This window comes from Hibiscus syriacus, unplaced genomic scaffold (genome assembly GCF_006381635.1).
Source record: "Hibiscus syriacus cultivar Baekdansim isolate YM2019G1 unplaced genomic scaffold, ASM638163v2 tig00110597_pilon, whole genome shotgun sequence".
Lineage (NCBI taxonomy): Eukaryota > Viridiplantae > Streptophyta > Magnoliopsida > Malvales > Malvaceae > Hibiscus > Hibiscus syriacus.
In genome coordinates, this window is record NW_024062795.1 from 1,769,226 (window position 1) to 1,890,147 (window position 120,922).

General features: G+C 34.5%; 9 protein-coding genes and 8 pseudogenes across 9 annotated transcripts; 10 read left to right on the forward strand and 7 right to left on the reverse strand.

The window, feature by feature from the left end:
• Positions 1-6,987: 6,987 nt before the first annotated feature.
• On the forward strand, positions 6,988-8,102 carry LOC120134635. Its single transcript, XM_039151079.1, has one exon. It carries the CDS (start codon positions 7,022-7,024, stop codon positions 8,015-8,017), a length of 996 nt encoding a protein of 331 aa, XP_039007010.1. The 5' UTR covers positions 6,988-7,021; the 3' UTR covers positions 8,018-8,102.
• Positions 8,103-12,545: 4,443 nt separating this feature from the next.
• Positions 12,546-13,291, forward strand: LOC120133819 (pectinesterase QRT1-like). Its single transcript, XM_039150336.1, has 2 exons — positions 12,546-12,980; positions 13,075-13,291. Exons 1-2 carry the CDS (start codon positions 12,679-12,681, stop codon positions 13,289-13,291), a joined length of 519 nt encoding a protein of 172 aa, XP_039006267.1. The 5' UTR covers positions 12,546-12,678.
• Positions 13,292-26,890: 13,599 nt separating this feature from the next.
• LOC120134656 (pyruvate kinase, cytosolic isozyme-like) lies at positions 26,891-30,010 on the forward strand. The gene is made up of 4 exons (XM_039151096.1): positions 26,891-26,931; positions 27,191-27,483; positions 28,115-28,576; positions 29,032-30,010. The coding sequence occupies exons 2-4, from the start codon at positions 27,226-27,228 to the stop codon at positions 29,836-29,838; spliced, it is 1,527 nt and encodes a 508-aa protein (XP_039007027.1). The 5' UTR covers positions 26,891-26,931; positions 27,191-27,225; the 3' UTR covers positions 29,839-30,010.
• A 658-nt stretch (positions 30,011-30,668) lies between these two features.
• LOC120133820 lies at positions 30,669-35,493 on the forward strand (annotated as a pseudogene).
• Positions 35,494-35,576: 83 nt separating this feature from the next.
• On the reverse strand, positions 35,577-40,874 carry LOC120134582 (sphingoid long-chain bases kinase 1-like). The gene is made up of 8 exons (XM_039151021.1): positions 40,334-40,874; positions 39,863-40,234; positions 39,328-39,421; positions 39,183-39,220; positions 38,400-38,546; positions 38,078-38,177; positions 36,345-37,282; positions 35,577-36,036 (listed from the first exon to the last, which is right to left on the reverse strand). Exons 1-8 carry the CDS (start codon positions 40,796-40,798, stop codon positions 35,887-35,889), a joined length of 2,304 nt encoding a protein of 767 aa, XP_039006952.1. The 5' UTR covers positions 40,799-40,874; the 3' UTR covers positions 35,577-35,886.
• Positions 40,875-43,895: 3,021 nt separating this feature from the next.
• LOC120134108 (ankyrin repeat domain-containing protein 2B-like) lies at positions 43,896-47,051 on the forward strand. Its single transcript, XM_039150582.1, is given in 10 exon segments — positions 43,896-43,918; positions 44,057-44,102; positions 44,444-44,613; positions 44,836-45,048; positions 45,163-45,311; positions 45,455-45,623; positions 45,706-45,733; positions 45,736-45,797; positions 46,521-46,660; positions 46,745-47,051. Coding segments are annotated over 8 exon segments (927 nt in total). The 5' UTR covers positions 43,896-43,918; positions 44,057-44,102; positions 44,444-44,547; the 3' UTR covers positions 46,845-47,051.
• Positions 47,052-55,440: 8,389 nt separating this feature from the next.
• On the forward strand, positions 55,441-64,411 carry LOC120133821 (annotated as a pseudogene).
• Positions 64,412-66,176: 1,765 nt separating this feature from the next.
• Positions 66,177-67,567, reverse strand: LOC120134024 (pentatricopeptide repeat-containing protein At4g38150-like). The gene has a single exon (XM_039150503.1). The coding sequence runs from the start codon at positions 67,346-67,348 to the stop codon at positions 66,329-66,331; it is 1,020 nt and encodes a 339-aa protein (XP_039006434.1). The 5' UTR covers positions 67,349-67,567; the 3' UTR covers positions 66,177-66,328.
• An 8,360-nt stretch (positions 67,568-75,927) lies between these two features.
• Positions 75,928-76,900, forward strand: LOC120133822 (annotated as a pseudogene).
• Positions 76,901-76,979: 79 nt separating this feature from the next.
• Positions 76,980-79,635, reverse strand: LOC120133823 (protein FAR1-RELATED SEQUENCE 5-like). The gene is made up of 2 exons (XM_039150338.1): positions 79,291-79,635; positions 76,980-77,398 (listed from the first exon to the last, which is right to left on the reverse strand). Exons 1-2 carry the CDS (start codon positions 79,633-79,635, stop codon positions 77,237-77,239), a joined length of 507 nt encoding a protein of 168 aa, XP_039006269.1. The 3' UTR covers positions 76,980-77,236.
• A 535-nt stretch (positions 79,636-80,170) lies between these two features.
• Positions 80,171-81,516, reverse strand: LOC120133824 (annotated as a pseudogene).
• A 240-nt stretch (positions 81,517-81,756) lies between these two features.
• On the reverse strand, positions 81,757-83,859 carry LOC120133880 (3-hydroxy-3-methylglutaryl-coenzyme A reductase 2-like). Its single transcript, XM_039150373.1, has 4 exons — positions 82,868-83,859; positions 82,588-82,769; positions 82,161-82,507; positions 81,757-82,014 (listed from the first exon to the last, which is right to left on the reverse strand). Exons 1-4 carry the CDS (start codon positions 83,857-83,859, stop codon positions 81,772-81,774), a joined length of 1,764 nt encoding a protein of 587 aa, XP_039006304.1. The 3' UTR covers positions 81,757-81,771.
• A 1,755-nt stretch (positions 83,860-85,614) lies between these two features.
• LOC120134224 lies at positions 85,615-96,376 on the reverse strand (annotated as a pseudogene).
• Positions 96,377-98,739: 2,363 nt separating this feature from the next.
• On the forward strand, positions 98,740-99,474 carry LOC120133826 (damage-control phosphatase At2g17340-like). Its single transcript, XM_039150339.1, has 3 exons — positions 98,740-98,821; positions 99,040-99,119; positions 99,226-99,474. Exons 1-3 carry the CDS (start codon positions 98,740-98,742, stop codon positions 99,385-99,387), a joined length of 324 nt encoding a protein of 107 aa, XP_039006270.1. The 3' UTR covers positions 99,388-99,474.
• On the forward strand, positions 99,461-101,807 carry LOC120133828 (annotated as a pseudogene).
• Positions 101,808-104,314: 2,507 nt separating this feature from the next.
• On the forward strand, positions 104,315-108,034 carry LOC120133841 (annotated as a pseudogene).
• Positions 108,035-108,233: 199 nt separating this feature from the next.
• On the reverse strand, positions 108,234-109,677 carry LOC120134402 (annotated as a pseudogene).
• Between the last annotated feature and the right edge of the window lie 11,245 nt (positions 109,678-120,922).

Sequence of the window (120,922 nt, forward strand, 5' to 3'; positions counted from 1 at the left end):
TTATTGTGGGAGGAGATTTTAACGTGGAAAGGTTTGTCTCTGAAAGAATTGGGGCTTCTGATTTTCCTGCTGCGAGGAGAATTTTTGAAGATTTCATCTCTCGGTGGGAGTTGCTTGATGTTCCAATTATGGGTAGTTGATTCACTTGGTTTAGGGGCAGGCCGGTTACAGCTGCTAGTAGACTGGATAGAATTTTGATTTCTCCTGAGATTGCCTGCTTATTTCCGGGACTGGTGCAGTTCACTCTTCCAAGGAGTGTATCAAACCATAATCCAGTTTTCTTGAAAGTTAAAAACCGTAGAAAATTTATCCGGTCATTTAAATGGTTCAACCATTGGAGTGAAGATTACATTCTTGTTGGTATAATCAAGGATGTATGGGAGTTGAATAGAGGCAAAAACATTATGCAGTCCCTGTTCTTACAAAGGTCGTGACAAAAGATAGAGCAAGATCAGATCGTGATAGTAATCCCGTCAACGTGGAAATCATTGGGAAACAAATTGATGAATTATAAAGTAAATGTATTTCGAACCCCTTGTCTAATTCTGTTCAATCCGAACTTGTTTCTTTGAAGGCTCGATTGTGGGCCATTTTGCGGAAAGAAGAACGAGAGTGGGTCCAAAAATTGAGACTTATGTGGTTAAAAGAATGTGATAGAAATACGAAGTTTTTCCATTTAACTGCTTCTTCTAGAGCAAGGCGAAACCATATTAACAAACTGAAGGTTCATAATTCGGTGTTAAAACGTCAAGATAGGATTTAATAGGCTTTTGTTTCATACTTTAGGGGTTCTTTCAATGACGTAAAGATAATCCCTGTAAAGATATAGGATATTCCAGTTAAGAGATTGTGTGCTGTCTCTAGAAGGTTCCTTGAAAGCCTGTTTTTCGAAGAAGAGGTTTGGTTCGTAATTAATTCGTTAGATGGTTTGAGAGCGCCTGGCCCGGATGGCTTTACCGTGGATTTTTTCAAAAAATTCTGGATGGTTATTAAGGAAGATGTCATGTTGTTTTTGTCTGACTTTTACTGGGGCAAAGTTGTGGATACTACTTTTAATAAATCTTTTATCGCCCTTATTCCAAAGGTTAGTGAGGCAGCTAATCCAGAGGATTTTAGACATATTTATCTGGTGGGGAGTTTGTATAAAATAATATCTCGGATTCTGGCTAAGAGAATGGCTTGTTGTCTCAAAGAAGTGCTTGGGGAAAATCAGTTCGCCTTTATTTCAGGTAAGCAGATTGCAGATTGTGTCCTGATAGCCAACAAAGTCATTGAAGACCTTTCCAAGAGGAAAAAAGAAGTTGTGCTATTTAAGGGTGATTTTAGTAAAGCGTATGATACTGTCGATTGGAATTTCTTGAATTTTATTCTTAAGAAGATGGGTTTTGGAAAAAGGTGGAGAAGTTGGATTCATTTCTGCATTTCGACCTCTTCTATTGATGTTCTTGTAAATGGTTTCCCTTCGGACAATTTTTCAATAAAGAGAGGCCTTAGGCAGGGCTGCCCCTTATCTTCTTTGCTTTTTAATATTGTTGGGGAGGCGCTAAGTGGATTGTTAAAGAAAGCGACAGAAATTGGGTTGTGTGAAGGTGTTGGAATTGGGTCGGGAAGTATAGATATTTCTCATATCCAATTTGCTGATGATTTGTTGGTATTTTCTTCTGCTAACGTTTTGAGCTTACAAAATTTCAATCGTGTTATAAAAATCTTTGAGCTGGCTGCAGGTTTGAAATTAAATATGAAGAAAACTAAGATTTTTGGTATCAATGTTGACGATAGCAGGATCTCTAGTTGGGCGTCTTCAATTAATTGTGGATGTGTTTCTCACCCTACGACTTACTTGGGTATTCCGCTAAGGCACAAAAGGAATTCGAAGTCTCTTTGGCATCCAGTGCTGGAAAAAATTCATTCTCGTTTACAAAGTTAAATCTAAAGTTTTATCTTTTGGGGGCAGGCTTACTCTTATTAGATCAGTGTTATCTAATCTTCATGTTTATTTCATGTCTTTATTCCCTATTCCTAATGACGTTGCTGACTCTATTGATAAAGTCATCGCCTCTTTCGTCTGGAAGGGTAATTTGAAGAGAGGAATTCATTGGTTAAATTGGAAATCTGTTTGTGGTCCAAAATCTCATGGGGGTCTGGGTATCTTTGATGCTCTAACCAGAAATCGAGCTCTGCTAAATAAGTGGGTTTGGCGTTTTAGCGAGGAGAATGATAGCCTTTGGAAAAAAATCATAGTTGCTAAGTACAATTACGATCCCCTTGATATTTTGCCAAAAGAGGTTTATTCGCGTAATTCTTCTTGGGTTTGGCGTAACATTGTCAATCGGTGCCTTTCGTTTGGGGAATGTGTGTGATGATTTTATATGCATTATGGGAAATGGAGAGAAAATCAATTTTTGGAATGATCGGTGGTCTAATTTGATCTCCCTTAAAGCATCATTCCCCAGAATTTTTGGATTGACTGTTAAAAAATCTGGAAAGATATATGATTTTGGGCTTGGTCGCATTTATTGGAGGTTATTAATCTAGCTGCTAGTTCAGCTCCTGCTCACGATAAATTAAAATGGGTGGGCTCCGCTGATAGAAGATACACCCCAAAACTTTATTGTCATTCTGTGACTTCCGAAGGCAAGTTGGTCGATCCGATTTGGCAAGTTGTATGGTGTACATTAGTTCTCCAAAAGTGTCTGGGTTTGTTTGGAAAGCAGTGCATCAAAGGTTGCCGGTTATTCCTGAACTGGTGAAGCGGGGAGTTCATGTTTCTGATCAGATTTCTTTCCTTCTGCAATAGTTTCCAGAATATATTAATCATATTTTGGTTCATTGCGAGAGTTCATGGCAGGTTGGCAACGCTGGTGTTTCGTGGGCATATTTGTATGGTTTTTCCTTTGAATGTTAGAGATTTGCTGTTGGTGTTCTCAAAAAATTAAAGTCTTTACAGGATCTATGGTTTATCAGATTCTTCGTATTATATGGAATTTATGGTTGTACCGTAATAAAAGCAGGTTCCAGGGCAAGTATTTCTCGGCTGATCAGATTTTCTTCTCGGCTATAGTCCATATAGGTGTGTGGGCTAATATGCTTTGGCCCTTACTGGTTCCGAGCATTCAAGATTTTGTCCGTTGCCCCGATTCTGTTTTGTTTGGTTGGAGATGTTAGTAGTGGGATTTTTTTGATATGTGTTTGTTATGATAGTTCGACTCTAGTTTTGTATTGTGTTGCTGTGGACGTACTCTGAAACGTGGGCTCGTTGTTGGTTTCGTGCGTCTCGGTGCTGTGGCTTATCATTTCGAGCATGCGTCCTGGAAGCTTCAGTTTCTTTTCTCTGTGTGGTCGTGCATTGGTTTTCTGGTGCAATTGCTAGTTGATTTGTTATCCATTCAATCGTTGTTGTTTTTCTTTTTCTCGGTTGGTTGAATTGGGTTGGCTGTGTTGTCTTGAGCAGTTTTTTCTGTTGGAAATATGACAGTGGGTGCAATTAGGGAGTTGGTGTTTTGTTGGATGTTCTTCTAGCTCCGTTCTGGTTGCTGCTGCTAGTTGAGTTCAGGTCGTGGGTTGTGTGAAAGGGTCTGTTGCTTGTGTATGATTCTTTCGATTTTCTTTTTTCATTCCCGTCGTTAGTTTATGTTGGAACGGTTCTGAACTGGCCTGCGGTTCGTTGTTTGGCTTGAGTTCGGATTGGTTGTTGTTAAAGTATTATTTGTTTTTAGATCCTTTCCACCTCAAGGTATTCTCTTTTTCCTTCATTTAGGATTAGGGAGGTTTTTTAATGAGGTCCTTGAGGTGGTGTACTTTGTACCCCTTTTATACAAAGTACCCTCTTTCAAAAAAAAATTATTATACCAAAAACCATTATAATCAAAGATAGAGTTCTAATCTTGATGAAATAAGTAAATTAAATTAAGTTGAGAGAATAACATTTATAATTAATTATTATAGTTTTGGATTAGATTAATTAGACAATAGATGAAAAAAAAACACAAACACACACAAAAGTTGGGGTGGGATGATTTGATCCTTTTCCTGATCGGGAAACTTACATCTTGCTAATTCAAATTTGTTGATAAAGGTTGATAGTCTTTTTGTTGTTTCGAGGTTCATTTTCCATTAACTTTTAATAGAAAAGAAGCAAATGTATATGTATGTACTTTCATGTCTAAGGATTGAGAGTCTTTGTATAGATACTATATTGTATTTTAATCTGTCTTTTCAACATTAAACAACTGTATACCCCTAATGAAAAAGACACCCAAACCTTGACTAAATTCATGATAATTAAGGTTATGGTTAAGCAAAAGAAAATTGAAAATAGGATGTCTACACATATTATGCTTTATAATTTAAAATTATAATTATCTTAATTGAATAAAATTAAGTATGTGTTAAAAATATTGAAAATAACTTAAAATATTATATAAAATTAAGGTTAAATTGGATTTTAACCTCTAAAATTGTACTTTATTATCAATTTTTTCGTCCATGAATTTTTCTTACGGAAAGTATGTTATCTTTTTCCATTCTTTCGTTAAAAAAATTCATGACACTCTAGAAACATGTTATCTAGAGTATCATGTGACACAAAACATATATTAAACTCGAAAAAATTCAAAATGAATAATAAAAAATTTAAAATAAAAAAAATCTATATTTTTTTGGGTATCTTAAAGATATTTTTATGAACATTTTGATTTTTTTATATTAATTGAATAAATAGATTTAATTATACAATTAAAGTAGTGATTTAATCAAAATTTGCATGTCGATATCATAAAATATATATTTTGAATCTAAAATAATTTTTAAAAGGAAACTGTCATTTTTATATTTTATAAATGAAATTTTAATTTAATTTCCATAATTTATTAATATTTTTATTAATAACTCATGAATTTTACTTATATATATATATATATTTAAAATTTATATAACAAAATTAAAAATATAATTTCATATGTATAATAAAATTAAAACTAAAATTATATATAATTATATTAAATTACTAAATTTTTATTTAACCAGAATTGTGTATAACATTTTATATGTATGAGAGGAATTCTAATTAATGCCAAAAAGCTGGAGGCTTGAAGAAGACTGAAGTGGGCCATGGACTCCTCTCCCTTCAAATTCATTAACCATTTTGATAGTTTTTGAAATTAATTTTAAAAAAAATGAAAAAATATTGATATTAGTTGTCATCGGTTGCTTTAAGCATAATCAATGGAAGAAAGAAAGAAAGTAACACGAAACAAAATAAAACTAATTCACGAATTTCATTAAATTAGTTGTCATCTTTTTACTTTCTTAATTTGTAACGTTGTCAATAATTAATATATAAACATAATTATTTATTATGAGAAAATTAATTTTCACTTTATTGTTTTCATGTATTAAATATGTACGATATAAATAAATTTTTTATTGAGATGATGTAATCATCTATACTTGATCTATTATATGATAAATTCATATCGAATTATAAAAAGTAATTATAGAATGATAATTCTTATATAGTTTTCTTCATTTGCAATATTAGAATTTGAACATAGATGTCCTTTGAAAATTTTATGGTTCATCACATTAAAAATAACTAATAATTTTTTTACAAATAAAATAACTAATAATTAATAATATTTATATGTGTAGATTTGAATGATGTTAATTATCAGTCAGCCACATAAAATCTATTAATTTATATGCTTAAAATAACATTTCAAATGAGGTTTATTATGGCTTGATAATAACGAATACTAAAGATGATTTGATAGATTATGCCCTTTGATTTGCCAGTTTGCATAAATTTATTAGGATTAAAATTTATTGATAATAATAAGGTTATTTGGTCGACCGTTGATAATTTATCATTTTTAGTTTAGGTGAATAGTTATAATCGGTAAGAGAATGATCATAGATAATATTTATATGTTATAGAGATAGTTATAATGGAAAAGATAAAAATGGGTGTTGATTATAGAATGTTAGATTCTTATATCACTTTAATTGGATATATTTATAGTTACCATAGCTCTTGATGTCGGGCATGTGATAATAATGATTGTTTGTAAACTAACAGACTAGATAATATAATGTCAAATTTTAAATTTCGTTTGATATTACATGTGTTTAACAATAATCTTTATCTGTATACTATAGTCGTCTTAAAAACTCTGTCTGAAGGAGAAAAATATATTAAATATATTAAAAAGTTTTCACAATATTTATACTTTCTTTTAATTTTAAAATATTTTTTCGTAATAAGCATTTGTGTCGCGTGCCTTTTTCCTACGAGCCAACTACATAAGAAAAAAATCTAACAATTATTACAAACTTACAGTAGAGTGGGACAAAAGAAATCATTGAATCTCATCTGACAATTCTACAACTTTCCTTCCTCTTCTATTGGAGAAAACTGGGATCACATAGACTTTGATAAAATCACATAAAAGAATATGAACAACAAAATATAATATTTTTATTTAATTATTGATATTAAATTTATTAATCAATTTAAGATTAAATTTCATTCATCATATTATTAGTTTAAAAAGGTTTGAACAACGAGATATGGTTTATCTAAGCAAAAACCCCCGATACTTCTTCCTTTGCTTCCAAGTTTCAAGTTCCAATGCCATCTTCTCAATCACCTCGAATCCCTCTTAGACACCACGCCCATTCCTCCGAGGTGAGCTGGAATCCGTCGACAAAAGCTTACCTTCATTGATCGCGGTCTTACGTTCCGCCGGCGCTGGTGAGTGTTCCCATAAACATGGCAGCTTTTTGGAGCATTTGGTCGACGGATACGTATTCTAAAGATGTGGAAAGCACAAAACTCCGTTTGCCTTTGTGGCCTCTTCCATTCCGCTTACTCCATCGCCTATTCCTCCGAGGTGAGCTGGAATCCGTCGACAAAAGCTTACCTTCATTGATCGCGGTCTTACGTTCCGCCGGCGCTGGTGAGTGTTCCCATAAACATGGCAGCTTTTTGGAGCATTTGGTCGACGTATATCGTATTCTAAAGATGTGGAAAGCACAAAACTCCGTTTGCCTTTGTGGCCTCTTCCATTCCGCTTACTCCATCGCCTACGTAAACCTCGCTATCTTCGACGCATCGACCGGTCGAGACGTTGTTCGAGGCCATGTTGGTGAGGTTGCAGAGCGTTTGATCCACTTGTTCTGCGTCGTCCCTCGTCAAACTATGATACATGACAATCTTTTGTTCAAATACTCCGATTCTGAACTCATCGAACACCTTAAGTTATCCGAGACTTCACCGAAGAACGCCACGGAAAATGGTATATTCGATAGAAATGAACCATGGAGGAAGAAACTGCGAGTTCTTTTAACCGAGGATGGGATTGTGGTGGAGAATATAAAGAGTGGTGAAGATGTTTTGATCACCAGAAAAGTGATGGGTGTTTTTCTCTTGATGAGCATGGCGGATTACAGTGACCAATTCTTTGGCTATCAAGATCTGTTGTTTGATAACTTCGATGGAAAGTTCAAGTTCCTGGGGGATAACTATGCTACTTTATGGCCGGGAGATGGCAAGCCAGGCCTATGGATGAACTCGATATCGAAAATCGGCGCTGTTTATACTCTAATACTAATTAGAGACGAAGCCATAATCATAGAAGAGAAAAAAAGGGTTAATGACATCAAGGTCGAGGAAGACATTGATGAAGATCTGAAGCTTGTGGTGCCACCGGTTTTTGAAAACTGCACAAAAGTTTTGGAGCCGAAGGAGCAAGTGGAGGCAAGGGACTTTTATTGGGAAGCCATTTGCAATGGGTCTGAAAGAGCCGAGGAGCTGTTGTTAAGGTGTTGTGAGAAGAACCCGTTTGTGGGGGAGCCGCATGTGGTGTTGGCTCAGGTTTATTTGAACCAAGGGAGGTATGAGGAGGGCGATAAAGAGGCTGAGAAGGGGGTGATATTGATGTTGGAGTGGGGGGAGTCCTTGGGACAAGAGAATGTCATGGGAAGGATAGATCGCTTGGGCAAGAGTTTTGTTGCTTAAGGCTAAGGACAAGTCTTGGCCGCTTAGTGCTTGGGGTGTCCTCAGTCTTGGCCTTGTGAGGTAAAGTGATTGCAGATTGCAGGCTCTTCTTTATCCTATCCATCACTTCCAATCTAGTGAAGTAGGTTTGGTTGTATTTGTTGATAATGCTAAAGAGTATAAAAGTAAGTAATCTCAAGTTGGGAAGAGAGGTGTTTCTAGATGACTTTATAAACATATTTTTTTTCTTTTCTTGTTGAAAGTAGAGTGACGATGCCCTTGTACGTGTATTGTTATCGTGATCGACCAATTTGTATAAGAGAAAATAATTTTAGTGACTAAAAATGTCTTATAATATACGATTTTAATAAATTTTTTTTGGATTTGCCAAAATGACCAACTAAATCGCAATGCGATCGATAATTCGCAACGCGATCTCCGGTATCGCAAATCAGTTTCCAGATTCGCAACGCGAACTTCGACTATCGCATTGCGATAGTCCAAGTTCGCGTTGCGATAGTCGAAGTTCGCGTTGCAAATCTGGAAACTGATTTGCGATACAAGAGATCGCGTTGCGAATTATTAAGGCATTTTTTGTCACTGAGGTTATTTTTTCTTTGTATAAACATACGCCTTCAAACATGTACTCTACGCATATTATCTTTTTACAGATAATCTATAAGAATTTTTCTTAGAGTTTTTAATCCTAAAAATAATTCTTCCTTAGATTTTTTTAATCTTTAGGTTTCAACCTTAATTTCGGTTGTTACAACAACTGCTAATACATCTGTTTTCTGTTGTTGAATTTAACCTATGAATATCAAGGCCTTCAATATTTTCAAATTATCTCATAAATTCATTTTTCTTTCACCGTTTTTCACTGCTTTTTAAAGCTTACTGTTTCTCTCCAAAGTTATGGTTTTAGAAAAGAACAATATCATCATCGTCCACTCAAAACTTCAACCGTAAGATTTATTAAAATGACTTTGTTAACCTCAGAGACATTGTCTAGTGCAATGATTATACCAACCGTGACGAATTTACTTATAAGAAAGTGGTTTATCACGACACAATATTTTATTACTTTGTTTGATTTATTGTTTTAATTTTCATGTCAATGACAAAAACCTCGTTTTGCAATAATTTTACCACGATACAAAATTTAATTTCACCGATGTTTTTAATATTTTACTCACTAAGATGTTTACCCGCTTGTATTTTTTGAATCCACGATGCTTGTTGAGTTGAATAATAATGTAGGTCTGCAATTATCGACGAAGGAGAAAATAGCTTTTCCCATAAGTTGTCACCATTGCTTCATCGTGTTGTTGTTTTCTCTCGACTCTTGTTCTCTCTTGGTTGTTAGGTTAACAGTTAATGTGCCCCGTCATCATTTTGTCATCCACAGTAACAACGGTCAACGTGAGTGACAAGTTTATTATAAATTAATAATTTTAATGAGCAAATCGTAAGTTTTGAAATATTAGTGGAAAAAAGAAGAAAATTACTCAAACGTGAGTGACCATTTATATAATTTACCCTTTTGTATTGAACAAAAAAACGCTTAAACAAAAAATAAATCCTTAAATTATGTATTTTTTAACTAAATTATTTTTTTTATCAAAACCCCCTTAAACTATGTCCTTTTTTTTTCTTACTTTAAGTTCTTATAATATTTTTCTTGGTTAAAAATCTATGCTATATGTCAATATTTTATTAACTGAAAAAATTAACTAAAAAATGATAAAACTTAAAATAGTTAAATATAATAATTTAAAGGGTAAGTACAGTAAATGGTCACCGACTATAGGATATTATTTTGTTGAGTCTTCAAACTATTAAAAAATATAAAATGATCCCCCTAACTATAAGGCATTGCTTTGTTGAGTCATTTGACTATTAAAAGTTACAAAATGATCACCCGACTATTCATTATGTTCCAAACTCATCATTTTCTTTTAAAAATTGACAGTCATCTAAGTTGGACGTTAACATGTTAACTGATATATGATAGTCGTTTAAGATTATGCCATCATATTTTATCATATCTCGGTAGCAGGTTAACATCTGGCTCATATTATCGTTAAATTTTTAACAGAAAATGATGATTTTGGAACATATTAATAGTCAAGAGATAATTTTGTAACTTTTAATAGTCAAAGGACTCAACAAAATAATGTCTTATAGTTGTGGACCATTTTTGTAACTTTTAATAGTTGATGGACTCAACAAAATAATATTATATAATTAGGGGACCATTTATGTACTTCACCCTAATTTTAAAACTTATTTTGACCAAAAAAAAATTCAAGGATTTTTAGCATAATTTAGAGGTTTATTTTTACTTTAAGCAGACGACAAATCAGAAACTACTAAAAATCTTAACGAAAATTATCCTTGGTTTTTAAAGTCTCAAACAGGGAAATCTTTAAAGAAGGAAAACGGAAGAGGAATGGGAAGCGCACCGGCACAAATCCCGACTAGCTTCGGACACGAGCTCAGGGCTTGCCTTCGTTGCTGCCTCGTCAAAACATACGATCAGGTTCTTTTCGTTCTCCCGGTTTAAGTCAGGGTTTCAATCCGAGGAGTTGTAGTTAGTAGTTACTGCATTTTGTTTTTAAATTTACAGTTCAGAGAATCAGGATGCGAAAATTGCCTATTCTTTAAGATGGATGGAGATAACGAGCGCGTCGTCGATTGCACCACTCCTAATTTCAATGGGTATCTTTCTTTTCGTAAACATTTGTGTTAAACGTAACTTTCTAGTTCATCTCTTTCAGCATTGTTCTAGTATGATTTTCTGATTGGTTTTCGATGATCTCTGTGATGGACCCTTCTAGAAGTTGGGCTGCTCGTTGGTATGCTCAACCCATAGTATCAAATTCGGTTGCGGATTTTGTTACGAATGTGATTGCGGTATTGTGATTACGGATGTTGCGGACGTTACGTAACGTGTTACGGTTGTTGCGGGCATGATCTCTTCTTCAAAAATCACAATACGTTTAAAATATTATATTTATACATTTTACAAATTATCTTTTAATATACTAATATTAATATTTTTTATTTTTTTTAAAATAAAATTTTTCATAAATAAAAATTTGTTAAAAACAAATATAAACTATGGAAGTGTTATCATACATGATAATAGATAATAACAATTATAATGTTAAGGGAAAAATATAGTAATGATCACTGAATTTTTCTAAAGTTTTTATTTAGGTCCTCTAATTTTTAAAACTTGTAATACAGTCTTTCAACATTTAGTCCGTTTGCAATATGATCCTCCAACAGTTACGTCGGGGACCATATTACAAATTGACTAAATGTTGAGGGACCATATTGCAAACGGATTAAATGTTGGGAGATTATATTACAAGTTTTAAAAGTTTGGGGAGCTAAATGAAAGTTTTAGAAAAGTTCAGTGACCATTACTATACTTTACCCTAAAAATTATTTAATAAATAACTATTAATTGAACGATAAAAATATTTTATAAAAAAAAATCTATTTTTCGTGTTTAATATAATAAGATTAAGATTTTTTAATTTAAAAATAAAAGGCAAAAGGTTTTTATAATGATATTTTTAATATAACTCCCGCAACAATATTAATTACTCATTAAAATGAAGGAAAACAATATTTAACAAATTACCTCACTTATTGCGTTTTGGACAACGGTTCATATTCAATTTATTAATCAAATAATTTAAATGGAACAATAAAATAATTTTCATAATTTAATTTAAATTATTCATAACATCGAAATTCAATTTTTTAATCTTATTTAAGAATTTAATATTTTATCTTATTGAAACAATTAGTATGGATGGAAGTTTAATTAAGTGCAAATTCAATACCAACTTGTCAAACAAAAAAACAATAATAATAATTTTTTTTTGAATAAATTTGAGTTGAAGATAATGTAGTATTTATTCAAATACTTTTAAACTTTTAACAATAAACGTTTGTATTCGTATATATGCAATGTTCGGAATCCAAAATCTCAAAAATAATAATAAATTCTTTAATTGCCGAGGTGGATTGGTGTGCACAGTATTATTAATTTAAACAGTTTGAATCACAAGTATTGAATAACATCCGTCATGAAAAGAGGCTGGTTTTAATATCATTAGTGTTTTCATTTTCAGCTAAAAGATACATAAAACTGCTGTTTTTTGTTTCACGATTTCTATTAACTACTCATCAAAGAAACCACCTTCTCCATGTTCAAACAAAAAACTCCCAATTAACTCATTTTAAAGACTCGTTTTTTAACTGTTTTTTTTCTTCCCTTTTCAGTTTGGTCATGCACAAAACTCTCATGAACTTCCTTCTTGATTCTGAATTGGGTTTTCCCATTGTTTACAGCTTTCAACTCTTCCCCTCTCTTTGTACTTTGTCCTATTATGATCAAACTTAAATTTGATTTCGGTTCTTCAAATGATTCTTGCAAGCTTTAATCTTCTTGCTACTGTTTAGTGCACACGCTCTCCTTTACGCTTCCTTTTATTTATTATTCTCACCTCTTTCACACTCTTTCACACTCTTTCAACTTCAGATACTGTATATGTAAACTCCTAGACTTCAACGACAATATATATTCTAGTCACTGAGTAAAACATGCGATTGTCTCGGTTTCTGGGTTTTCGATTGCCAAAGCTTTGACAGAATCTTAAGCTATGGATTACGGCTGCTGCTGCTCCTTGGTTATGGTTGTGGTCGCTTTCCTGTGCGGTTTTCGAGTCAGTTTTTCGATGACTATTGAAGTGCATGTGAAGAATTTCATCAGTTTGGATGACATAAAAGTGGATGAACATCAAATAAAGTTGAGTGATTCGAGGGTTAATCGTAATCGAAGCCGAGTTATCGTGGTTAACAAGAATGGTGGAGCAGATTCCGTCACTGTTCAAGGAGCAATAGACATGGTTCCGGAAAATAATACTCGGAGAGTTAAGATTTTTATTCTTCCTGGAACTTACAGGTTTGTATGTTTAACTCGACAGTTAACATTCATGGGATTGCTTGTCCTCCTCTCTTCTGTCATTTTTTCCAGCTAATTTTGATCATTTTTGCAGGGAGAAAGTAACTGTCCCGAAGAGCAAGCCATATATATCATTTGTTGGGAATGCCGATCAAATGTCCAACACCATAATTTCTTGGGAAGACAACGCATCTGATAAAGATAACCATGGAATTAGCCTAGAAACTTATAGATCAGCATCTGTCACCGTTTTATCCGATTACTTCTGTGCATCCGATATCACATTTGAGGTGATAACTATTCGCTTTTGATTCTCAAAAACCAGTGAAAAAGCTCGTTTCAGGGTTTCAGCATGTTAATAGGTAAAGTATAGTAATGATCACTAAACTTTTCTAAAGCTTTCATTCAGGTCCCCAACTTTTAAAAATTGCAATACAATCTCCAACATTTAGTCCGTTGCAATATGGTCCCTCAACATTTAGTCCGTTTGCAATATGGTCCCCGACGTAACTGTTGGGGGACCATATTGCAAACGGACTAAATGTTAGGGGACTGTATTCTAAGTTTTAAAAGTTGGGGACCTAAATAAAAGCTTTAAAAAATTAAGTAACTATTACTATACTTTACCCTAATGTTAATGAGTAACGTATACTATTTTATTATAGATTAGATAAAATTTTATAGTTTCATAGTAAATAGATAAAATACATATACTATAATATAAAGTGAATTCCTTTCTTATACAAAATTTATAGAATAATAAATAAACATATAATCATGATATTTAATGTTAATATAAAAATTTAATTTAAAATTAATTACGTCAATTTTAGATATGAGAAAAATTCAATTTAAATTTAAATTAATTTAATTTTAAAATAGCGTTAATAAATAATTTAATTAATTCAAATTTAAGTAACTAATTTTAAACCTAACTATTACAATATTATAATGATATATATTTATAATCCAGTTTTAAGAATTAAATTAGAATAATTCATCTATGTAATTTTATATTTCAGATTATTTAAAATTTGTTGCGGCGGTGTGGCTCAATTTATAGCGTGTTTTAGTTTTACGTAACGTTTTTTTACCGCAACAATCGTGATGTGGTTCTGATATTGCGTCGCGGTAACCTTAAAAACGTTGCGTTGCGGCCGCAATTTAGTACTATGCTCAAACCTTAACTTTTGATTTTTTCGCATCTTTTCAAAGTTTACCGTTTCTTGTCGCGCACACGAACTGATGCGAATTTTATGTTGGGTAAACTTATAAAATTATAGGAGTGAAAATAAATTTTCAATATAAAATACAAAAAAAAATATAAATTACATGAGAATTTGAAATTTTAAGGATGTTCCCTGCCACTCTCTCGGTCATCCCTGGTAGTGCATGGTTATTCCAGTAACTATTTCAAAGTTTAAGAGACTTCTTTCAAAGCATAATCGAGACTAGTATGATATAGGTATAGTTTCAGCATTGTTGTTGGAAATGAGTTAGAAACTGCTTGTGTCAAAAGAAACATGCTTGGTGGCTGTTATGGGGGGGGGATGCTTATAATTTGCTTTAAACCCTTTTTCAGGAATATTTGTCCCTGGTTGTTACACTCTTGCAGTTTCAGAGGCACTTCCGAAGATATGCAGGCTGGTTTCTCATCTTGAGTGGAGTTCATTAGCTTATTTTAATTTCTAGTGTATTAGTATGGTAGACACTTCTGCCTTGATGTGATCTATCCAAGTCTCTTTTATCATTAGATCTATGATGATAATGTTCAGTTTCCCTCTCTCCATTACTAGTGTGTCATCGTCTCTGCGAAGCGCTCTGCCATACATGGAATAAGTTCAAAGTATTTGATTGACCTATGTGCTATGAATTTGGTGATTTTGGTGCTGGCAATTGGAATGGGCAAATTAAATTGAACATATTGGCTGAATTCTTGCCTCAAGCTATCTTGCTGGTGTTTACGATGAAACCACCATGGAACTCAGCAGGTAGCAGCTAATGCTGTTATTGTATCAAATTTTACTAGAATGCAGTTCAAGGATAATACATATGCTCGCAACTGTTTCTGTTTATATGGAAGTTAATTTGTTTATTAGAGTTTCGACTTCGGAGTCGATTGCTTTTGTGGATTGGGAAATCATGCATTTCCAACATTGATGGTTGTTGTTGTTTACCTTTGTACAGGCTCTCTGTGAAGAAGTGCATGTGCAGTATGTGCCTCCCAAAAGGGTATGATGGCGAGTGTCGATAACCTTGTATCGAAAAATGCAGTTTATGAGTAATGAAGGAAGACAAAAGGTTATCATGTAGGATGGTAACAACGAATTGCACCAGTTTGTGAATTTTACAACTTTTTCTAAGGTAGAGCTCTTTGAATTATTGAATTTTTTTTTGGCAAAATCACGATCATGTGGTGAAAAAAAAAGATTTTTTCATGTAAGGTGCAAGAAAAATTATTTCTTCAATTAGGGTGTGTGCTACAGAATTTGTAGGATTGCATGACGACTTTTGAAAAGTACATAGACTACACGGCGACTTCTTGTTCTTCTACGTCAAATTACATCGCTACTGCATGGAGAAGTCATCGTGCAATCAATACACTTTCTAGAAATCTCTATTCAATCGTGATAAATTTCTCGAATACTAATAAACATCTTAATTAAAGAAGTAATTTTTCTTATGCTTTACATAGAAAAAAATATTTTTTCACCATATTGTCTAAGAAAAATTTCCATTTTTTCTTATATAACTTTAATTATAACATATATATATATAATGTTTTATGCATGAATAATTATTTGGTTCGTTCTCAATAGATAAAAATAATTCCACAAGTACTCCTAAATTGGTCTCTTCAAAATATATGTAAAAATTTAAAACAAGACACTTGTCATTACTTTTAAGGATACATGTAAAATTATGTTTCTCTAATATCAAATATATAAAAATAAAAGAATTAAATACATATTAATATTAAGAATATAAAATACATGAAAACCAACCTTTAATATTGTGTTGAACATTTTTATTTATTTTTTTGGGAATATTATTGCATGTTATAATTCTATCTTATATATCTATATTAGTTAAAAATAAACTATGATAAATATCAAAATACATTTAAAGAATTCCATTAAATTCACACATGGTAAAAGTAACTCGGAATGTACGAGGCCTTTCAACTTGTGGTGATGTTATTATGTGTTAAGTGGTGGGCCCATTCTGTAGCATTTTCTTTATTTTTCAGCACGTGTTTTGTGATTTTTAATGCAATGTTTTAGCTCTTGAAAGACTGAATCTAAATCAAACTAAATATAATGAATAAGTTAATTCTAACAATCGGATTGTTGAGATATAACACTAACTGTAATGTAACAAAGAGATAAAGGAGAAGATAGAAGAAATTTCTGTATTGCATTTCAATAATCTTGCATACACGATAAGAGGTTAACCAGCTCATTTATACTAGCTGATTAACAACGCCAGCTAACAACTTCTTTAAATAACTAGCAACAGCTTCTTTAACTAACTAGCAACAACACTCTTAACAACTTTAGTTACAACTAACTCTTCACTAACATTTATACACTAACATTCCTCATACAATTCACATTTCCAGCCTTGGCTTTTGATGAACATTCTTCATGCAATTCATATACACTAACATTCTCCCTGTGATTCACACTTTCAGCTTCTTCATCATCACTCAAACTTTGGGAAAAGCTAGTTAGCAAAGCAAACCCATCCTTAAGAGTCTGAGTGACCAACAGTTTCTGCCGATGACGGATAAACATCGGGGCAGATAGTGGCTTAGTGAGAGCATCAGCAACCTGCTCATATGCTGGAACCTCTTGTACCTATAAGCGGCCAGCTGCTACAATTTCTCGAACAAAGAATAAATCCAACTCAACATGTTTGAATTTTGAATGGAGAACTGGATTAGAACACACAGCAACCGTGCTTGTATTGTCACACCAAAGGGTTGGTTTTCCATGAAGTGAGCACTGCAACTCCTTGAACAAAGACATAAGCCACATGATTTCTGAAGCAGCTGCGGCAACACTGCGATATTCTGCTTCAGCAGTGGATCGAGTAACCACCTGTTGATTGCGAGAACTCCATAACACTAGATTGCCACCAAAATAGATGCAGTATCCTGATGTGGATCGTCTGTCATCCACATCAGCCCCCTAATTTGCATCAGCAAATCCCACCAATGATAGTCGAGACGAGAATGAAAACCTCAGACCATAGTCTAATGTGCCTTATAAGTAACGTAGAATTCTTTTGACTGCCTGGAAATGTGAGTCTCTAGGAGCCTGCATGAACTGACAGACACGATTAACAGCGTAGGCAATGTCTGGCCTAGTGATCACTACATATTGGAGAGCACCAACAATACTTTGTAGTTAGCTACTTCATCAAGAAGTGTTCCGCTGACTGTAGAGAGTTTGCACTGAGTTATCATGGGAGTAAGAAGCTCTTTAGCTGTTACAAATCCACTCATTTGCAACAAATCAAGCACATACTTTTGCTGGTTCAGTACTAATGTAACATCCTAAATCAGGGTTAGTGACTAAATTGCAAATTTTAAAAACTAGGTGCTTGATTTCGAAATAAGTTAAAAGTTCATGGATTTAATTGAGGAAAGTTGATGTTGGATTTAATGGTAAAGTTTGGAAATAACAAGGGTATTATGGTCTTTTATAAGAGAAGATTTTTTTATTCTCTTTTTAAGGGATATAAAAACGTGGGAAAGGAGATAATTTCTCCAGAGTATTCTCCAGCCTTCTTCTTCCTCCTTTCCACCGTGAAGCCTTGTATAAGGTAAGTGGGTCTTCAGTTGGTTAATTCTTTCGTTTTAAAGCTTATTTTGATTCTTGGGATGCTAAGAAAGATTAAGGAAAGCTTTAGGTGGCTTAAAACTGAAAGATTAGCAAGTTATGAGAAATTAAGAAAAATGAGTTTTTAAGTGAATTTTTGAAATAGAAGGAGTTAATAGATTTTGAAGTTTAATTTGACTTGTCAAGGGTTAAATTAAGAGATATGAAGTGATAGAATGGGTTTTAGAACATGTTGGAAATTTAGTGTGATTCTTGAATGCCATGTAAATGATAGAATTTTGAGTTTAAAGAAGTGATTATGGAGTAGAAATGAGTTTAAGTATGTGTATGAAAGTTAGGAATATTAAAGGGAGTGAAGTATGAAGTGTTGATCTAAAAATGAAGTGATTTTTGAGCTAAAACTATGATTTCTGGGCAAGGGAATCGGTACCCATTTAAGGGGAACCGATACCCCTTCAAACGAACAAAAATTTCCAGAATGTCATGAGGGAATCGATACCCCCATAGTAGGGAACCGATTCCCCCTAAAGGAAAATTGTGAATATTGGTTTAATAAGTTCGTTTACGTTGTTAGTATCAAATTACAAGGTATAGGTATCTAATAAATGTCTTAAAATGTATAATTATGTAGATTCAGAGCCTAATCAAGTTCCAGAATCATTGATAAGTAAGATCGATCAAGGGGAAAGATAAGAGATTGGAATTGACTAGTGAGGCCATGTGAGTGCATACAAGTTAGTTTATGATGTTTAATGGAAATAAGATTTGCGACAAGTCTATTTCCTATATTAGAAGGCCTGAATGTATGATCATATGCATATGTTTGATTTGGGTATATGTGATATATATATTATAATATGTATTAAATGATTTGTGTGAATGCATGCAATGTGATAAGTTATAGGAATTAATATGAATGATCTATATGATTACATGAGAATGTGAAATAGGTTATATGATAGGTGACCATACATGTTACATAGTAAATGTGATCGATTATAAGAATCAATATAATATATTTATATGACTATAGGAGAAGGGTGATGCGTTAAATAAGATTAGACTATAGAATAATATGAGAATAATATATTAGTGAAGGGAATTGAGTATAAATGATGATGCCAAACTATAAGATAAGTGTTATTGAGAAGAAGTATATTTAAAGAGAATTATGATATAGGATTTAAGTAAAATTTAACTAAATAAATAGATTAAACTGGTATAAATGGAAAATGAGATAAGTTAGGTAGCATTTACCTAGGAGATAACATAAGATTATATGAATAAGTAGCATAAATGACATAAGGAAAACTTATGTGTTATATGATTTAAGCATTTAAATGAACAAAAGATATATTCAGGTGAAGTTATTTGGTGATATGAGTATATGCAATTATTATACGGTTTAGATGAAATACTAAACATGAATAAATGTGATTGTGTGAGAAGTGATAGAAACTATATGAGAACATGTATATGTGAAAGTAAACTATGTGATTATATGTTATATGAATACAAGAACCTGAGATATGTAACATGTGAATTATATGGAAATGATATACATGTAAGTGAACTATGTGACTATATGATTATATGAAAATGTGATAATGAGCTATGTTCAAAAACTATGAGACTACGTGCCCAGGTAATATGAATATGTGAACATGTGAAATGACATAAATGATAATACCCATGTTATGTGTCATGAGAGCTATGGGTATAGTTGGCATGCCAAGAGTCGAGGGTCTACGCGGTCCTTCGGGATATATATATATTCTTTGGAACATGTGTGAAGTCTTGTGAGACACATACTTGATCCCTAGTATATGTATATGATTCTTAAGGAATGATATGTGGTCCTTATGGACATTATTATATGGCACTTCGGTGCATTTCTACGCGGCACTACGGTGCAATTCTACGTGGCACGTCGGTGCATTTATACGAGTTGTGGTGACAACATTAGTGCACAACCTCTATAGACTCACATATCTATATTTCTCACATGTGTTCATGGGCTAATAAAAATAATAAGATAAATAAACTTGGTATGATTATATGTTTATTTCGTTGTGAACTGATATATGTGCTATGATGTGATAATTAAGGATATTATGGATAAGAGTGTAAAATTATAAGGACTAATGTACAAATTGATAATAATAGAAATGATTGTACATAAATATGTATGTTTTGATATAATGATATGCGTGTTTCTAGTGACATGGTACAAGTGTATATATATGTTGATGTATATGTAAATGAGCTATATGATTTGATATCATAAAACAGTCATGCATGATTAGTGGGTATGAATTTCATTATATGTGTTTTTTTATGCCTCACTAAGTCATCGACTTAGCGTGTGATTGTTTCACACGTAGGTTACAGAAGCGAGAAGAGAAGAAGAGTAAGACAGGTCAACACATCCCTTACAAAATTTCAGATCAGAAAATAGAGGATTTAAATGTTTTTGGTTATTTTGAGTATAGTTGGCATGTACTAATTGGTTGAATTAGTTATGCTCTGATTGATTTTGGGTATTGTGGTAAATTTATGTATCTAAACCGCTTTTACTTTAATGAAATGTTTAAATTTTCTTTGAATTTTGTCAAGAGTCAAAGTTTGAAAAGTCAATGTGACACCTCATACTCGTATCTGGGTCGGGTACGGGTTGGGAGTGTTACATTTAATGGTATCAGAGCCAGGTTTAGCCGATTCTCGGCATAAACCGAAGTCCAAAGTGTCATAAAATGTGTATATGCCAACATAAGGTGAAAAATTCTGATATGATAGTGTAAGGAGTGTGTTGTCTTGCTAATAGAATTAGATTGTTAAGTTATAATAGAAGTATGATTATAGTAATTTCGAAGTGAAGTAATAGGCGATATTCCTGATTGTGATAGCAATTCACCTGCCCTGGCCAGGCAGGGGGAAGAGCGGACACTTCAGGAAGTGCCTCATAAGATCAAAGACTGATTTCAGAAAGTTGAAATCATATTAGAATAGTGATAGAAAGTTTTCACAGGTCTGAATCGGAAAAGTGATATGAAGTATTCTTATTATTTCATGGATACGATTGAATATGGTGAACAAGTGTCACCATAAGAAAGTTAAAAGATCTAAGGATGTGGTTAGAATTATAGAAGAGTTCAAGAATAAGTGAATCAGTGACCAGTTTATAACATAAATGCAAACAATGTGATGAATTTGAAACAAAGAGATAGTACTGTGTATAAGCCAAAATGTGGATATTATAAGGGTTTGCATTCTAGATGAAAAGAGGTAGCGTTGGCTAACCAGACTATGTGACGAAAAGTGTATTGGAGTTAAAAGATTTGAAGATATTGTTAGGATAAGTTAACCAAATATGAAACGGATATGAATATAGTTGTGTATCTCGATCATGTAATTGTGATGTAGTGAAGGAGATAAGGATTCGTATGTTTAAGGAAATTTATAAAGTAATAGAAAAGTTTAAGAATCAATATATATCAACAATCAGTTTATAAGAAAGAGAAAGTTAGAATGCTTGAGTTTGAAAACAGAGGAATCGTAACGTGTAGGGATATGAATGTAGTTTGATAAGTCGAATAAATTATTGTTAAGTTATTTGAAGGAAAAATGATGTATGTAAGTGAGGTATGGAAGGTTTGTGCCTAGACGAAAAGAATATTATTGATGTTAAAATTATTCTTTTCAAGAAGTGATGAATTGTATTAAAGATCTAGAGAGATCTCAGAAGAATTAAGAGAATTCGTATATCATAAAAATCGACATTATCGAAGAGAGACATAGATTATGATTGTCAATTACATACTCGATTTGAATTAGTTGTATTCCATAGCAAAGGATCAAAACTTGATGAAGGACAGATACGCTTGAATAGTAGAGTTTGGTACTGAAGATTAAATAAGGAGTTAAGAATGAATATGAAGTTAAGTCAGAAGGGAAAGTAATGGATTGGATTAAAAGTTCTGCTAGAAAATAGGTAAAGTAGAATTATTTTAAAAGAATCAAGTGATATAAGTGCATTGATGATTGATTTATAAGATAAAGGAAATTGTAATGCCTGAGTTTGAACCTAGGAATTGCATTGTGAATGAGTAAGAATGTGAGTTGAATGAGTCAAATAAATTAATGCTGAGTTAGTTCGACTAGAAAGAGTAAAGGATTAATATGTTTGAAGGAAGTCAAGTATGTGTGTATTATGATTTGAATAAGGACTTTATGAAGAATAAGGTATGTGCAAGGAGTATTGATTATCAAAGTTATGAAGAGATGATAAAGATTAGTAATCAGAGATGAGCATAAGTGAGAGGAAAAGAGTATGTGAGCATGAAAGAAAATATATATGATTTGTGTATAAGGAGATTTTGATTTTTGAATGAATAAAGGAATAATGGAATAAGGAAATGAAAGGAAAAAGTTTAAAGAATCAGATGTGATAAAGGTTATGTTTCTTGGTCAAGGAGATTTAGTCAGAGGAATAAAGAATAATTTATATGTATTAAGGAAATTTAAGAAGAAATTAAGCATTGATGGAATAAAAGTTCGTTATTACTGTAAGGTAATTAAATATTGATAAGGAATTTGATTGATTAATGATTTTGAGTGATAAGAACTGATGATATTGGTTATATGATAAGTGACATGATAAGGGATGTAAAAAAAGTAATTGAAGAACTAAGGGAAATTAAGATTAAGTAAAGGAAACAACATGAGAACATTAGCAGACATGTTCTTATCAATGTGTGCAGTGAAAATTCGAGGACAAATTTTCTTTTAAGGAGGAGAGATTTGTAACATCCTAAATCAGGGTCAGTGACTAAATTGCAAATTTTAAAAACTATGTGCTCGATTTTGAAATAAGTTTAAAGTTCATGGATTTAATTGAGGAAAGTTGATGTTGGATTTAATGGTAAAGTTTGGAAATAACAAGGGTATTATGGTCTTTTCTAAGAGGATTTTTTTATTCTCTTTTTAAGGGATATAAAAACGTGGGAAAGAGATAATTTCTCCAGAGTATTCTCCAGTCTTCTTCTTCCTCCTCTCCACCGTGAAGCCTTGTATAAGGTAAGTGGGTCTTCAGTTGGTTAACTCTTTCGTTTTAAAGCTTGTTTTGATTCTTGGGATGCTAAGAGAGATTAAGGAAAACTTTAGGTAGCTTAAAACTGAAAGAATAGAAAGTTATGAGAAATTAAGAAAAATGAGTTTTTAAGTGAATTTTTGAAATAGAAGGAGTTAATAGATTTTGAAGTTTAATTTGACTTGTCAAGGGTTAAATTAAGAGATATGAAGTGATAGAATGTGTTTTAGAACATGTTGGAAATTTAGTGTGATTCTTGAATGCCATGTAAATGATAGAATTTTTAGTTAAAATAAGTAATTATGGAGTAGAAATGAGTTTAAGTATGTGTATGAAAGTTAGGAATATTAAAGGGAGTGAAGTATGAAGTGTTGATCTGAAAATGAAGTGATTTTCGAGCTAAAAATATGATTTCTGGGCAAAGGGAATCGGTACCCATTCAAGGGGAACCGATACCCCTTCAAACGAACAAAACTTTCCAGAATGTCATGAGGGAATCGATACCCCCATAGTAGGGAACCGATTCCCCCTAAAGGAAAATTGTGAATATTGGTTTAATAAGTTCGTTTAAGTTGTTAGTATCAAATTACAAGGTATAGGTATCTAATAATTGTCTTAAAATGTATAATTATGTAGATTCAGAGCCTAATCAATTCCGGAATCATTGACAAGTAAGATCAATCAAGGGGAAAGATAAGAGATTGGAATTGACTAGTGAGGCCATGTGAGTGCATACAAGTTAGTTTATGATGTTTAACGGAAATAAGACTTGCGACAAGTCTATTTCCTATATTAGAAGGCCTGAATGTATGATCATATGCATATGTTTGATTTGGGTATATGTGATATATATATTATAGTATGTATTAAATGATTTGTGTGAATGCATGCAATGTGATAAGTTATAGGAATTAATATGAATGATCTATATGATTACATGAGAATGGGAAATAGGTTATATGATAGGTGACCATACATGTTACATAGTAAATGTGATCAATTATAAGAATCAATATAATAGATTTATATGACTACAGGAGAAGGGTGATGAGTTAAATAAGATTAGACTATAGAATGATATGAGAATAATATATTAGTGAAGGGAATTGAGTATAAATGATGATGCCAAACTATAAGATAAGTGTTATAGAGAAGAAGTATATTTAAAGAGAATTATGATATAGGATTTAAGTAAAATTTAACTAAATAAATAGATTAAACTGGTATAAATGGAAAATAAGATAAGTTAGGTAGCATTTACCTAGGAGATAACATAAGATTATATGAATAAGTAGCATAAATAACATAAGGAAAACTTATGTGTTATATGATTTAAGCATTGAAATGAACAAAAGATATATTCAGGTGAAGTTATTCGGTGATATGAGTATATGCCATTATTATACGGTTTAGATGAAATACTAAACATGAATAAATGTGATTGTGTTAGAAATGATATAAACTATATGAGAACATGTATATGTGAAAGTAAACTATGTGATTATATGTTATATGAATACAAGAACCTGAGATATGTGACATGTGAATTATATGGAAATGATCTACGTGTAAGTGAACTATATGACTATGTGATTATATGAAAATGTAATAATGAGCTATGTTCAAAAACTATGAGACTACGTGCCCAGGTAATATTAATATGTGAACATGTGAAATGACATAAATGATAATGCCCATGTTATGTGTCATGAGAGCTAGGGGTATAGTTGGCATGCCAAGAGTCGAGGGTTTACGCGGTCCTTCGGGACATATATATATTCTTTGGAACATGTGTGAAGTCTTGTGAGACACATACTTGATCCCTAGTATATGTATATGATTCTTAAGGAATGATATGTGGTCCTTATGGACATTATTATATGGCACTTCAGTACATTTCTACGCGGTACTACGGTGCAATTCTACGTGGCACTTCGGTGCATTTATACGAGCTGTGGTGACAACATTAGTGCACAACCTCTATAGACTCACATATCTACATTTCTCACATGTGTTCATGGGCTAATAAAAATAATAAGATAAATAAACTTGGTATGATTATATGTTTATTTCGTTGTGAACTGATATATGTGCTATGATGTGATAATTAAGGATATTATGGATAAGAGTATAAAATTATAAGGACTAATGTACAAATTGATAATAATAGAAATGATTGTACATAAATATGTATGTTTTGATATAATGATATGTGTGTTTATCGTGACATGGTACAAGTGTATATATATGTTGATGTATATATAAATGAGCTATATGATTTGAAAGCATAAAACAGTCATGCATGATTAGTGGGTATGAATTTCATTATATGTGTTTTTTTTATGCCTCACTAAGTCATCGACTTAGCGTGTGATTGTTTCACACGTAGGTTACTGAAGCGAGAAGAGAAGAGAAGAAGAGTAAGACAGGTCAGCACCTCTCTTACAAAATTTCAGATCAGAAAATAGAGGATTTAAATGTTTTTGGTTATTTTGAGTATAGTTGGCATGTACTAATTGGTTGAATTAGTTATGCTCTGATTGATTTTGGGTATTGTGGTCAATTTATGTATCTAAATCGCTTTTACTTTAATGAAAGATTTAAATTTTCTTTGAATTTTGTCGAGAGTCAAAGTTTGAAAAGTCAATGTGACACCTCAGACTCGTATTCGGGTCGGGTACGGGTTGGGGGTGTTACAACTAAACCATTCGAGCCATAGTGGACTTCGATGCCCAGGAAGAACTTAAGGAGTCCAAGATCTTTCAAGGCAAACTTTGCATGAAGCTTGTTTATAACAGTTTGTACTTCACTCGCACAACTTCCTGTTAAAATAATATTATCTACATAGACCAGTAGATAAATCATACCAGCACTGGTTCTGCGAACGAACAAGGAAGCATCTGATCTTGATACATCAAAACCTTCTGAGATCAAGTACCCTTTGAGGCTCTCAAACCATGCTCGGGGTGCCTGTTTCAGGCCATATATTGCTTTGTTCAACTTGCACACCATATTACCATCGCCTTGTTCATAACCCGGAGGTTGATGCATGTTACTTCTTCAGATAAGTGACCATTTAAAAAGGCATTGTTGATGTCTACCTGCCTGAGAGACCACCTTTTGGCTAAAACGAGTGAAATAATGACTCGAACAGAAACTGGTTTTACCACAGGACTGAACACTTCATTGAAATCAATCACGGGTTGCTGAAGAAATCCTTTAGCCACGAGACGAGCTTTGTAACGTGCAATGGAGCCATCAGCGTTTCTTTTAATTTTAAAAAGCCATTTACAACTCACAGCTCTCCTACCCTTAGAAAGAGGGACCAATGTCCAGGTTTCATTGCGAGTCAAAGCATCGAATTCACCTGTGCAGCAGCCTTCAATGGGAGTGAAGAAGCGCCTCATAAATTGTTGTAGGTTCCTTATCACTCAATGACACATTTAACACATTAGGTTTCCGTATTCCATTCTTACCACGTGTAACCATGAGATGAATGTTTTGACCAGGGGCAGTCTGATCAATATGAGTGGGTGGCATGATGTCACACGAAGAAAATGCTTCAACACCAGAACGTTGTATATGACCAGTATCTTCAACATCATTCCCAGGGGATGATTCTTCAGTTCCACTCCCAGGTGGTGATTCTTCAGCAACACTCCCAGGTGGTGTAGAGTGCGTCTCATGAGACATTCCACCAGTATAAACTTTTGAGGCGGGTCTTTTGAGGCCCACAGAGACAGTGGTCCAAAAACGATGGGAGACGCCCATAGATACAAAACCACCGACCCCACCGCCATTAACCCATCCTGTTACGTTGCTGTTCCAAGGATGTGGTAAAAAAATGGTAAATAAAAGCAACACTCAGTACACGACCATTTTGTGCCATCTACTACCACCACGTGTCCTTATATTATTCCTCCTCCATTCCTTCCTGTCATACTACAAATCCCACCACCACCCACTGTTTCTCTTCTCCAAAACCCAGATTTCTCCCTGTTTTCTTTTTGTTAAGGTATCTCATTGTCAGTCTAAATGAACAAGCAATTCTGTTGTACTTTGATTTCTGTTTGCATATGTTTGTTTTGCTTTTATTATACAAATCAAAACCCATCTCTGTTGTTTTGATGTTCCTCAAATCTTCCTGCACTTTGGGTAGTTTGTTTCAATTCAAATACTTCAGTTTTCTTCTTACTACTTTCTTCCCCTTCTTTTCTTTTATTTTTCTCTCACTTATTTTACTTTGATTTTGATTTGTTTGATGATGGGTGCAGGTATTATTGTTGAGTAAGTGAGCAAAACAAAGGGAATGGCGAATATAGACATTGATGGAATCTTGAAGGAGCAACCGAATGACGCTCGTATCCCCAGAACCAAAATCGTGTGCACTCTGGGTCCAGCATCACGATCGTTGCCCATGATCGAGAAGCTGCTGAGGGCCGGGATGAACGTTGCTCGCTTCAATTTCTCTCATGGCAGCCATGAGTATCACCAGGAGACCTTGGACAATCTCAGGGCTGCTATGCATAATACTGGCATTCTCTGCGCCGTGATGCTTGACACCAAGGTTCCTTTACCCTATACCATTATATCCTAGTTTTTCCGATTTTAACATTATCTGTGCCTTTGAATGGAAAAAAGGGGTCAGGTTATAGATAGTAAAGAAATCATTTTGTGATTTTTGACATTTCTGAGCAGGAGGGACGTAAGTAGAAATTTATGTTAGTGGTGCGAGCTGGTAATATTAAAAATTTCAGAGGTTCTGAAATTATAAAATTTCAGGTTGCGAAATTAGATTATTAATAGAAAATATCTAAAGGATTTAAAATTTCAGAGGATACAACCGCACTCTCAGCACCCCTTGGTCCGTCCCTAATACTAAGCGCAGAAATTATCTACGTTAGTAACCAGGAACGCCTATATGGATTTTTGTCTGTAATGTTTAATGAAGTTAAAATAACAAGTAACGGGTCTCAGACTCTTGATTCTTCTTGAAATACCCGTGTTTGACTGTCAGGTGTTGAACTGTCAGACAAGTAGATATGACCTGTATCCTAGACTCAAGCCCGAGTTTGAATAACGTAGGTCATAAGATTGTCTGGGTTTTGTTTTCTATTTGTTCTAAGGTGCTTGTTTCCTTCGTTGAGATGGTAGTTTGTGTTTGATTGACTTTGTTGTTGTTGTTGTTGTTGTTGCAGGGTCCTGAGATTCGAACTGGATTCCTGAAGGATGGGAAACCTGTTCAACTTAAGGAGGGCCAAGAAATTACTATAACTACTAATTATGACATCAAGGGAGACGAGAATATGATCTCCATGAGCTACAAAAAGTTGGCTGTTGATCTGAAACCGGGAAACACCATTTTGTGTGCAGATGGTACGATCACACTGAAAGTGTTGGCCTGTGATCCTTCTGCTGGAACCGTGAGATGCCGGTGTGAGAATACTGCTATGCTTGGTGAGCGGAAAAATGTCAACCTTCCCGGTGTTGTGGTGGATCTTCCAACGCTCACAGAAAAGGATAAGGAAGATATCTTAGGATGGGGAGTTCCCAACAGTATTGATATGATTGCTCTTTCATTTGTGCGCAAAGGGTCTGATCTTGTTAATGTCCGTAAGGTTCTTGGTTCCCATGCAAAGCAGATTCAATTGATGTCGAAGGTATCTTCTTATGTTTCACTGTTGAATCGTGATTATTGATCAGATTCTATGTGGTTTCTTTATGCGATGCAAATGTTAATTCAACTAGAGTAGGGGCCTCGTTCTTGTGCTAAATGACTACTTTTTTTTATTACAACTTGAATACCACCATTGCCTGTTTTGTTGTTTTTTTTTTGTGTTCGACAGCACATGGGTTTCATCTTAAGAGAAGAAGACCTAGGCTGACATATTTGTTCCAATGAGAAGAAGACCGTTGCCTATTTTGTTGTTTTTTGTGTCCGACAGCACACGAGTTTCATCTTAAATTGTATATTATACTGTGCTAATGTTGTTTATAAATTTCCTAAACTTAGATGCCATTGATTGCCTTCTTTGACATTGCTTTTCATTGGCTATTACGATTCTTGTTTCTCATTTTAGACTAACAAGTACTACGGTTATTGTGATTCTTTTAGGTTGAGAACCAGGAGGGTGTCGTCAACTTCGATGAGATTTTGCGTGAGACTGATGCATTTATGGTTGCACGTGGTGATCTCGGAATGGAGATTCCGGTGGAGAAAATCTTCCTAGCCCAGAAGATGATGATATACAAGTGTAATATAGCAGGCAAGCCAGTTGTTACTGCCACTCAAATGCTTGAATCTATGATCAAGTCTCCAAGACCAACCCGAGCTGAAGCTACTGATGTTGCTAATGCTGTCCTTGATGGTACGGATTGTGTCATGCTCAGTGGTGAGAGTGCTGCTGGGGCATATCCGGAGCTTGCTGTAAAGATCATGGCTCGAATTTGTATCGAGGCAGAATCCTCCCTTGACTACGATGCAATCTTTAAAGAAATGATCCGATCAACTCCGCTTCCGATGAGCACATTGGAGAGTCTCGCATCGTCTGCTGTACGAACAGCTAACAAGGCTAAAGCCAAACTCATTGTCGTTCTAACTCGTGGTGGAACAACAGCCAAGTTGGTTGCCAAGTACAGACCGGCAGTTCCAATCCTGTCTGTGGTTGTCCCTGTATTGACAACTGATTCATTCGATTGGACCTGCAGCGACGAACGGCCGGCAAGACACAGTCTGATATATAGGGGCTTGGTTCCTATACTGGCAGAAGGCTCAGGAAAGGCAACCGATGCCGAATCCACCGAGGTTATCTTGGAAGCCGCACTAAAATCAGCTATGGAGAAGGGGTTATGCAAACCTGGTGATGCGCCGTTGTACTTCACCGGATCGGTGCTGCTTCAGTTATTAAGATCTGCATTGTGAAGTGATGATATTTTAGAGTCTGCAGCAGCATCCACCGATGAACTTTTAAAATGGCGTTTTGTTGCTTTCATGATCTTGTATGCTTATTATATAGTTATTCTAAGCTAGAACTTTATTAGTGGAAAAACTTGATTGTATGACCGGAATCATATTGGTGGAGTTTTTATCTTTATGTTTTGGGTTAACTACACTTATGATCCTTTTGTTTTCAGTTTATTTGATTTTGATCATCAATTTTGAAAATTATTACGTTTTAATCATTTATATTATTGGTTTATTATATTTTGATCATTGAATCATTAATTATCGTTTGTTTGTCACGTTAATAAAAACGGTTAAATTTTAATTCATCTCTTAAAATTTAGATATATTAATTTTATCTTAAATTTTACATAATTATTAATTTAATTTTTAAACAAATTTTAAATAAGTATTAGCTTATTATTTAAATTTTGTTAAAGTTTTTATGGTTGACCGTCACTTATTATTGTCCTCGATTATCGTTATCGGCCATTATCAATCGTTATCGTCGATAATTATTAGATTTTAAAATATTCAGTTTGTTTTTTTTATTTTCTGAATATGAATTTAATGTTTATTTTTTTAAAATAATCCCAAATTCTACAAACCACCTAATTTAAAATCTTTTAAAAGTAATTCATTAAAAATAAATTTATCATAATATTTCTTTAAAAATAAAAATATAAAACTTTATATTTATATTATAATACATTTAATGTTTAACATTTTTAAATGAGGTAGACCGCCGTCTTCAATTTTTAACTTTACGATTGTCTTATAATTGCAGCTAGTTTGCAGGTCAACCTGGGATTTTCTAAGGAATCTCTATGTTTACTTCTACTTGGATTTTGAGCGTCATACAGGCACGCCATGCAAAAACAGAAATATGGGATTTTTCCAAGGAGAAAACAAGTTAAACAATTCACTTCACTCTAATATTTTAAAGCATATCCATGGCATATCCATTATATGTTCTTTGTTCCATATGATACAATACATTATTTCCTAAACAACTACAAGTATTATAAATCTACATCGACGAGGCAAAAAGTTCAAGAGTATCTTCAAGATTCAACAAACACTTCACACCTACTTGCCTATGGCTCCGAAAACCCCTGTAGAAGATAAGCACAATGAAGTAGATGAAGAGAAGAAGATTGGGGAGGCTGCTAATAAAGCTTTGCCATTTTATATGCTTTTGAGCTATGCAGATACTCTTGATTGGACTCTTATGGCATTAGGGACTTTAGGGTCCATAATCCATGGCATGGCTCAACCTGTTGGATATCTTTTACTCGGAAAAGCTCTCAATGCTTTCGGGGACAACCTTGGCGACAATCATGGCACGTTTAAAGCACTCGAGAAAGTATATATACCCACTGTTAAAATTTGAAGACCACTTCACATTAGATTATGAACGTACTTTCTTCTTTGTCTGTTTGTGTAGGTTGTTCCCTTTGTATGGTACATGGCTTTTGCTACATTCCCAGCTGGCATACTAGGTACTTACCCTCTGCTTAATACATATATATGTATAAGTGGGTCCCTAAAACTCCCTTCTTTTGCTTCATTTTTATGATTTTGAGCTTCTGCAGAGATTGGTTGCTGGATGTATGCAAGTGAACGACAAATGGCACGATTACGGTTAGCATATCTGAGAGCAATGCTCTGCCAGGAGATTGGAGCATTTGATACAGATATAACAAGTGGGAAATCATTAGTGGAATAACTTATCACATGAGTGTCATACAAGATGCAATAGGAGAGAAGGTAGATCGTTTGTATGTATATGTATGTATTGCTAACTTAACTTTTGACTATCAGCTGGGCCATTTTCTCTCAAGCTTTGCAACATTGTTTTGTGGAATCTTAATTGCCGTCATATGCTGTTGGGAAGTGTCCCTTCTTACCTTGGTGGTTGCCCCTACTATTCGTGTTATCGGAGGGACCTACACTAAGAAAATGAATACTATTTCAGCTATGAAGACGCTTTTCGTATCGGAAGCAACATCCATGGTGGAACAGGTAAAGCAATCTCACTCCATATGTTTAGGTTTTTTACCAGTAAGATGATTAATACATATGATACTTTAGTGTATAAGTTATATCAGTTGATAACATGCAAGGTTTATTTGCCGCAGACTCTCTCTCAAATAAAAACAGTATTTGCATTTGTTGGGGAGAATTCGGCGATTAAATCGTTCTCTGTGAGCTTGGAGAAGCTGTTCTCATTAAGCAAAGGAGAGCACTGATAAAAGGAGTTGGAACCGGCATGTTACAATCTGTGAGCTTTTGTGCTTGGGCTTTGATCATATGGATTGGAGCTCTTGCAGTGACTTCTAGGAAAGCTAAAGGGGGCGATGTTATCGCTGCGGTGATGAGATTCTCTTCGGTTCCATATAAGAAAAGACCCAGAGTTTAACTGTTTCAATCTGGTCTCCACGTATTTGTACATATATGTGATACCAATTTCTTTAAACTTGCAGATCACTTACTTTTGCCGCACCAGACGTACAAATATTCAATCAAGCAAAGGCTGCAGGGTACGAGGTTTTCAAGGCTATAAGCTATGATTCAATGGGGAAGGAGAAGGTTCATAAGATCAGGGGAAACATCGAAATATTTGATGTATACTTTGCTTACCCTTCTCGGCCAGAAAAACCGATCCTTGAAGGATTTTCACTGTCAATTCCAGTAGGAAAGATGGTTGCTTTAGTAGGAAGCAGTGGTTGTGGAAAGAGTACTGTTATCTCCTTAGTTGAAAGGTTCTATGACCCCTCCAAAGGTTTGCATTTTCTTCTATGCAAATACCTGCAGTTTTCATTCAAGCAAGGCTTCTATCTAATAAACTTTGCTTGCACATTGTAGGGGAGACTCTCATTGACAATCATAACATTAAGGATCTCGATTTGAAGTTCCTCCGAAAGAACATCGGAGCAGTATCCCAAGAACCATCACTCTTTGCCAGTACCATCAAGGATAATATCAAAGTAGTAAACATGAATGCAAGCAATCAACAGGTCCTGGATGTGGCCATAATGGCGAATGCACATAGTTTTATCACTCAACATCCAAATCAGTATTCAACCGAGGTTATCCATCTAGCCTCCGTTTTCACTACTTTGTATGGATTTTAGGCTCTATAGTTATGTAACATCCATGCAGGTATGCCAAAGAGTACAGTTATCAGGGGGACAGAAACAGAGAATTGCAATAGCAAGAGCTATTCTTAAGGATCCTCCTATTCTTTTACTCATGAGGCAACAAGTGCGCTTGATTCCGAGTCGGAGAAACTGGTTCAAGAAGCCTTGGAGAAGTCTATGCGAGGGAGGACTGTTATTCTGATTGCACATAAGATGTCAACCATTATCAATGCTGATATAATTGATGTTGTGGAGAATGGACAAGTAACCGAAACCGGTATGCACCGCAGCTTAGACTCTAGCAAGTTCTACAACAATTTGTTCAGCATTCTGAACATTGGACAAATTCACGAGTCAAGGTAGGTTCGAGTTTCGAATCTTGTGACCTAAAATCCAATAGGTCTGAAGTTCGAAAACTGATATAAATGGCATTCCCTACCCTGAGTTACATCCACTTTTATAAAACTCTTAACCTACTTGGAATGTGTGGGACAATACAGGGCTGATGAATTCTCAGAGGATTTTGTTAGTGCCAATGACCAGTTTTCACCACAAGACACCCAGGGAAAGGAGGAAACAAGATATCTCAAGGACTATCGTAGTGATTATTCCGAGGACGAGGGAAAGAAAAGGAGAAACACCATGATTACGTTCCTCAGAATCTGGTTTGGCCTAGGAAGAAGAGAGCTTGAAAAGATCGCAACAGGTTCCATAGCAGCAGCTTTTGCGGGTGTTTCAAAGCCTTTTTTCGGATTCTTCATTATAACAGTGGGACTAGCATACTACATCAAAGATGCAAAGCAGATAGTTGGAAGGTATTCCATTGCCTTTTCTCTAATAGGATTGCTTACTTTATTCATGCATACCCTGCAGCGTTATTTCTATGGAGTTGTTGGAGAAAAGAACATGGGAAATCTCAGGCAAGCTCTATTTTCAGGTACTAGTTATCCCATCAACAATTTTGAAAAATACTTCATTATTATCCACATGCTAACATCCGTTGCATTAAATTCATGAAGGTATACTAAGAAACGAATTAGCTTGGTTCGAGAAACCCGAGAACAATGTTGGTTCACTTACGTCAAGGGTCATCAACAACACCATGGTCAAAACCATAATTTCCTATTGGATGTCAGTTATTGTCCAATGTATTTCCTCGATACTAATTGCAACAGTTGTTAGCATGATTGTTAACTGGAGAATGGCTCTTGTAGCTTGGGCAGTGATGCCTTGCCACTTCATTGGCGGACTCATTCAGGCTAAATCTACCAAAGGATTTGCCGGTGACTCTGCTGCTAGCCACCATGAAGTTGTCGCCCTTGCTTCCGAGTCTGCCACCAATATACGAACCATAGCGTCCTTTTGCTATGAAAAGCACATAATGAGGAAAGCCAGGGTGTCCCTGGAAGAGCCAATGAAAAGGAACAGGAAAGAAAGTATCAAGTATGGGATCATTCAAGGCTTTTCCCTTTGTTTATGGAACATTGCACATGCTGTTGCTTTATGGTATACAGCGGTTTTGATTAGTAAAAATCAAGCTCGGTTCGAAGACGGTATAAGAGCTTACCAGATTTTCTTCCTCACAGTACCTTCAATCACTGAACTATGGACATTGATCCCCGCAGTCGTTTCCGCAATCAATGTCCTAACTCCTGTATTCGAGACCCTTGACCGCAGAACTGAAATCGAACCCAATACACCAGAGGATACACATCAACAGAAGATCAAAGGGAAAATCAAATTCCAAAACATTGTATTTAACTATCCTTTAAGGCCAGAAGTGACTGTCCTCAACAAATTCAGTTTGCAAATTGAAAAGGGGACAAAAGTAGCACTTGTTGGACCGAGTGGAGCTGGAAAATCATCTGTGCTAGCCATTTTGCTAAGAATCTACGATCCAAACCAGGGAAGGGTTCTCATGGATGATAAGAACATAAAGGAATATAATCTAAGGACATTAAGGAGACAAATTGGATTGGTGCAACAAGAGCCACTTCTTTTCAGCTCCTCACTAAGAGACAACATTTGCTACGGGACCGAACATGCTTCCGAGGCAGAAATCATGGAGGTATCAAGGGAAGCAAACATACATGAGTTCATAAGCAACTTGACTGATGGATATAACACACTTGTTGGGGATAAAGGTTGCCAACTTTCAGGTGGGCAAAAGCAAAGGATAGCCATTGCTAGAACCTTACTAAAGAGGCCTGCAATCTTGCTTCTTGATGAAGCAACAAGTGCACTCGATTCGGAATCCGAAAGAACCATAGTAAACGCCCTGGAGACAGTTGATGAAAGAAAGGGTAAGTTTGGGTTCATTTCAAGACCCACACAGATTACAGTTGCACATAGATTATCCTCAGATGTGATTGTTGTGATGGATAAAGGAAAGATTGTAGAGATTGGTTCACATTCAACGCTCATATCTGTAAGTGATGGTGTTTATTCAAGATTGTTCCATAACCAGAATGCGAGTATAAAATCCCACTAAAACAACTCTTTTTTAACCTCAAACCCTAAGCCTTCTTTGTACTCATGTATATATTATGAGTAAAAGAATTTAAGACACGGGTATAAAATAAAATCAAGTGTTCTTTCTGATCCAGTACATTTAGAAGCTCACAGAGAAAACAAACAGAAGAAAAGCGTATATACCATGGAACTAACAAGAAGCAAACAAAAAAGCAACAGACGAAAAGAGATTAACAGTATGTAATGGCACAAATTGGAGGGGTTTTAGCATGAAAAATACTATAGTATCAGACCAAATATCTGTCTTGTACAAGTATCCTCCGACACTCCCGTGCTGCAAGTCTAGAAGAAAGCATTTGCATCCTACATAAGACAAAAAGAACATTTCTAGAGAAAACATGTCTCTTGGTCATCATACATGATGGCCAGGGAATCGACCGATTAGTCTGCACTGTTCTGGAAGCAACGACAACACTACTTCTCCGTCAAGGGGGAAAAACTCACCATCAATGCCACAACCGTTGTGTGTGTGTTTCCCAGCCTTAATTTTAACTGATTTTACCTGCCATTTTTAATATAAGCTATAGTTAGATGGTTGAAATCATCCGTTGATATTTATGCATATAGGACCCATTATTCACTGATCTAACTGTTGGATTAAAAGTCTATAAACACCTATTAAATATCCCTAAAATGAATTAAAGAGCATGGGATAACTTTCCGTATGTAACAGCACCAAGAAACGCATGCTCAAACCAGTTGCATCAACAATTTTAGCAACAATCCTGAATGTGGATGAACTTTTATGGATGCAATAACCAAGCTGATATATTTGAAATATAATATTGTTCATGGAACAAAGGTGTTTACCTTGACATATTCAACATATGGCAGTGAAAGGTGTTTACCCATCTGTAGAAGCAAGAAAAATCTAATCAACCGAAGTCGCCCACTCCCATGAACTAAGAGCATATCCATGGTGTTGTCATCATGTTCAGCTTTCGGAGCCACCACCTGAGAACTCTGCACTGTTCTGCATGCATGGTTGCACACAAGGATACCAAGAAACGGTCCCTTAGTTACAATCCATTTATCTTCGAATCTTGGGGCAACTTCCTTCTTTATTCCTGAATCAACATCATTTTGTGGCCCTGGTAACTCAATAGGATTTTCCTTATCCCAATTAGCTTCAGTGTCCCATTTTGGTTCAGCATCCCAAATTGGACCGGGATCGGACAATGTCGAAGATATATCCTCGCTATCATTTGTTGCAGCATTACCCCAAGAACATCTAGAAGGATCAGGTGCTGCAGTCAATCCACTCCATCCTTTATCTGTCCTAGATTTCGATCTGGTCCTTCGCCAGTTTGAAGTTGTTGAGAGTGGTATCTGAGGGTGAATAACTTCAGGCTCAGCTGTTACATTGCTTCTCCCAAATGACAAACGTTTAGTCTTTGGATCAAGGCCACGGACGTATTCAGATGGTTCGGTGCTGGCATGAGTGCTACTACATGTGTCCATCTCACCTATAGACGCTCGGTTGGGAGTCATTATTGAATCAATACTAGATAAACTAGAAGCTCTGGGAATGTCATCTGTGTTTGACCTCCTCATAATGTCGGTATAAAGATCTGACATGTTGACTACCTCCCTATCAGTAGAGGTTTTACCTTCTTGATCCTCTTTTGCTGCTGAGAGGTACTCCACTTCATAGTTGTACTTTGGCAAACACAATAACTTTAGGAACCCCGCAACAAAATATCGTAGTGGACCAAATGGCTTCTGATATTTCTCAGAAAGTTCTAAGACTGCAAGACAGGGGAAAAGGATACAAACATACAGATTATCATTCCCATATTAGGAAACAATAATACGGAGATGCTTTATGAAGTATCATATATACACTCCTAAATGGTTTTCTTCATTCAAACATTCTATATATATGTGTCTTCTTTGAATCTAATGTGCCTTAGGCAACTTAAAACCAAAAGGTTCAAACAAAAGTCGCAAAGATGGCTATTCTACGAGAACTTCTGGTGCGATTACAACTATAGACACAAACTTGTGACAATGGGAAAATAGCAAAGGGTGAAGTACAGAAACAGCCTTTTTCTGAACCCAAGGAATGCAAAAAAAGATGAAAAGGAGTGTGTTTTAGAGAACAATTGTAATAGGGGTTTGTTTAAGTCTTATGTAATTCGTTTATCAATAATATTTTGAGGTACTCTTTTCCTCCTTCCGCTAGACGGTTCTTGCCTTAGGGTAAAGGACTTCTATGAGGGAGGTTTTTAATGAGGCCTACTATTTCTATCAAAAAAAAAAGATGAAAAGGAAAATCAGTCACCTTTCTAAAAGCCAGTTACATGAGTGCCGCATATATGAGGATGAATGCTTAAATCATTTTAAAGGATCATAGTCAGTAGGTGTTAACTCACACTAAAAATTCAGGCATCATAGGAAGTAACATTCAGGCACATGTTGAGATGCCAAGGTATGCTAGAATGAAGCAAACATAGATTGAACACAATTCAAAAGAACAGAGGTTGACTGGATATAGAAACCAACTGAATTCTATTGTGTTAACCAGGATCACCAATACATACCATCACTGACAAAACCATAATAAGATACGGTCATCCCAAAGTGAATAACACCAGTCCGAATCCACTCAACAGCAAAAACATCTATAGCAGTTAGACCTCCCTGAAACCAACAAGAGCTCAACTGTAAGGATACAAAAAGGCAAGTAGTAATTTGATACAACTATAAAAAAATGTGGTATCCAAAAACATGTTAGGGTGTTAACCAATTTCAGACGCATGGATCAAACTGGTTTTGGAAAACACGACAAATCACTCTATGAAGGAAGTAACAGAATAACTGGCATGAAAAGCAAATCTCATCTTGAATACCAAATAGAATTACCTTTACAATAGAAATCGCGGCAGAGACTGGATCTCTAACACCAAGAACAGTCCAAACCAATGAATTATCAGAACCTGCTGGTATAATTCCGATAGGTATAGAAATTCCTTCTTTCTGATTGTCTCTACTAAGCAGACCATTTAGAACCTACACATTTACCAAGATCCAGAAACTTAATGATAAAAAAAGAAACACCAGCAGAATACTGAATAAAACTCAACACCCAAAGAACAAGGAAGCTTTACATTCTAAAACGATGCATCCAGTACCATAAAATCCTCACCATCCCCCACAATGGAGATAAAAAATCTGGTGATGGTAAAGTACTGTAGGTCTTGGAAGGAATTATACTAGAATGTCAGGCGTCAGCGAGATACAATTCAAAGTTAAAAGGGCTTTTAACTTCCCCATCAACTTTTGAAGTGGTAGATAACAATGAAAAAAAAACAGCATGTAGGTGGTAATTATTCAGGCGAACATTAAAGTGAGCATATAGTTTTTGTTTGATGATGACACTTTTAGTTACTTATGGTGATTAATACTTGTAATTAAGAAATTGATTAGACACAGAACAATCATTTGAGTTCATTAAATATTCAATAATTATATGCACCTTATTTTGCTAGGGCAAGCGCTTTTATTGCATCTTGCACTTTGGATGATATAAGGGTCCTAGTGCCTAGTTTTTTCTTGCACCCTTGGCAAATTGACCAAAAGATTCTCTAGAAAAAAAATGAAGAGGGAAACAAGAATCAGAATTTAACTAGAGCAGACATGGCTAACCTCATTGATAATCCCATCACCACCAATGCATATTATTCCTGAAAAAATTAGATTGATTTAGATTCCTGTTAATGAATAAGATGATAATGACAATCATTAAAAACATAAGAAAAATTCGAACAGGTATTTATTCAAGTAATACTACCATCAGGGCATGTGCTGATATCAACAGTAGATGCCAGCTTTTTAGCATGGCCGGCAGATGTTGTCTTGACTACCTCCAATCTAAATCCAGCAAGCTGTCACAGTTTGCATATACAACATGAAAACTCAGTACAGCCCAAGGTAAGGAATAATTTCTTCTACACAATTATAAAAGAATAACAGGAGAAAGGAAAGAAGACATATATCAAGTGAAAGAAGCAGGAATTTATAGAAAAATGAATAAAGCACACAACAAAAACAAAAGATCATTATCCAGAGAAATATAATAATAAGAGATTAGATCGCACAATCATAAGATACAGAGAAACATCAACACAAGTTCACCTAAGAGAAAAGTACATTATGGACACTAATCATTTTATGGGTGGATTAGGTGAACAGGAAGAGAACCACAAACTAACAACAGCAATCATGGTTAAGGACATCCCATTCCAATGAATCAAGTCCATACATAATGTGGAACGATCAAAAGTAGAACCTATACAAACTGGTAAGGGAAAAGATACAGAAGATACCTTAAATATCGGTTCCACAATCTCATGGAAAACTTTAGAGGAACGACCCCGACCTGACCTTGGATTCAATATCACAAGCATTTTTGATGAATTCTTGCATCTGAATACAAGCTCAGGAGGAGTATCTATTGGAAACAATTCAGAAGAAGCTTGCTTCTTCGAAGAAACTAAAGGGTGAGGCAAACAATTTATGTAACAATGCAGGTCTGCAAACCCACCAACCCATTGAACTGCCTCTTCTACACTAGAAGCCAAGAAACAAAAATCCTTTCGCCTTCTCTTTGGTTTAATAAATCCCGAGAAGCCACAAGCTGCCTTTTTTAGAGGGTAAGAGTGCACAGTGAAATGTTTAACACCAACATTGTAGGATACCTGTCAAATGTGAAGATACTGAACAGACTGATTGCAAACTAAAACCCAAAAATAAACCTATACATTGGAATGATCTATTCTAGAGGATTAAATGTTTACCGAGATGACATCATCAATTGACAATACATGTGAACCCCAAATCAATGCCTTGCTGGTGAGTTTAGCAGCAACAGCTTCTTGGCTGGCTATATCAGTAGAAGAATCCTGCTCTATATCGGAGGAATTATTATTATTTTGGACATTCTTTCTCTTATCCAAAATGAGCTTCCCTGAGTAAACTACATAGCCAAGCAAATCGGAATTTTCATCCCCTCCACCAATATCAATACGATGCTCTTCCCTTTTGGATTTATCACTTTGATCATCCGCGATAGGGCCTTCGCTGCGTTTGGAGAAAGCTTTATGCTTCTTAGCACGTTTCTCCGGGAACACAATCGAGGACGTGTGGGTTGCTATTTGCGAGCACAAGCTCAGCCGCCTCGATGACTGCTGAGACTGCGGAGACAAGGGCGGTACTCTCACTGACGAACTATTACTACTCGACAAGCTCCCACTGTGCTGCATCTCCGTTAAGCCGCTTCTGCTCCGTAATTGCCACCACCAAATTCCACCACGGAGTAGAAATCAATAGACGAAGACATACAAAAAAAGAAAATATTTTTTACTTATTCTAGTGATGACGATGGGAGCTCGAATTACGATCAGTGGTCTCCCTAAAGCGCGATCCTCAGTATTACTCTATCAGATCAGTGCACGATTTTCAAATTTTAGTTTAAAATATAAAAAAAGGTTTTAATCGAAATTTGTGAATAATTCGGAGTGTCGAACGGTTTATGAAATGGGAAGAAGTAAAATTGACACCGACCTGAAAAAGGAAGGAAGCAGCGGCGGCGGTGAATCGAAATTTCTGCCGGGATGAGTTAGGTGTGGACTGTGGATAAGCGGATTCGTCCGATTGACACTTAAGTTGAAGAGAGAACGCCACCTTTGCCTCTTTGGTCTCTTTCTATTTAATTTTGGGTAAAGTACACAAATGTTTCCAAATATGTGATACTATTTTATTAAATATTTTGATTATTAAAAGTTATAAAATAATATATGTATTATAGGAAATTATTTTGTTGAGTCTTTGGACTACTAAAAGTTAAAATATAGTTGTTTGACTATTTATTATGTTCCAAATTCATCTTTTTTTGTTAAAAAATTAACGATTATTTGAGTTGGACGTTAATATATTGACTAAGATATAATAATCGTTTGAGATTGGAAGATCAAGTTTTATCACATCCCAGTCAACATATTAACGTCTAAATCAGCTGATCGTTAATTTTTTAGCGAAAAATGATGAGTTTAGAACATAATGAATAGTTGAGTATTATTTGGTAATTTTTAATAATCGAGAGACTCAAATAAATACTTTCCTATAATTGAGGAATAATTTTATTACTTTTAACAGTTGAAGAACTCAACCAAATAATATCTTATAACTGGACCACTTGTATACTTTACCCTTTAATGTTTTGGTAAGAGCAGGCGAGGCAACATGAGCCTACCTTTTTCTAAAAAATAATTTATTTTTTAAATATTACTCAACAACTATATGATTGGTCCTCTATTGTTTAATTTAATTTAATGTTACATATTATTATAAGGTAAGAATACTAAATTATATTCCTTTCTTGTTAGAATGATCAACAAAAAAGGATATAAAACAAGATTAACGCAGACATTAGACTGAAATTTAGAAAGAAATTTAAATCAAAGAAGATTTGGATGAACCTTTCCTTAATTGAGATTTTATATAATCAGTTCAATGTTATGTATAATATCGGTTGAAATTTTATGTAACAATTTTTTTTAAATTATAATATATATTATCTTATTAAATTGAATGTGCCAATGATAATTTAAATACTTAATATTTTATCGGTGGATGAGATAGAAAGATAATTAATTTGTTAAATAATACTAAAAATCATTTTCTCTATAAGAGTGACCACAAATAAAAAAAATTAGTCATTTTTTTACTATAAAACCTCTCTCTTTGTCGCCATTGGTGGCAACCTTAATGTCGACTATCAATCATACATCGATTACTTTCTTTTTTTCTATGTTTGGAAAAATTGTTTATAAGCCAATCTCTCTTATTTGATTACTACAAGTATTACCATTGATGATGAACTAGTTGAGGATTATGATTAATCGTTTATTTATATATAGAAATAAAGAGTCCGTTGATGATGAACTAGTTGAGGTATGTCCATTGATCTTGTTCTTTATTAACACCAAGTATTGAACTTGTATTGATATCTTTTACAACGCATATCAATAATGGGTCAGTAAACGATGAAGGCACTCTCCGTTGTTTTTGTTGATAGTTATGCTATTAGTTGCTGTTAGCTATTAAATTTTGATAAGTTAATGCAAGTATTTAAAGATAAACTATCTTATTTTTTGTTGTAAGATAGGGTGAAACCAATGGTTTTGTGCTAATTTAAAATCATTTAAAATACTTTTACAACATTTGGATTAAAAAATCTTGCTCGTGGGATCAGTGTATTATTTTATGTTTTTTGACCACATGGCCACTGACTTCAAAAGTGGTGTGTAATGTATATGATAAAATCTTTCTTTAGGTACTAAAGTGCAGAACAAGTATAACTTTGGGGGGCTAAATGAGAGTTTAATCCCATTATAAACTCGGTGACTCAAATTTTAGAATTAATTGCGTTATATTTTCTGAAACTATGACTCTCATTCTAAATTTATTCCCAACCTTATGAACATTCCAATAGAATCCCCTAAAATCATTCAAAAGTTTAGGAATGAAATTAGAATATTTTCGGGATTAATATAAAATGAGGGTTATAACTTGGGGATGAAAATAAAATATTCAAAAATTTAGAGATTAATTTAATACAAAAATAATAATTCGAAGTTGAAATTAAAATTCTAAAAAATTTACAGACTAATTTAATATGATAATCATAGTTTGAAAACATGTATTGCTATTGACTACTAAATTTTATGAACGACTTTTAACTATAAGAGGAAGGCTCAAAAGTTGTGGAGCATTTTACATCGACCCATTTAAAACATGGGATTGTAAATGGAAATCTAGCCCATTTACAATGGCGTAAAGAACCAAACAGAAGATGGCCTAACCATACAATAAAATTGGGTCAAATTATGTTATTAATCCTTGAATAATATGTACGGTATGGGTTTTGTTCATATGTTTCAATTTGATTATCTTAGTCTATACATTTTAAGACTTAAAATGATTAAATTGGAAAATATTGGTTAAATTCATAATTTCTACATAATGTATAAACTAATTAAGAAATTCGACCTAATAGATTTAATGACAACAATTTATAAGAGAAATGAGTTTTAAAATAAAAAATACATAAATTAAAAACAAACACATTAAATTATAAAAATAAATTAATACTTTACACATAACATGTGGATTAATAATAGAATTAGATCGTAGTATATAACAAAGAAAATATAATTTAAAAATAAGAATATATTAAAAAAGCACCTTCAAAATATAAAAAATGAATATAATTACACCAAATTTTCATTAGTTATTATTTTTAGTTGCTTTATAAATCCCTAAGCCTTTGGTTCTTAGCTTCCCATACTAGTGTGCCTTGTCAGAAACAAAAGGAAGAAAGGGTTTTCAATTCTCTTATTTATCTTTTTCATTTCTCATCTCACATTATAAAAAAAATTGGCTGCAATGTTTCAATCTAATTTCTGATTAATTTTTTTCTTTTAAATTACTCATTTCTAAAACTTGTTTGTTGTTTTCAGCTATTTTACCATGGCTTCCGATTGAAGAAGGAACACACTGCTGCCGGTGAGCATAATCCCAGATTTACCTTTCTTTCCTTATTGGTATTTGGAATTTGTTGTGAGATCTATCGGAGAGTTCATGCTTACATCTTAAACGGCGCTTAATTTACTGTTTTAGGTTATTCTGATTATTCTTTTTTTTCACAACGAAGTAATTGATCTGATTTTCAATTCGGAAATGCTTCCTATTCCTTTTCATTTTACTAAGTTTGTGGTATAACAATTGTGTTAGGGATTGAGTAATTTCAATTTGTTTATGGTTAATGTGGATTAATCCATAGGCTTGGTTTGGAAGATAGTGAATTGATGGATTGATTATTCTTTATGTTTCTCCTTATTTATTAGATGAGAAATCGACTTTGAAAACAGAGAACAAAAGTTCAAAGCCCGAAACATCCACCACTGGGGGATCACAACAAGCACAAGCAGGTACTGCCCCTGCCACCACTATGCCTGGTCCTGGGTTTGCTCCACCAAATCCGTTTGATTTCTCAGCCATGAGTGGCCTTCTTAATGTAAGCATCTCTCCTTTTATTTTCTAAATTATTGTTTGGAAATGTTGTGAACTTATTGATTTGATCGTTCTTTGAGATGTATCCTTGCTAATGCTGCAGTAGTAGAGTATATTAAAGTTTCTGGCTGATCTCGTTAATTGACATTTTCAGCAAGGAACGAAATTGCTATGGACTGGCATTCAAATTTATATCTTATAGATGTTAACCATCTTGGTTTGTTAGGATCCAAGTATCAAGGAACTAGCTGAGCAGATAGCCAAAGATCCTTCATTTAATCAAATGGCAGAGCAGCTCATGAAAACGTTTCAAGGAGCACCAACTGAAGAGACCATTCCACAGTTCGATCCACAGCAGTACTATTCAACTATGCAACAGGTTATGCAGAATCCCCAGTTTATGACCATGGCTGAGCGTCTTGGTAATGAATTAATGCAGGTATATGTGGGCTCAGTTTCCACTTGGAGTGGATTAATGATTCTTCCATTCTTTTTCCCTAATATTAAATTACATGAATCACTTCTGGTAGATGAAAATTTTCGTGTCCTTCAGGATCCAGCTATGTCTAGCATGCTTGACAGTTTAGCTAATCCTCAACAAAAGGACCAGATCGAGGAAAGGATGGCTCGTATAAAAGAAGATCCATCCTTGAAGCCTATTTTAGAAGAAATACAGAGTGGTGGTCCTGCAGCAATGCTGAGGTGAGTGATTACAATGGTAAAATACTAGGAGATTGGAAACCATTATGATAGCTTGTGGACACATCATTTTCTTCTTTTAGATGTATGATATTGCATCCTACGATTTCTTCAGTAAATGAATCAAGAAAGGTTTTAATGTTTAGGTATTGGAATGATAAAGAAGTCCTGCAGAAGTTGGGTGAAGCAATGGGTCTTGCTGTTTCAGGAGATGCAGCCACTTCTGCTGATAACCCTGCGGCAGGTGAAGAGGACGAAGCAGGAAATGAGGATGAGTCAATAGTACATAATTGTGCTAGTGTTGGTGATGTTGAAGTATGGTAGAATGAATATTTTCTACTTATGTTTTCTCCTTTGACAGGCAATCTGAAATGTCTTGACTGTATTCATGGTTCAGGGTCTGAAAGCTGCACTATCTTCGGGTGCTGAAAGGATGAAGAAGATTCAGAGGGAAGGACTGCATTGCATTTTGCTTGTGGTTATGGCGAGGTAATAATAATTTTTATCCGAATCACTCTTCCATCCTCCCTCCCCTCCCCTTCCCCCTCGCCCCTCTCTTATGCTGCTGCATTATCTAACAAATGAAGTAGTTTCATTATCTAACAAATCAGATGGTTTTAATCAGTAATGCAAGTATTCATTACCAATCTCTACCTCATACATGAATAAGTAAATAACTACACTTGTTAATGCACTAAGGGCTTCTTAATAGCCTCATTGAGTGGAAATTTTAAGACGGACAAATATTGGAACCCAATAATAGACTGCCAAAAGCAGTTTGGAATGTAGGACTTGGATTAAAGCAACCTTTTGTTTGTAGCATCTCATCTTGGGATCTTTGTCGCTAATGCCTAATACATATCCGAAAGACTGAAACAAATCAATCAGGCTTTTCTTTTTACTACTTTATTTGATATTAGCTTAGAATGGAATCTGTTGGCTACTAAGCAATGCTTGCTACCTGTTTTTACAGTACTTATTGGCATCGAGTGGGCATATTCATTATATTTCCTCTAATAAATGATGGATTTATTTCTTTTGAGGGATTTATCCTACCAAATTGCGGCTATGCATGACAAAACAAGAAAAAGATGGGTATAATCTAGCAGTTTACATGAGTTTGTACGAGATTAAATTATTAGTTGCTTGAGCTAGTATTCTAGGTTTGTTGTCTGTGGGATAACAAAAAATACAATTTTGGTTTTATTTCAGGAGAAATGTGCTCAAATCCTGCTTGAAGCTGGGGCAAAAGTTGATGCTTTGGACAAGAATAAGAATACTGCACTTCATTATGCGGCAGGTTATGGAAGGAAAGAGTGTGTGGCCCTTCTACTGGAAAATGGTGCTGCTGTGTAAGTAATGAAGTGGTTAAACATTTATAGTGACACGACCTCTTCCAAGTGAGTAATGACTATTTGCTTTGATGATGATTGCAGAACTCTCCAAAACATGGATGGGAAGACTCCCATTGACGTTGCGAAGCTCAACAATCAGAACGAGGTAGTAAAATTGCTGGAGAAGGACGCCTTCCTTTGAAGATTGAAGTGGGGAAAGGCCATGGGGGGCAATGCCAATGCCACCAATGGTATGTGTGTATGTTTGGGTCGTAGGATGTTTGTTATAGGCATTCGATATTACTTTGCTGTGACAAATTCGGTTTTAATCACGGCTCGATGCCTTCTATGCTGTTTTTGCTTCTGCCTACATTCTGATTATTTATTAAAATGTAGTGTTTTTCTTTTTTCTTAAATACTTACATGGGGGAATAACGAGACAAATTGTGGGCCAGAGAAATTTACATTAGAATTCTTTTGAGATTAAATAGTAGAATATATATTTTTGGGACGTCTCAAGCTTCTGGCAAGTGCACATCTCTTGCGTTGGTTCGGATTCTTGTCTTCTGCGTTTCAATTTCTTTTTCGGCGAATTATATACATGACGCATTATGCATATCAAGATGCAGGCATTCAATTTATTTAATTTTATATTAAGTTGAAGGTCATATTCTATAATGAATCTATATGATAGATGGAATGATTTAATTTTGGCAGATGTTTCTAATATTAAATAGTAATTTTGGTTTTTAATCCTTTTTTTAATAGTAAAGTTATATTTTAAGATGAAAAACTCTAAATAGTCACTTTAACCATTATTTTTTCTTTTTGAAGCATTTTACGTCCTCCCCAACGTTTTTTTATAGAGGAAAAAAGTCTATATTTTAGAATATTGATAATTTATTGATTCATAATTTTTATTTGTAGAGGGTTTTTCGATCTAAAATAAAATAATGAGGGTTAAAATGTTCTAAAAAATGGGGTCAAGTGACTGTTTCATTAAATATTGAGGATAGATGTTTTTATTATTATTATACCTTTGATTTTTAAGTAGACTAATTTGTAATTATAATTAAATTATTATAATAAAAAATATAAATTACACTATTAGTCATTAATATTTTTGGTTTTAATCGTTTATTACTTTTAAAAAAATTATTCGACTAATAATCACTATATTAGTTAAATAAAATTAATAGAATTTATTACACTTGAGTGTGGGTAGGGATTTGAACTCTAAATATCCTATCCAAGGAATTAAGCACCTAGCCACTACATTATATTAGAATTTTGATAAAATTAGCTGACCTTTATTCCCATATGTAATGGGAAAGAATCCTTTACCTTTCCTGGCGAAACCATATGCTCCGAACTTCAAACTTCCTTGCCCGAACGCTTTCATGACTTCGAAGAACCTCCTAACGGACCCTGGTTTTGAAGAACTCCTTGCGGACCCTAGTAGTTCACTCCATCTTCCAGCTACGCTTTTCGCTTTCTTGGTAATGAAATTACATATGGGGTTTCACTCGAGTTAAATTGAGTGTTGAGTTACTTTGTAATCTCCCCCGTTGGTCCCTTTAAGTCCCTCTAGTAGGCTGCCTTCAACACCAGGTTGAGAGCAGCTTCCGTGGATACCTCTGAATTATGAATTGTCCACCGTGAGACTCGATCCCACGACCCCAAGGTTAATAGATAGATCGAATCTAAAATCTCCATAAAAAAGAGTTTAATGTTTAGACACCAAATCAAACTATATTGTTTTTATATTTTTAGTTAAATTAATATTTAAATTGAATTGTGATTAAAATTAAAGATCACACTATAGTTTTTTATTTCATTTAGAAATAAAATAAAGTAATTAAATAACTATTTATTTTTTTATAAAATTAATATTATATTATTCTAAATATAATTAATTATTCATATTATATAGGCTGGCAAGGCATACTTGTTTTTGAAAGATCGACTTATATGAAAGTTTGATCTTATTATCGAGTTAGAAAAAAAATCAAAGTAATTTTGTTTTTATTTTTATGACAATTTAATTTTTCTATTATATTGATATCTTAACTTTTTGAAACAAATATTATCAGTTATAATATTAATATTTTTATTAGTTTCATCAAATAATACTACATTGAATGTCACATCTAAAAAAGAAATTAAATTATTTGATTATATTATATAATATTTGATTTCGGACTGAAATCTCAGAAAATAAACATTTTTAAATGTAGAGTACCGAAATGAAAAACAAATAAAATCTCAGAAAATACATTATACATTACCCTTAATAAAAATTGACATTTTTTTAAATAACATGTTAATATAGCGTGATTATCAACAATTGTTCTATATTCAATATTACATTTTTTTCATACGGTCAAATGGAAATGTATTATATTTAAATTAATTAATTTACTTAATTACTAGTTTCATTTCATATATATATATATACACTATTGACGACCCTCAATATATATATGAATTTAATACATATAATATATATATAATTAGGTCAATAAAATTTTGACACAGTTAGCAAAGACTGGTCCTAGATTTGAATCTTATTTTGTATATTCAATAATGACTCTCATTATTCAATGTGATTGTATTTGTATCTTCTTAAAAGAAGTTGGAGATTTTGTTTTATGTAATCTAAATTACCAATTTTAATCTCAGCTTCCATATTGATGTTGTTACATGATTTTATGTCACATAAGTTGGGGTGATGTTGATGGTGGCAATGGTGGATAAATGTATATTTTATGGTCAACACTTGTCTATTTTGAAATTCGAAATTTTTTATATTTGTTGTTCATTGTACTGATGGTGTCTATCGTGAAATTTTATTGGTACCTATCTCGTATAAAAAAATTATATTATTAATATATGTGTTTATTCTGAAAAATATTTCTAGATCCACCATCGATCAGGTGATGGGTATAAAACGTGGATTCTATCAAAAACCAAACAAATGTTAACGCTGTGGTCCTTGATCTTGACATCTTCATTTGATGATATTCGTAAAACGAAAATCCGTTTTTGCTCGTATCTGTCTCCCAAGGAACATACCAAAGTTGCAGACAGTGAGGGTGAAAGTGAAATTTATCTTCATTGAATCTCGACGTAAGGGTCCTTCGCATTGCAGCCTCACAAATCTGGTACTGTTTTCTTTGCTCCTGTGACGATAAAAATCTTGTTCCTCATCTAAATGTGACAATTTCTCTGACAGATTTGATGGAAAAATCGACGATCTTGATGTATCTGTTTGAACTAGCCACACGTAAAAATCTCATGTCCATTGGAGCTTGGAAACATTATCCTGCTATTATATTCAATAGAAACCAGAACCAGAACCTTGGGAACTAGAATGAATTTAGAGCTGTGTCACCGTCTCCATTGCCATTAAAGTGCTTTACAAGTTTGAGCTCATTTAAAAGTAGGTATAATTCTGTGTACAGTTTCCTAAAATCATGTATTCTTCATGTGTTCTAGAGTTCGTATAGGAGATACTTCTCCAGCACTGAATTTTAGTATGGGAGATGTTTGATAAAAAGTTACTTTGATTAATGATCATTTCTGACTTGGTTATTGTATGCAGCTTACCTGCATTCACCGGAGAGAAGTTGGAAACGGAGAAAGGAACGGCCATGGGGGTGCAGGGGTCATCTGAATCAAGTTTTAGTCCCTCGTCACCAAACAGTCTATCAAGTAGGGAACGTTAGAGATTGATTGAGTTATTTGAATCTTTGGGAACTCGGAACATTGAGGACGGAACAGCAACGAAAATCACTACTGCTACAAGGAAAGAGCCTAATCAACCTGTTGATAAGTGGTTAGCTTTGGAAGGAGAAGCTTCCAACAATTCTAAGATCATAAGGTTTGATGACGACTCCATCGAAAACTTAAATGGGAGTAGCACTGCAGGGGAAGATTCAAATGGACAGTCCTCGATAAAAGCTAGTATGGACTGTATAGTTGAACGGACAGCAGAATGGGGTATTGCAGTGAAGTCAGATGTTGAAAAATAAACGAGTAAACAAGTAATTTCCCTATAACCAGATTAGTGAGAATACAAAATAAAAGCGAAAAAATAATACTCGAAATTGATAACGGAGTTCAGTCAATTATGCCTACGTCTCAGGACTGCTGTAGATATTTTATTAAGAAAGAAAAGAAAGAAAATTTACAGGTGTTTACAAAACACTCACTACTCACAAGAAAGTTCTCTAGTATTGGGAGAAAGAAATGATTTGGGATGATTTGGGATGATTTTGAAGCTAAATGGGTTAGGGTATTTATAGTTGAAGCTTAGAGATTAATCTTATAAATACCCTAAAGTGTGTAGGGACTAAAGTGTAATTAACCCTATTACAATTATAATTAAAATTCGGTGTCCCCAATTTTTGAAATCGATGCTCTTCATTTGAAAAAATAGCCCCCCTTTCTAGCCTTTTTCTGACTTTTCTAACAATCTCCCACTTGAAGACTGATTTTAATATGTCTTCACACCTCGATCTATGCAACAACATTTCTGGTCTTGTTACTCTAGCATGCCAACTGAAGCTGAACACAACTTCAGTTTGTCCGTAGTCACCGTCTTTGTTAATATGTCTGTTGGATTTTGAGCTCCACTAATCTTTTCAAGTTTCAAAATCTCATCTTACAGAAGAGACCGGATAAAATGATATCGCAATTGTATTTGCTTCGTCCTGGAATGAAAAGACAGATTCTTTGCTAGATAGATATCACTTTGACTGTCGCAATACAAGACATTGTTTTCTTGTTTCTTGCCTAACTCTTCCAAGAAACTTTGGAGCCAAACCATCTCTTTGCTGGCTTCCGTAACAACGACATATTCTGTTTCAGTTGTGGAGAGAACAATTATCTTCTGTAGTTGAGAAACCTAACTCACTGCAGTTCCTCCTAGAGTATAGACATATCCTGTAGTGATTCTTCTGATGTCGACATTTCGTCTAAGTCAGCATCTACATAGCCTGTCAGTATCGCATCTCCACTTTTGAAACAAAGTGTTTTGTTTGTGGTACCCCGTATATATCTGATGATCCATTTGACTGCTTCCCGGTGTACATTTCCCAGATTATTCATGTACCTGCTAAAAGCTCCCACTGCATGAGCAATATCTGGTCTAATACAAACCATGATATACAGACTTCGCTGAGGCGTACGACACCTTCACCATGTGTGCACGTTCTTCCTCTGGTGACTGTTCTTTGGAGAGTCTAAAATGAACACCTAAAGGTGTACGTACTGGTTTAGCATTTTGCATGTTGAACCTGGAGAGTACTTTATTGATGTACTCAGCCTGTGATAACATCAAAGTCCCTGACTTTGTGTCTCTGTTAATCCTCATCCCAAGAATCTGCTTTGCAGCGCCTAGATCCTTCATAGCAAACTGCTTCGACAATTTTTGCTTCAAGTTTATAATCTCTTGCATGTCTGAGCCTGCAACGAGCATGTCATCAACGTACAATAATAAAATAATGAAGTTGTTGTCGAACCTCTTGATGTAGCAACAATGATCTACTTGGCATCTGGTAAAACCACTGCTACTCATGAAGCTATCAAACTTATTGTACAACTTTCTAGGAGCTTGTTTTAAACCATACAAGCTCTTCTTCAACATGCATACCAAGTTTTTCTTGCCTGTCTCTATGAAGCCTTCTAGCTGCCTCATATAGATTTCTTCTTCCAAATCACCATGAAGGAAAGTTGTCTTTACATCTAAATGCTCAAGATGTAAATTCTCTGCAGCTACAATTTTCAACAACAGTCTGATTGTAGACAGTTTTACGATTGGAGAGAAAATTTTATTGTAGTTAATACCTTCTTTTTGCTGAAAGCCTTTGACAATCAATCTTTCTTTATAGCGTTTGCTCCCATCGTGCTCTTCTTTGATCCTGTAAATCCACTTGTTATGGAGTGCTTTCTTGCCTGGTGGTAATTCAACTAATTCCCACATCTGATTTGACATAAGCGAGTCCATCTCATCTTTCATGGAAGACTACCACTTGACTGAATCATCCACCTGCATTGCTTCATCATAGCACTCTGGTTCACCATTGTCAGTCAGTAACAAGTAGTGCAAAGAAGGCGAATAACGTTGGGTTGGTTTAGGAATTCTGAAGGAGCGTCTCAGTTCTGGTGTGCCTGGTTCTTCTTGAACTGCTTTAGGATTGATCTGAACATCATTTCTAGAAATCTCCTCGAACTCAGCAAATTCCTTTGTTTCAGCTTCGATATTGGAGCTACTTGATTCTACGATTGACCTGTCTTTATACATCACATTCTCATTGAAAATGACATCTCTGCTTCTGATGATCTTTCGATTTTATAGTCCCAAAACCGGTAACCGAACTCATCACCACCATAACCAACAAAGACACATTTGTTGGACTTGGAATCAAGTTTACTTCTTTCAGCAGAATTTATGTGTACATAAGAAACACAACCAAACACTCTTAAGTGTGAAAGGTTTATTTCTTTTCTGCTCCAAACTTCCTCTGGTATTCCACCATCCAAAGGAACTGAGGGCCCACGGTTGATCAGGTAAGATGCAGTGTTGATAGCTTCAGCCCATAACAATTTGGCACGTTCATTCAGTTCATTCAGTTCTGTTCATGCGCTCTACTACTCCATTCTGCTGCGGTGTCATGAGAACTGTTGTCTCAATCTTGAACTCATTGTTTGCGCAGAAATCTCTGAATCTGCTGTTTTTGTATTCTCCTCCATTATCAGACCTCAATCGCTTGATTTTTAGACCAGTCTCATTTTCCACCATGACCTTACATTTTCTAAAGATATCAAAGACTTCTGATTTCTTCTTCAGAAAATAGACCCACACCTTCCTTAAAGAATCATTAATGAATGTGACATAATATAATGAGTCTGCAAGAGATTGAATTGGAGATGATCCCCATACATCAGTATGAACCAACTCTAACTTTTCAGCCTTGGGTGTTTTGTCAATCTTTGCAAAATTAACTTTCTTTTGTTTATCAAAGATGCAATCTTCACATAGTCCGACATCTACATTCTTTATATCCGACATCTTCCCTTTTGACAAAAGTGGCTTCATCACTTTCTCGCTCATATGGCCAAGCCTTTGGTTCCATAGGTTTGATTTTCCATCAGCATCTGCTGTTGCAATGATATTCTCTAAATTTGAGGTTACATAGAGAGTATCAATCTTCTTACCACGAGCAATGACGAGTGCTCCTTTGGTAATCTTCCATTCACAGTATGAAAAGGTTGTATTATATCATTCTCTATCAAGCTGTCCTACAGAAATTAAATTTCTTTTGAGGCCTGGAATATGTCTCATTTCTTTCAGCTTCCAGGTGGTCTGGTTTGGCAACTTTATTCGGATGTCTCCTTTTCTGACGATCTTCAAGGTTTCATCATCAGCTAGATGAACATTCCCAAAATCACCACTGACATAGTTCTCCATGATTTCTTGGCATGGGGTGGAGTGGAAAGATGCCCCTGAATCCAAGATCCATGATTCAATCGGACTGTTGACGCTTAAAATCATGGCATCACCTATCTCCTTTGTCATGTTGGCAGATTCCTGTGCGCCGATATCTTTCTTCAGTGCTCGACAATCTCTTTCAAAGTGACCCTTCTTGCCACAATTATAACATGTAAAATCTTTCTTTCCCGTTCTTGATTTTCCTCTTCTGGATTTTGATCTGCCACGATTTGAATTTCTTTATGAACTTCTCCCTCTAGACTCCGTGTGCAATGCTGAGGAGGTTGATGCTTCACCCGATTCTCTCCGTCAAATTTCTTCACTCAACACTAGATCTCGAACATCATCGAATTTCAATTTGTTGTTTCCCGATGAGCTGCTGACTGCTGTAACAGTAGCATTCCAACTTTCTAGTAAAGATGATAACAGAATTAAAGCTTGAACTTCATCATCGAATTCAATTTCCACGGAACTCAACTAGGTTGTGATTGTGTTGAGTTAATTTAGGTGTTGAGCCACTGATGCTCATTCCGCCATCCGCAAATTGAATAATCGCCTTATCAAATGAACTTGTTTGAGGCCGATGGCTTCTCACACATACTGGAGATAGCCGCCATAAGACCTGTTGTGGTCTTTTCCTTTGCTATGTTGAAAGCAACATTGCGGGATAACGTCAGTCGGATAACTCCAAGGGCTTGTCTGCCGAGAAGAGCCTAATCTTCATTCTTCATGTCTTCTGGTTGCTTTCCTAATAGAGGTTGATATAGATTTTTCTGGTACAGAAAATCTTCAATCTGCATCTTCCAAAAGCCAAAGTCTGCACCATCGAACTTTTCAATTTTCACATTCCCTTCGTCTGCAGCCATCGCTCCCACTCGAATCTGGCTTCGTTTGGATCGTTTCTGATAATTCTTGCGAACCACTATGTATTAGAACACCTCCGTCGACAAATTCTTATCGCCGAGAAATTTTTTACTATTCACGAAATTTACTATTCACGTGAATAATAATGAATAGTAACATCGCAAAAAATTGACAAAATTCATAACCAAAAGCTTTGTTATCAATTGTTGGGAAATAAACGAGTAAACAAGTAATTTTTCTATAACAAAAATTAGTAAGAATGCGAAAAAATAATACCCTAAATTGATAACGGAGTTCAACCAATTATGTCTACGTCTCCGGACTGCTGCAGATCTTTTACTAAGAAAGAAAATTTACAAGTGTTTACAAAACACTCACTACTCACAAGAAAACTTCTAGTATTGGGAGAAAGAAATGATTTGTGATGATTTGAAGGTAAATGGGTTAGGGTATTTATAGTTGAAGCTTAGAGACTAATCTTGTAAATACCCTAAAGTATGTAGGGACTAAAGTGTAATTAACCCTATTAAAAACACTCACTACTCACAAGAAAGTTCTTTAGTATTGAGAGAAAGAAATGATTTGGCATGATTTGAATGTAAATGGGTTAGGGTATTTATAGTTGAAGCTTAGGGACTAATCTTATAAATACCCTAAAATATATAGGGACTAAAGTGTAATTAACCCTATTGTAATTGTAATTAACTCCATTTAAAAAACCAACCCCCTCCTTTTTCTAACTTTTCTAACATAAGATAGTTTCGGAGTGATTGGTAGAGGAATGTCAACTAGTGAAGGAAGTAGGAACAAAACCTCATTAGGCAAATTTGCAGTGGACTCAACAAGGACATCGGAGGAAACAAATTATGGATTGGATCGAGGAGCCTTTCCTAGGGTGTCACAAGAGCTGAAGGATGCTTTAAAAACCCTGCAACAAACTTTTGTTGTATCTGATGCCACCAAACCGGATTTCCCTATAATGTACGCCAGCAGAGGATTTTTTGCCATGACCGGTTATTCATCGAAGGAGACCATGGGAAGAAACTGGTAAGTAAAAGCTTTTAAATATGTAGAGGGGCAGTTGGGAGCTGTTCCAAAGGAACTGCAATCATTCTGCTGCTCAAAATGAATGCAATTTTCCACCACTCATAGGCTTTCCTAGTGCGAACCCAATGGCATATGATTGATTGTAGATAATTTTCTTACATATTTTAGAATAGTAATCATTGCAAGTACTGTTGTACACCCATAACTAATAGAGATTGTAGTTTTCAAATTTCAATTACAATAATGCTCTTAACATCATACTATATCGTATTGTGATTGATAATATCACCATACTTTCTATTTTACTGTTTAGTTAGAAATCATTATGCTGCTCAAAATGAATGCAATTTTCCACCGCTCATAGGCTTTCCTAGTGCGGAACCAATGGCATATGATTAATTGTAGATAATTTTCTTACATATTTTAGAATAGTAATCATTGCAAGTATTGTTGCACACCCATAACTGATAGAGATTGTAGTTTTCAAATTTCAATTACAATAAAGCTCTTAACATCATACTATATCATATTGTGATTGATAATATCACCATACTTTCTATTTTAGTGTTTAGTTAGAAATCATTATGCTGCTCAAAATGAATGCAATTTTCCACCGCTCATAGGCTTTCCTAGTGCGGAACCAATGGCATATGATTGATTGTAGATAATTTTCTTACATATTTTAGAATAGTAATCATTGCAAGTACTGTGCACACCCATAATTGATAGAGATTGTAGTTTTCAAATTTCAATTACAATAAAGCTCTTAACATCATAGTACTATATCGTATTGTGATTGATAATATCACCATACTTTCTATTTTACTGTTTAGTTAGTAATCTTGTCAAATACTACGAACTTGAGAGCTCGAGGGTGTTATGCAGCCGGTTTCTACAAGGACCAGCAACAGACAGGAAAGAGGTTGCCAAGATTAAAGATGCAGTTAAAAATGGAAAAAGCTTTTGTGGCAGGCTACTCAACTACAAAAAAGATGGAACTCCTTTCTGGAATCTTCTCACTATCAATCCCATCAAAGATGATCAAGGAAAGAGGATCAAATTCATTGGGTTAGTTCCTTTTTCTTTCATAATTATTTCATGTCAATGTTCAAAAAATGGATGCAAAGCTATTGAATATTGCTGTGTTGTGTAGAATGCAGGTGTCGGTCAGCAAATACACAGAAGGTGTCAATGAAAACGCAATGAGGCCTAATGGACTGTCCCAATCATTAATCCGTTACGACGGTAACTTTTTGGAGTAATTTATAGTTTGATTTCAATTTTCTTATGTAATAATCCTACGTTTCTGAATAGCTCGTCAGAAGGTTAAGGCTTTAGGATGACATCACAGAGGTTGTTCATACTCTGAAACATCCTCAAACTCACATTCAAACATTAAGTAATGATGCCATTAACAAGCTTAAATATCAGGAGAAGTTCAACCTCAATTACCTTCTGACTAAATCTGTCGAAATCGCAAGCAATAGAACCCCTGGAAGATATACTCCACAATCAGAAATCAGTACTGCTACTCCTGGACAGGAAATTGGCAAGAAAAATAGAAAATCAGCACGCATTTCGTTCAAGGGGTGACCGGGTGAGTCTTTTTGGTTTAAGTTTTCATCTTTCAGAAATTTGCTATTCGAAACACGTTTAACAAGTAACTCCATCGCGACGAAATGAGGGCCTTTTCTTCCTTATCTGAGACATGATCTCCCCCCCCCCTCAAGGTTTAATGGTAGGTCTTTCAGCTTTGCAGCCAAGCATGAAAAGCAACCAGTTCTTGAACCAGAGGAGTTAATGACCAAAGACATAGAACGCGTTGACAGCTTGGAACATGGTGAAAGAGAAACGAACATACGCCAAGGGATGGATCTAGCAACCACATTGGAACGTATTGAAAAGAATTTCGAGATCACAAATCCTAGACTCCCTGATAATCCCATTGTAAGGAAGAGATTTCATTATTGTTCTTCTTACAGAAATCATAACTTTTTACACTAATCAAAAGTCTGAGATTACTGCATTTTTTCTTGAAAAATATATCCTTCTACACTAATTTATTTGCTACTTTATGAAGTTCTGCGAAATCATTGAGCGAGTATTGCTTGTCAGAGCCTCTTTTGGAACTTTACTAGGTGTGGTGTTTTAGCCTGGATTATATATGCATCTGAAAAGCCACTGTAATGTTCAAATGTATGCAGATATTTGCATCTGATAGCTTTCTGGAATTGACAGAATATACACGTGAGGAAATCTTGGGAAGGAACTGTAGGTATGAAATTTATACTACCACTTCAAATGTCGAAATTATGGTGACTATTCTGCGGTTTGGGCTATTTTTGCTATTAATATTTGCCATCAATGTTCATCGCAATTATTGTTTAGGCCTAGGTTTGAATGCTCCTAAAGTTATTTTCTAACCAACAACTAGTGGATGAGGCACTAAATTCATTAAGTAAGAGATTTGAAAATGGAATAAATTGGGTTGGGAGGTCAGCCCGTAAATGAGCCTATGCAATATCCGATCCAGATTAATCGATCAATAGAACCTATTTTCCAACCCTTGTCTCGGTTCAACCCTTATTTTCCAAACTAACTACAATCAACTTTTTAGGGGGTGTTTTCCAGAATCATATAAAACTGGCATAACATTTTCTTTTTCACAGGTTTCTTCAAGGACCAGAAACCGATCAAGAAACTGTATCGAATATAAGAGATGCAATTAAAGAACAGAGGGAAATAACTGTTCAGTTGATCAACTACACAAAAAATGGTTGGTAAAAGCTATGAAAGAGAAAAAAGAAGAAGAATATGTATGCTGACAGAAACATTATTTTACTGAGTTGTTACAAATTTATTAACTGTAGGCAAGAAGTTCTGGAATTTGTTTCACTTGCAACCTATGCGTGACCAAAAGGTAGTTCACAGTTAACATTTTCATGTGATTATCCTGCAGAACATACTCTTTCTAACGACCACTTGTCACAAATTCCTTGTTATTTTATAGGGTGAGCTTCAATATTTCATTGGTGTCCAATTTGATGGAAGTAATCATGTTGAACCTCTAAGAAATCGCCTTTCCGAGACAACAGATCAACAAAGTGCTAAGTTGGTTTGTAATCTTTCTCTACCAATTATATACATGAAAAGTGATATAAATTAATCCTTGTTTTCTTAAATCCTTGATAAAAAGTCAAGTTTCATTTATGGCCATGAACGCATTTTCAGTTTTGTTGTATTCTTTGCACTTAAGGACATAATACATGTTATCATGATCTCCGTGAATATCAATTCATTTGATGTGTTGATGTCCTTCTATGTATCAGGTCAAAGCTACAGCAGAAAATGTGGATGAAGCTGTTCGAGAACTTCCTGATGCCAATTTGGTAAGGTATTCTTTATTTCTCTTAGAATTATTGTTGATACATAGAAATGTCTTAATTCATTGATGTAGATAATATATTTGTTCAACCTTTCTTGAATGCAATATAATATTTTCTCTGCATCTCATGATTTAATTTAAACTCGAATTTATACAATCACTTCTCGAAAGAACATCTAACATAATAAAGATTTTATTCTCAATATTTGCAACCCTTTCACTTCTCTCAAACTGCAATCTTTTTTATAGTCAAAAGAAATTTATATTTAATTTGAGAACACAATTGCATCAGGTTATAATGATTCGATCAGCCAAATTGGACTTAATTTTCCAACTAGCGCCTTTCAGTTAATGATTAATTAGGAGTGAGTATTCAATTGAGTCGAGTCTAGTAAATAAAATTCGAGTTAATCGAGTTGATGAAATCAATTTTATAACTCCTCTTTACTTGAATTTTTTTTTTCAAGTTGAGCCGAGTTGTTCGAGTTTATGTTTAAATTTAATTATAAATATTTATAATATTATGATACTATTTGATTTCAATTTAAACGGTTTTCTATAACCATATACAATATACATATATATTCTTCATATATGATAGATATATAACATGTAGAGTTGAGGGGTTCGACTCAACCTTAAAAAATTAATATATTAATTACTAAAAATTTCAAATTAGTCGAGTTTATTTTACAACTCGACTCGAATTTTTTTTTAAAAAAATTGAGTCGAGTTTTGGTCAACCCTACCGTTATCTATAACCAATGTCTCATTGTTGACCGTGTCTAGAAGCCGAGTGATCTTCTTGGTTGATGTCTGCTTTATATTGTTCAGAGACCGGAAGATTTGTGGGCGGTTCACTCTCAACCTGTCTTCCCACGGCCTCACAAAAGATATACTTCTTCTTGGCTTGCAATTCAGAAGGTAGCATTTTCCAAACTCAGATATAAGTCGCTTATCTACTGTAAACAAACAGGCCCTGGCAATGCATGCATGGCTCTCAATTGCCTTCTCTCCTTTTCTAACTTATCCTCTATGGGTTGCCTTTAGATCATTTCTCGTGGTGAAAAAATTGGTTTGCATCATTTTAGACCCATAAGACCCTTGGGTTGCGGTGATACCGGCAGGTATTGCTTTCTGAATGTGTTCATTTTCTTCTTAAATATGTTGAAAGTGTAGGTGGACATAACATATTATTATAATATACAGATAAATTTTCTTTCATTCTTAATATATTAATTTCTGGATTTAAGTTCTCACGGGATAACTTTTTATGGGATTAAAAAAATGAAGGAAAAAAATATTTTATTATCGAAGAGAAAGGAGTACAGAAAAGAATAACAGTAGAAAAGAAGAAATGTTGAGTTGGAATGGCGTGTAGACAAAACATTTAATGACGTGTAAATTAATTCTTATTTGATATGATTATTAATTAGAGACTATTGTCAATGTGATGAAACTGATCAACCTAATAATTTATCCATAAATAGATACAAAATATTATTATAATGTAAAGATAAATTTTGTTTACTGTCAATATACTAATCACGATTAGTTTACACACAAAATATTTTAATTTCTTTCGCTTGTTGTTTTCATATTCGTTCAAGTCTGGACACATTCGATTTAATTCTTCACTTACTGGCACGGCTCTTTCAATTTCTGCCACTTTGCTCTCACTTCACACAGTACTGGCAAGCCTATTTATAAGCCTCTAGCCAACACTAGAAACAATTCCTGCCACAACTTCCTTTGTTACTTCAAAATATTTATACATTATTAAATTAGCCAATTCATACCAATTTAATTTGCTTTGACGACACCTCTCTTTATTATTTTATTGTTTTCAGTTTATTTGCACCCTTAATTCTTTTGTCGACTTAAAGATATGGTAAATCTGAAATTTAAGTTGGTTTGATCCTCCATTACTCGTTTTCAGGTGTATGTTATTGCTTCTCTAATGTCTTCAACCCCAGTATTCATCTGGTGGAACTGAAAGCTACAGGAGAATTATTTGCTATAAGGGCAATGGGAAGTCAGTCATGTTGAATCGTAACAAGCTCTGCTAATTGCTTAAATTATTTTGATCAAAATGCAAAATTGCCCTTTTGATGTGACTCCATCTGACCTACAAATTGGTACATACCTATGATGGTTGGACACGGAGGTGTCCCACACATGCATGTTCAAATTTTCTAGGTTTTTCCATGCTCAAGAAAAATAAATTGTTGAAGCAAATAAATCATAAATGGACATGCATTTCGATATTTCGAGTAGACATGCAGAATTGGCTGTAGATATGTACGCATGGTTTTATACTAGTGGTATGAATTTAAGAAATTATATTAGAAATTTAGGGGATGTGAAATTATAAAATGTTAGGGATGCAAAATTAAATTATCAATAGAAAATACAAAAAACATATAATCATATAAAATTTGAAAATTTTAAAGATGTGATTAGTGATTGATCTGTCCCTGATTCGAGTCCGGCTTGGTTCCTTTACAGGTACATCGAGCATGCGTTGAAAGGGAAATCATCTCACTTCTTGATCATTCTTTCCTTCCCTCAGTATACTCTTCCTTTCAGGTTTCCTGATATTCACCCTTTATTCCTCCAATAACTTTATACAATTTATAGAAGAAAAAAAACCTTTATACAATTATTTTTGGACGCTTATGTGGGTAGATTGATCATCCTTTCCTTCCCTCATTATACTCTTCCTTTCAGGTTGCCTCATATTCACCCTTTATTCCTCCAATAACTTTATACAATTTATAGAAGAAAAAAAAAACCTTTATACAATTATTTTTGGACGCTTATGTGGGTAGACTGGGTTGGCTTATGTAGAATTGATTGATCTTTCGATGCAAATATACTAAATCGTAACTATATGTTCTACAAACAATTTAATAATTGTTATTTATGGTATTTAACATGTTAAATTGATGCTGGAATTGAATTATTTTTTAAAACAAATTGATGCTTGTTTGATAAGACTTTTGCCCTGGTGGAGAGTTATTTGCCCTGCTCGACAAGCAACCTATGAAAATGTTCAAAGAAGAATCTGCAAGGTAATAAGCTCTAGAAAAACCCGTTTTTCTTATTAGAACTTGAATCTTTGCTTGTGGAATTTAATCATCTCCTCATAAAATGTGGGCACTAGGATCTTCTCAGACAGAAACAGATTGATTCCTAGTAATCCTCCTACTGTCTGATGTCATTGGTTTTCCAGGTTCTATGCAGCTGAGGTTGTCATTGTTCTGGAATATCTTCATTGTCTAGGTACCTTAATAAACTCAAAACAGACAGATTTGTCAATAATGACACTTCTTTTTTCGTTAACCTCGATTAACTCAACAGTTGCAATTATATAATTTCACTCGTTAATGGTTTATAACAGGATGGCCACATCGTATTAACCGACTTTGATTTATCTTTTCTGACTTCTTGTAATTCCAAAGTATGTCATTTTTCATTTTATTTTTTAATGTTTTCACTTGGTATTTGATAAGATTGTTGATAAATAATGATAATTTTTTGCATGAGATTAAAGCTTATAGTGATTTACAGGTTTTAAAGCACCCCATGCCTAATAAGAGAAGAAGATCTGGAAGTCAACCACCTCCAACATTTGTTGCAGAACCATCTACAGAGTTGAATTCATTTGTTGGAAACCGAAGAATACATTGCTCCTGTAAAATGACTATTCAATCCATGCTTTGAAGTTCATAAGTTCAACTCCATTTATTTTAGTTGCAACAAATAATTTGTTCCTTTTCCTGTTTCTTGCTTTCAGGAAATTATTACCAGTGTGGGACACAGTAGCACCATTGATTGGTGGTCTCTTGGTAAGTAAATGGTGATTTTGTGTAATTCCTTCTAAACTGGTTCTAGAGCACTGCTAATATTCTGTTAAATGACATGCATGGATTTATATTTGGAATTTAGGTATTTTTCTGTATGAGATGCTCTACGGCCGGACACCTTTTCAGGGTAAAAACAGGCAGAAGACTTCCTACAACATCTTGAACAAAGAACTCACTTTCCCAAATAGCATTCCGGTACAATTCTAGTCCATCGAGTACGAATGATTAATAGCACTAGATGATATAACTTTCACCATCTTTTCGAAGATGACATAACAGAATTGCTTGGCATAAAAAGAATCTTTATGGATTTTGAACTACAATATCAGTATGTTCATGCAATTTTAACTATTCAGATTCTCCATATGTTCTTATTGTTTTCTAGATGCATCAGATGAAGTACAAGAACCAGATTCTGTGATATGACTGTTTACCTGTGCTGCTGAACTGAAATGGAGGTTAGTCTTGCAGCTAGGCAGTTGTTTAACGCATTGTTAAACCGAGACCCCTCCAGCCGTTTAGGGTCGAGAACTGGCGCCACTGAAATTAAACAACACCCTTTCTTCCACGGCATTAAGTGGCCTCTTATACGCTACACGGTAATAACACTTCCTGCTACATTAGAAAACTGAAAAACCAATTCAAATGGTAAGAAGATACCTTGCTTTTAATCTTGTTGCTGCTGCTTCTGATACATTGTTTTGATTACTGTTTTTTATTTGCAGAGCCCACCGCCATTGGAAGTACCTCTTCATTTAACCACGAAAGATACAAGAACCGAAGATGTAAACTGGGAAGAAGTGCTTGTTAGTTCTATTGACATGGATACTTTCTTCTGAAGGTTTGTTAAACAATCTTAGATTTGAAAACTATCAACACAGTCATATGGGTTCTGTAGCAATGCAGATTTACCTTGTTTATAATAATTTCAGAAAGAATTATCCATAGATTCTACTCTTACTATAAACGGGTATAAACTCCTAAAATGGTACATTGCAGTACGACAACAAACAAGATGCTTCCCAGAACTATTCAAGATGAAGCTAGCTAGGTGACAGTACACTTGCTGATTACTAAAAATCGATAAACCAGTCCTTGTTAATATATAGACTATTTTGGCTGGGAGACAGAAGTGACGGGCAGATCAATGTCATATCTTTAAGTCAGTTACTTGGAGGAGCTTCCTGGTGAAAAACGCCATAGTGAAGCTGTACCATGAACTTGAATTGATACCGGGAGTTAAATACTAAATTTAAGTGCTATGAGATTTTGCTCAATGAAAAGAGAGATAGTTGATATGAAACTCTGAGATTAGCAAAACCGAAACCCTAACAAGCCATATGAAGATAGTTTGGCCTAATTCTTCTGGGATCAAAGACATAAATTTGTTCCAAAGCACTTGACATGGAAATCCAAATTGTATCTGAAAATGGTTCTTGGACTTACATCAACCTCTTTTTCACTTTTTTACCTAGATCTTATCCTCATTCTTTCTAGATTTAGCAAGTATTACCAATATGACATAATTGCTTCAACAAGCCAACAATTGCATGTTTCAGCTCTCCTCAACAGAAAAGCAAAAAACAAAATACAAAGGAAGCAGAATTCAATGATTCACCACTCAAAAATTATGCAGTTGCTTCCTATCTGATAATAGTCAAGACTCGTATGGTTAAACATGTGAATCAGTTAAAGGGAAAAATATTAAGCTAATATCTAATCAACCACATATCCCTAGAAAGTTATCGTCATTTTCTTTATATCTGCTAGCAGCTTAGCCATCATCCATAGCTCCTGCTACCACCAACATCTTCTGCCATTCTTGACATTTATTCACAAAACCTCAACATCTAATATTGCAGAATAATATAGCTATATGTTATGCAACAGAAAAGGGAATAAAATGAGAAATACACTTATCTGAAATTATCAAGAAAGATATCAAGGAATGACCATTTGAAGACTATAGAACGCCTGACCAGAAAAATTACGATTTTCTGTGGACAACAACCATGTGACTCTATTAGTAGAGTGCTGGACTATTAGTTTCTGCAGTCAGGGATCAAACCTTGGCAACCTCAAAACATATAAAGAACAGAACGATTTGCAATGGTTTACACAGCTTAAGGATATGAAATAAAAAATCTGCATGTACAAGTGCTATTATATCAAGGTAAGGGATAATAATTAGGACCTATATTTGCAATGGTGTACACAGCTTAAACAATAAACAGAATTCAAATGTGAATTACCTACTTAGGCATTCTTAGCACTGGACCAGCACTGGACCAACTGATATGAAATGAAAAATCTGCATGTACATTTTCGATTCAAAGAATCTGACAAACTGCATGACTGCACCTTTTTTCCCTTGAACTGGAGAGTGGAAATATACTTATAAGCCTATATTCCAATCTATACACAATTGATGGTTCACGCTATCAGACCTATTAATCTTGCTTCCCGTGAGTTCAATACTAATCAAATATTTAATATTTTTAAGAACTTCCTGTACATTCGACTGTTGAGATTTAAAGCATCTGTTGTTCCTCTCTCCGTAGCAGATATACATATGCTGTCCAGGCAAGCCTCAGAATTAAGATGATTTCCATGTTTCCCTTTTGCTTTTGTTTCTCTTCAACAGTTTAAGGGTAACTCATTTATCAAATCAGTCTGCCACATATATTCTAATATGATTTTAGTTTTTTTTCCCTGTAATGTCTACAGTTTAGGACACAACATACCAACAATTATCTGCAAAGATGCCATCATTGTTGCATTGGCCTTATCATGCAGATAACAGTTGAAAAATATACCAACCAACATATTCAGGCAGCAAAATACAAAAATAAGTCGTATAAAGAAAAGAAGAGGTAACATCAAATTCATTAAGACTATGAAGCTTCCATATTGTAGATGTGAACAAATAACAGGAAGCCAATAAAAAGTGGCAGGACAAAGAGACTTACGAAATTCAGGAGCCTAACAAATGAGGATAGCATTAAAAAAAGAAAATAAAAGAGGATTTAGAATGTTTTCTTCCCAAATATTGCTTCCCAAACCAAAGGGGAAAAAGGTGCTTTCTTGTCCAGAAACTGTCTAACAGCTTTATCATTAACCAAAAATCCCTTTTGTTTTAAAGTTCCAATAACCTTCTCTGCTTCTTCCACGCCCTTCTCCTTACACAACCCCTCAACCAAGCCCACAAAAGTGGTGACATTTGGAGAATGTCCGGCATCCAGCATTTCCAAACAAAACTCAATGGCATCATCCAAGTGATTACATTTATACAATCCTTGAATCAGAACACTATAACTAAAGGCATTGGGAACCACACCTTTTGATTGCATCTTCCTGAAAATTCTCTTTGCATCATCAAGTTTGTGTGCTTTGCAGAAGCCATCAACAACAGCTGTGTATACAACAACCTCCGGGATTGTACCCTTTTCCCTCATTAATCCGAAAAGCTTCATTGCTTCTTGGATAAGCCCATCTCTACATAGACCATCAAGCATGGCTACAGCATTGGGGATAAGACCATTTTCTTTCATTTTCTTGAAAATCTCATCAGCATCCTGTGGCGGGGAAACCTTTTCTTCATGCTTTTTCCTATATATTGCTTCTGAATGTGAGGGCAGTTTTTCTCTCTTGTTATCAAGCCCAAGCTTGAACCTTTCCAGGAAGTTCACATCAGATTGAGAATCTTCTCCCTTCCTTATATTATCGGAAGCAAATCTGGGCATGGGGTGCTGAAACGAGGAACCATTACGATCAAAGTTAGCTCCTTTGGTTTCTCGAGAAGAGGAATTGAAAGGCCTTTGACCCCTTAAAGGCCTATTGGGAATACGTTGAGGAACCTCATCTTCGTTCTCATTGCTATTAAAACCGACGGCTTCGTTTCCTCTGATGGGTCGTCTTCTATCGCTGAAAAGGCGCGTTTGCAAGAGATATAACGAAGGAGATGCTCTTGAAATGGAGTAATGAGGCTTCAAGGTGAAAATCTTCATCAGCTTCGCGAAAACCCACCGAGACTGTGATGATTCCATATTGTTGCACTGGTTTCGAGTACCGTCGAAGGATGTTCTTTTATTCTTCAATTCAACGAAACAGCTATGGGTTTGACAGGGGATGAGGTTTTACGCTGAGATGAGTTGGGTTTTTGCGCCCAGAAGTACCAAAGGTTTATCTTTTCCTTTTCAATTCAAAGTAACTGCTATGGGTTTCACAGGGAGTGAGGGTTTAAGCTCAGTTAAGTTAGGTTTTTGAGCCCAAAAGGAAAGAGATGGAGGGGAAAAGTTCAGAGAAAACTATTAAAATGGTCCCTTTTATTTCATATGTACTCACTTTTACTCATTGAATTTTTAAAATTAGAGTTTTGATCACTTATATTTTTAACATTTTGGTCACATGGATGTTAATTTGTTAAATGCCTTTAGTTTGATGTGAGTTACGTCAATAAAAGAGATTAATTTTTAATTTGACTCTTAAATTTTAGATAAAATACTAATTTGACTCCTAAATTTTAGATTTAATATCTTTTAAATTTTAGATGAAATATCAATTTAACGCATAAATCAATCAATCTCCTGTCACCAATCACCGCTTGTTACCATCGTCCATCACTGCGACCACCATCAATCATCACCACTAACGAACACAAAATTTTAAATTCACTTTTTTCCCTCATGAACATAAGTCTAATTTTTGTTTCATCAAAAAAATATTTAAAGTCCATAAATTTAACATGTAATCCTTGATTTTGTTTAAAATTAAACCAAAATAATCAATTTATCGTTTATATTCTATTAAAAATAAAGAAACCAAAATATCCTATCTAAATTTTGTTGAACTATGTTTTGATATAACAATTTAAGGCAAAATGGTTTTTGGACTTGAATTGAATTTACAAAATGTTTTTGGACTTAATTGATTTTATTCAAAGTTTTAAAAGGTTTCAAAAATAATTCAAAGTTCATTAAATTCAGATTTGAGCCAAAATGCTAAAGGGTGTCAAAGTGCATCCATGCACCCCTGCAGTGCATCCATGCATCCTGATGTGCATCCATGCACATGCACTAGTGCATCGATGCACCATGCAGTGCATCCATGCACTCAAACACCGAATGCAATTAGTGCATCGATGCATCCTTCTGTGCATCGATGCATCCTTCTGTCCATCGATGCATCAAGGAGAATTTGAGGTATCTTCTAACTCAAATGAATTTAATTCATTTACTTTTGATGAGTTATAAGATGCTTATAATAGGTTGTATTTGGGATTTGAGACCATGAATTCCAAATATACGAAATTAATTTCAAAACTCAAAATTGAAAATAAATCGATTTTGAAAGCTAGAGTTGATTTTGAAAATCAAAATGAAATTTTGAAAAATGATTTAGAGCTTTCAAAAATCAAAATAAATGATTTAGAAAAGATAAATTTTGAGTTAGGAGTTAATCTTAAAAGCTTAACAAAAGGAAAAGAATTAATTTTTAAAAACAACCTATTATATTTAGCAATGACAAAATGATCACATTGTCATTTTCATGGTTATAAGGAACATATTTGTCCTTTGAATAAAGGAAAACGTTTTAAAATTAGGCAAGTATGGGTTCCGAAAGGAACAAGAGGCATTGAAACTAACGTTGAAGGATCCAAAGCAATTTGGATACCAAAATCGAAATAAATGTCTCTTGTAGGTGTGAGAGAGCAATAGTGATGATATTCAAGATGTTCTAGCCACACATGAAAAAGGAATGGGTAACCTCTAAACTTAATGATTTAATTTTGGTTATTTGGTTGCTCATTTGATTTTAAGCATGCATGAGTTGTGATATTAAATGATTATGTTTTGTTTTAATCTCATGTATGTTGAAAACAATTGGTATGATGAACAATTTTAGAGTTTTAATAATTTTTCAAAATTTTTAGTTCTTCATAATAAAATTTTGGTCAAAATTGGTTTTAATGCAAATGATATCTCTCTAATAATTTATATCAATTTTTTTAAAAAAAAACTTTGATTTTACAAATTTTAAATTTTCTGACCTAAATTTGAATGTTTATGCAGTGGTTTAAATGAAAATGATATCTCTCTAACAATTGATATCAAAATTTTCAAATTACATAACATTTTTGGAAAACTTTATGCATATGCACTTAATTTTAACAAATGATATTGATATCAAATTTCAACAATTGGTATTGCATAAAGTATTTTAGTCTTTAATATATTGAATTTCATGTGCTACGAACATATTTGTTATTCTTTGTAGAAATTCAATTTCTTTTTAAGTGTCAAGTTCTTAAAACTAAATTTTGATTGGAATGCATTTATTGAGGGGGAGCTTTGATTTTTCAAATGATTTTTAAATAACAAATTTACCACTTACTCTCCAAAGTTATTTTGAACTTCAAAAATCGAATTAATTTTTATATAACAAAAAGGGGGAGAAGTTTGGTTTGAAAAATCCAATTCCTAAATGAAAAAGGGGGAGATTGTTAACAACAATTGTTAACAATTGATATCTTTTTCATTAAACAATTTATTAAGGGGGAGTTTTTCCAAAAACAATTTTTCAAATGTTTTGTTATATCAAGAAGGGGGAGATTGTTGAACTATGTTTTGATATAACAATTTAAGGCAAAATGGTTTTTGGACTTGAATTGAATTTATAAAATGTTTCTGGACTTAATTGAATTTATTCAAAGTTTTAGAAGGTTTCAAAAATAATTCAAAGTCCATTAAATTCGGATTTGAGCCAAAATGCTAATGGGTGTCGCAGTGCATCCATGCACCCCTGCAGTGCATCCATGCATCCATGCACCTGCACTAGTGCATCGATGCACCATGCAGTGCATCCATGCACTCAAACACCGAATACAATTAGTGCATCGATGCATTAAGGCTGTGCATCGATGCACCCTGTTGTGCATCCATGCACGAAGGCTGCAATGGCTAGCAACAACTAGTTTATTTGAATTTAATGAAGGGGTATCGATGCACCTTGATAGTGCACCGATGCACCATGTTATGGGTAGCCTTTTTGAGTAGAAAAATCATCCCCAAATGGCTCCAAAACATCCCCAACGGCTATATACAACATCAAACACATTTCAAGCTATAAATACAAGCTAAGGACACTTGAAGAATAGAGAGAACAACTATCCAAGCAATCAAACACAAGAGAATAGTTTTTCATTCTTATTTCATCTTTCTCTTGTAAAATTTTTGTTCTTGTGAGCTCAATATTGTAAACACTTACCTTAGAGAGGTTTTCTTGTTTATTTATTTTATCCTTTTGTAAAGGGGAAAGGTTCTAGCTTATCCCGTGTAAAAGCTAAAGAAAGGTTCTAGTTTAGCCCGGAAAAACTAGGGAGTTGTAAGGTTATCTCTTTGTCCTCAAAAGAAATAACAAATTAGTGAATTTGTTGGAAAATCCTTGGTGATGAGCTAAGGTAGTGGACGTAGACTTTGGTTTAGAAAGTCGAATCACTCTAAATCGCTGTGCAATTTTCTATCTTTCAATCTCCTTACTCCCTAAACGCAAAAACCATTCCGACCCCTCTTTACAAACCGTTCTGGTTGTCGAATCGAGCTTCCGAAAATCCCAACAATTGGTATCATAGCCTAACTCGTTAAGAAGGTTTAACCACCTTGAGACGATCCTCAAAGAAGCTCTACCAATTTCCAACGTAACTGACAAAGAAATGACTTTTTCCTCCGGTGCTTATTATCTTAAAGAATATCCTATTATGGATTCACAACCGGTCAACAAGCCACCCTTATTCAATGGAGCAAATTATGCACATTGGAAGAATAAGATGATGTACTTTATTCAATCCTACAATCTAGGAGCTTGGAACTCAATCATGGACAGTTACTCCTCTCCACCCCGCAAGTACAACGATTGGAGTAGAGAAGAGCAGAAAAATTCTCTAAGGCTATACATATTCTATTATGTGCTTTAAGCCCAAATGAATATGGAAGAGTCTCATCTTGTTCCAGTGCCAAAGAGATTTGGGATAAGCTCCAAGTCACTCATGAAGAAACCGACGAAGTGAGGGAATCAAAGAAAAGTCTTCTCAACCATAGCTACGAGAACTTCAAGATGAAACCCGATGAAGACATAAAAGCTATGACGGATAGATTTTCTGTGATTGTCAACGGTCTCAAGGGATATGGAGAAGTAATCCCTAATGAGAAGCTTGTGAGAAAGATAATCTACTCTCTTCCAAAGGAGTGGCAATCGAAGAAGACGACCATTATCGAAGCAAGAAACTTAAAGTCTCTCACTCTCGACGAGCTAATTGGTTCCCTTCTCACTCATGAGATGATGGTGAAGGAAGATGAAGAAAGTGAAGAGAAGAAAAATAATAAGAAGAAAGAGGTAATTGGTTCCCTTCTCACTCATGAGATGATGGTGAAGGAAGATGAAGAAATGGAAGAGAAGAAAAACAATAAGAAGAAAGAGGTAGACATTGCCTTCAAATCCACCAATGAAAGCTATCAAGATTCAAGTGATGAGGTGGATGAAGACGATGATGAACAAGAAGAAGAGATGGTCAAGCTCTTGAAGGAACTCAAGAGATTCATGATTTCCAATGAAGTGAAACATGAATCAACCAAGAAGAAGAGTCCTCCGATATGCTTCAATTGTCAAAGAAAGGGGCATGTAAAGTATGAATTTCATCTTCTAAAGAAAAAGGGGAAGAAGGCATTTGTTGCATCATGGAGCGATGAAGATAATTCCAATAATAAAGATGAAGTAGTCAACCTATGCCTCATGGCCACTCAAGAAGAATTCGAGGTATCTTCTAACTCAAATGAATTTAATTCATTTACTTTTGATGAGTTACAAGATGCTTATAATAGGTTATATTTGGGATTTGAGACCATGAATTCCAAATATACGAAATTAATTTCAAAACTCAAAATTGAAAATAAATCGATTTTGAAAGTTATAGTTGATTTTGAAAATCAAAATAAAATTTTAAAAAATGATTTAGAGCTTTCAAAAATCAAAATAAATGATTTAGAAAAGACAAATTTTGAGTTAGGAGTTAAGCTTAAAACCTTAACAAAAGAAAAAGAATTAATTTCTAAAAACAACCTATTATGTTTAGAAATGACAAAATGCTCACATTGTCATTTTCATGATCATAAGGAACATACTTGTCCTTTGAATAAAGGAAAACGTTTTAAAATTAGGCAAGTATGGGTTCCGAAAGGAACAAGAGACATTGAAACTAACGTTGAAGGATCCAAAGCAATTTGGATACCAAAATCGAAATAAATGTCTCTTGTAGGTGTGTGAGAGCAATGGTGATGAAAGTGATGATATTCAAGATGCTCTAGCCACACATGAAAAAGGAATGGGTAACCTCTAAGCTTAATGATTTAATTTTGGTTATTTGGTTGCTCATTTGATTTTAAGCATGCATGAGTTGTGATATTAAATGATTATGTTTTGTTTTAATCTCATGTATGTTGAAAACAATTGGTATGATGAACAATTTTAAAGTTTTAATAATTTTTCAAAATTTTTAGTTCATCATAATAAAATTTTGGTCAAAATTGGTTTTAATGCAAATAATATATCTCTAATAATTGATATCAATTTTTTTTTAAAAAAAAACTTTGATTTTACAAATTTTAAATTTTTGACCTAAATTTGAATGTTTATGCATGTGGTTTAAATGAAAATGATATATCTCTAGCAATTGATATCAAAATTTTCAAAATGCATAACATTTTTGGAAAACTTTATGCATATGCACTTAATTTTAGTAAATGGTATTGATATCAAATTTCAACAATTGGTATTGCATAAAGTATTTTAGTCTTTGATATATTGAATTTCATGTTCTACTAACATATTTGTTATTCTTTGTAGAAATTCAATTTCTTTTTAAGTGTCAAGTTCTTAAAGCTAAATTTTGATTGGAATACATTTATTGAGGGGGAGCTTTGATTTTTTAAATGATTTTTAAATGTCAAATTTACCACTTACTCTCCAAAGTTATTTTGAACTTCAAAGATCGAATTATTTTTGATATAACAAAAAGGGGGAGAAGTTTGGTTTGAAAAATTCAATTTCTAAATGAAAAAGGGGGAGATTGTTAACAACAATTGTTAACAATTGATATATTTTTCATTAAACAATTTATTAAGGGGGAGTTTTGCCAAAAAATAATTTTTCAAATGTTTTGTTATATCAAAAAGGGGGAGATTGTTGAACTATGTTTTGATATAACAATTTAAGGTAAAATGGTTTTTGGACTTGAATTGAATTTACAAAATGTTTCTGGACTTCATTGAATTTATTCAAAGTTTTAGAAGGTTTCAAAAATAATTCAAAGTCCATTAAATTCGGATTTGAGCCAAAATGCTAAAGGGTGTCAAAGTGCATCCATGCACCCCTGCAGTGCATCCATGCACCCCTGCAGTGCATCCATGCATCCCTACAGTGCATCCATGCACCTGCACTAGTGCATCGATGCACCATGCAGTGCATCCATGCACTCAAACACCAAATGCAATTAGTGCATTGATGCATCAAGGTTGTGCATCGATGCATCCTGATGTGCATCCATGCACGAAGGCTACAACGGCTAGTAACGGCTAGTTTATTTGAATTTAATGAAGGGATATCGATGCACCTTGATAGTGCACCGATGCACCATGTTATGGGCAGCCTTTTTGAGTAGAAAAATCATCCCCAAACGGCTCCAAAACATCCCCAACGGCTACATACAACATCAAACACATTCCAAGCTATAAATACAAGCTAAGGACACTTAAAGAATAGAGAGAACAACTATCCAAGCAATTAAACACAAGAGAAGAGTTTTTCATTCTTATTTCATCTTTCTCTTGTAAATATTTTGTTCTTGTGAGCTCAATTTTGTAAACACCTACCTTAGAGAGGTTTTCTTTTTTACTTATTTTATCCTTTTGTAAAATGGAAAGGTTCTAGCTTATCCCATGTAAAAGCTAGGGAAAGGTTCTAGTTTAGCCCGGAAAAACTAGGGAGTTGTAAGGTTATCTCTTTGCCCTCAAAAGAAAGAACAAATTAGTGAATTTGTTGGAAAATCCTTGGTGAGGAGCTAAGGTAGTGGACGTAGACTTTGGTTTAGAAAGTCGAACCACTTTAAATCGCTGTGCAATTTTCTATCTTTCAATCTCCTTACTCCCTAAACTCAAAAACCGTTCCGGCTCCTCTTTACAAACCGTTCCGGTTGTCGAATCGAGCTTCTGAAAATCCCAACAAATTTCAATGGTCAAGTTAATATTTTATCTAAGTTTCAAGGGTCAAGTTGATATTTATCTAATTTTTAAGGATCAAATTGATATTTTATCTTAATTTGAAGGTCAAAATAATATTCTATCTAAAATTTAGAGGTCAATTTAAAATTTAACTTTTTTACTAACATATTATAATGTGATCAAAGAGTTATAAATTGATAATATAAATAATCAAATGATTACTTATTTTTAATTACGGTGAGCAAAAATGAAACTAAAAAGTAGACTTTTTTTTTATCTAAATATCGATAGGTAATATCATTTTTCCAAATTTTATTGATCTAGCACACTTTCTGACAAGGTGTAGATCATCATCGGCGCATTTGCGGGGTTCCATCTAAGCTGACACCATATCATGACAGGCGCGGAAGATCGAGTTAGCGCCACGTAAGAACAGGAACGGATTATCATCCGCGCCTTTGCGTGGTTTCATCTGAGCTGGTACCACATCATGAAAGGCGCGGATCGTCATCCGTGTCTTAGCATTTTAAAAAAATATGCTTTAAAAAATTAAAATAAAATAAAATTATAAGGATTAATATTGTGATTTAATACATATTAGTTTCATGAGTTGAAGAGCTTAATGAGATTAGCTTATATAGACATATTAGAGTGTTTAAGTTATATTTCTTGACAATGTGAGAGAAAAGCCAAAAATATGTATTTCTTGACAATATTTTTAAGTTTTAAAAAGACAATTATTAGATGTATTTTCTCTAAAATCTAAATCAGTAATAAAATAACCTTGGGAAGTGAACTGTATCCATTTTGGAAGAACTTTAATGCATATTAGTTTTTAATTAAAAATTAATAAATATTTTTATATTTTTCTTATTCCCAAATACATATCAACGTCATGTCATTTCCTTATATTCTAGAAATTGATGTCTCGATGTCACCATGTTCGTGTTGTGTACCTGCGTACTATATGCACCACTTGATATTCAACTATAACCAGAATATTACTGAAACGACTTGGGTTGATGTTTAAAATATGAGTGTATTTACATGTTCCATTCATGAAATATTTTTATAATTCATCTATGCTATATTGTACAAATTGCAAACTGAACTTAGAAGATTTAAGACGTGAACTCCTACAAAATCTAAATACATTGTCATAAAAATACACCTTTTAGCTTTTATATCATATTGTCAAGAAACATAACCTAAACATTTCAATATGTCTATATAAACTAATTTCATTACGCTCTTCAACTCATGGGACTAATATGTATTAAATTACGATGTTAGTCTCTATAGTTTTATTTTTTTAAATTTTTTAAAACATATTTTTTTAAAATGTTAAGGTGCAGATGGTGATCTGTGCATGTCCCTACATGGTGCCAGCTCAGATAAAGCACATAATCATCTGTGCTTTTTATTACGCGCTTTGTCAAAAAGGTGCTAGATCGGTAAAACTTAGAGATAGAGTGTGGTGATTTTTCGGTAAAATCGCCTAAAAATCAACTAGGCTTTCTTTCAGATAGTTGCTTCCGTCATCACTAGATTCACTCAGATAGTCTCTCACAGTGTGGAAGAGAAGCTTTGCCCACTCCTGGCTTTCTTTCAAGCATTGGGAATCCCTGAAAAGCAACTAGACAAAATGATATTGCTGAATCCTAGGCTCATCAGTTATAACATTGAATCTAAACTCACAGAAATAGTCAACTTCCTTGCCACCCTTGCCTTGGCCTTACAACAGAAGAGGTGATTGGTAAAGTTTTGGCTAAATACCCGTTTATGAGTCGACAAAAGGCTATGTCCTACATCCAAGTTTCTGAAATCGATTGGTCTGTCCGAGACAGATCTCCAAACAGCGGTCATGAACTTTCCCGAAGTATCGTGTAGAGATGTTAGCAAGATTCTAAGGCTCAATTTTGCATATCTTAGGAGAGTGGATTCGGTGATGGACAGATAGTAGCTATAGTCACCGGCTATCCCCCAATTCTTATCAAGAGCGTCAAGAATTCCTTAGAACCTAGGATCAGGTTCTTGGTTGACGTGATGGGGAGGAAAATCGATGAAGTAGCTAATTACCCCGACTTTTTCCGGAACGGTTTGAAGAAGAGAATAGAGTTGCGGCACAGGCATTTGAAAGAGAAGGACTTCAGTTGCAGCCTTAGTGGAATGCTAGACTGCAATAAGAAGAAGTTTCTATTGAAGTTTGGTTTGTTTAAAGGGCTTGCTCAGGTACTATAAGCCATTAGCCACATTCCCATTCTCTTTGACTATCATTTCTCATATTGTAGCTTGATTCTCACCTTGGTAAATGAAGTGAAATTTGCATGTGTTTTCTATATTTTTGCCATGTTTTTTTTTACCTCCAGTGCTACTGTGAGTATTATATGTAAGCCATTAACCAGAAATCTTCAGACTATTATTGACGGTGTCAACTAATCTCCACAATCCACTAAAAGAAACTAATAACTCAAATTGACAAACTGTGCACCTAAATGGCTAAAGCACATCAATTATACTGTACATAGCTGCTGCAAACCAGAAGCCATTCCTAATTGCTGACAGCATTCAAAGGTGAAGAGAAGCCTAGGGTTGAATACATACTTGATATACGAAATCAGACTGGATTATATCGAAAGTACATAGGAGAAATGTGATGCAGCGTCACATGCTGATCTTTATGTTTTGCACTTTTATTGACAACTGTAGCTTATGGTCTTCAATGTCTTTTAAAACAGAAAGTAAACTTGACCAGTAAACTTCACATTTTTTACTTGCATACTCCAGCTCATTGGCGAGTTCTCGGAATTTCTTGTCCATATCGTCCTAAAAAAATGCAGCAGCCAACATTACTTTTTGCCCTGTTTCTCCATATATGTGCATATTCAATGACGTTCTTTCATAAGTCTAGCATAAAGAAAATGATAGCAAGTAGAGATATATTGTGGAAACTTGATCATATACATCCTAAGAATCATTGAACGAAGTCCTGAAGATAGTATACGTCAAATATCTAAAAAGATACATGATTTAAAGGCAAAATAAGATGGAGTATAGTCAAATTCACTATTCAGCATAATCATGGAGTAGAAAACCTTAAGCAAGCAAAAGATACTATGCTTTGACCTAAACTTGTAACCCGATTGTTGAACAAGAATATGGAATTAGCCATAGGCAAACAAAAGATACCATACTTTGACCTAAAATTGTAACCCGATTGTCAAACAAGAATGGAATTAGCAGGATATATAATGGGAAAAATGGTCTTCTCAAAGAACCCTTCAAGCAAAAGCACAAGGAAACGCAAAACAATTCATAACAAAGCTAAAAAAAACTAAGAAAATAGTGATGAATATAGCTTACAAATTCATCAAGCCGATAATTCCTTTCACTTCAAAGAGCAAAGACAATTGTTAAAAGAATAAAAGATGGAATAAACCCAGAGACATTTTCTTATAAAAATAAAAACACCGGAATATGTGCGCTGAACCTCCTGAGGTAATTATTCACCTTATCCATTCCCACTGAAACTAGTATTTGGGTGGTCCCCATTAAATTGATCATGCAATCGAAAACTTCACAAGTTTACAACACAATTTCTAGACCTAACCATATCTTCAATGACATATCATGGAGCAAGTTGGAACATACTTTCTCAGAAGTGTACAATAAAAACAATTTTATATGCAAACCTTTGTCCTCGAAGAGTTGCTGTGAGAGTGGAGTTGAAGAATAGGGGAGTTCAATTAGGGGAAAACATCCTTTGTCCTCTTTGTAATCAGTTTGAATAAACAGTAAAACATCTATTCATTTCCTGCTCAGTTTCATGGGAACTTTGGAACAAAATTATAGGCTATTGGGGACTGGTTTTAGCTCTGCCTAATGACCCTTCAATTCAACACTTTTCAGCTCCTGGTCTGTTTTGAAACCGAATTCACTTATATGGAAGTTTATCCCCGGGGCAGTTTTTTGGTCAATTTGGAAGGTGAGGAATAACATTGTTTTTGAAAAGGACAAGTTGGACAGATTGTCCTTGTTTTTCATTGCTAAATTCAGGTTAGCCAACTGGTTTTTAGCAAAGTACCATCTTGTTCCTATCCAACTAGACATGTTGATTGGAGACCCTTCTTTGGCTGATAATCTTACTGCTGCTAAGGATCAGAACAGGCCTCTTTTATGTTGGAGCCCTCCTCCAGTTGATTTCTTTAAAATGAATGTCGACAGAGCTGTCAGTAGCGTTAGGTTTATAGGTGGAATAGGGGGTATTCTTACAGATTGGAACGGTACTGTTCTTATTACATTTTCAGACAATATTGGTCCTAGCCCTCCTCCTATAGCAGAACTGAAAGAAATAAAGAGAGGCATCAACATCTTTGTCTCTTCAGAATGGGCGTTGAAAGGAAAACTTATTATTGAGAGTGATTGTAAATCAGCAGTGGATTGGATTAAAGCTTCTTCGCCGGTTCCTATTTTTCTTACAAGTTTAGTCAAAGAGATTGTGTCTATTGTATCAGATAAAGAGATGATTGTAAGGTTGATACCTAGGTATTGTAATTGAGCGGCTGATAAGCTAGCAAAGGAGAGGATTGGTTGATTTAAGGTTTTATTTGTAATTGTTAAGCTGCTTTGGGCACATAGCAGCTGTAACAGAGGATTGTTTAAGTCTTATGTAATTGGTTTATCAATAATATATTAAGACACTCTTTTCCTTATTCCGCTAGATGGTTCTTGCCTAAAGGTAAAGGACTTCTATGAGGGAGGTTTTTAATGAGGCCTACTATTCCTATAAAAAAATAGTAGGATTTATGATCCTCTCCGAACTTTGCCACCTGATATGCTATAATATCATCATCATCGTCTGATTTTGATGCCATGAATGTCAGAGTTCCAACTAGGTCCTCTTGAAATCTCATAAACAGTAGAGGTCTTTCTTTGGCAGGTGCTCTACCAGAAGTTGGCTGTAAAAATTGCCTTATTGAGTCGGGGTGTTCAAGGAATTGAGGATTCTCTTTGTTCGGTCTATGGTTTGGAGCCGGAGACGGTGAACCACTTATTCTTTTCATGCAAAGTTGTTTGGGAGATTTGGGTGTGGTTTCTTCGAATGTGAAATTATGCTATGTTTTTTTCCAATAATCCCAGAGATTTTCTGCTTTTATGGTTGGATTTATATCAGGGTTCGGAAATCTGGAAATTTGTGCCAGGTGCTGTTTTGTGGACTGTTTGGAATTGCAGAAATAATATTGTGTTTGAGAAGGGTAGGCTGGATCAGATTAATCTTTTCTTTCTGGTCAGATATAGGGTGCTTTTTGGTTCTTGGCTAAGAATTCAAATTTTCCTATTTCTCTTGATTGCCTAGTAGGAGACCTTGGCTGATTTGCATCGTCCACCTTCCAAAGACTGTTTTGTCTAAGGCACAGTGGTCTCCCCCCTCCGGGTTTCTTTAAAGTTAATGTTGATGAGACTGTTAATTTTGATTGGATGTGTAGTGGTATTGGCGGTGTGTTTAGAGATGATGAAAACAAGAGGTTGGGGTTTTTCTCAAGATCGTCCTGTCCGGTCCAGGCCCCCGATCCTTGCTGAGATAAAAGCAATTCAAGCTGGTTTAGATTTGTTTCTGAATTCGATGTGGAAGGATAAAGGGTGTCTTATTTTAGAGAGTGATCCAGTGGCTTCGTTGGGTTTCCAGCAAAAAAGGTGTCTCGCAGATATACAGGGATCTAGTGGCTGCGCTCATTGTACATCATCTGAAGCCATTCATGACCCCTGAGTTCATATTGATCTACAAGAGACAACCAACATGACTCAAACTCCTCAATCGATTCAGGCAAGTTAAAACACTTATGGAAATCTGCTTCAAAAGTTGGATGCTTAAGGAACACATGGGACAACTTCTCTTGGTATTTCTTGAAGATGTGCCATTTGCCGAAACGATGCCGGGTCTCAGGGAAAACCTGTGTAATGGCTGACCGAATAACAGCATCATGATCAGAGGTGATAGAAACCGGAGGGCGACCAGACATTGCCATAAACCAAGTCTTGAACAGCCAAACAAACGAAGCTTCAGATTCATTTATTAAGAAAGCACAACCAAACAACACTGGTTGTCCATGGTGGTTTACTCCAGTGAAAGGTGCAAAAGGTAGCCGATACCTGTTCGACGTATAGGTAGTAATAGTATCAAAGGTAACAGTATCCCCAAAGTAAGTATAATTCATCCTAGACTTGTGGTCGGCCAAAACACATTACTTGTCAAAGCTTGATCTTCATCACCCTGAAAAGCAAAAAAGAAATTTGGGTTTTCAGCTTTCATTTACCTCAGATAATCCAAAAGTAGTTGAATATCTCCTTCTAAGCTCCTCTGCCGATTATTCCTCATATAATTCCTACAATCCACTTCTGTAAATCCAACCTTACTAATTCCACCATATTCTTTTATTAAAGCAGACATAATCTTACGAGGCCCCATCCCAGCAGCCTGCAATGTATCAATCAAAGTCTTTGCGGGCCCAGATATTTGCCTGTGAGACCGAAGACAATGAACCTGGTCTGGAGGAACAAGCTCGTGATTATGTTCCCTAACAAATCCAGCCACAACCCATTTCCCAGAATCCTGCACTTTAACGGACAAAGAAGCCTTACATCCCACTCTATTAATGGTACGAGGACGCTTAGTCTCCCTATCTTTTGTTCTTTTTTCATTCAAATTCCTAAACCCTTCTTTAGCACAAACAAATTGTCTCTGAATAATTGCTCCATCGTGCCTAGAACGTCTAGAATAACTTACACGCGTACTAAAACCAATGCGGCGAGCATAAGAATTGTAAAAGGCCTTCCTGCAGGCTTAAATAACAAGTCACTTGTTTGACTGCCTGCTGATACGCATTTCAAGCAATAATTATAGTAAGCCACTTAATCCTAACTTACATATTGCATTCTTCAACCATTTTTATATCCTCAAATCATTATTTTTACCGCATAATAAAAACAAAAGGTTAATTAGGTTAACAATCCTATCATTTGACAGGCTTTTCTTCTTCTTTTTCTTACATATAAAACATAAAAAGAAAAGAAGTACTAAACAAATAAAGGAAGTTACAAGACATGATATCTGCTTAGGTTATTACAAAGAGATGGTCACAGATTGAATACATTTATAGCATGGGATTTGCAACAAACAACTACACAATCATAATATTCATCTAGGAAGAGAGCTTGGAAACATCCTTACTTGATCTATTGTACTTCATATGGCTGTTAACTAGTTGACCAGCTGCAAGGGCTGACATGAGTGACACCTCACCAGCTAGGACAGCACCGGCCACAATGGTTGCAAGCATCCTGGAGTTTGCTCCAGCTACCTCTTTGCTTGCACCTTTGACCCCAAGCAGGTTCAAACAGGCTGACTGAGATGCAAGCTGAGTTCCACCACCAACAGTGCCAACCTAAACAAACAAATCAAACACCACAAACATAATGAAACCAACCCAGCCTTGATAGGTCTAGTTTTGATACACTTCTTAATCAGCCAGAAGATTTTGACATTGAAAATTCTCGTGTTTGATGATCAGACAAGAATATAATCAGTTACCTCAATTGAAGGCATTGTGACAGAGGTATGAAGATCCTTTCCATCATTAACAGCTTCCATCATAGTGATGCAATGGGAGCTTTCGACATTTTGAGCCGGATCTTGGCCAGTAGCTATGTAGATTGCAGTCACAATGTTACTCGCATGGGCATTAAATCCACCCAGAGCTCCGGCCATAGCAGAACCAGTAAGGTTCTTAAGCATGTTGAGCTCCACGAGAGATTCCACACTAGTCTTCAAGACCTTCCTCACCACGTCACCCTTAATGATGGCCTCACATACAACAGATTTGCCTCGTCCTTCAATCCAGTTTACACCAGCTGGTTTTTTGTCGGAACAGAAATTTCCTGCATCCATTATAAATCCATAAAATTCAGTTATCAAGCTCAAACAAAAGACGAATAACATAATTGTAAGTGAAGCTTACCAGAAATGCCGATGACATCCATGTCAGGGAAATCAGTTTGAAGGAAATCCAAAACGTTTTGAACTCCCTTGGAAACCATATTCATCCCCATAGCATCACCGGTACTGCAAGTGAATCTCAAATATAAATTCTTCCCAGCAATTGCACATTTAATGCCTTGAAGCCTACCGAATCTACTTGATCTGCAACCACCCGGAAACTCAAAGTTCTAAATAAACCAGAACAATATTAGCTAGAATTTGAAACGCTCAATCTGGAATCCAAAAATATTCGAACAAACATGTTAAAAACAACTGCCAAAGTATCGAAATTGTGAGGATCTTCCAAATACAACTTCAGCTCAGCTGCCCATTTTGCGGTGCTGAACCTTACAACAGGAGCTCTAGTCATGCCATCTTTCAATAGAATACTTGTAGCTCCACCAGACAAATGAATAGCCTTACAACCCCTGTTAGTACTAGCCACCAAGCATCCCTCCGTGGTTGCCATAGGGACTGAGAACTCTCTTCCATTAAGCAACAATGGCCCAGCAATTCCCACGGGAATTTGCACGTATCCAACAGGCATCTCACAACACTGCCCTAAAATCGAGTCGTAATCAAATCCATCCAATGGCAAACCCGATAATGACTTCCCCGTTAATCTCTGCAGCGCCTCACGCCTGATCGCAGTTGCTCTCTTGCAATCACCTAACTTAGACTCTAAAGAATATGAAGGGAGTGTTCCAGACACCACAGATTTAATTATTTCTTCGTCTTCATCGGTTGTAACAATTACAGGTTTTTCATCTAACAGTGTCCGGGTAGTTGCAACCGGTACCCGAGGTGGCAGTGAAGGAAACGAGCAATCAAGAGCTTGGCCGTAAGGGACTTTAAGGGCATCTTCTTTACAAAGCAAGACTTCATTTTCCTCTTCCTCTTCCTCGTCCTCCGCACTCCAAACGTCACCAGATGGTCGAAGAATCAAAGACTGAACAAAGTCGATCCCCAAGAATCCCAAAAGATAAATCAAAGAGGCGACTAAAGCAAAAATCGCGACGATCTCTGAAAAAGTGACGACGTGGAGAGGAATTGAAGCTCGGATCTTTTCGCGCCAACGGGAAAGAAGAAAATAAACCACGGAGAAGAAGAGTGTGAAGAACACCGCATTCGTTAGATACAAAGGAAGAGGTAATTCGTCAGAAGCTTTGGCGGTATCTTCCACTACAGGAATCCCCTTCGTTTGTCTGACAGCATGAAACGGTTTAGTCTCCGTACGCCAGCGGCCTTCCATTTTAAGCGGCGGTGGAAACGGAATCCGGCGGCAACGGAGGAGGAGGAACAAACGCTTGTGAAACGATTCCAATCCGTGCTGGGAACGGTTTTTGACGAGGTTGAGTGAGCGAGCGAGAGTTCTGGGGGGGGAATATTTATAGGATTGTTGGGGAGTACACGTGTGGGCTCCAAGCGCTTGACGGAAAGAGATATGATAAAAGGCGCGTGGAAGAAAGAGAGAGTCGTTGGCACGTGTTAGTGTTACAGTAACAGATGAATGATGAGTCAAAAGGACAAAAGAGTGTAGTTGTTTCTTATTGCAATTAAAAAGTTTACGTTAATAATAATCAATATTGCTATCTATTTTAATAATATAGGAAAAATAAAAAATTTCAGGAGGTGATTTCAGTCTATTTTTTTATCGAATATTTATATGTGTAGAGTGTGTATATACGGTTAATAAATTAATTTTTTTTAAATAAATACTGACTTGAAAGCCTCATACTATTTTTAAAAAATAGAAAAATTAAATTAAATCAAATGATCAAAATTTAATTTTAAGATAATAAATTTATAATTAGATCTAATTATGGACATAATACTAATATATTTAATAAACATAAATAAATGAATTATATTTGTGTCATGTCAGATTTAGAAAAATTAAATTAAATATTTAAAATAATTAAACTGAAAAATAAATCAATTTTGGTTTTTATGTTTTGAAGCGATAAAATCATCTTATTTAAAAGTTCATAGAACAAAATGGGAATAATGTGAGATTGATTCGAAGGGAAGAATATGTTAAGAAAACAATCCAACAAAATGGCCAGAAAAAGACTTAAAATTTGGAACTACAATGAAAACATGGCACAGATGGCTTTGAAATTACACTATTGGACTTGACCATCAATTCAAAGAATAAAAGAACATTTAAAAAGTAGTTGAGTTTTTGTGTTCATTTTGCTCCACCTTGAATTCCTTTAAAATTTATATTTTAATCTTATCAATTTTTTGGTAATACATATGTAAAGTTTTCTTAACCAAATAACAATACATAATTTCTTTGATCACTTTTTGATATTCATAAATGTTTTAAATTTATATAATTCAATTATACATTAAAACTTATCAAGTGTCTCCCTTGATCAAGAGAATGTTATTCTTTTTTGAAGTCTTGGGTTCGAATAATTATATTTGTTGGAGGTGTGTTAATGAGTATTGAACCTACACTCTAGGGGAAAAGGGAGATGTTAACATATATAAATACATTAAAATATTGTACTTAAAACTAATTAATAGTTATTATTTTTTTAAAAAATAAGTGGTAAAGAAAAGTATTACAAAAAACGAATCTATCATAATGAGATTCCATTGACATTGAAGTTTGATTAAAAAATTGAAAAGCATAATTCATCAAATTCCATCTATTTTAGAAATATAATTAATGTGGGGCAAAGCCAACCTACCATTACCAGATGGCTTATCTTTTTTGGTTACTGGTAGTGCTGGAATGCCCCCATCAAAGATGAAAACAATTCAAAAAAAAAACACAGGGTAATGACGGGGCAGCAGCCAGCCATGAGCCAACCCACTGTCTTCAGGACCTTCCTCATTATCCAGTTTTTAATTATTAACAAAAAGATGGAGTGAGTCACATAAATTCCAGATACATGTGATTCCAAAGAGAAATCAACATACCATAATGACTTTTATAAACAAAATTAGATAATACCTTACAAAGCTACAAATTTTGAAGAATTTCTTAATTTGCTATTGTATGAGATGATAGATTATTGCATTATTATTGGACCTATACCTAACTGGAATATGTTGGTTAGAGCACTTTTGACTTCGCCGGAGCTGTGCTCGATCCGGACAAGATCTACCAACAGGTGATACCGATTTGCCATGTGGTTTCTTAAAGGATCCCTTCCCAAACTGCTCAATGCCTTCAGTGCTAACACCAGTAAACAACTTCTAGCTGCCAATTCTTCCTTTTTACCTAAAGCCAGCGGAACACTCCAATGCGTAACCGGAAGTTTCGCCTCTGATTTCCGCTGCATGTAGTTGTGGTCAGCGTGGTTAAGATATGTCTGTAATATTTTTTCACATACCGCCACAAGTTGTGATTCTAGGTTCATCTCTGCGGAGACTGACGGGTTGTTTTTCAATGAATCTTGGAGGAAGTGGAGATAATTTTTGTAAGCCTTGTTCTCGAAGAGAACCGTAGGAGGATCAGTGAGCTCCAAGATCGAGCATGCTACCCGTAGTTTCTTTCGAAGGGTAGTCTCAGAGTTCAGTTGTTGAGCATGAAGAAAATATCTCGACGACAATGTTGGCAGCTGACAAGAACTGTACATGTTTTTTCGACGAATCTTTTATAACCTGAAATGGTGAAAGCCAAAACAAATATGATTTCGTCACATGTTTTTATGGCCTTCTAAAATCATCAATTATTAGCGTGCAATAATATAGCGAGTAATCTGGAGAACCTGCGACAAGAGCAGCTGGAGTGCGATACGAGTCTTCATTCTTGAAACCACAGAAGCCACGGTTTGCAGAGTATCATCCTCAAGATCCTTAACATCATCATTGATCAATCCATCATCGGAGCTTGTTTCGATATTAGCATAGCATTGAGAATTGTCAGGCAATTTGATGTCATCCATGATTCTTAAAAGCGCCATAAACTCCAACATTGTTGATGTGGTTGCTTCTTTAAAAGCTAGAAAAATTCTTCTCCGTTCATCTTCTGAAAATCTGCTCCCTAACTCTCCTGTCAAACGAGATATTGCTGTAACTGCAGTGTTTGCAGAACTCTTCGTTGAGCTTCTTAGGTACTCTATCAAAATAGATATCACATTCGATATCTGAGGCCTCAGTACACTGTGATGACAAATAAAAGATCTACAAAACAGCGTGCGGCCAGTTCAGAAATTTCAGTGTCCCAAGTACTTCCATCAGGGTGCGAGGATTTCGAAGTTGGCGAATCCTGCTTGTCTTTTACTGCCATGTCTCCCTTTCCGCATGTGCCATTAAATATTGGGAGAACGATAGAACTAAAAACACTAATCCAGAATGTTTGTGAGAAAAGATGACCATGATCCTTGAGGATGTTAAAAGCACGTTCAACGAACTCTTTTGGATGGCTGGTCTCGAGTCTGATGTTAGTTTTGATAAACCTGAAACGACATATCAAAATTCTATAAATTGGAAACAGGAACAGCACTTCATCTTTGCAAAATTGAAAACCAAAGGTGATAAGAAGCAAATTGCCATTCAGAAAGAAACAGAGGAGATATCTTGGCATTCAAGCAATAAGAGTCTAACATAAATTGGGCGTAATTTTGATGGAATAATTCATACGATCCAATCAGGATTGCCATAAAAGACCTAAGTGCAGAATTAATAGTTTAAAGGTAGCCACAGCAGTGGGATGTAAGAAAAAGGCAATCACGGAAGAAAAATCCTGGGCAATGATTTAATCAACCATACTTATCACTTGGGACTTTAAGAGAAAGGAATTGTGATGGGGCAAAAAGAAAAATGCAACAAGGGAAAGGTGACATACACATGTTGAACTCTAGGTCTAATATTACAGTACCCGTCAATCATATAATCTGCTTGGTTTGGTTGCTTAGGTGTCAGTCTCATAAAGAGGCTATTATCCATTGGTTCATTGCAGTACCAGCTAGGTTTTAGGATTTGCAAGCAAATAAACTAGAAAGTTACCTGCTAGCAAAGGAACCCAACAGGATCCATGATCATCAATATCAGTCAAGCTTTGCACACCTGAATCATCCTTATCTACAATTGAAACAGATGAAGCATCATCCGAGCTCTTGCCAATGCAACCAAGTTCTCCCTTAGCAAGGTTGAGGGCACAGAACCGGAGAAATGAAATAGCATTGAGGCTAATATCCACTTTAAACCTGCTATTTGTGAACTTGATGAGGCATCGTACACATTCTGTAAAAGTGGTTGCCTCTGTTTCAGTTACATGAGGAAAGTGTTCTGGAACTATTTTTCCCATTGTCTCAAAAGCCAGCAAGGCAATATTCTTCTGCTCATCTGCAGCAGCAGCTGTAAAAACCTGAGAAAAAAGGACACAATTGAGAGAAAAGAAAGGCTATGAGCTGCACGACAATAGATATCTTATATGAGCCCTTAGCATACCATAAAAACACTTCTCATCCAGATTTCACATTACTAGCACGGCTGAGGACCATCTGAGAAATGAATCGAACAATTAATTCCCGTATTTCTGTAGACTCGCTCTTCTGCATAACAATCACAAATGGTCTCAAGAATTCATTCTGGAAGTTGTAATTTGCAAGCTCCTCGCGTTCTAAGAATTTCATAGCAAGCTGCCACAATGAATCCATCACAAAAATTGCTACAGACAAATTCTTGGACAATCCAACTGAAATAAAGAAATCAGAGAGAGCACTCCACATGCGAGACCAAACTAATCTGATGCGGTTCATATCGTAATGCCTGAAATAGAACATTGCAGAATAAGGGTTTTCCATAGGCACACAAAGGAGGGGTGATAGAGAGAGATGGATGCATCAGAGAGAGATGGCAAATTTATCAGTGAGGCTAAAAACTCAAGATAAGTTGGAGCTAGCATTAAAGGAAATTTATATTGAAAGAAAAGGTAAGACTCTTACACAATTTCAACTAGTTTTGTGAAGCTAAAAACTCGAGGATCCGTCGGAGACTGCAACTCTGACATAGAAACTTTGCATAGGGATTTCACAAATGCAACTATTCCTTCACTATTTAACCTTTGGCTATGTTCAAAAACATGGTTCAACTCAGAATTTCCAATCTGTTCTAATAAATTCAAGTTTGCAATGAGTTGATTAATCTGCTCTGGAGGTACAAGTCCAGAACTATTGACTCCAACAGAGGTGCTATCATATGAACCCCCTCGGACAACTGCTATTACAGCTGGATTCCGGATGCTTCCTTTTTTCTTCAGAGACCGAAGACCAACAGATTTTGATGTATTTTCATCTGTTTCTGTGCTAGACACAGATAAAAGGCCTGCATTAGCTGGTGCACCTTCTCCCAACAGTTGTAAATGTTCAATTCTGGACAGGCATGTCAATATATGCTCCCAGGCCTCCTGAAGATGGTTACCATCTTCAATGGCAATAGATATTATTGTCTGTATAAAGTGAAATGTTTCAACAAGTGAGATTTGAAAATAACATTTCACAGTAAGAAACGTGTACCATACAAATGCAACATGCAGTACTAACAAAATTTGATGCCTTGATTTTTCGCACCTACTTCTCTAACAAACAATTGGAGAACTTTCATTATTAAACCATCACAACTTATGTTAATTGGTTCTACATCAACCTACAAGACAATCAATGTTGCACAACCAAAACACATAGAAAAGGAACAAAAAAGCATAAAAGTATTATGCAGGTAACAAATGAATTTTTTGGTATCCGTAGTGGAAGCTGTATGTGCAGACATTCAGATGCAGCAATTCTAATGTGTCCACTGATGTAGCATATGAGAAAACCAGGGGGGAGATTCCACTCTTTGTTAGTATTATGTGCAAAGAAATACTACATACCTTCACAGCATCAACATTCTTTTGTTTCATATCTGCAGCACAGTGGAGAAAAGTGAACTTCGCCGCAGATGTGACAAAAGCATCTCTCTGCATCTGGATGCCCATTACTGCAGTTACATGGACAGCATATCGAAAGCCATGTAAGCATTGAGTGGTAGCGAGTCTATCATTACTTTGGCCAATAGTGACACTAAATGCAGCCAGCATAGGTCCCCAGCAGACCTCCACCATAAACCTCAAGATTCCTACATCTGAAACAACGTGATAAACAGACCTGCAATAGCAAATAAAATAAGGCTACAATTATAAATATTATGTAATATGTAGTAGGCCTTCAAAGATTTTTGGGGTGATAAAAGAACAAAGATCAATTTGAAAAGAAAATGGAAAGAGTATCTATAAGGTAATAAGGCCATACAAGAACTGAATCCTTTTGTTTTCTTTTTCTTCAAATGCGTGTTTATTTATCTGACTTGTATGCCCGGGATCAATTAAAATCAAATGAAATCCAACCATCATATCACAACCAATGAAATGCAGAAGAATGTAACATAAATAGAGACCCAAAAGCAATGATACAATTGTGGTTTTGCGGTTTCAGCCCCCTCTTCCACTAATATTCACCTTGATTTGGAAAAGAATGATTAGCAATCCGTAGCAATTTAACTCACAAAAGTGAATGATAAGTATTCTTGTATTTAGATTCAATTTACAATATGTGAATATTATTCTTCATGTATAAGCATATGATTATAGTGTCATAAACAATTACTATGTTTTCTGGTAAGTCGAGCAAACAGACAAAGAAAATCATGACTACCGTTGCTTCTGTTGCATCACAACTATGAAAGACACAATGTTATAGAAAACGTGTCTGCCGTAGCTATTTAAATCCATTATTAAAACCTATCCCTCTAACCATAATGTGGAAAATCATCTGAAGCGCACAGATAAATGGTACAAAGGAAGAATACACTGTCAAAACTCAAAACTACCAAATTGAAACTATGATCCAAGACAAAACTGATATGACTCATACAACTACAAGTGGCAAACTTCTACTATTCCTTGCCCACCAATCAACTTCAAATGAGTAAAGAATGGCAAACCACTACAAGTGGCAAACCTCTTGGATATGTCTTATAAGAAACCCATTTGCACCTAAAGGTTTTTCTCTTGTTCGTTTCTGTAGACACCATTTTTGTCCGGAATTTTTTAAATATTATTATTTATTTATTTACTATTATTAGTATTATTAATTATTACCTAAAATTATCACCTAAACCACTAAATAAACTAAATACCTACCCACTAAATCAACCCACTACCCCATTCCCACGTTTCTCACAAACACCACCCAACAACCACCACAACCCCACTAACTAAAAAATAAAACCCCATTTTCTTTCTTGCTTTTTAAGGGGCCACGCAGATATCAATTGGTATTCTCTCTTTGATTGGAAAAGGTCTGTGCTTTTAATATAAAAACAGAGTCTTCTGATCAAAAAGGGGGCGATAAAAAAGGGGGGAAAAACTGGAAGGGGGCCACCACGTGAATATCATCTTCTTCCTCTTTGATTGTAAAAACCTCTGTACTTTTAATATTTAAAGAGATTCTTCGGATCCAGAGAGGGGGCGGTTCGAGAGCTTTAGTGGAGGTGGCCGAGGTGAGCGAATCCGAGAGCCCTTGTGGGTTTTCCTGTCGTCGTCTTGACCGAGACGCGTGGTCATTCCGTTGACGCAGGCTGAGGAAACAGAGGCCGACATGAAGTAAAAATGATGGAGGAAAGGAGCATACTTACCTGGCTTATCCAAATCCAGTGCAAACTAATGGCCCTTCCTCTTCTGCCTTCAAGCATTTCCCTTTGCACGAACAGACCGAGAAGAAAACAGAACTCAGATAGAGCCCAAGCATGAAACCGACTGGATCTTCATTACATATGGTGGTTCAATCCATCTTTTATCTTCTGCCACTTGAGTCTCCACACACCGGGTACCTTCCTCAACTCAGAAGCGATCCTCAATTCCTAGTCCACCGCCGATTGCAAGGATGTACGCCGCCTTGTTCATCGATCTCGGAACCACTTATTCTTGCGTTGGTGTTTGGCAACATGATCGTGTTGAGATTACCGCCAACGATCAAGCCAAGAACCAGGTCACCATGAACCGCTCAACACCGAAGTTTTCGATTCAAATTAATGAAAGTTCGACATGCAAATCGTACGTATTTTGTTTTCATATTGTTTCGTGTTGCTGTTATTATGTTTGAAATCCAGCAAAAAGATCAGGTTAGCATCATACCAAATTATTGGTGGGCCCTACCTGTCTCCACTTTAATATCCTTTTCTGTTAATCAAAACCCACGTGTATTTGGGGTTTTTTTGTTTATTTATTATTTTATTATTTTCTTATTATTATTCCTTTTTTTAACTAACTTTTATTTATTTTTGTCATCTATTGTATTCATTTTATTATTATTATTATATTATTTATTTTTCTTTTTTCATATTTATTTTTATTTTACAATCTGACAATATTTTTGATTTTTAGAGATATTTTCAATCGATCAAATGTAATTAATTCGGATTGAATTTTTGAATTTTAATTTAAATTTAAATTTTCGCAAATAAAAGACAACCGGAAAATTAATTGGTACCAAAAGGGCGGTTTAAGGGTGTTAATCATTCCTTGACCGTAACCGACTCCCGAACCCGACACGTTTCTGATAAACGTAGATCAAGTAATATGGTGTCCGACCCACTTAAATTTGTTTTAAAGTGGTCGATGGTGACTCTAACTCATTTTATTCAAGTCGAAGCCTAATTTTGGGGTCCAACCGAAAGACGATTCCGACAGTTTCCACCTGACCAGATTGAGTATACCATCCAAACCCAATAACTTATTTAAGCTGTTTGCCTGCTTGCTTTGGGGAGCAGAAGAATCAGCATTCATCTTAATTTCATTTTTCACAATCTGTTCATAGAGAGCTCCCAGATATTCCTCAGGTAAATCCTTGCCATCATCTATTCCTCGGTTGTTTCGGATGAAATCAGACTTTGTCATCTGACAGAAGCAACATATAATAGAAATGAGAACATGATCAAATCTATTATAACTTTATCCATATAAAATTAAAACCACAATTTGTAAGAGTACAAGGAAAATCAATACTACTGACAGGAATAATTTTGAGGCAGGGAATGACTTATGAGCCTAATAATATATCAAAAACGTTCTTCGCAGGACACATATATGTAAGCATTAAGCAAGCATGTGAACCAAAAGCTCCTAATTTATGAATAAGATGAAGAAACAAAAACAGCTTTGACAAGCAAACCTTATTTTTGACCATGTTATTATGGGCGTCAGTGTTGAGCATTATGACAGAGTATGCCAGTACATAGGCAGTATCTGCACTCGTAAATGAGTTTGGATTGCACTTGCAATAGCGCTCAGCAAACTTCTCGATGATGCGGTCAATTTTCTGTGCTTCTCCAGGTAACCTGAAGCCACGCAGGAAGAACCTTATTGCTTCACCAAAATCATTAGATTTGAAAGTAAATGAATCCACATAAGCATGCATGACTCTCAAAGCAAATTCCTCCCTTTCACCCAAATAATCACCAATTACAGTTTCACTAAGCCCGGTAGTGTTATTCTTCAGAAAAGAAGCCACTTCCTCTGGAGAGTTGCCAACTTTTTTGGTTTTTATAAGAAACTCGATGCCTTTGGATAGCTTCCTGTTAAATAATGAGACACCTTTCTGCGTGTAACCCATTAAAGTAGTCATTAAAACACAGATTGTAGAGAAAAGGAGAGAATACACATAAAATTAAGCTGCATAAAATTACATGAATGAATAGAAGTGATTGTAATATGGCAAATTATCATAATATATGAAGGCAGCCTCTGTGACAATTTTGTCCCAACATAAAGAAATAACTAACCTGGAGTTCAATCTTGTAATCCCGGCGCTGCTCAAGCGTAGCAGCATCTGACAATTCATAAGTCATTTCTGGGTGGAATTCACAATCAGGGAGAACTTCATCTTCTGAAAACGAGGTTGATTGTCTCTCTGATGCAGAATCACTCTCAAAGCTCTTGGCCAAGTCAGAATCACCTATCTTTAGCTGTTGGTCCATCCATGCTCCCATTGACTTAATGATGCTAACCAAGCACTTCACTGATTCATTCCGGAGAGAAAAATCCTGAACAGAAGACAAAGTTGTGGTTGAACCAGGCGGCGGCCCTAGAGAAGTTTTCAGGAGGCCATTGACAACCCTGCAAATATCTGATGGAATTATAAGAGTTTTAATACACTGTATAAAGTATGATGCATTAAGAAATAAGAAAATGAGGATCTATATATTTACATTAGAAAGGAGCAAAACCAAACACTGAGAAATCACCAAAGACTGGTGCTGAAGTTAATTACTATGTTGACCTTCATTCTTTATACAAAATTTAGGAGAAGACTTTCAATTCATATGCAATTTCACATATGACAGAACTATAATATTTTAATATATTTTGCTTAAGTGGAAGTTCAGAAAAAGAAATTTAAAAAGGTATGAGATTTAAAAAAGAAAAAGAAAAAGTATGCTCTTAGAACATCAATCAATAAATGGTACACAAGCTAGTTCCAATGTTGAACGCCTTTCTTTTTCAAATATTAACAAAGGTGTCATATTCATAAAGGACTTTATATGTAATTTTGGATGCTTCTATAGAAAGTTTGACATGACAAACACACTAGAGGAGACGAAGGCAACATTCATTTCAAACACTTGCATCAACAATTATTAGGAACAAAAGAATACCTTTCAAATATGTTTGGTGAATCCACGTCACAATCATAGTTCACAAATATATCAATGATAATCTGTGAATCCCCAGCAATCTTTTCCAACAAATTGAGGACAGACATTTTCTGTAGAAAACTTGGCTGGAGTATATTCTCTAGAACTCGAAGGATAAGCATAGGAAAGAATATTCCAATTTCAGCTTTCAAACCCGATCTAAATTTTGTTAACAAGCTCATAAAAATAGAACATTGGAGCTGGAAAACTGACATTACGGACAATGCACTGTTTTTTAACAACGATATGCAGAGATACTGCTTAATAGCATTAAGAAACCTGCATGATGTAACACGGAATATAAGAACAGCAGAATAAATTTAACTGAACACTGCAGAAAAACAAGTGAGTTATTTATGACAAACACTACATGACGTATAAAACTTGCAAGAAAAACAAATAAATTGTTAAAAGTGAAATAATTGACAATTTTTTGAAGCATTTATCTTATTATTCTGTAAAATTAGCTAAGCAATGATTCTGCAGATAATTCCTCCCACTACCCTGAGTATATATGCACTAGAAAAGAAAAGGTTATTTGGGAGTTATATTGCGCAGAATTGAGAGTACTGAATCTTCTATTAATGTGTCTAACACAGGTTCATTCAGGATTTCTTAAGTTTCCTCTTGCTTGGTGGATCAAGACCCCATAGCAATGTCTAACATGGTAGGCCATGTTTGGGAATATGAAACCTAAATATCTTTTCATCTACTTAATCATGTAACACCCACGTCTTGATAAGATAACACAAACATCCAAAGTCTAAATGTTTAATACCATTTTAAAGCTCCTAATACAATAATCATAGTAAAAGTAGACCAAGAACTATGTGGAGAACAAAAATGGTTAAAAGTCCCATAGAAATATGGCACCATGCAAACAACTATAACAGGCAGCTAATCATATCAAATAATAAGTCCGTCTTAAAAAGGAAATAAAAGACCAGAATCCTACTTTAACTTAGTATAGAATGAATTGCCTCTCATTTGTGCGCCATATTGGACCCTCATTGTCCATTATAACCTTGAGGAGTTCCAAAGACAATGTTTTCCCTCTCAAAAGGACCTGATCATCAATATTCTCCAGCGTGGAAAACTTCATGGACAACTTGCATAAATTCCTAAAAACATGAAACCCATCCTCCCTAATTTTACTGCTATCCACACCAGAACCTGATTCCGTCCCTTCCTTCATCTCTTCCTCCTCAACTTCCTCGTTTTGCTCCCTTTTCGACCACTTAGTCTCACCATTTTGCAATTCTCGAACCATAATCGGCTGAAAAAGCTTCAAATCTGGAACCCCTTCGCTAGCATTCATAACATCGCTAATAAAACTCTTTATAAATTGAACTTCATTCAAATTCTTATCGGTAAACTCTAAAAGTTCATTAACCGACACTGTTTTGATTGAAACGTCCATGGAATCTTCTACCGCTCGGGTAAATACAATAAGCATAATCTGAACTAAAACTGACTTAGCACATGCCTGATTGGTTCCTGTTAAACTACCTAAATATACGTTATAACAAGTTCTAACGACGTGAATCAAGCAATTGCCACGTATCAAAACGCAAGGGCATCGAACGGCAGAGAGTAAAACACGTAACACAGCAAGCTCGACCGATTCATCACCAATGCCACCCAGTTTGCAAACGCTTTCGACAATTTTGTACAGGATCGGATTGGAGGCCTTGCTATCGATCTCGCCGCGAACGATGCCGAGAGAGAACAATTTGAATGTACATTCGAGTGCTGGCTCCGCGACTTTGACGTAATTCGAGTCGAGGGCGAGGAGGATAGGGGCGAGGACAAAATCAGCGTCGGACGAGGAAATGCCAAGTACATGAGACTTCGGATCGGATAATCCGGTGTCGGAGAGAGTGTCAAGCTTCTCGAGAGTGGATTTGCAGGAAGAAACGATGTGAGAGTGTTTTCGCCAAGCGGCGTTTTTGATGATCTTATCGAGAGATGGTCCCAAAACGCGGCCACACCTCGACGGACCACCGAGCGTTTGGGAGAATGACATCGCGGCCCTGAAATACTGGTGTTCAGATCGGTGATATGTTGCATCGGTGTTGGTTGAAATGGAAATCCATTAGGAAATAAAATGCCTGAGAGAGAATCAAATCCAATAAAAACGAAGCATATAGAGAGAGCGCGAGGCAGCAGCGGGTGGGGAGCCTTTGTTCTTCACTTTTATTTTGGAAATAACTAAATCTTCGCGCCACCATACAAGCATTTGCTATTTTATTTTTGAACTTACATTTTCAATCACATTCAGCACTTTTGTGTAAAAAAAATAACACTGTAATTAAAATTAAAATTGATAAATAAATCTGTATAATAACGATTAAAATAAATTATTACAACAACTTATAATTGATTTATTAATTGATTAATTCGGATTGAATACTACAAAATTTACTATAAGAATTATTTTTTCAACTCAATTTATTTTATTCACAACATCATTCCACTAAACTATCTGGTTATTAATTACAATGTATCTGTTTTTTACAACACATTACATATATCTTAAACATAAAGCATATAGATGAAGAGACATATTTTTACCCAAATATCACTCATTTAAAAATTATTTCTCATTCTAATATCTATTTTTGATTTTTTTTAGATTGTCGCTCTTTGAAGGCACTACCATGCAAGTCAAAATGCACTTTTTGTAGGAATCATTATTCGGGAAGTGTTTTTTTAAGGATTTGTCTTTTGTTAATATGGTAGGAGTTTGTCAAAATTTTGAAGTTGGACTGAAATAAGAGTAAAAAAAGTTATGGCTTAAAATATAAAAAAAATCTATTATAAAAAACAAAACAAAAAATGAATATAAAAAAAATGTAATTGCACGAATACAAATCACGTTACATTGTTATACCAACAACACATGTATATCGACCTTTTGTTTAATCACTCAATAAATATATATTTAAAATGCTATACTTAAATAATTAAAAACGCACCTATCTAAAAAAGTATGAGATCTAAACCCCTCATGAGCCTATCAATCTATTATCTATTAATCTATAATATATAATTTTACATATAAAACCAACTATTATACCTTAACTTCTTTGTCAAGTTATTTTTATTGCCATCAATATTTTGAAGTCTTTATTAAATATTTTTAATTTGTCTTTTTATTATTGAATTTTCTATTTCTATGTTAATGTATTAGTATTTTTTGTTAATAAAATTTAAATTATTCAGTCACTAGTGCCTTTTATCGTTGGTTATAAAATATATATTCTTTATAAGTGAAAATGTATAAATCAGTTATTATATGTGATTATATATATATATTTAATAGAAGCCGTTAATTTTATTAAAATGATAAAATATCTAGAATTACAATGATCGTAAACTAAACATCTAATTAGGATATTTTTAACGGAAAAAGTAGTTTGGAAAATATTGATAGTCAGATGATTGTTTTGTAACTTTTAATAATTGGAGGACTCAATAAAACAATATATCCTATAATTAAGAGATCATTTTATAATTTTTAATAATTAAGGAACTCAACAAAACAATACCTTATAGTTTAACCCTGCACTAAACGAAATCTGCTTCTGTTTAGATTTGTTGCTACACTCTTTAATTAATTTTCTCAAAACAAAACAAAAAAGGGAAATCATATTGTACAACAAAACGGCTGCAAAAGAAATCCTTGGAAAATGGTCAAACCAGAGATTGCATTAGAATAAAATGAACGATTTATCAAATCATAGTCCTCGTCATGGAGCAACAAGTTGAAAGAAATCAAATTATAGGAAACTGAAAACATGGAATGTATGTTGGATGAATTCAAAGGAATAGAAGAGCCCCACAAATCGAAATCAATAAAAAAGTCTTCAAATTTGAGAATCTAGAGTTCATGTTGAATTCAAGAATAGTGAGTTTGAATTCCATACAACAAATTATATGAAGTTTGCAGATTATAGCGAAAGTTATGTCAAAACCTTGCCTTTCTTCACAGTCGTAATAGCTAAAAGATTGGTATCTTCCTAAATTTACTATCAACAACAAAAAATTATCTTCCACTGAAACTAAGGTGTTTTACTTTTAAAAAAGCATTTGGTCCGACATTTATTGAAACGAATCTTATTTATAATTATCTGCAATTAAATACTCCACAAAACACTGCCAATCTTTTGATATTTATCAACTTTTAATTTATGGTTCATATTATTCTGAAGAATTTGCTGATAAATGAAGGATTTGATGTTTTGAAATCAAAGTTTTCTAATCTTGAAACTGCAGCTCAAACCCAACTAAACTACTCTAAAGCAATAAGAAGAAGAAGAAGAAAGAGATCAATATAATGGATATCTTCGAACTTCTTGTTTACTGGGAATATATTTTGAACCTTTTTTCCAAATAAACAAAAGGATTTTAAACGATTATCTGAACTTTCAAACTGATGCGCTCCAAGAGAGCTGAGAGCGATACTACTGTGCCTGATGCTCCAAGCCTCCAACTAAAGCTGAGAAATATGCTAAAAGGTTTTGGATATTTCTTGTGCTTCGTGTATAGCTTTACATATACTTCTTTGTTTCAAAAGTTCATTTCATCTATGAACATTTTCTTTAGGTAATTTTTCAATGGTCCCTCCATCAAAACCATGACTCTTTGGTTGCTCATAAGTCATTAGCATAGACAACTGTTTCCTTCCATACTTCTATCGCATTTGTATGTTCTTGTTTGCTTAATGTTGTGAAAGGTATGCTGATATACTTGATGACATCAAGAAAGATCCCGATCCCGAAAGCCATGGAGGATGGAGGACCGCCTGATTGTATTGTAAGTCAGATTTTTGGAACTAATTTCTATATTACTTTATGGATTTCAGAATGGTTGTTCTTGGAGATATGTATGCGGTCCTCATGATAATTTTGCGCTTTTGTAGCTTCTCGGCCGGATTCGTGAACAGATTATCAGAGAATTGGGGTTTGGAGACATATTCAAGAAAGTAAAAGTGAGTATTGAAATTTATGCTATAGGTTCTTGTTTTGCTAGAAACTGTTGTTTTATATGCGATCTGCTAGAATTCCAAAATATAACTTTCTAATTTTGATGAGTGAAAATATATCACTTTGTATAGACAATACTGGTGATTTTATTTCCTTTTTTTATTTTATAAAATGGTAGTTTTTCAAGGGATAACAAAGAAAATGAACATTTTGGGTTGTGGAGGGTAGTGGAGTGTTAAGATATATAATTGCCAATGTTATATGCTTTTCCTTTCTTTCTTAACACTGTTCTTCTTTTGAAAACTTGCAATAGGATGAAGAAAATGCCAAGGCTATCTCCCTATTTCAGGAAGTAGTTCGTCTTAATGAAGATATTGAGGACGAAGGGAAGCGGCTGGAGAATCTAGTTAGAGGAATATTTGCTGGAAACATATTTGATCTTGGTTCTGCACAGGTACTTTATATAACTATGTGCTATTCATCTCACCCGTCATCATTATTGTCAAAAGTATTTACTCTTACAATAAGTGGCAGGTCATATTTGTTGTAGTTACAAACTTACCATGCTTAGTAGTACTCATCTCTACCAGGCACTTTTGTTTCCCTATGATCAGGGTTAAGCAATTTGAATCATAATTGTCATGCATTTCTCATGCTCTCTAAAATCGTTCCTTGTAACATTTTCCACTTGGATCAGCATTCTTTTATAATTTTTGCAGGGTGTCATGATCATCTTTTCCATGGATGTACTATCATTGATAAATGAAAATCTTCTCATATGTTTGGATTATGTTGTAACATATTTAATGTGTTCTGGTTGAGATGATTTCTTTGATTTTAATATTCATTTTGGATAGAAGTATACCGTAATAGGATAACTTTTGCGGTGCTACTTACTTTTTGTTTGTGCTATGTCCCCTTACCTTTGGAAGCTTGTTGAGGTTTTCTCAAGGGATGGGATGTCCTTCTTGGCTACTCGTCAAATCTTGTTCCTCGTCCTCGGGTCATTGATGACTTCGACACTTTTAAAGCAAAATGGGGCAAGAAATCTTGGGAAAGGGTAAAGTCAACATAATGCATATATCAAGACATCAACATTCACTTTTTCACTAAGATTAAAAATTGATGCTGTTTGTATGTCTGATTTCCATCTTCATTTTTATTGCAATAGCAGGCAGTCATTTTAGTCGATAACGCTGGTGCAGAAGTGATCTTGGGTATTTTTCCATTTGCAAGAGAGCTGCTAAAACGTGGGACCCAAGTTTGCAATTAAAATCCAAAATTCAAATTATATGTTATATAAGTTTGTGGCGTGTGTATTTTATTGGTTTCAACGATCTTAAAGCCTGCCTTAGATATATTTAGTGTTGTTGATACAGAAGTAGTATATAACTTAAATCCTTGCACTTGTGGTCGTTATTTCATATAGTAAGCAACAGATGGAACAAAGATCACTAAGAGTTCAACATATTCTTTCTACCAATATACCGTGTAACTTCGGCAAAAACATCATCTTAACCGATATTATACATTCATTAGGAAAAATCAAACAGAATTATGTTTATAACTTTTTCCTCTTTGCTCAGGTTGTCTTGGCAGCTAATGACTTGCCTTCCATCAATGATATAACTTACCCCGAATTGGTTGAAAATATATCAAAGGTGATGGAGAGAAAAACAGTTCTAGATAATGATCATTTTGTTTCCTTGTTTCTCTTTTTCCTTTTTTCGGCTGTCTCTAACTTATTACGTGCTAATTTACCAGTTGAAGGATGAAAGAGGTATGCTTATCGGTGTTGATACTAAAAATCTTTTGATTGCCAATTCTGGTAATGATTTGCCGGTAAGATATGACTATACCATTTCACCTAATGCATCTAAACTCGATCAAGAATTTACTTTTTTTGGTCATTGAAGTTGCAGCCTCTTCTGTTTTTGTAGGTTATTGATCTTACGAGAGTATCACAGGAGCTCACCTACCTGGCGAGTGATGCAGACCTAGTTATTTTGGAAGGCATGGTAGGTTTATTAGTTATTGCTCTTATAGATTTGTCAATGTTTAACATGTTCAACGACGAGCAAAATTTTCAGTGATAAAAATCTTCATAATGTATGGTTGATGAATAGGTCCACTGAACTGCTGACTGTGGTTTAGGTTGCTTCAGTGTTTTATGCTCGGATTCAACACTTTTCGATCTACTGTTTTCAACTAATGTATTCGGTTTTTTTATATTGTTCTGGTATTGGGTTTCCATACGTATATATTTTTTCAGGGTCGTGGAATAGAGACTAATCTTTATGCTCAGTTCAAGTGTGATTCACTCAAGATTGGAATGGTAACATTTTCACCTCTATATTGCATTGGTTTTGCAGCATTTCATCAATTTGCAGAACTTTATGCCCTTTGATCATGTATTTTCACAGGTAAAACATCCCGAAGTTGCCCAGTTTCTCGGGGGACGGCTATACGATTGCATCTTTAAATATGACGAAGTTTCGGGTTGATAAAGTTGGTAATCATTCACTACCGTATGAAAGTGTCACTGGGGTCAGTTGGTCTGGCCAAAACACTTGAGTTTGAACGTCAAATGCTCTCTCACTTAAATCAAATAATGAAATGTGAGCTTCATTTTTACTCTCTGCATATCCATGTAAACTTACCATCATATTTATATTCATATTTTTTGACGAAGGTAGAGTAACATGTAACAATAAGGCAGGGTGAGATGCTGCTACTATTAATGCTTTGATAAAAATTTCTTCCAACATTTTTATATGCATATTTTTTGCTCAAGTTAATTTTAGCTTTCATGGTTGTTCTTTCTGTGATGGATCACTCTCAAAATACTACTTTTTACATCTATGGAATGGTTTTTTAATTGCTTTAAATTTTGAACTCTGACGATAAACGTATTCCATAAAGAAATACATATATATGTGGTGACGATGAACACATCAGGGATTTAGATAGTGGTCGGGTTACAGAGTAGTGGCTGTTATATAACGGTAACGGCGACATCTAAAATCATTATGATAGAAAATAATGGTGTGAAGTGGAATCACACCAATAACAATGGTTCGTAGTTGTAATTTGCGGAAATAGCGAACCACTATTCCTACTATTGTTTTGTTATTATATATATATTTTTAAAAAAATCAGCTCCTTTTAATAAAGATTTACGATGGCGATACTTGCAATAATTACAATAATATATGTTATATGTTTATAATTGTGATAAACGTAATGAGATCAAAAATATGATATCTTAATTTAAATCTATTGATGACATATATATATATATATATATTACTTTGGAAAAGTTTGTCATTTACATGCCATGAAAATGCTTACATGTCATATAAATGTAAAAAACTGGCTTAATACCAGTAAGTCTTGTTTTGGCGCTTTTATTATTATTTTTGGTTAGTTTAATCCCTTGATTTTTATTTTGTCTGCATTTTGAACCTTTGATATTTTTTTGTAAATAACATTGAATTCTAAAAACATCTAAAAATCATTATGTAAAAAATTCCATAATATGATAAAAAATGACAAACTTTTTTATGTTAAATTGAATTATACATATTAAATATTAAATTTTGGCACAATAAAAGGAAAAATTATAATTTTAGACATTTTTGGTACTTTAATTCAATTTAAATATGCAATTTAGTACTGATTTTTTTTTGTCTAATTAGATACCTAAACTTGATTTTTTTTATTAAGCTAAAAGTAATTACAAAGTAGTATTTGTTCTAAGTATTCTCAATCTTTTGACAATGAATGTTTAATCACATTTGCAGTAGTTGGAGCTCGAACCTATAAATTCTAGGAACAACAATTCCTTTAACCATTAAGGTAAATTAGTTCGTTCTTAAACTTGACTTTAAAGTTTAATTTGACACACATTGCTCAAAGGATTATTGATTCCTCCATTGGAAATTAGTAAACTTACCATCCACAACAATCCATCTCAGACGCTATAAAAGGTTCAGTTTCATAATTTTGATTCTTATATTTTATACAAAATAACATCTTGTCTATTATTTTTTTCATCTATTATTATTTAATATAATTTAATCACCATTTATTAACATAATTTATATCATTTGTTAGTGAAACATAAAATATATAATAATAATAATAAATGGACAAAAAAATGATGGATTGGATTTTAACCTTTTTGAACTAAGGGATCCCTAAAGGAAAAAAATTATCCAAGTCAATTTTGTTATAATTATTTTCTTTTTTTCTCGAGGTTTTCTTTATTTTTTAACTTTAAATATTTTTTAATAAAAATATAAGGGTAAAGTACACAAATGATCCCACAACTATAGGGTGTTACTTTGTTGAGGCCACAAACTATTAAAAGTTACAAAATTATCCCTAACTATAAGGCGTTGTTTTGTTGAGTCCCCCAACTATCAAAAGCTACAAAATTGTCACCCGACCATTCATATATTTCTAACTTGTCTTTTTTTTTTGTTAAAAATTAATGTTTGTCTGAATTAGACGTTAATCTGTTGATATGAAAAAATTATATATTAATGATGTCTAATAACACCACCGTTATTTTCAAGCACTAGCTGAACTACATAATATAAATAAATGGTTGATCCATAAAATACAACTCAAAGGATTTTGAGACCAAATTTTATTATATCTCAATCAACTTAGACAACCGCTAATATTTTACAAAAAAAAGACGTGTTTGGAACATATAAATAGTCGAGTGATAATTTTGTTACTTTTAATAATCAAGGGACTCTACAAAACAACGCCATAGAGTTGAGAGATCATTTTGTTAACTTTTAATAATTAGAGGACTCAAAAAAGCAGCACCCTATAGTCAAGGGACAATTTGTGTACTTTACCCAAAGTTTAAATAAAAAAAAAACAAAAAAAAAACAAAAGTCCGGACCTCTGACCAAAAACAGTTCAAACACGCTCTTCTGTGGAACTTTCATTTTTCACAAGCAGGCAAGAGAAACATTTTAAGTGTTTGAAAGTTGTTGGGTTTGGTTCCATCACAAGAAGATTAAACACAAAAGGAAGGAGGTTGAAGGGGGGGTGTCATTTCAGTTTCTCATTTTTCCCATCAAGAAAACCAAGTAATGGAAAGCGATTCAGAGATGGTACCATTTCCATTGCTGAAAACTCCCATCGAATCAAACTATAGGCCATGCACCATTCCCTACAGATTCCCTTCTGATAATCCTCGAAAGGCCACCCCTAATGAAATTGCCTGGATGGACACCTACCTCAATTCCATTCCCTCTTTCAAGTATCCCTTTCCCTTCTACTTTTTTTTAATTTATTTGTTTCTTTTCCCGGGAAAAATTGGGTTATTTGAAGTTCTTCCATTAAGTTCTTCGGTTCATATGATTGTTCTTTTGCGTTAGTATGCTGTTAATTGATATTTTCTAGGTTTTTTTTTTAAATTTGAAACCAGATTTGCTAATTACTTCAATGTATTGCAGGAAAAACGCTGAGAGCGATACTACTGTAGCTGATGCTCCAGCTAAAGCTGAGAAATTTGCTCAAAGGTGTTGGGTATTTCTTGTGCTTCCTCTTTAGCTTTACATACGATTCCTTCGTTTCAACAGTTTATTTGGTTTTTCATCGATGAACACACCATGAAAGCATGTCTAATTGGTTGCTCAAAAGTCATAAGCATCTGCAACTGTTTCCTTAAGTATTTCTCATTACGTTTGTGTGTTTTTTGTTTGCTTAATGTTGTGAAAGGTATGCTGAGTTACTTGACGATATGAAGAAAGATCCCGAAAACCATGGCGGGCCTCCTGATTGTATTGTAAGTTGGATTTTTTTAAACTGATTTCTATATTACTTTATGGATTTTAAAATGGTTTTTCTTGAATAAATGTATGCAGCAGCCCTCATGATAGTTTTGTTGTTTTGTAGCTTCTCTGCCGACTTCGTGAACAGGTTCTTAGAGAATTGGGATTTAGAGATGCATTCAAGAAAATCAAAGTGAGTATTGAAATTTATGCTATAGATTCTTGTAATGCTAAAAACTGTTCTAAATGCCAGTAGACAGAATTCCAGTTTATAACCTTCTCGTTTTGGTGTATCTGCTTGTATGGACAGTACTGGAAACTTTTATTCCCTTTTTTTTTTGGGTGGTAAAATGATAATTTCTCAAGGAATAACAACATAATGAAAATTTTGGGTGCCATATAATCATTTTACGGTTTGTCCAACTTGCAATGTAAGAAAAGGTGATGGAGGGTAGTGGAGGCATCAAGTGTTAAAGATATATAATTGCCAGGGTTATATGATGTTCCCTATTTCTGTTAACACTGTTCTTCTTTGGAAAACTTACAATAGGATGTAGAGAATTCCAAGGCTATCTCCCTATTCCCGGATGTAGTTTGTCTTAATGATAATATTGAAGATGGTGAGAAACGCTGGAGAATCTAGTTAGAGGAATATTTGCTGGAAACTTATTCGATCTTGGTTCTGCAGAGGTAGCTTCTATCACCATGGGATATTCATCTCCATCCATCAACATTATTTCCATGCATTTTTCATGCTTTCTAAAATAGTTCCTTGTAACATTTTCCATCTAAAGAGTGTTGATTTTTAGTTTTTGCTGGATGTCTGGATCATCTTGCCCATGGATGATAAATGAAAACCTTCTCATACATTCGGGTTATGCTTTAACATGTTTCATGTGTTCTGGCTGAGATCTTTCTGTGACATTAATATTCACTTTGAATAGAAGTACGCCATAATAGGATATCTTTTGCATCAAGGATACTTACTTTTTGTTTGTCCTATTTTTCCTTACTTTTGGAAGCTTGCTGAGGTTTTCTCAAGAGATGGAATGTCCTTCTTGGCTAGTTGTCAAAATCTTGTTCCTCGACCTTGGGTCATTGATGACTTAGACACTTTTAAAGCAAAATCAAGCAGGAAATCTTGGAAAAAGGCAAGTCTTATTAATCTATATATTAAGACATCAGCACTAACTTTTTCAATAAAATTGAAAGTTGATGCTATTTGTACATGTCTTATTTCCAAGTTTTTTTTATTGGAATGGCAGGCAGTCATATTTGTCGATAACTCTGGTGCAGATGTGATCTTGGGTATTTTGCCATTTGCAAGAGAGTTGCTAAAACGTGGGACCAGGTTTGCAATTAAAATCCAAAAATATTTTCATGTACTTTTTAAAATTATATATACATTATACATGTTATAAGTTCTTCAGTTTAACTAATTAATTATGATATTGTAAAACACTATAGAACATAAGGGAATTTCAAAATTTGTGTTTCAACAATCTTAAAGTCCAACTTCGTTATAATTATTGTGTTGTTAATGAATAAATAACTTAAATCCTTGTACTTATTTGTGGTTGTTATTTACATATAGTAAGCAACAGATTGAACCATTCACTAAGAGTTCAACATTCTACCAATATAGCATGCAACTTTTGGCAAAAACATCATCTTAACTAATACTATTCTACATTCGATAGAAAAAATCAAATAGAATTATGTTTACAATGTTTTCCTCTTTGCTCAGGTTGTCTTGGCAGCTAATGACTTGCCTTCCATTAATGATATAACTTACCCCGAATTGGTTGAAATTATATCAAAGGTGATGGAGAGAAAAACAGTTCTAGATAATGATCACTATGTTTCCTCAGTCCTCTTTTTCTTTTTCTGGGCTTTCTCTAACTTATTACGTGCTAATTTACCAGTTGAAGGATGAAAGTGGTATGCTTATTGGTGTTGATACTAAAAATCTTTTGATTGCCAATTCTGGTAATGATTTGCCGGTAAGATATGACCATACCATTTCACCTACTGCATCTAAACTAGATAAGGAATTTACATTTTTTGTTCATTGAAGTAACAGCCTCTTCTGTTTTTGTAGGTTATTGATCTTACAAGAGTATCACAGGAGCTTGCCTACCTGGCGAGTGATGCAGACCTAGTTATTTTGGAAGGCAATGTAGGTCTTTATCATAATCCAGCCGATTTCCAGTTGATTTTTTTTTCTTTGCCTCATGACTTTGAGAACGTGACAAGAATTATAATCGAAGCCAAGCTATTGGAATAAGTATTATCTGTAGTCTAAATTGGTAGCTATGGATAGTTTAACATGTTCAACAATAAGAAAAATTGTCAATGATAAAAGTCTTTATCATGGACTGATTTAATAAGCCCACTGAGCTGCTGATTATGGTTTAGGTGCTCCTGTGTTTTACGCTCGGATTTACTCCTTTTCCGATCTACTGTTTGCTACAAAGATTTTGGGTTTTTATATTGTTTTGATATAGGCTTTTATATGTATATATGTTTTCAGGGTCGTGGAATAGAGACTAATCTTTATGCTGAGTTCAAGTGTGATTCACTCAAGATCGGAACGGTAAAAGTTCAGCCTCTATCTAGCATTGCTTTTGCAACATTTCATCAGTTTGCAGAACTTTATGCTGCACTTTGACCATGTATTTTCACAGGTAAAACACCCCGAAGTTGCCCAGTTTCTCGGGGGCCAATTATATGATTGCGTCTTTAAATACAACGAAGTTTAGGGCTGATAAAGTTGTTTGATCTCAGTTGCACTTGAAGTTGGTACTCAGCTCGTAGGGCCAAGAAACTTGGGTTTGAACATCAAAAGCCTTCACTTAAATCAAATAATGAAATGTGAAAACCAGTTACATGCGCTTCATTTTACTCCATGCATATGCATGTATGATGAACTCATGCAAATTTGAACTATCATCATATTTTGATGAAACTTGAATACAATGGAGGTAGAGACGTAGACTACATGTAACAATAAGGCATGTAACATACTGCCAGAAATGATTGTGTGAAAGATTTTCTGCATTTTTTTAATTTTTATTTAGTTTTCACAAACTAATTTTAGCTTCATACTTCTTTAAGTCAAAGATTTATACGAATCTTTTCAAGCCAAACTGAAATCGTAAACCACTTTATTAAGTATTAATCAAGGAACATGGCAAAAGTAGGCCAACAAATATATGGAGAAAATGCTTAAAAACGAATTCTTTTAACACCAGAACTCATATCTCTTCACTTCTTGGTAGGGTAAGATGCCATTTTGTTAATACCGCAAAGCCCTTCAGGTTTTCCGGTTTTCATCTTCATCCTTATGTACCCTTTTTCTCCCCAGTTCGGTCCCCATGAATTTTTCACGATTACGTAATCTTCCCCCTTCGATGTTACATAGCCGACTGCTGCAACCCCATGGTCGAGCTCGGTTCCACACGGACCGTTGAACACACCCTGGAAATTAAGAAATTTGAGAAAACTGTGTGATGTGAAATCTTATGATCTTATTGCGGGTTTCAAGGTTTTTACCCCACTGTAGAATTGGAAATCTCTGCCGGAAGCATCAATAGCTACACTGAGTGGTTGGTGAGCTAGAGCTTTCAAAATACTTTGCTCATCGTTTTCCGGTACGTCGTGGTAACCACTAATCGTCACCACATCCATTTCCTCCTGAACATATAACCAGAATATCAAACAAGCCATTAGTGTATGCATCCATGCATGCATGTACGTACATATGTATGCATGGTATATGTATATACCTTATTTTCTTCACAGGTGCCTTCCTCCATGAGGTAAGGGTAGTCTTCCTCTTTGTGAAGTCCCCCATTGGCAACGATGAACTCGAATGCATAATCCATAAGACCTCCATTGCATCCACTGTTGAAAGATGTGTCACAATCGATCAGTTCTTGTTCCGACAAAGAAGTCAAGTTCCCCGTTACTATTTTGTTAATGCCCTCAACGGCCGCCACAGTCGAAAAAGCCCAACAGCTACCTGCAAACACAATATTCATGTACAATTAGAATTTCCGGATTGCATTTTCGCGTTCCAACTAGATTTCGATATCTCTTACCGCAAGACCCTTGATTCTTGACAGGGGTGACAGCACCTTTCTTTCTCCAATCAACAAACTTGGGCAAATCAACTACATCTCTGTAAGTGAAGTGTCCAGGTGATTGTTTCTTTCTAAAAACCTGTGATTTGAGTCCCAAGTACTTGCTCTTGAACTCTTCATGGCTCAAGTCAGCAAACTCATTCAACCCGAGCCAATAGCTACTGATTTCCTTATTCCTCCCGTCAATGTGCTTTAGATTATCCTTGAAAACCTCAAACCTCACAACTTCTCTTCAATGGACTCATAAAATTTGTTGTGCTTCGATATCCACGATTCGAAGAGCTCAAGGAGGCTTTCCCTGGAACTCAAATGCTCTGGTGAGTAACCCACAATGGAGAAATCATGAGCCAGAGCTGAAAACAAGAAAAGGGAAGCCATGAATGGAAGAAAGAAGAGGTTGGAAAGCAAAGAGAGAGGCATTTGTGTTTTGTAAATGAAGTTGAGAAGAATGGATGGATGGATTTGAGGAAGGCATTTGGGGGTATATATATAGCTTATATATGTTGCCTTAAAGTGAAGTTGCAGAAAGTGGTTCCTTAGGATACCGAGTCTTTACGATTGGATCATTTGATAGGCTTTTATGGGAAGCATGCTCTAATTATGGTTTAAGTTTCGTCAAGAACTGGATCGTACATGTTTTTATTAAATTAATACTGCTTCTAGGAGAAGCATTATTGCATATGGCCACAACTGGCCGGCCGCATATTTTTACAGCATGATATTTGCATACAGGAACTGTTGTTGTACAAAATAATTCTAAATCTTAAGCATATATTATCTTGTAATCACCTCATGTTACTAGAAAAAGAGATTATTATCTATGTAAAACTCTAATGTTATATTATTTGTACATTAATAAATAGTATAAAACTCATATTTATGTAAATTTCTTGTTCATTCTTTCTAGGTAAGTTCCCTGTGTAAAAAATAATAATTTATCTCTATAAATTGACATCATGGATGAGGGTTTAAAAGTTAGTTGACTAAATTTTAAATTGTGTTTAGACATAGATCTTCTTATACTCTTTTTTAAGATAGTGAATTTTCTCTTCTTCTTTTTTTACTCGTAATTTTTCTTTAAAAGAATTTTTTACAATACGTCTTGATATTTTTTATTTTATGATTGTGTTATATTTATTATTATCATGTTCACATTACTATATGCTCTACGTTGGGGAGCTTAAGGTATATTATTATGAAACCATTCACTCATTTCTTAGCTTCATTTTCTTGTAAGAAGCATCTAATATCAGTTATAGGTGAATCTTAATTTATTATCAAAGCTCAAAGGAGCTTACCGGAATCAAAGCAATTTAAATGATACAATTAAGGGTACGTCCGTTTGTGAGATTTTAGTAATTTAACATAAGAATTAAGCCTTTGAAAAAAATTTAATTGTAAATAAATGAATTTGTTTATAAAATGTTTTCTTTATTACATTTAATAATTTATCTAATAAAAACATCAAATATCAAAAAATTTATTAAACACCAAACTACCCACACAAAACAAGTATGATCCTCTTTTGAAAGGACCCATGTTCGATTTCAATCTTTTTCATCTTGTCAAAAAAATAATAAAAGAATAATTGAGTGAAAAGTGAAAAAAGAATTTAAAAATATTACATCAAAATCGTCGTTAATCTTTTATGGCAAGTAACAAAAAAAGAAATAAAATGTAACGTTAAATATGATTTCTAAAAAGAAATAATAATTAAATGATTAAAATAAAAATATAATAATAAGTAAGTGACTAAGTAGATATTTTTTTTTTAATTATATGTGGACTTCATAATTTTGGATCCTAGACAGTAGGGCCCTGGGCGCCCTCCTGCGCAAACTCAATTACGGGCCTGATTGTGTCAAGAAAACTGGCAGTTATATTAGAGATGAGTATGGATAGAGTTTTTGACCAGTCTAATTCGATTCGAAAAATATGCATCCTCCATTTGAAACTCATTTTAATTCGGGTTTTGGATGACTTCATCCGATCCAAAATTCAACTCGTTTTTTGAGATAAAATTTAAACATGACTCGATCCAAAACAAATATATTTATAAAAAATATTAATTTTATTCGATAAAATAGTTATATAATTAAACAAATGATATAGAGAAGGATATTATTATAATTATCTATAAATATATAAAGTTTAATTATATCATTTTCTGGGTCAGGCCAGATTAAGTATTTTTCACCATAAATCAAAATTCAAATCGGTCGAACTTATCCTTTAAAAATCTGACCCGACTCGACCCCAATTTCTTTTAAAAACTTTATCTAATAGGATCGGTTCAGAATCCGTTGAGTTCGGGTCACGTGCAGAAACAGATACAAAATTTTATATTATGAGACAAACTTCTTAAATTTTAAGAGGTGACTAACATATAAAATTTCAAGTGAAAACACATTTTCAACATAAATACATAAAAAAAAATTAAAATATATATAATGATTTTAAATATTTAGAGAAACAATTACTATCATCCACTCATCGATCTATCTTTGATCCCGTGTACATCCCTAATTATATATAACGTAAGCAGCACAGGGAAGAAGCAATCTGATCATGTTAATGCTCTTGAAGCTCTTCTCCTAAGTTCACGTCACCGCTTTCTCATCTCCTTAAATTTCACCCACAAATGATTTGATGGACCAAAACATTGGAACAATTTTTAAGTACATCCTTTTTGAATTGCCTTTTTGCCTTGTTAAAGGAATTTCCTTTAGAAAGCCACAATGTTAGCAAAATATTGAAGAACCGGACTTGGTTATCCTTTGAATACAATTGAGCTTATGTCGAAGTCACTATATGACATCAATGATTATAGAGGATGTTATTTTTTTAGAAATTTTAAATTCGAACAGTTACATTTATATAATGTACATTATCGATTAACTAAAAAATATCTTATACATATACTATTAAATAATCATTTCAAACTATTTAAAAAAATTAGGCTTATGTTTCACAGCTTCATACAAAAACACTCTCCTTTATTTTTTTTTGAAAAAGACAAAATATCTTTCAACTGTCAATGGTGAAAGTGAAAGATATTATGTCATACGGTGATAAATCCACAACTTCTCAAGAGCAGACACAAATTCATTTTAAAATCTAAAGTTTTTTTCATTGGTTATTTATGGGTGTCTATCCTAAAATTTTATTTGCATCTATCCTATTAAAAAATTATATAATATTAATATATATATTCACTCTTAAAAATATTTTTGGATCATTTATTAATCTCATCACACCAATATTAAGCACCAGTTCATTGAACATAGATCGGTGGGAAAGCTTTTTCCTATTTCACCATTGCATGTTCGTCTCTTACACGTGAAAACTTGCTCTTGCATTTATTTTACACCATGTGGGATCGCTTTCATGAAATACGTTATAAAACAAGTCAATTTTATTTTTTTTATTTAAAATATCTAAAAATAAAAATGCTATAATTTTTAAAATTAACAAAAATAAATATAAATAAGATAACATTTTTAACAAATTCTTTTGACTTTATTTAATTATTATCACTCTCGTCATATTGGTTTTAATCTTACTAACAATTTTCTCTATTATAATATTTTACGGTACGAAGGTCATCATTTTGAGCGTTTTTTTATTGATGTTTATTTTAAAATAAATATTTAAAATATAATAATTTTATTTAATCATCTAATTTTTTTATCAAAATTAGTACTTAAGATATTATTTTTTATTTAGTTACCTAAAGATTACACATGATGTTGACTAAAACATATTTTATATACTTAAATGAAAAATATAATATACTTTAGACAATTATTTTGAGAAAAAATATTTTAAACATTTTGATAAAAAAATGGTATATTTAATTTATTATTTTTAATTAAATTTCTGTTCGATGATAAAAAAAAAACAAAACTAAATTATAAGGGGTACCAAATCAGTTGTACAATCGTTTGTGAAACATTTTCTCTCGTTAAATGATTTAAATTAGAAAATGATAAATTATAAATCTCAGTTTTGTTTGAAAGTATGTTTAATGTTTTAAGATATGTGTTGTCAGTTTAATATTACACTACACCACTTCTCCCTTTTGGTTGAATTTTATGTTTGATAATTACTTGTTAATTGATGATTTTAAAGCGATAGATTTATTTTGTTTCAAATCGTTTAAGTGGGTGTTTGTATTTGAATACGTAACATGCATTAATAAATTATTATCTCTAGCTATTTATTTGTGCAATAACATGAGTCTTTTTGTTCATAAGATATGATTATGCATTATGCATTATGCACAGAACATGACATCTGTATTTGATTTTTGTATGTTGATATGATTTGTTTATGTACGTGCGTGATTTTTGCGACTTGTTCGAATAGATTATTTTATAAATCTATTTATGCTTTTACTTCATATTTTTTTATTATTGTCATATCATATTGAGTTCTTTAACTTACTTGTTCCCATTTCATATTCCTCTATATGAAAGGACTGATTTGGTATTCAAAGGTAGTCTCAATTTTCTAAACAAATGTGATTAAGAAATACATTTCAAATTTATTTCCGTTCGTGACACGTATTTGATTTAATTGTTTATTTATGAAGAATTTAAATGAACTACAACGAACGATTTGTTTTCATCGATGACTAGTGTGATCTTCTTGATTTGGTCATAACGTTTAAGTCGAGTTTAAGGATTATATGAAATTAACGATGAAACAACGATGTGAGTCACTAGTGATTATAGGTCAACAGAAAGACCACCACCGACGGTGGTAGTTCATTAGAGAAGCCATTAAAGCGACAACAATGGCAATAAGGAATCGACAATGCATAGATGTTTAATATTTGTTTCAAACGGAATGAAACTAAAATGAAAAAAAAGGATAGAAGGATTTTAAATTTATTTAATAGTTTAAGCTAAATAATATTGATGTTTACAAGTCTACAAATTCAGAGCTTAGCTTGGTGGTTAAGAGTTGGTTTGTTATGTTATTTGTGATTAAGGGTTAAATGTTGACATTTAAACTGTTACATCAACGATAATCGTTGATTGTTAATCAACTAATAATTTTTATCTAAATCAAACTATTTTTCTCAAAATAAAACGTTAAGAACTAAAATACTAAAAAATAGAAATTAAAGTTACTACTCAAACAAATATTAAAGACGTTTTTTTTTGGCATTATGTCGAGAAAATAATAATCATTTCTCTTACTTTCCTTTTCTAACTTATATTTCACTTCAATCCAAAATGATGTGATTCTAATTGAAGTAGTAAAATGGTTAATTTTAAGCCATTCGTGTTGATATGGGAGGATGACATCAATGATTGATTTTAACTATACAATTTAGAGCATCTATTTAATGTTTCCAAAGATTTTAAAGGATTTAATTTAATTATTTAAAAATGAATATTTGATTAAAATTTTAAATAGAAACTAGATATTAATTTTCCAAAATTTTAAAGGGTCAAAACTTTCTCTGACCCCATTATGATTTATGAATTTGCCCTGGTTGACATAACAAACACATAAATAATAAATAACTCCTAATTTTTCTTTTACTTTCACAAATATCACTTTGTTATGATTCACATAAATCTACTCTTAATCTCTAATTATATATATAATAGTATAATATATAATTATGTATTAGGTATTGCAGTGATGCAAAACCAGAAAATATAAAATGGAATTAATGAACTTGTTTATTAAGCAATGTTATTATTATTATTTACACCTCAACTACACTAGTATTTATAGCTCATTTGTAACTAACTTGAAACAACCTAACAGCTTGAAAACTGATTTGTAACTGCATTAACACATAACTCAGCTTCCTCAGCTAACTGCTTCCATGCATACCAGCATATCACACACACGACACCTTATGCACACACATGCCACTCACATTATACCTTGACATTCTCTCCACTTCTTCTTCTTTCCTTCTCCTAACAAGGCATCACCTTTAGTTTTTCGCGAAATTGCTCAAATGATGGTTTAGTGAGTGGCTTGGTTAAACCATCAACCACCTGATACTCGACAGGAACATAGCTAACTTTAAGTTCCCATCATCAATCTTTTCACGCACAAAGTGAACATCTAGTTCAACATGCTTAGACCGAGCATGACAAACCGGATTTATACTCAAAGCATCCGCACTCGTGTTATCACACCAAATAATGGGTACATCCGATGTCGAGAAGCCAAGGTCACGAAGCAGTACAATGAGCCAAGTGACCTCTACAGCAGATTCAACAATACTTCTATACTCGCTTCCATTGTTAAACGAGACACAGTCTTATGCTTCTTGGAGCTCCAAGCAACCAAGCTCCCCCCAAGAAAGACACAGTAATCGGTCATGGACTTACGATCATGGACATCGCCAGCCCAATCTGCATCTGAGAATCCTTTAACACATAGCCGAGCATCATGATTTGAGAATTCAAGCCATAATCTAGTGTGCCTTCCAAATATCGCAGGATTCGCTTGACTTGCACAAGGTGAACATCACGAGGGGACTGCATGAACTGCGCCACCTTATTAACCGTGAATGCTATATCCGGTCGAGTATGACACACATATAATAGGGCTCCTATAATGCTTCGATACTCTCGAGCATTAGACAGTGGCTTACCCTCTTGATCAACAACCTTCGCAACAATCATCGGAGTACATGCAACAGTTGTTTTGCTCATGTTAGTTTTTTTAACAACTCACAAATGTAGGCTCATTGGTTTAGCATCAAGCCAGCTCCTAACTTCTTAACATCTATGCCCAAGAAATATGACAATTCACCAAGATCTTTAAGTGAAAATCGATTGCTAAGCATATATACAACTTGATTAACCACAGTAGCAGAAGTACCTGTGATAATAATGCCATCGACATATACAAGGGCATAGGTACAACAGTCATTCTGAAGTCTAACAAATAACGACACATCCGCCTTTGAATCCACAAAACCTAGGTCCAAAAAACTCGACTTCATCTTTTCATTCCAGTTTCAAGGTACTTGGCGAAGACCATAGAGTGCCTTCTGCAACTTACACACCAATGGCGTAGCATCTGCAGCATATTGTTCGAACCCTGGAGGCTACTGCATATACACCTCTTCATTCAAATCACCATTCAAAAACACATTATTAACATCAACTTGCCTTAACGCCTAGCCTTTTGCAACTGCCAAGGCAAGAAGAACATACACAGTTGAGAATTTCACCACTGGAATGAAGGTATTTTTGAAATGGAGCTTTATGCCTGTGCACAGACCCGTCAGGGTTCTTTTTAAGCTTAAATAACCACTTGCACCCTACCATATTTCGATCAGCAGGTAGAGGAACAAGATGCCACGTATTATTCTGAAGCAACGCTGAATACTCAACATTCACTGCAACAATCCACGGTTCTGATTGAAGAGCTTCTTCAACAGTGGATGGAACATTATCATCAAAAAATGTAGTGAAAATTTTGGCTTAAAAACCCCCGCACTTACTTCGTGTTAACATTTGGTGACTATTACCAACTGCATATTCTGTTCTGACATCAGGCAACGATTGAACCTCTTAAGCAACTTGATGTACTAATTGAGCACCACCAGAATCTACAGACATATCAGTTGATTCACTAGCCGTGTCTGACCACATGGCACTACCATCAGATGGACCTGCAGGCAATGCAACAACATTTGGCACATGAACATTCTCAGTGTCGAGCTTGGTAGTATCCATAACTATATTAAGTGACCGGCTGAACCGTGTTCCAATTGATGACTGAACAACAGGTGTACTAGTAGCAAACAGAAAATGCCACTAATCAAAGCGTACGTGGCGAGAGACTATGACCCGTTTATCAGGTGTTAAGCAAAGAAAACCTCGGTGCTGAGGACTTACACCCAGAAACGTGCACGACTGTGATCGAAAGTCCAGCTTATGACTGTTGAAAGGACGCAGGTGAGGAAAATAGCTACAGTCAAACACCTTGAGTGAGTTGTAATCAGGCAGTTTACTAAACATACACTCAAATGGAGATATTCTAGCAAAACAAATTGAAGGCAAACGATTAATCAAATGTACAACCATCATCATCGCATATGACCAGTAGCTAACTGGTATAGAAGCCTGCACAAGAAGCACCAAGGCAAGTTCAACTATATGCCTGTACTTACGCTCTACCACAACGTTTTGTTCTGACGTGTGTGGGAAAGTAACACGATGCACAACTACAGCTTCAGTAAGTACCCGAGATAACCTTCGATACTCACCACCCTAATCGCTTTGAACAACCAAAATTTTCACCCCAAACTGCGTTAGCACTAGCTACTGAAAGAGTTGAAATGCATGAATAACTTGAGACTTGTCCTTAAGAAGGTATAACCACGTATGTCAAGTACAAGCATCGAAAAAACTAACATAGTACCTATGACCATTCGAACCAACAAGGGCTGGCCCCCATAAATCAGTAAATATGAGCTGAAAAGGTGAGTCATACGTAGTGGACGAATTAGAGAAGGGAAGCTTATGGCTCTTTCCCATATGGCAAGCAACACAAATTTCATTAACATCTTGTTCAAGATTTACATCAATCATCTTGCATACTTGCTCAAGGGTCTCATGTGCAGGATGCTCAAGGCGTCGATGCCACAATTCATACAACTTTTGCATAGTAACAACATTATTTGCTTAAAAAGAAACTTGTTTATTATGAATGCAATCAACTCGAAATGTATAGAGCCCATTATTTTCCTGCCCTTGCAATAGCACCTCACCAGTATCTTCATCACGAACACAACAAGATGAGGCATGAAACTCGAAATATACCCGGTTGTCCCTAGTAAGCTTAGAGACCGAGAAAATATCCTATTCTCCTTAAGAAATTCAAGAATCATACACAAATTTTAACATGTTACAAATCCAATTATAACACTTCATACATGTTAATTAGATTGATGACAAGTCAAATTCACTATAAAACCTCATTAAAGAACCCTCTTTCAAGATTTCACTTATTCCTCTCTTTTCTTTAATTCCCTCTATTCTCTTAATCTTATTGTTTCAAGATAATTTAAGCTCTTCTTATGCTTAATTATCACCTAATAATCAAAACTCAACCTTAAATTTCAGCTAATAATCAACAAGAAATCTTACCTTTGCTTGAGCTCTCACGTGGAGGAGGAGGAAGAAGGGAGAAGAGTTTTCCAAATAACTCTCCCCATAAGCTTATCTCTTAATAAAGAGATAAGATAATTATCTTTAGATAACAAAGACCATTTTGTCCTTAATCTCCTTTAATAATTACTAATAACTTTCAGGAAATATCTCCACATAAATCATTAAACTATTCAACTTTTCTACTTTTATCCCCAAATTCTAAAATTTTATAATTTAGTCACTAACCCGGTATTGAGGATGTTACAGATCTTGCACGCCATGACCAGCAGTTTTCAAGGCAGACTATATGAGCACTCATTGGAAGAGAATCTTCTTGGGCATCAAAACCGGCCAGCTGAGTTTATGCATCGATAAGCATCGAGCAGACCTCGTCCAATGACAAGGAATCTTTCATGGTGGTTATGAAAGCAATGTACGGCTAATACTCACGAGAAAGTCCCTTTAATATGCTTGTTACATGTTCAGCATGTGGAATTGGACTATCACAGGAGACCAACGCATCACATACTTCTTTGATGCGGGTTAGATACACACGCATAATATCGGTTCCTTTTTTGATAGACTGAAGCTTGTAGTGGAGACTAATGACTGTCGTGGTGAACCGATTGGCAAAAAACTGCAACATTGTGCTCCAGACCGCCGTTGCCGTCTCCGCTCCAACAAACTGGGACAGCAAGTGAGGGCTGATCATGGATTGCAACCAAGACGCGAGCGCACTGTCTTGCACCACATACTCTTCGTGCAGTTCGTTTGGTACTGAATCACCACGCTCATTAACCACCGTGGAAGGAGGAGGACAAGCAGCTCCGATTAGCAGTCATTCTAAGCGATGACTTCGAACAGTTAACAAGATATGTTGCTTCCAAAGTAAAAGTTGGATTCATCAAGAATGACATTAACCTTCTTATTTGTGAAGGATTTACCAGCAACGAACTCCATGGATCAGTTGAAGAGCAGTCAGTGAGGAAGAAACCTCAAGAACAACCTAACAGCTTGAAAACTGATTTGTAACTGCATTAACACACATCTCAGCTTCCTCAGCTAACTGTTTCCATGCATACCAGCATATCACAAACACGACACCTTATGCAAACACATGCCATGCACATTATACCTTGACATTATGTATCTAAATACATACAATTAATTTTCTTAATATATCAAAATTAAAAAAAAAGAAAAATAAAATTAGAAAATCCGCCATTGTTGCCTATTGGAATTGCAGACTAGTTAATTTCTCCAACTCAGTCACCTAAGAGGAGAAACAATGTGGTTCGGTAGGGATGCAACTCCAGCACACATTTACATTTTATCTTAAAGAAAATCTTTATTTTTTTTTATTTTTTGAAAATTCCATATATTTTTAAAAAATATATTTTTATGTGAAAAAATTTCATCGTAATATTTTTTAACGTGTTTGGTATGTCATGTAATCATTAACAAAATAAAAAAAATATCGCATCAACAGTTTTGTTTATTTTTTTAACAACGGGTGACCAAAATAGAATAAAAACATAACATTAAATATGATTTTGAAATAAAAAAAGTAAAATGATCGAAACAGTATCGCAAAATTATGTGGGTGACTATATACATAGTTTACCCTCTATTTAATAAGTAATTTATACAAACAGCCAATCCCATTTGGTAAACACATTTAAGTATGAGTGGGAATTTTATTATCTCCTGTCCCAAATATTTTTCTTTCTTTAATTCCACTCCTCACAATAATTTTAAACCTTCTTGTATTTAATTCTATACAATCCTGAAATAAATTGAACTTAAAACTTTCATTAATTATTACTTCACTATTTTTCATTATATATTCACAAAAAGAAAAACAAATAAAGAAGTTAAATAATTACAATATATAATACAAAATTTGTATTCTAATTTTTTTTTCTATTGTCTGCAATCTTATTTTTCTTCTTCTCGCAATATGAAATAATTCTTTATTTATCTTTTATCACTTTAGTTAGACTAAATATTATTTTAACAGTATAATTTTTATTATTAAAATTTAGATAATAATTTGAGATATTAACAGTGATGGTGAAGGGTTCTTTCTTACCTCAGGAACTGTTTTAGTTAGATAGTTGATTTGTGTATCTATTTAAATTTTAGAATTTTAAGGTTTATGATTTAGAGTTTAAGAATAAAGATTTATATTAAAATATGTAATTAAAATAAATCTATTGTAAAAAATAAATTCTATATAATATGTGGATTACATAATAACTATTTCACACCTATGTACATGGACGGAGCTATGATACCAGTTCAATAGAGTAAAGTATAATTAACCATAAAAGATGAGAGAGAAAAGTATAATTAACCATAAAAATAGAGATAAAAATCAAAATAAATTAAAATTACAAGGTTTAATTTAACATTTACCCATAAATATTTTTAAATTATAAAAAAAAAGAAAAAGAAATTCGTGGCCTGCAGGACAAAGCTATTCGTCCCTGCCTACGTATCAAATAATTTTAAAATTTTACATGTGTAACAATAATAATTATGATA

Coding starts and splice junctions, on each gene's coding strand:
- LOC120134656 (XM_039151096.1), top strand. CDS start 27,226: ATGGCGAATATAGACATTGATGGAATCTTGAAGGAGCAACCGAATGAC. Junction 27,484..28,114: donor CCGTGATGCTTGACACCAAG/GTTCCTTTACCC, acceptor TTGTTGTTGCAG/GGTCCTGAGATTCGAACTGG. Junction 28,577..29,031: donor AGATTCAATTGATGTCGAAG/GTATCTTCTTAT, acceptor TGATTCTTTTAG/GTTGAGAACCAGGAGGGTGT.
- LOC120133823 (XM_039150338.1), bottom strand. CDS start 79,635: ATGAAAAGAATAAGTGGTTCACCGTCTCCGGCTCCAAACCATAGACCG. Junction 77,399..79,290: donor CTTTAGGCAAGAACCATCTA/GCGGAATAAGGA, acceptor GCATTTTTTTAG/GACGATATGGACAAGAAATT.
- LOC120133826 (XM_039150339.1), top strand. CDS start 98,740: ATGCGCTCCAAGAGAGCTGAGAGCGATACTACTGTGCCTGATGCTCCA. Junction 98,822..99,039: donor GCTGAGAAATATGCTAAAAG/GTTTTGGATATT, acceptor ATGTTGTGAAAG/GTATGCTGATATACTTGATG. Junction 99,120..99,225: donor GAGGACCGCCTGATTGTATT/GTAAGTCAGATT, acceptor GCGCTTTTGTAG/CTTCTCGGCCGGATTCGTGA.
- LOC120134635 (XM_039151079.1), top strand. CDS start 7,022: ATGTGGAAAGCACAAAACTCCGTTTGCCTTTGTGGCCTCTTCCATTCC.
- LOC120134024 (XM_039150503.1), bottom strand. CDS start 67,348: ATGGAATCATCACAGTCTCGGTGGGTTTTCGCGAAGCTGATGAAGATT.
- LOC120134582 (XM_039151021.1), bottom strand. CDS start 40,798: ATGCAGCACAGTGGGAGCTTGTCGAGTAGTAATAGTTCGTCAGTGAGA. Junction 40,235..40,333: donor CAATTGATGATGTCATCTCG/GTAAACATTTAA, acceptor CACATTTGACAG/GTATCCTACAATGTTGGTGT. Junction 39,221..39,327: donor TATCAGCACATGCCCTGATG/GTAGTATTACTT, acceptor TAATTTTTTCAG/GAATAATATGCATTGGTGGT.
- LOC120133819 (XM_039150336.1), top strand. CDS start 12,679: ATGGATTACGGCTGCTGCTGCTCCTTGGTTATGGTTGTGGTCGCTTTC. Junction 12,981..13,074: donor ATTCTTCCTGGAACTTACAG/GTTTGTATGTTT, acceptor TCATTTTTGCAG/GGAGAAAGTAACTGTCCCGA.
- LOC120133880 (XM_039150373.1), bottom strand. CDS start 83,859: ATGGAAGGCCGCTGGCGTACGGAGACTAAACCGTTTCATGCTGTCAGA. Junction 82,508..82,587: donor GGATGTCATCGGCATTTCTG/GTAAGCTTCACT, acceptor TAATGGATGCAG/GAAATTTCTGTTCCGACAAA. Junction 82,015..82,160: donor TCACAATGCCTTCAATTGAG/GTAACTGATTAT, acceptor TTGTTTGTTTAG/GTTGGCACTGTTGGTGGTGG.